Source organism: Polyodon spathula, chromosome 20 (assembly GCF_017654505.1).
Source record: "Polyodon spathula isolate WHYD16114869_AA chromosome 20, ASM1765450v1, whole genome shotgun sequence".
NCBI classification, from domain to species: Eukaryota; Metazoa; Chordata; class Actinopteri; order Acipenseriformes; family Polyodontidae; genus Polyodon; species Polyodon spathula.
Genome location: NC_054553.1, coordinates 8,375,680 through 8,510,913, shown reverse-complemented (window position 1 = coordinate 8,510,913; position 135,234 = coordinate 8,375,680). Strand labels below are relative to the sequence as shown.

At 36.1% G+C, this 135,234-nt stretch overlaps 4 protein-coding genes across 10 annotated transcripts; 2 read left to right on the top strand and 2 right to left on the bottom strand.

The window, feature by feature from the left end:
- Window positions 1–13,607: 13,607 nt before the first annotated feature.
- Window positions 13,608–21,511, bottom strand: LOC121295367 (serine/threonine-protein kinase Nek4-like). The gene is made up of 4 exons (XM_041219887.1): window positions 21,327–21,511; window positions 15,620–16,809; window positions 15,127–15,330; window positions 13,608–14,665 (listed from the first exon to the last, which is right to left on the bottom strand). The coding sequence occupies exons 2-4, from the start codon at window positions 16,776–16,778 to the stop codon at window positions 14,511–14,513; spliced, it is 1,518 nt and encodes a 505-aa protein (XP_041075821.1). The 5' UTR covers window positions 16,779–16,809; window positions 21,327–21,511; the 3' UTR covers window positions 13,608–14,510.
- Window positions 21,512–23,047: 1,536 nt separating this feature from the next.
- Window positions 23,048–26,514, top strand: pin4 (protein (peptidylprolyl cis/trans isomerase) NIMA-interacting, 4 (parvulin)). Its single transcript, XM_041219628.1, has 4 exons — window positions 23,048–23,162; window positions 23,652–23,722; window positions 24,189–24,308; window positions 25,946–26,514. The coding sequence occupies exons 1-4, from the start codon at window positions 23,126–23,128 to the stop codon at window positions 26,102–26,104; spliced, it is 387 nt and encodes a 128-aa protein (XP_041075562.1). The 5' UTR covers window positions 23,048–23,125; the 3' UTR covers window positions 26,105–26,514.
- A 4,262-nt stretch (window positions 26,515–30,776) lies between these two features.
- On the top strand, window positions 30,777–69,070 carry LOC121295782 (long-chain-fatty-acid--CoA ligase 4-like). 7 transcript variants are annotated; one of them, XM_041220815.1, is made up of 17 exons: window positions 30,777–30,864; window positions 45,279–45,344; window positions 45,619–45,679; window positions 47,677–48,283; window positions 49,150–49,327; window positions 49,472–49,581; window positions 50,055–50,193; window positions 50,454–50,604; window positions 51,011–51,134; window positions 51,800–51,871; window positions 52,776–52,915; window positions 55,090–55,262; window positions 57,451–57,525; window positions 58,600–58,788; window positions 60,528–60,642; window positions 62,818–62,975; window positions 65,183–69,070. In XM_041220815.1, exons 4-17 carry the CDS (start codon window positions 47,936–47,938, stop codon window positions 65,338–65,340), a joined length of 2,130 nt encoding a protein of 709 aa, XP_041076749.1. In that variant the 5' UTR covers window positions 30,777–30,864; window positions 45,279–45,344; window positions 45,619–45,679; window positions 47,677–47,935; the 3' UTR covers window positions 65,341–69,070. The 7 variants fall into 7 exon arrangements, with proteins under 7 accessions (XP_041076749.1, XP_041076753.1, XP_041076750.1 ...); XM_041220818.1 differs by lacking the exon at window positions 30,777–30,864 and adding an exon at window positions 40,873–41,081 and having other exon boundaries at window positions 48,047–48,283; XM_041220813.1 differs by lacking the exon at window positions 30,777–30,864 and adding an exon at window positions 40,873–41,081.
- An 8,886-nt stretch (window positions 69,071–77,956) lies between these two features.
- On the bottom strand, window positions 77,957–80,793 carry LOC121295683 (NTF2-related export protein 2-like). The gene is made up of 4 exons (XM_041220646.1): window positions 80,620–80,793; window positions 80,038–80,124; window positions 78,905–79,049; window positions 77,957–78,347 (listed from the first exon to the last, which is right to left on the bottom strand). Exons 1-4 carry the CDS (start codon window positions 80,644–80,646, stop codon window positions 78,163–78,165), a joined length of 444 nt encoding a protein of 147 aa, XP_041076580.1. The 5' UTR covers window positions 80,647–80,793; the 3' UTR covers window positions 77,957–78,162.
- Between the last annotated feature and the right edge of the window lie 54,441 nt (window positions 80,794–135,234).

Here is a 135,234-nt window from a genome sequence, read left to right as displayed (position 1 = left end):
ATAAAAAATATTTAATAACATGTTCCTTGACTGTCAATAGGATGAGGAACGTGATGAGCTGAAAGTGGTTGAAATTGCTCTTCGAGACGCCTGACCATTCCTCAGTATTTTACAACCTCAAATGCCTTGAGGAAGTGATGGCGTGAAGGGTTTATAGACTTATTCATATTATCATTATTATTTCAAGAGAAATCAACAAGAGTCTAGGATACTCAACCATACTATATATTACGAAATACACGTCAGGGATGCCATTTGCATTACACATGAATCATGTGAGGGAATGTCCATTTACACAGATGCAGCTGCTACTTTAAACTTGTTTTCCCAATCCATAGAGATTAAATCTTCATAAAGGTAACAAATACATTTTTCTTTTCTGGTACAGCAGGTCAGTGCAACTATTTTGGAACTACACAGATAGCAAAGAATTTTCTAGAATAAGAGGTTGCGTTTGGGTAAGTTTTAAATCGAATGTCTTTCTTGATATATAAAAATAGATTGGTTTATGTTAGTAACTTATATGACAATGCTGGGGTCGGTCAGGGACCAGGTATAGTAATTATTGTCAGGCTATGGCTTTTCTATACATTCACGTTGTACATGTTTAAAATGTGAGTTTTATGTTTTATGTTTGTAAACACAAAGAAGGGAAGTCTGGAACTTTCTTCAGCTCTTTACAGTGATACCATCTTGGAAGATTAAACAGTGTAGTGTCTCTTTTAAAACAACAAAAAGAAACAAATACTATTTATTATTAAAATACTGAAAAGGTGTATTCTTTAATAGCATTTATGATCTTTGTTTTTGTCCTTAACTGTTAAGGGCCCTCAACCCTTCTTGCTTTGTGTCCAACCACCCCGTATGTCTGCCAGTAAAAAACCTACATGTTCATTATTAACACTTAATTAAAACAAATATTGCATACATCATCTATCTTTGTCCTGTTATTACACTGTCATAGTTTTATAAAAAAAACAAATGTTTTAATGTTTTGTATGGTTTTTGGTTAGACCATTCCTACAACTTGATATAAAATGGGCCATACAGCACAAGACTTATGTTTATTCAATAGCAGATAAATCACATCTATAAAACAAATTGGCTTTTTTTAAATAAAAGACGAGAGAACAGAAAACTTTTAATTGAGCATTGAGGTTAGATGCCAGTTTGATTCAATGTAATGAGAACCTTTGATGTGGCAGATGTGAAAGAACAGAAACCAAGTAACTTTTAAAATAGTAGAAATGCTTTTAGCTGTGTTATATTTGCTGTTTCTTTATAAAGTTAACAATTGTACAGTTAGCTAAAATAAGAAATAGACTATATAATACCCAAACAGGGATTCTCTTGCCCTATCTGTTTCCACTGTCCCTATATATAGAGAGACCCCTAATTTGTCTGTCCTGGGTAGTATACTGGTTCCATCATATCATTCCATCTTTAAAAGTATCTGAAACTATTAAATAATAAAAACTTAAGATCTACCACAGCTTAGACCAATTGAAAAGTGTACAATGTTATACACAGGTTTATGGTGAACACAGAACAGTGTCAGCAAAGTTAAGGTACCTACAGTACATAAAAACATCTGCTGGGATGGTTGTTCAACCAAATAAACAACCATTAAATGACTTATTTTTTTATTGTTTTTTTTTGCTACAGCTTGCACCTCTATGGCTATAGAAGTAAAAATGTCAGTTGTTGACTCCAACACCTGCCTTTAGGCCAAAGAGTGGTTTTACTCTACTCCCTGGTAACCGACTGAAAAGGTCACAGATCTTAGAATCTCAGCATATCTCAAAGGTTATGAGTAAATACCCGCTGAAATCAAGATGTTTCAGAGCTCAATGAACAAGCTTGTGTCTGAAATCCAATTTGTGTCACTTGGATGCAACACAATTTTCTATTTCTGTTCTTTGGGCTGTGGTGGACATGAATTCCAAATAGCAAGGATAAACCTTCCTGAACAAAAATATACTCTGGGGTAAAACTTTCACTTAAGCTTGTTTTGATTAATTAATATAACTTCGTATCCAGGAACTTTTCTCCGGTTTGATACACTTAAGAGTAAACTTCCACATTCAGTTATGATCTAGCAATCCTAGCATATAAACCGAGGTTAGTTTAAGGGGAGTCATGCCATGTACATTTTGATTAATTGTTTGAATCGCTTTACAGTCCTAGAAAAACACACACACTTAGTAGGATATTAAACCAGTAAGGAATTAAACATTATGCTAATGTGTCCCTAGGGCAAGTGTCTGCCCTCCTGTTGGCAATCAGAAGTGTTTGGGTGACTGTGGTTTAGGATGACTGTAGAGTAAATGTGCTTTTTCTTTTTACCAGTCTGATTCACCTTTGATGATTTAGTAATCACACTTAGCCATAATTTGCTTGTTTTTTTTTTTTTTTACTAAAAAGGCCAGCAAGTGCACCAGATTTGAATTACATTTCCTCTGGGAAGCTATGATACATCTCTATCGCAGTCTTGGCTACTAGAATTGCCTCAGACTGTCAGGAGATTGCATTCTCAATCCAGTGTCATTATCATCTCCAAAGCTTCAGATTGCAGGGCTTCTATGAAAGCTGACAAATGAACTCAAAAGACCTTCAGCATGACCTCCAGAGGCAAAAATTACCACCCAGAACTAGAACTTGCACTGAAACCCTAGACAATTCCTTTCTCCATTCAGAGGGGTAAAACCAGGATTTAGATATTTTTTAGTGATTGGCTTGAGTAAATGAAAGGTTTTGTTTAGCACACAAATACAGTATGCATTTTAAACAGAGAAATTTGCTTTTAATGATACTTAGAAAAAAAAATGTCATCCCTTTTTTATAATTTACTCAATACTATTTTTCAAAATTATGTTTTGAGAAGTCTGTGTTAAGGAGCTTTCAGCTGAGTTCAGGAGATGCTCTTCAGTTCTGGTTTCCTTCCATAGATATTTGTAGCATACGTTAACTAAGCTGGTGTCTTTATAGAAGTAAGAGGCAGTGTTATCTAGTGATCTTTTCTCCTTGCTCATTTCCCTATTTCAGCTATTTGCCCTCTTCAACTTATTCAAATTTCTGCTGCTCGTCTGGTATTTTCCCAAACCAGCTATTCTCTCGCTACTCCTCTGCTTTGTACTCTCCACTGGCTACCTTCGCATCCAATTTAAGACCCTTTCTCTTGCTATTGCTCTATTTCTCATACTGCCCCTTCCTATGTCCAACCTCTTAGAACATTCATTGTGTTCAGTCCATTATTCTATGTGTGCCCTACGGGAGCTAGCCGAGTTGAGTTGACTTGTATGAACTCTTGCCCTAAGAGAGTCAGAAGACGGGGGGGGACTGTTCAGTCTTTTACAGCTTCCTGCCAACTTCTCAAAACCCACTTATTTAACCTTTGTTTGTACATTCCTATTTATATATCTTTTTGTGTTTTCCTTTATGTGTATTTATGTTGTATATATTGTATATATGTGCTTGTTTTGCATTTTGTTGCCTGTAGCTTATATACTTTTTATATTTTGTTTAATTTCTGTAAGTCGGTTTAGATAAAATGTCTGCTAAATAATAATAATAATAATAATAATAATAATAATAATAATAATAATAATAATAATAATCAGACCAAGATTCCATTTCTTTTGATGGCAAAAAACTGCAGCGTACCAAATATTGCTGGCACTTATTGATATAATGACATTGCTTCTTAATTGTGGAAACTGTTTTGCTTTCCTGCTTGTGTCCTCTTGTGACAGTTACTATTGGATAAAGGAAGATAGGCCAGACTTCTGAGTGTTATTTTTTTAGTTTCCATTCATAACATTAAATATACAGCAGAATATAAGTAATCTCACATTAGGCTTAACACAGATCTAGCATATATAAAACCCATTCTTCCTCCTTTGAGGCAGCTGATCTGACTCTCTTGATCTCTTGATCTGGAGACGCTCTTCCTTTATAACAGACTTGCCACTCTGGGTTAATTTGGTTCTTAATAATGCTCATGCTTGCCTCACCAACAGGTTACAGGATCCCACCACTGCCACCAAATGTTCAGGTTGATGTTGCATCCAGGAAGACATACCAGTATTTCAGAAAAAAACTGAAATGTTTAATATCTGCTTTTGACAATTCAAAGAAAAGCAATAAAAATGTCAAACACCATTGTTATATTTGCTTCAGTACCCAAACAACGCTCCCACCCCTGGGTTAATATATGGGATCTCGTCAATGTGAATTCCCAGTTCTGTTGAGATCTTCAATTTTCTAGAAGTGCTGTAAAAGTGTATTTTTAACTAGGAATTTATGTCAGACCACAGTTTCTCTGCAGAATAGCGCTCTCTAATCTCATCAATCTCACCAATACCATTTTATGCAGTACCTGATTTTTTATCAAGTACTAACCAGGCTCAAACTTGTTTCGCTGTTGGGATCTGGCAAGATCAGCCTCCAATGTTCGAGATATCTGTTTAAAACAAAAAATTACAACTAGTTAAAATAATGATTTACGCTACATAATAAATAATGAATGCTGTTTAAAATGATTGTGAAGAAGAACCATCTTTTCATATATTAAGTAGTTGAAACAATGGCTCAAGTTCTTTTATCTGAATTCTATTCTTTACCCTTCTTTAGGCTCAGCAGTTGAAAATATCCACCAGATTGCATATAGACAGATTAACACAACCTTTGTTGAATTGTACACATATGGATTTTCATCTCAGTTTTTCAAATGATAATTTGTAAAATGCAGCTCCCCACAGTTTAAAAAACGAAAGAAAGGAGACCATGAAATCCAAAACATTGTTTGGATTTATAATGAATTTGCTTGCAGCCAATTCATCTGCGTCACAGATAAGCGAACTCTTTGAAGTCAGAGATAAGATTTAATCACATAAACCCTCTACTGGTTTTAGCCTAAACACAGTAGCGCAGTCATGAAGGTAAACAATCTTTGGAACTGAATCGGCTATAAATACATAACTGCAGTCTGCTGTTTGAACAGAACGCCCCAGCAAGAGTCTGCTGATAGCAGAGTAATAAGATGGTGTCTGTATTATTGCCATGATTCAGCACAGCCAACACCAACTGTACATTTCATAAGTTCAGCTCCAAAAACATCACCTGCTAACAAGGCTGCTGTGACTCACCATTACAGGTTTAGTCTAGTCTAGAAAGACTGCAGCGTTTCACATTGAATGGTGGTAGATGTGTTTGAGCACTAGGTTGTGTTATATATATATATATATATATATATAGCAGGGTTTTTATTTTTAGTGTTGAATTACATTTACCTGTATTGTGTGAGTGTATTTGAGGCGTTTTCTACTTAAATGAGCGCATGTGGCTAAAATGTTGTCACTGTTGCCACACTTGTGGCTAGTCAACAATTTCAATTGGACAACACTGAAATAGATAATGCCTTTCCACAGCCTATTAAAAATGTTATGGTTGTTGTTTTAGTCGCATTTTAAGAGGGAGTGTTTCAAGTTAAAGAGCAGTAATTATTTAACAAGGTTATGAAAACAACATCTCTGACATCACATTTAAGTCTCTTTAGTTTATAGATGTTTTAATTACCTCCACAGTTTAAATCAGTTAAAAAGGCCCCCTCGTGTATAGGTTGCTGCTGCAAAATGACTCCTCTGATATTCTTCATAGGGGGACATATATATGAAACATTTCATATTTAATTTAATTGATCATGGTAATGGAGGAGATGGTGCACATAAATGTGTTCATCTCCTAATAAGTTGTTTGTGGGCAATTTAAATATTTTTTTTAATAAATAAATCTGCTTGTGCCACAATTTCTGTTTTGATTTGTAATTCTCTTTCATTTGGACTAAATTCAACATTATGAAGTGTGCTGTCTCCTTTATACATAATTCTGCCATTGGAAAAGAACTCTGTACTTGTTTGTTCATTTTTTTGAGTTAAAATTGGTTTTACAGAGTTTGTTTATTCCCTTCCCTGCAAAGCAATTACAAGGTTTTGGTTGTAATTCCAGTGCCTACAGATTAATGTAGTGGGTTTCTGTACTGTTTGGTCCTTGAGGGTTTTTTTTTAATGTTAGAAACTGCTTAATTACCAAGGCCAGCCAAATGTGAGAAAGATTACTGTAATCAGCTCATCAACAACTGCTTTCTGTGAATCTGACTGCAATGTTTTTTATAAAGGTCCCCAGGACAAGTCGGTCTGGTCTATTTAAACTCCCCGGGGTAATCCATCTCTCAGAGCAGCAAAGTGAATTGGGAAAATGGCTGTTTTTGTTTTGTGTGTGTGGGATTAGATTAGAGTTTTAGTTTCTGATTATGTGTGTATTGTTTTATCTGTTCCCTTGTCATTTTATATATGTTGCAAATACTCTTATTGTTTCCTTTTGCTATATTCAAATATTATTATTTTTTTTTTATTAATTTATTTTTTTTAACCAAGGCGCTTTAACTCTGAGCTGGTTTTCAGGTCTATTTGCCTGTCATAAACAGCTGTAATGTAGGCTAGAGCAGCCAAATTGCCTTTATCTTAAGCACCTGCACAATCTAGTGCACAGCGGTGTATTCCTACAAAACTAAAGAAAATGTGTTTCCAAAGTGGCAGATCACTTTAAAGGCATATTTGGCTCATCTAACTGACATCTATCTAAGGCAACTAAAGCCTGAACTTAGGTGAAAACACCTTAAAAAAATAGAAAACTGTATTTGTCTTTAACGTTATGCAAATATATATATATATATATATATATATATATATATATATATATATATATATATATATATATATCTACTTACTCTTTACATTTGTAGAGCTGAATTAATAAAGCCAGATTTGCAGCCATGCCTGAAGGGTATGACAGGCTAGTGAATAAACCTGCTGTGCCACCAAGCCCCTATGTAATTGAGAGAGTTGTTACCTTATAATCACATGTTATATCAATCAGATCAGATCTTATAACCTATGCTATCTGCTGCAGGTATTAATACAAGCATGCCTATTTGGCTGACAGAGTTGGCAGGTTTCAGAGCGTAGAGTAAGCTTATTACAGTGAGGCTCTAAACACACTTGTAGCCAACAGGGTCTGCTATCTAAGAAAGGAACGTACCCAGAGTAAGATCTGTGGAAGAACAGAGTGTACACTATATGACACTGGAAAATGAATGAAGCTGTTTAAATGATAAGCTATCACAAGATTTATTACAGCATTTTCGTCTAAGGAAACTCTAAATGGATTCCTAACACAGTTTTGTTTCCTGCTTATTTTATGGAACCTTTGGGATGGTTACATGCAGGAAAGAATCCATTTGTAATGAAGTGGACCCTGTCAGTAGTTCCACCCACACTTCCCCCTAGGTGTTCACTAGAGGAAATACTTTGAATTCTCTCCCTCTGTTGGAAAAACCATCGTTGACTGGGTCTGAAAATGCATCATCGAAGGAATAAATAGAGAGGTAGTACACAGTTGAAGCATTCTTTTAAAATCAGTTTCTGTGCCATTTTCACAACACCCCTCCATATTTTTTGTTTCAACTTTTCATTTTTATAATGGTTTGTAGTGGCTTTTTCTTTTAGGTCAAAAAACAAACAAAATAACAAAAGCACAGGATAACCTGGCATTAAAGTATTCAACATTAATATGTATTTATTTATATGTATGTATGAAACGTCTCTGGAAGTAAAGCATCACAGCAGCCCTCTCCATGTTTGAACTGGACCATGGCACAAACATTACACTACACTTTTGAGTGCCGATGATAAATGGCAGCTGTGCTCTACCCCAGAGTAGGCTTCACTTCAGGGGGAGGTAGTTCAATGACACAGCTGTATCATGTGAGAACCTGAATGAATACCATTTCATGTATAAAACCAGAGTATTACACAGAAGAAACCCTAGCAGAACCTTTAGAAGACCACAGCATTATCAGCGATAGCAAATCGGTCAGGAGATGAAAATACTGTATATGTTTTGTTAGCGGCCAAATAAGGGCCTGTGTTAATGGGTAAAATGAATAAGGTTTCAATGATTTGTACATGCAGGTAACTACAGTGTTTAATGCTGTTGCCATGGAGATATGACTTCTCAATGCTTTAAAGCAGGGGCTATGTGTGGGCATACAGGTTCAGAGTCCAGTGCTGTCTGATAAGAATCTCAGGAGTTGTAAGTGCAAAAGCACTATTAGTAGCTGCCATCCTTAATTGGTTAATCCATTATTGATGCATATATAGTAGGATACTGCTTATTTTTCCTTTGATTAAGGGTGAATTATATCTTACAGATAGTGAGAATGCATTTGAGGTAGTCTAGCTGGGATTCATTGGTAATATCAGCTGAGTTTAGTGCCCCTGTTGCTTGTTACCATTGTTTTGGTTTGGCACTGGCAGCCAGAGTGCTGGAGCATTAGAAACATATCCTGCAAACTCAATCCTGAGAATTGGAAGGACAATGAAGACACCTCACCGCAGACTGAGCGAGGGTGACCCTTGACTCTTCTATTCTTGTAGTTATATTCAGAGGACTGACATAGTTAGTTGGATGAATATTATCTAATCATAACCTTTGAACCCCGTGAAATATTAGAAAATACAAAGTGAAAGGTGTAGCTGTAATTGTGTTAAGTGACCAAAACCCCTGTCAAAGCTTCACTAGAATGATTAGTCCTGTTTGTACTGATATGGTGCAACGTGGCATTACCCTTATAAAAGCTGAACATAGTAAAGTGTAATAATATATATATATATATATATATATATATATATATATATATATATATATATATATATATATATATATATAATATTGGTGAAGCATAGAAAAGCCCAGAGGGGTATAGTAAAGCATAATAATAATAATAATGATAATAATAATGTCAAACCATGGTAAATGCATAATATAACCTTATTGTCCTTATTTAAACGTACCATTGGTAAATCAAAAAAGTAAAAGTTTCCCACTGTGATACCTTTGTAGCTTCCCCTGTGCTACCAGTGCCCCATTTATAAAAAAAAAAAAACATCTGCTGCATTGTCACAGTTATTTTGTGCCTACATAGTCTCTGACATTTCCAGTACCTTCCCCTAAATCTAGTCTTACATTACAGTCAGTATTATCAGTCCCTAGCAGCTCTGCAGAGGCTGAAGAGGAAGATCACAGTACAGAGAAAATGGAAGTACATAGGTAAGTTTTCATACTTTATTCTGACAATGCATTTTTGAATGACATAACTCTCCCCTGCAGAACAAAGCCAGGCTGATAACTGATCTACTTCAGAACCCTCACAAAGGCTTCATCCTCCCATGTTTTTCCACTAAGGAAGTCCACCCAGATGAATACAGGTGCTAGGTATATTATACAGGCTTGTGGGAATATGTTTGTCATGCCATATGTTTTAGGTTTTGGGAGTAAAATTGAAAAATGAGATATTATACTATTCATAAAACTTGTTTGGCGACCATGGTTTTAAACAAAGGTTTGTTTCTATACCTAAAAAAAAAAAAAAAAACCCTGAATCATTTGTTTCTGGATCCCTGGGCCATACAGTATTCCCAAAGCTTTTTCAATGCTGAGTTAACACAATGTTAACGATAAAAATCTTCAAACTCAGCAAGTTAATTTGCGAGCTCCTGCATGCACTTTTCGTGCTAGTTCTGTAACATTTGCGTGTTGTTCAAAATGTTTTTTTAAGATTTAGACAGCATACAGACCGGGGCAGAAATTTGGCAAATTCAATTAAATGTCAATAAATGTAGTGTTACACGTCGATCACAGACACAGACCAAATAAAAAATGATTGAAAAACTGCAGTAAAAACTACATGTGACTGGGGACACTGCAGTGTTAAACTGGGGTTTGCATTTCCCCCCCAATTCATAGTGTGTGAAGTGTTGTTACATAAGATTTAAAATGCATCCTTGTTAGTATTAATGAAACCTGACAAGACTACAACGCTTTCTGTCGCATTTTGATGGTGGATATGTCATTATTAAGGAAAAAAATTGGTTTCTTTTGAAAAAACTGAACTCTTATCTTGAGTTTTTGCTGCACTAACTCAAGTGAACAAAAAGCTTAAGTCTTAACTATTGTTTGAAGCACGCTCTACAATCTGCACACTTCAGCATCAATTTGCCACGCTGGGACGAATTCCCTATCTTCAGTGCATGCTTGCTTTGAAAGTACCTGCGGAGGTCACTGAGATTGTCGCAAAGACAAGCATATTAATTAAGTCAGAGGACTGTATTGAATCTAGTCATCAAGGGGACTTTGAAATATTGTGCATTACCAACGATAATGTACACTAAACTTTAAATATACTGTATATGAATACCTTACTACTGTGATATTAGCCAGGTAGCCAGTAGTTAGGAACAATTACCAATATTTAAAATCAGTTTTATCAACATTATTAACATTCTCACCAGCCATTTCTTGGTTCTGGAATTCATTTTGTTTTGTTATTCTGTATGCTCTAATTACAGCACAGTATATGTAGGGTTTCCATAGATACACACACATATATCATTTTATTTTTTATTATGGCCCACAGTGTCATTCTGCAGAGCACATTATATTGCCTTTTTAACCCAGGCCAAATACCTGAAGAATATTAAGACTGAGTGAAAGAATGATAAATCACCAGCAGGCACCTCGATGGCCACCCTGACCGAATGAACTGTTGAGATTGAGATGGAATGAGATTCGATTACATGGACGGTGACGATAATGAGTGACAGCAGGTTGAACAAGTTCCCTGATAGCCCCAGAATAAACCCCATAGAACTGATACTTCCATCAAGCTGCTCTAACAGTATGTTGTTTATGCACAGGATTTGTCTGAGATCAAGGTTACTATGGTGTCTGCAATAACTTGCACTGCATGCACACAGGAGACTTTTTTTTAAAGCAATTCCTAAAGAACCAATATGAAAGACAGCAGCACAACCACAATGTATTTAAACTTCATAGAAATGGACCTGCTGCTGCATTTTCCACATCTGGAATGACCAGAGACTGGTAAGAATGTCAAGGGTTCAATGGCCAAACAGGTCAGTTGTCTGGAAATTCCAGATGCAGGGGTATTATTTCGATTATACGACAATGAAGATAGTACATCGTGCATTTCATTCAGTTGTTAGATTATTCCTAAAAATATCACTGATGTTGTAATCTGAGATTCAGAAGCATAGGTCAGCCTATTATCAGCCTTCTGTCAAATCTTTCTTGCCTATCACTGACAACTGAGATATGCAGCTTTTATATATTATCAAATCTATTTCCATCCTTTCTACTTGTACAGCAAATGCATTACTCTCTGTTTCTCAACCTATTTACACAAATATGTGTGCAATTTATTTTTTAATGTCTGTATGCGAAGTGGTGACCTAAACAATAAGAGCTGAACTTTCATATTTTTCTATAGTGGCAACTTGCCTTCTGGTAATCTATTGCAACAAAAAGGAATTTCCCCTGAAGATCTAGTTATTGCATGAAATGCTGTTGCGAAGAACAAATGAATGGAGATGCCCTGTTACATTTATTTTATTTTATTATTCAATAGCTCCATAGTGCTGGGAGTCAATAAATCCCCAACAGCAATAGCAATTAATGGACTGTTCAATACTTTGATTGCATATGGTGCTGGGTCGGTCACCCGTGTGAACAGAACCTCTCTGTGTGTAATGAAAAGATAAGTGACAGGGACACAGCGGTTCAGATGGAAAATAAAGAGAGCCAGTGCCAGATATCTAAGTAGCTTCATTTCTGTGTGCGCATGATTGTGTGTTGATACTCTCATATGACGTACATACATATTTGTTTTGGGAATATGTGGTAGTCTGTCTGTGGGATGTGATCAATAGTATTTCAACACTGATCGTTTTACCTAATTTAGCACCGTATGCATTGTAATTGTAAGAGAAAGCAGAGAAGGACAAGCTAAACAAATAATTCTAGCAAATGGTGACTTATTCCCTCTAATGTTCCATTTCCTATATCACACATACACACAAAATCGTTTCATTATAACGATGGCCAATCCTATTACCTAGTTGGATTCTCCTCATTAAGCATTAGAATGCAAAAGTGTCAAGGACGTAACATTGCCTCTCAATAGACTCACAACAGGAAGCCATTTGCTTTCAAAGTCACTTTATTTCCTCCTGATGAAATATTTATCAGCTTTAAAAAAAATTTAATGGGAGCCGCGAGACAGCGTTTGTCGGGTCTCACACTCTGCTTGTTGTTTCACTTGTTGTTGGTTTATGTTTGTAAACAAAAAAAAAAAATCTACTACCACAATCAGTGAAGATGGCAGTTTCCAAAGGGACTAGCTGAAGAGGCATAGGGGAAGAAAATGCATTTTGCAGGAATCATCTTAAAACTTTTATGGAATGTGATGTTTTTCTCTGCAGGCTTGATCCCCTTTAATGTCAGTTCAAATCCTCTCATTTTTCTCATAGAGACAGATTACTACAGGTATTGCCAAAAATTTGCATCACCCTGTAGAATTAACACATTTTTGCTTCATAAATCGAATGAGACCTGAAGAATAATGTTAACATATTCCATTACATCTGCTTTGTAGGTTTCCATACTGACAGAAAATTGACAAATGTGACATGTGACATTTTGAAATCTAACATGAAATACTGTACAACTACTATAGCTTCCGGTAGACTTTTGTGATATTATTTTGTAGTTTCTTTGATTACATGATGTAAAATAAAATACCTAAATTATTTTTAATTATGCCTCAAACCTAAAACGTAGGTGATGCTAAACTTTTTACCATAGCTGTAGGCTCAGCACTGAATGGTGGCCATCCTTAAACTGTGTGTTTGTCAAGTTTTAACCATAGTTAACTACGATTTTTTATTACGTGTATCTAAAAAAAAAATCTCCCACAATAGTAACAACCCAAAACTATGACAGACCAACAATAAAGTATGTAATTTGAATGAATGAAACCCAGAGGGAAAATACCACACTAAGGCAGTTTTTATAACTAGCACTTCGCAAACCCTCATGGTGACACCTTGTCCACTTTACGGATTGCCTTTTTGATTTGTGTTCTTTCCTCATTTGAATACTTATCTTCTGCACAGCTCCAGTTTTCATCCTGTGTTTGTACATTTCATGAAGTCCAGCGAGTGTCTGCAGCAATTTCGAATTCTCTTTACAGATCACAGATACACAGTAGCATATACATTTTCTCTCATCTTACACTGTCTTAATTCACATTTGGATAAGCTGCCGAGCAGCGATGCAGGCTGTTCAACTGAATAGACACGTATTTTTATATGAGGTTTCCATCTAAAACAGGCCATCTAGTACAGGAATATGAAGCAAACTTTGCACTGCACCAGAAAGTCTATCCACAGTACATTTCCAATACAATTTTGCAAGCCTTTCCTACAGAATGTAAATTGTTGTTTCTTTTAATATCTAAAACTGCATGATAGCCTTCCCTGCCTACTTCCATTTTCTATAACTGAATGTCTGAAAAATGTATATAAAAAAAAAACTATTATTCTATGTATCATATTTAAAAAATAAAAAATTGTCATAAAGAAATGTACAAGTATAACTAAGTCTAATTTTAAAATGATTATACTTTACTAAAGCAAGGCTACAGCCTTCTACATGGTATGAAAGTTTCCACTGGCAATTTAACCAGTACAGGATTTTTATATACTTTTATATATTTTCTAGACAAGTTCTGCCCCCTACTGTTTAAATTCTCTAGCTTTTCATTTAATCAATTGCACACATCTAACCAAACCCAGTTTTTAATCAGTAAACATTTTTTAAGATACAGAAATAAGATGTGGTTAAATTATTTAGTATTCATGTACTTTTCTAAAAATACATTTGAATTAATATTATTCTAGTCTGTGTATCCACCCTGTTGCCAACAATACAAAAGGATACTTGATCCATAGTAGGAGTTTGATGGAGCTGGCACTTTGGCTAAGCTAGTTTGTTACTGTAGTTGATGTTTATACTGTACTGTACCAATTGCCTTCAACAACTGTAGTCAGCCAAATTCTGTATTTTAGCTGATAAACAGGCAGATATTTTTAGCTTTCTGTTGAGTACAATTATCAGAATTTCATAAACATAGTGATATTTATAACCTTATTAAAATGATAAACTTCAACATTATTTCAAGGCTGGTAAATGTAATTATCTAAGGCACAGGCTATTCCAGCCCAATTCTCAACCAGCAAGGATCGCTGAATCCAAAGCAACATCAAGTGAACAAAAAAAAAAAAAAAACCTAATTCCTAGGTCAGTGGACTGTAAAATATTACTAATCCTAACACAAAAAACAAACTGACCTATACTAGCAATAGCTCCCACTGTAAAGTGGAGAACCAGATCCAGATCCAAAAATCCATGGCAAACTATACAAAAAATATATTTACAACAAGCACTTCATTAACCATTATTGCGTTCTTTAGTACTACAGTCTTTGGAAAACATGAAGTCCTGCTTTCTAAAAATGCTACAAAAAGGGCAGTCTATGTTTGTTCCTGGTCCATGCTGAAGATGAGGTAGCAGGTCTCCAGATGGTCTGGCCCCAATTTGTGCTCGAACTGGGGCTGCAAATCAATCGCAGTCATACCCTTCAGGAAATGAGAACTGATTTCTTCATAAAGCATCTGACCGACATCATCTGCAAACACAATTTGACATAAATTACAGGAGAATTGTCCCAGAGTGAGATTCAGTTTTAATTAATCTGTTTATTATCCTCCACTGGGATGCATATCCCTGTTAACAACATACAGGAGACGGAAGCACGTGCAGGTACACCGTGTTTTTACAGTACGGAATCTATAGAACCGATTATTCACTTGTGTCAAATTATTGAATGTATAATAATCTGGGAGTATATAGAGCCAGTCTGTGTGACGGGTTCCATTTTTCCTGCACTTGCTTATTTAGAATTAGTTGGTAATGTTTATATTTTAAACTGCTATAAACCTGAGTGTGCTATAATCTCTTCCGCGAGTAGCTCTTTGTAGTGTTCTAGTGGATAATAATCTCACATTCCTGCGCTCCTTCTCCTTGTAACCGTTTACCTGCTCCCACCAACTAAAACAAAGGAACAGCTGATTTGCTCTGTGCCATTACCTATACATCTATCTCGCAGTGCTTTTAAAGTGGCAGACAGCGCACCGCCTTGTTCTCCTCCCTCCCTCTCCTCTTGGAAAGCGTCATTCTCTGCCGTGACCTCCATGGCACTAAGGGCATTGTTAACAACCTCTGTGAGGTCATTTTCCTCCGGCTCCTCGAAGTCATCGGGGTACTCGCTCAAATCTACTTCATCGGAAGAAACTGGTGAGAAATAAAAGGACAATACTTTTCTTAGAATTTGAACTGTCTCTGTCTGCCATGTCTCTGTACACAGCATGATAATATTCAATGTAACCTTTATTATCCAAAACAAAACATGCGTGTCCTCTGAGCATTTGTTTATTTGTAATGCAAAGAGGAGCAAGGACTTCAAATTACCTTGTTATAACCCCTTTTCCACTTCTGGCTTATAAAGTGAAGAATCTGCATTATCAGTCTAACAGTATTCATTAGATTAGTAAAGGTTGGGAACCTTCCCTTGCTGCCTTACCTTCTAGCTCTTCAGGAATGTCTTCATTCTGCACAGGGGATGACTCAGATGATTCTTCTTCTATGTGCTCCTCTATTGAAGATAGACTATCCTGATCGTCAAAGTCTTCAGAATAGTCTGACTCGTCTCCAACACTGGCAGCCTCTTCCTTCTTGTCTGACACACAGGCATCCTCTTCATCTTCTTTTAATTCCTCTGTGACGGATGGTGGAGCTGATTTTGGTCTGCAGTGCTCCCTTTCTTTTTTCTTGTGAGCTATGGCAGTTCTGCTGCAGGGTTCTATTGACGCTTGGGCACCCCCACTTTCACCACTGGGTTTAGCCAGATGTCTCGTTAGATGCATTTCTTGTTCCTTAATAAAATTCCCAAGATGCTCCTGTACGTAAGCCACATTGAGGATGCAACTAGCACTCGGTCTTTCCTCTGGAAGGGTGTTGAGCATCATTTTAATCAAACTATGCAGATTGTTAGAGTAGATCTCTGGCACTTCGCTGTATTCCCCTTTTACAATTTTATAGAACAGACTGATAAGGTTCCTGGCATCAAAAGGAGGTTTTAATGCACAAATCTCAAACAACAAGCATCCAAGGGCCCAGATGTCTGACTTGGAGCTGTATGGTACATCCTGACAAAGCTCTGGGCTCAAATAGCTTGGAGTCCCCACACAAGTGCTTGCCATGTCCATAGTGTTATTCATGACTTTGGATATTCCAAAGTCTCCAAGCTTCACCATGCCCTTCTTTGTCAAGAAGACATTGGCCGTCTTGATGTCCCTATGGAGTATTTTAACAGAGTGAATGTACTGCACAGCCATTGCTAACTGGACGAACCACCTCATCACATCGTTCTCTGAAAGGTAACCTCTCCCCTCTTTGACACAGTCATCCAAAGTCCCACCATCACAGTAATCCATCACTATGTAAATGTATTCATCTTCTGAGTCGAAGAAATGGTGATGGCAGGTAACAATGTGGGGATGCTTGAGCTTCCTCAAGATTTCAGCTTCTTGCAGAACCGCCTCTTTGGTTCTTGTCTTTCGAGAGGTGTCTACCTTTATCCTTTTGATTGCGAATAGCTTATTTGTCTCTGTATGCTTCATCAAGAAGACTTCTGCACTAGCCCCCCTACCAATGGTAAGAACTTTCTCATACATCTCCATGGCATTCTTCTGACTTTAGAACTTAGACAAACTAAGGCAAAGAGAAGAAATACATAATTGAATTAGATTTTTTATTTTACCAACTTAGACTAAACATATTCTAGGTCAAAGAGCATAAATACATAAGACCTCGAATAATGCAAAGAAAATTAGATTCATTTTTAAACAACACAATACATTTGGTGGAATAACCCTATTTTCAAGCACAGCTTTCATGCGTCTTGGCAACCAGTCTTTCACATTGATGTTGGGTGACTTTATGCCACTCCTGGCGCAAAAATTCAAGCAGCTCTTTTGTTTGATGGCTTGTGACCATCCATCTTCCTCTTGACCACATAGAGGTATTCATATAAATATATATGAATATATAGAGTTGTGGAACATTGTCAGAGCAGAAGGAAGCAAGTTTTCTTTTAGTTTGGAAGCGTATCGGGGACATTTAAGTACTCGGCCTTAGTTTAAATGTATTAATTCAAATGTATTTTTAGAAAAGTACATGAATACTAAATAATTTAACCACATCTTATTTCTGTATCTTAAAAAATGTTTACTGATTAAAAACTGGGTTTGGTTAGATGTGTGCAATTGATTAAATGAAAAGCTAGAGAATTTAAACAGTAGGGGGCAGAACTTGTCTAGAAAATATATAAAAGTATATAAAAATCCTGACTACTGGTTAAATTGCCAGTTTTCATATTTTACTATTTATAGGTATAGTGTATAATGGGTAAAATGAACATTTCATGTTAAAAAATTGGAAATTAATGATGTGTAAAGAAATTATGTTCATTTAAAATTTTTTTCACTATTTATAATTACCGAGGTCAGAAAGGCAATGTCTTTTACCTTCATCCGTCCCATCCTGAAGTACGTCAAAAATCCTATAATTTTCTTTGTTGTTAACAGTCTCGTCTTCCTAGGACAAAAGTTTTATCCAGGACAACCTTGAAGATTCATGCGTTCACAAAGACAAATCTTTCCAGCTGCTCTGACAATGTGTCCCCAACTCTGAGGTACAAGGTTGTCCTGGAAGAAAACTTGCTTCCTTCTGCTCTGACAATGCAGGATTGTTTTTTCCAGCAATGCTCCATGCCACACAGCCAGGTCAATCAAGGTGTGGATGGAGGACCACCAGATCAAGACCCTGTCATGGCCAGCCCAATCTCCAGACCTGAACCCCATTGAAAACCTCTGGAATGTGATCAAGAGGAAGATGGATGGTCACAAGCCATCAAACAAAGCCGAGCTGCTTGAATTTTTGCGCCAGGAGTGGCATAAAGTCACCCAACATCAATGTGAAAGACTGGTGGAGAGCATGCCAAGACGCATGAAAGCTGTGATTGAAAATCAGGGTTATTCCACCAAATATTGATTTCTGAACTCTTCCTAAGTTAAAACATTAGTATTGTGTTGTTTAAAAATGAATCTGAACTTATTTTCTTTGCATTATTCGAGGTCTGACAACACTGCATCTTTTTTGTTATTTTGACCAGTTGTCATTTTCTGCAAATAAATGCTCTAAATGACAATATTTTTATTTGGAATTTGGGAGAAATGTTGTCAGTAGTTTATAGAATAAAACAAAAATGTTCATTTTACCCAAACACATACCTATAAATAGTAAAACCAGAGAAACTGATAATTTTGCAGTGGTCTCTTAATTTTTTCCAGAGCTGTGTGTGTGTGTGTGTGTATATATATATATATATATATATATATATATATATATATATATATATATATATATATATATATATATATACAGTACTGTGCAAAAGTTTTAGGCAGGTGTGAAAAAATGCTGTAAAGTAAGAATGCTTTTAAAAATAGACATGTTAATAGATTATATTTATCAATTAACAAAATGCAAAGTGAGTGAACAGAAGAAAAATCTACGTCAAATCAATATTTGGTGTGACCACCCTTTGCCTTCAAAACAGCATCAATTCTTCTAGGTACACTTGCACACAGTTTTTGAAGGAACTTGGCAGGTAGGTTGGCCCAAACATCTTGGAGAACTAACCACAGTTCTTCTGTGGATTTAGGCAGCCTCAGTTGCTTCTCTCTCTTCATGTAATCCCAGACAGACTCGATGATGTTGAGATCAGGGCTCTGTGGGGGCCATACCATCACTTCCAGGACTCCTTGTTCTTCTTTATGCTGAAGATAGTTCTTAATGACTTTCGCTGTATGTTTGGGGTCGTTGTCATGCTGCAGAATAAATTTGGGGCCAATCAGATGCCTCCCTGATGGTATTGCATGATGGATAAGTATCTGCCTGTACTTCTCAGCATTGAGAAGACCATTAATTCTGAGCAAATCCCAAACTTAGTTTGCAGAAATGCAGCCCCAGACTTGCAAGGAACCTCCACCATGCTTCACTGTTGCCTGCAGACACTCATTCGTGTACCGCTCTCCAGCCCTTCGGTGAACAAACTGCCTTCTGCTACAGCCAAATATTTCAAATTTTGACTCATCAGTCCAGAGCACCTGCTGCCATTTTTCTGCACCCCAGTTCCTGTGTTTTCGTGCATAGTTGAGTCGCTTGGCCTTGTTTCCACGTCAGAGGTATGGCTTTTTGGCCGCAAGTCTTCCATGAAGGCCACTTCTGACCAGACTTCTCCGGACAGTAGATGGGTGTACCAGGGTCCCACTGTTTTCTGCCAATTCTGAGCTGATGGCACTGCTGGACATCTTCCGATTGTGAAGGGAAGTAAGCATGATGTGTCTTTTTTAAATGTTACGATACGATGGCTTTGTATTTTATTGTGTGTTGTACAGGTATAATTCGCAAATACAAATTTGTATAACACACAAACATGTCCATATTAAGGTATATAAAACCATTTGTAGTAGGCTCGTTTTTGTTGTTTTTTTTTTTGGTGTTTTGATTAAGTTATTTTTCTATTTTAATTGGTTGTGTACTTCCGTGTTTTTTTTTTATTTAGAATCTCACTTGAGCAACGCATAAACCTTCTAAATATTACATGTAGGTTTAATGTTTAATAATATTTCTCAAGAACAGGCAAGGATAGTCCTCTTAGTTTAAGCACTGAGGGTCTCTTTTTCTTTATTCTGGGCTAGGAACCTTCCTTTGAAAATCTACCAGACAGTGACAGCATATGCTACACTATTAATTGTAATTATTATACTGATTATTGGTATCCTAAAACTTAGTTCCAATCTCCACATAATATCATTATTTAAATTCAAATAAAAATGTTCCTATTCAACAAATAGTATGTTTTTTCATAGACTTGGCTGAATGGATTTCCACATTCCATTCAAATCATGGTGCTGGCAGAGTTTTAAAATGACATTGTCACACAATTTGAAATGAATGTAGAAGACTGTTTGGTGCAGGACAGGATTCCCCAGACAACCTCAATGCAAGCTCAAAGCCAGACAACGGTAGATTTAGAAAAATGGTAGTAACTCGATACTGGAGCAACACAACCCAGGACAACTGAAAATAACTGCAAACAACATTAAACAGTTAAAATGACATCTTAAGATACTTCCCTCTTGAAAATATAAAGCGTCTGCAAGTGGAGATATCATTGTGTCTTTCCACCTGTCCCCTCAAGGTGAAACGCTATACAGTGCTGTCATTACTGTTGAAGATTTTACAATGGGATTTAAAGGTATGCTATGAGGGTGTTTGCAGCAATACCATATCCCCATGGTAATAGCAAAAGTGCTGGTCGCTAAATACTAAATTAAGTACATGCAGGTGTTAGAGGGGTCAGATTATCATGAATTTAAACACTTTTTTTTTTTTTTTTTTTTTTTTTTTTTTTACAAAATTATAACCCAAAACACAAAAAAACTCTCAATTCATTAACGTTATCGTTTTATTATTGAAAAACGTATCGTTTATGTTATTATATTTGTAATGATGGATTACTGTATAAAGTAGATTTCTTTTTATGATGAGATGATGAATAATTATTATTATTATTATTATTATTATTATTATTATTATTATTATTATACATTGATTGGTTACTTATTTGCAAAGTTTTGTACAGTACCTATTTTTCACAATTTGTTGTTGAAAAAAAATACAATACCAACAACAACAACAACAACAACAACAACAACAACAACAACAAAAAACACGGAGTGGAGAGAGCATACAATAAACAAAACAGCATAAACTCGACAGCCATATTTATCCATCTGATTTGTCCTGTAAACTGTAGCCTAATTAATTAAAACTACTACTGTATAATTTCACCCACTGTTCGTGCATCAAGACATCAATTTAGTAGTACAGTAGTAAATGAAACAAGGTACATTTACATAGTTTCCATCAGTACCGCAGTATTTATTACCTGTGTTTACATTATAGTACACACAGTACTTGTGAAGCTAGCTCCGCCCTCCCTATCCTTCTGGCGCAGGATTTAGCCACTGAAAACACGGTAATTTAGCCCGGTTTAAAGTGAACTAAACTTTGGAATTTTTTCGTGCACTCCATGTGTCGGCAGTACAAGTGTCTTACCACTGCTATCGGAATAGTATTCATAGGCTAATAGACCTTACCTGGACCAAACATCAACTCACATTATCCAAAAATTCAAGTTGCTCAGGCTTCGTGGCATCATATTCGGTAAAAGCAGAAATGAACAATGCTACCCGATTCTATACGGACATTTGTATATGAAGGTGACACCACTTTCCATTCTAAATGAGTTCATTTCCTGCTGTACAACCTTTTCCAAATCTCCATGGTTACCAATAGTTTAACAGCTATACCCAGTTCCACCACCATGGCAACAGAACCGGTATGTACAAAGCAAGCGCTCCCAAAAAGCTTTATTTTTTATTTGTTATTATTTGACAAATGGAGAGAAAAAAACAACAACAACTTAGTATTAGCAAGAATTAAGACGTTTCATTAAACGTGGCACGGCGAGTGTTTCACAAAAGCTAAAAACCAAATATAATAACAGGACGAATACTACATATATCTTACCTGGAGTGAGCATACGTTTAACATGGCATCGTGATTATTTAATGTATGAAGGTTATATAGTTTTACTAAAGGCATACTAAAAAAAAAAAAAAAAATATGCAAGTCATTTTTGTTCAACCCTGGGCACTGCAGCACGAGCATATGCATTCCCAAATTCTAAATAACATCACGTATTGTTAGCGTGATTTCCCATTTGAAATGTTGATATTGTATTTCACCAAGTAAAATACAAGAAGTTCCTGCGATTGTTGTTTATTAAGACGAGAGACGACACGTCTCAGAGTCGACATATCAACTGCTGGCTCCTTATGCACCTGTTAAACACAGGTTAAGGGCGGGGTTTAATTTGTATTCAAGTTGCAGTGCTTCCTGGACCTGTACTTTTATGAGGATGAAGAAAGGCCAAGATGGTACATATAAACTGCTGTAGTACCATCCATTACACCAGTACTGAATTCTAATGAAATCTGTCACTTATGAATATCGTTATTCTTTGATAACTATTTAGCTTATTTTTGTTCTGGATATACTATACTAATTATTCAAGAACTCCAATATAGATCCCCATCATATGTTATTAGATAGAATATTTTGACAGCAACGTGTAGTGTTAAAATGTCTCGTGAATTTAAGGTGTAAAAAACAAGGAATGAATCATCGAGAGGTATTAAAGTTGAGTACTGATAATGCAGTTTATGCTAATTAGATGGACGCATTAATTAAAATGAGTTCTGCTATAGGTCCCGATTGTGGCTGTAAAGCAAGAGCCTTTTTCTGAAGAGAAAAAACATGCTTTTCCTACTGTGGCTCACTGGCACCATCTAGTGTTTGCTATGGAACGCTGCAGTTAATTTTTTTAATATATAAAAATAGAGAGAATAATGGGCCTATGCACAGCATGACGATATATCATGTCTAATATTAATAACAGTAATTTAAAAGGCATCAATTATTGTACTTGGCTAACTTTGGCAAGGTTTATAATAAACACAAATATGAGGCTGCCTACCTCACAAGTAAACTAACTGCGCTCAGGATGGTGCGCGTAATGTGCTCTTTAGGGGTCCTTCTCTACGTACGTCGAAGAAAGACGTCAGCGAACAGACTAAACAAAAAAATACATACGTTACATTTCATTTACAATTACCAAGCAAAGCTTGATTACGACAGTCAATATTAAATACTATATTTAATTTTTTTATATATTTATTTTATCAAGTTGACCACCACCTGGTAGATTTTCGGGTTGTTTTCATTCGCTCACATCTATGAACAGCTTTCTCCTTGTCGGGTCCTTTAGTTCAAGAGTTGGGGGCAGCAGATTTGTAGAATATTTGGCTGTTGTTAGCTTTCGTTGAAATTAAAAATGCCACCGAAAGGTAAGGGTGGTAAGGGAGGTAAAGGTGAGTCATTTTGAAAGATAGTTTTATACTAGTACATGCATTTTGTTTTTGATAGTGGCTAGTTAGCCATACCACCAGTTTTTATTTTTTAACAACATTGTACGTCAGCCGATGAGTGGCGATCAGAACTTAACCTATTTTTGTAGATCATTGCATTAATTTAAGTTTGGTTACCATTGCGATTTTGTTGTTTATATCGTTTACATTCTGCAATTACAAAGATAGACGGGGCTCACGCTTCCTCCCCTTGAACCTGCTTGCCATAGAACTGCTCAAGTAAATCTTAGTTAAAGTTGTAGCTTTGTTTTAACACGTTTTAGACTGGGGGTGACATTTGTTTTCAAATGTTGTTTTATTTTTACTGATAACAACAGTACAGGAAACGCCTCCCCATGTTCCATATTAATCTTAATAAAAACGCTATGGGGCAAAGTGCATTTAAGTAAATGTACAAGCAGCCTCATCAGGTTTGTATGTTATTGTTTTAAGGGGGAGGTGCCTCTGGAAGTGGCGACACTGAAAAAAAGGAAAAGGCACAAAAGGGAGGCACTGCAGTTAAGGTAAATAGCAACACAGAAGAACCATAATGTGTCAATTGATAAGTCAGACTGCTACCAAAGACATTTTTGAGGTGTTTGGACGGTTGGAACACTCGTCATAAGTAGAAGTTTGTTCATCAAAGCGGCTTGCTAGTTGATATCGGCGACTTGCTGTATGTACAAGGGTTATTTTATTTTATTTTTTTTAGCAAGAAACAGGACCCACTGGGAAAAAAAATATATAGTGAGAAGTTGCAACAGTACATGTTTTGTTTTCTCCACTAGGTGTCGCCGTTTTTAGTTTTGAAACGGTTTGCCTTCTCGGTCTTTTAAAATAAAGTAAATTTAACCTGATTTATTATTTTGTATACAGAAAGAGGGAGAACGCTATTCAGAATAACAACTTGACTGGCTTAGCTGTGGTGTAAAGCTTACAATTGATGTGTTAGGTTACACAACCCACTTTTTTTCAATGCTTTCTTTATAGGTCAGGCACATCCTGTGTGAAAAGCATAGCAAATGTATGGAAGCCATGGAGAAAGTGAAGTCTGGTGTGCGGTTCAGCGAGGTCGCCGCGCAGTACAGTGAAGACAAAGCCAGACAAGGTGTAAGTTGTGGAAAGTGCACTTTAATTGAACCCTGCAGCACTAGGGATAATCATTGCATATTCATATCCAGCGTGGTCCTTTCTTTAAGATCTCCCTTCAAAGCAGTATTTTATGACGTTAACAAGAAGATTTTACCAAAAAAAAAACTTAATATCCACACACTATTTATGAACCATCTAACATTGTCTACCACGTGCACAATTTAACTGCAGGTTATTTGAACAAAAAGACCCAGTTGGTGAGTTGTATTTCTTATGAGTTTGTATTTTAGAGATATAAGCAATTCATACTGAAGATGATGCTTGTGAATACATAACAATTGTTAGTAATTGTAAACTAGCTCTCTATTTAGGGTTATTTTTTTGTGTGTGTGCATCTATATATATATATATATATCACTTTTTCATGTGTATGTGGTTTTAATATTGACATTGAAGCAGTTTCAAAACTAAATACAATCGCCATTTATAGTCTGGGGCCCAAGTGAAGATTTTTACTTTTTGTTTGTCCCTGGGGGTAACACAGTTGTATTTGTCAGACTGATAGAGGGACTCCAGGAGGGCAAGGCAGGGTGTCAGTGGCAGATGAATGGCAGGGCTGAGCTATGACCCTCATTTAAGTGAGAAGGACAACATAAACCAGTGGTATGTGAATACTACTTGTCAGAAATTCAAAAGTCATGTATTTGTTAAGAATTATAATTGTGAACTTTTTTGCGGTTTGCGGTTCAGTTGCGGGTCAAAAAAAACAATTTTTCATGTCTGAATTTGAATCCCCTAAGACAATTTCTGTCCTTTCAGCATACTTATCTGTATCCCTTTCCCAAATAATCTATTAGAAGGTAAATGTACCAGTATTTCCAGAACTAAAGCAGGAGGCGATTAGGGAGGAGTCAGCTGACTAAGCAGTGTTGTTCTCGCTTGTTTGATACGTAGCAAGATCTTTTTATCATGTCTGCTTGGTGATGTTAAAAATGTTTGTGGACAAGGTGAAACAAAAGGTAGCGCAGGGTTTATATCTTGTAGAGGATAGTAGTTCGAGAGGTAAATCAGAAGTGTGGAATTATTTTGGAATCATAGCGAATGAAAATGATGAGCATGACTGGATTCGTTACTTGTTGTTTTTTTTTAATCATAAAAATAGAGATAGTTAGTTCATTTTAAAATGTATTCAGATCACGAGAAAAAGCTACCACACTGTAGAATAGCCTATTGTATAAACTCAATCTGTGGAGAATGGTAGAGATATCTGTGTGTGAATGAGAGCGGGAAAGAGTCAGTCGGCGCCGGCAGTAGGTAAAGGACAAACACTTTCGGGTCAGGTTGCAGGTCTTATTAAAGCGGGTTGGGTCGCGGGTAAGAAGACAGTGTTACAGCGGGTTGCGAGTTCGGGTCGGATCCTGTAGCAGCAGGTCCGGGTCGGAAGCAGGTTGTAAAAATCGGACCCGTGCAGGACTCTAGCGTGCATGGCAGCCAGTTTGCACCCAGCCTCCGATGTGACACAGTAGAGTTTTGTATAAAGTACAGTATGTTTCCTTGTTCAGATGGTCTGTGAAATGTTCACAAACCTAGTGTCATTTTAATCATTTTAAAAAGGGAGTCACAATTGAACCTCAAAGGGTTTTCCTGTTTGGTAGGGTGATCTTGGCTGGATGACCAGAGGCTCAATGGTAGGACCTTTCCAAGAAGCAGCATTTGCCCTGCAGGTCAGCTCCATGGACAAACCTGTTTACACAGACCCCCCGGTGAAGACAAAGTTCGGCTACCACATCATCATGGTCGAAGGAAAGAAGTGAAGAACCATGACTATTTTATTATAATGTTTTGTCTTTCTATTGTAAAATACCATAAACCATACGTGACAGATAAGAACACCTGAAGGGTTCAATAGAGTAAAAAAGTGCAAGAAACAGTTTGTTTTAAGATCTCATTCCTGTTTTGGATTGTTTAATAAAATGTTCAAAGCCCATTTACAACAACAACAACAAGACTATATATGGAAAATGTGAACACTGTTCTTTTGCAGATAAATTGGCATGCTTCATTTAAAAAAAAAAAAAAAAAAAAAAAAAATGTAAACCTTCCATTTAAGACCAGGGTGAAGAATTCCCTTCAAATTCCCTTCCACTATGTACATTGCCTCAGTGATGGCCATGCTTGTTAAAGCATTGTAGTGGAATACAAATATGTCAAAATTCAATGTTACAGTAAACAAATGTACTGTTCAAATAAATAAAAAAAATATTTGTTATTGGAGTGTGTGTAAGTTTGTGTCTGGCATGGTTTAATCTCATTGATTATAAATGCAAACTTAGAACATTGGGTTTACTTGTCAGTGTTTCAATACATGTGAGGCTGCACTTGGATTGATTTCAGCCGGCAACATTTTAAAATAAACACTTTCTACAGCAATTATTGAGACAAGGAACCAATGTAATACAAGAATGTAATAATCTAAGTTGATAACAGCTCTGCAAGGATAGAGAACAGTGCCACACTGTACTGCAGAGCTCTACTTACTCAACTTACGCTGACCACTAAATTCAATTAAACCTTTTGAAGCACACCTATAACAATGTGTTATTCTATTTCTAGTTTTTTATACAATGACATAAAAGCTATGTTGTAGAGAAAAAATGATGTAGGTCAGCATGCTCTATGCTTTTTACAGTTCTGCAACATTGAAAATAAAGGCAACAGGGTAAATATAAGTAGCTTTGGTGCATTTTGTCAGATACTAAAGAAACTTGTCATAAACTGTTGCAACCAAAATCTCAGCATTTCAAGATAATTATTTATGAGTAACAGTAGTAGCATTATCATAACCTGGTTTGGATGGTGGTATGTTTGAGCCCCCCCAATACCCTACCCCCCCCCCCCCCCCAACTACCCCCCCCTACCACCCCACCCCCCCCCCCCCCCCCCATTTGTTATTGGAGTGTGTGTAAGTTTGTGTCTGGCATGGTTTAATCTCATTGATTATAAATGCAAACTTAGAACATTGGGTTTACTTGTCAGTGTTTCAATACATGTGAGGCTGCACTTGGATTGATTTCAGCCGGCAACATTTTAAAATAAACACTTTCTACAGCAATTATTGAGACAAGGAACCAATGTAATACAAGAATGTAATAATCTAAGTTGATAACAGCTCTGCAAGGATAGAGAACAGTGCCACACTGTACTGCAGAGCTCTACTTACTCAACTTACGCTGACCACTAAATTCAATTAAACCTTTTGAAGCACACCTATAACAATGTGTTATTCTATTTCTAGTTTTTTATACAATGACATAAAAGCTATGTTGTAGAGAAAAAATGATGTAGGTCAGCATGCTCTATGCTTTTTACAGTTCTGCAACATTGAAAATAAAGGCAACAGGGTAAATATAAGTAGCTTTGGTGCATTTTGTCAGATACTAAAGAAACTTGTCATAAACTGTTGCAACCAAAATCTCAGCATTTCAAGATAATTATTTATGAGTAACAGTAGTAGCATTATCATAACCCCCATCTTTACAAGTGAATAATACCCCCCCCCCCCCCCCCCTCCCCCCCCCCCCCTAACCCCCCCCCCCCCCCCCACCCAGATAACTACCCCCCCCCCCCCCCCCCCCCCCCCCCCCCCCCCCCACTTGAACCAGCCCACAACTTTGAAGCATTGGTGACCCACTTTAAATACCTGCTAAAGAATGGTTGAGGCAAGATTCTAACCTGATTTTTTTTTCTCTTTCTCTTTGGTCCCCATCAGTTTTGTATTTACAAACATGGCCCACTATTCATTTTTAGTAATCACTCCCAACACCGTAGGTTTCAAGGTCTGAGTTTAGCTTGAGTGTAACATACACAGAAGAGGTGACAGGTCCTGTATTATATATATAATGTGGTAAGTCAATGGAGAACTGAGGATAGCCTGGACAGTGTTGACTGTGTCTAATCTGGAGTTCAGTGTCAGCAAGGCTTGAGCACTCGACTATACAGAAGCATTTCAAGACCTTGTCTGTTGTTACAAGTACTCCATAAAACAGTGGTTTTTAACTTGTGGTAGGCGACAGGCTTGCCGCTGGTATAGTATAAGATGTAATTCCTCGAAAAACAATGCTCCCTCTAGCACCATCGTAATATATCAATCCGTTTGTACCATTGAATCACTGAGAAATGAGAAATTATGATGCAGGGCTCCAGACTTCGACTGAAATGGTTACAAACGCAAAAAACAAACCAAAAAAAAAAAAAAATTGACAGCAGGTTTTTAGGGATTAGTCACAAAAATGTTGCATCTACTTTTAAAAGTGCCAATATTTACGAAAGCGACATGGCGTCTGTCTGTATAAAAACAAAACACGCATATCTTAATAAACGGAAGTGTGAGAAGGACGGTAACAATTTGATCAAATAAACATGCTTGTAACACCTACAGAATACGGGAGCCCCAGTTTCGTGCAAAAAAATTGTGATGGTGCGAGTACTGTTGTGTAAAAAGTAGCTAACATTAACAGTTGCATTTATGAAACTTAGAAGAACAGCAACAAATACAAACACATTTTAGGTTTGTGTGTTGCATACGTGCCGTTAACAAAATGCCCTGGAAACTTAAAATAAAGAAAATGATTAATGAAGGGCTGTAATGCAGCAAAAAGCGCAAAATTAAACAAACGAGGACGTGAAAAGGTTACCGTACCAAGCTCAAAAAACGTTATCTTTGTGAACTCCAAAAAAAAAAAAAAAAAAACGTTATCTCTCGCTAGTCAAATCGTAGTGCCAAATAAAGTGAGTCAACTCGAATGAATTTTTTCTGTCTGTTGCGTCTTGCATCCCAGACATAATACATTTAGTTGCATTGTTTACCGTCAGGAGATTAAGTATGATTTAATTGCACAAGATTACATAGTTAGATGAAGAGCTGGCAAGATCTCTTCAGCCAAAAGAAGCAAGCACAGTAATCTAAGAGCACCGTTACCATTATATAAAACAGTATGTGGCGTGAGTATGTATATAGCAGGGTCAGTTGTTGAAAAAAAAAAAAAAAGTTTATTTCTCAAACTGACCATTTAAAAAATGTGAAAGCAGAACACATAGAAATACTTGGCTCTGTAATTAGGAAGTGTACTGTGTACTACAGATTAGCTGATTGCTGTAAAAAAAAAAAAAAAAAAAAAAAAAAAAAAAAAAAACAACAAAAAAAACCATTTACTAAATTGAGCTCTCAGATTGTGCTAATGAACAAACTCAATGCAATTTAAACTAGTTTTTACTGAAAAATAAACGGTATGTAAACCATAAGAGCGGTGTGTTGCATGCTGTCAGATCAGGACTTCACCAACACTGAGCATGCGAGTTGTAGCATGCTGTTCCCTATATTATAACTGTTCACAATTAAAGGTGCGGTCACCAATTCAATACACAACACTTGCAAAATATTTAAAATATAAACATGCTGAGTTCATTGCAGTCATCAGCTGCACAGATTAACCAGCAGAATGAGGCAACACACAATTGAGTACAGGCACAACAAACCTGGTTGTAATGGGTAAGTCTCGCTTTTACAACAGCAGTTTAAGATTGCACATGGTTACTGGTACACATGATGGCCCCTGTTGGAAACATTGGTACTTGAGATGAAAAGGTTGAAAACCACTACTTTAAAAGATGGTCCTTGACATTCTATATATAACCACGTGGTTCTTACAGTCTTTCAGTGGAACACTCGTTATGTAAAAAAAAAACAAAAAAACATTCGCCTATAGTGACCAACAGGAGTTTTCAATATGATGGGTTCCATATAAACGAAATGGTTCTAAATGGAACCAACAATTTGATGATTCACGTGGAACCTCTAATTGGAAGCATAGGGAACTCCAAATTGGATCATATGTTAAAATGGTTTAACACAACAAGGGTTCTAGAGGAATCCTGAAGGATCATTTTTTTCTGTATAGAAATGTCAGGGAAAAAAAAAAAAAAAAAAAAAAAAAAAAGCTTATGAGGAAGATCCAGTCACAAAGCATTGACAAAACGGCCACTCATTAACTAGAATGTAAATAATCAAGCAACATGCTCTATCTTGAGATACAAACTAACAAAAAGATTCAGATTTGACTTTGGGAAACTGCTAAAGCTTCCACGTTTCCTAAACTTTCTTACAGGGGTCCCTTTCCTAAACAAATCAGACTTCCTCTGTACTGTGTGGACTGTAACAGTGGGGCATATGAATGATAATTTGCTCAATATTTTCTCAGAACGGGTCATGTCCAGCACAGAGCACTTGTGCTGTAATAATAGAAGAGGGCCGACAACAGGTGTTATACACAGTTTAAAAAAAAAAAAATCTTCAGAATTGAAGTGCTGCTTTAAAAATAGGAACAGCTGAGAAGCCTCAGTCTCAGAATAACCATAGGTATCGTCTTAAAGTCTATTGGCTGTAAAAGATGGAGTCAGATGACGTAATATTTCCGGGGTTTTTTTCCTTTCCCCGGAAGGTGAGAGGGTACTGTCGGTCATTCATTTACTTCAGCGCAAGATTGAGGTCTGATGCATGCGTGCGCCAGCTTTGTAGGTACGGTAAGACAAACATGACTATGACAACTTTGTCCTATTCTTATCAATGCTTCTTAAATTCCAATTAATTTTCTCGAAATGTATAGTTTAATCGAAGCCATGTGTACAATGATGGATTGCAACTTCTGTATACATCATCACTCGCAATGTTCCCTTATACCTCATGCCTTGTATTTATTCTCTGCTATTGGTATATTTATTTTAATCTTGGTTTTATCATATTACTACTAGAAGCTGGCATTGCATGCCATTTAATGACGTTCTCACGCCAGCAACGTTGCTGTATGTCAAGGAAGTGTGTCAACATGACAGACTCGATGTCGTTAATGGAATATTTAGCCAATTTCTTCCTTACCATAGCATGTTAAGTTTGCCCTGTATAATTAATTTGTGCTTTTTGAAAATTGATAAATTAGTTAGATAAAGATAAAATATTATTTAGTGAATTCACCGTCAATTTAAACAGATCTGGTTTCGAATATTTAGCCAAATTGGCTAAATATTCTATTGACGACATCGAGTCTGCTGTGAAGGGTAAGTCTGTAGATGTCTCTTAAGATGACAAATGTAAAATGTTGGTACAGTACTGTTAACGTTGTTCCAAATAATCTGATAATGGTAGCATACAAAGAGATGTTTGTATATTTGAAGAATGGGCGAGTTCTGTGCAATCTTGTATTATGTATGACACGTTATGCAATTAGCATCCGTACAGTGCATTCATTTAATTTAACTAGGATCTGTCCCGGGTGCTGAAGTAGTTGTATTTTACAACTTTTTAATATTTACTGTCAGCAGTGTTGTTCATAGTCTCATTTCCATTCCATTATTGTTATATTTATATTTACTATTTAAATGCACAAAATATATTGTCATAAAGTTTTACTTTGGTAAAGGACGTTCATGTGACAGTAGGGCCTTGAGATATTGTAGATTTCAATGCTTTGAAAAGAAGTTGTAGTCAATGGTCTATTTAATATATATATATATATATATATATATATATATATATATATATATATATATATATATATATATATATATTTATTGAGGGTTGGTTTTGAAATATGCTGTCACTTCTGAGACACTTCTTTCAAAAAGTAATTTTTATAAGAGAAATTTTAATCGGTCATATATTGCAATCTTGAATGAAATTGATGTGCAGCATGTACTGTATATGTGCTGCTTTTATATAGTGCATATTGACTGTCAGGGGTGCTATTTGCGTATTTAATTTTGATCAATAATATTGCCTCTGCTGAAATGGATTAATTAAAGTGGTTGTTAGACAGATGGTCAGTTATAGACTTCTCTTTTCACTGTGTTGGCTCTGATTTAGAGCATGTCTTTTCAAACCTTTTGCCCTTTCTGTGCTTGCTGTAGACAGCGTTATCTTTGTTGCATGCTTAGATGAGCAAGTTAATTGTATCACCTTCTCTTGAAGACAGAAGAGGTTACTATCGGTCACCACCACCAGCAGTCACAGAAACAAGGAGGTGCTTCTCTTGTGATGTCAAGCAGAAAGCTAGTTCAGTCTGTAGTCAGAGTATTTGTGTGTGAGGAAATGGAGGAATCATTTGTTAACACAGCTCTTTTAAGCAATCCTGATCTTTTATGCTATGCTAAGGCCTAATCAGTATATTGTCTCATGGAAATGGTATTAGCTGAGTTTGATTAGTGAGTGTCCATTTTGATTGTAATGTCATTTTGTGGCAGCTGGCTACTGCTGTGTACTTTTGTTATGCCTGCAGCTGACAGGTGTGTGAGATCTCAGAACAGTGGCATCTAGACAGCTGTGTTCTTTATCTTTTAGCAGACACTGTTGTCACTATGTGTAGCTCAAAAGGGCTTTTCTGTAACAAACTGTGGCAGATTTTTGTGATGCTGGTGAATTCAGTGCTTGGGATATATGAAGAATGAGGCATCGGGTGCTAAGTTACGTGTCTCAAACCCACCTCAACTCAGCCGGATTCAAATATAGGCGTCCTGCTAGGTCGCCTCCTTGTTCAGCACCACTAAAGCATAAAATCTAAACACAATCCCTCATAATGCAACCCCAAACCTTCTGAATTTACAACTTTTTGCTTAAAACCTATTTGTGAGACCCGGTCTACAATTATGATTTCATACAAATTGTCTTTGTTTTAAAAAAAAAAAAAAAAAAAAAAGAATTACATTAGCATTTCAATTACACAACTGTTTATTTCAAGCAAACCCTCTAATGAAATGTCTGAGCCTGATTCTGGTTACAGCAAACCAAGACTTTTGTCCTGCAAAGTGAATGAATGGAAACGCAAAAGTGGTGTTTGAAGTGCTTTATGGACTTTAAAAATGCAGGGATTATCTTCTCTTACAGTATCGCTAGCTACTCTACTTTAGTTAATAGAGTAAAGTTACAGGAATTTACCTATGTAGTCATGAAGCTGTTGAAAGACACTTACACTAGAATAAAATAAAGTGGTGTGTGGTTGGCACATTTCTAGACAATTGTTAAACAAACCAAACCATGTAATCCTTTAAAGAAAATACTTTAATAAAGCATTCAATAAATAACATATGTTTTGGCCATTGTCTTAGGAAGTTTGCATTTTCATTGTGAGTCAACTACAGGGCTTCAAGGAAGGCAAATTGTTCTATACTGGAAATTTGACAGCCATCAGAACAAATTCTCAGTTGGTACATGCTGTTTGCTCATGGGTCGCTGTTGGCAGTACAGGCATTTTGCCAATAAAACATTACCTTTGTGTTATATCTTGAATTGTATAAAGGTATAGACCTTTAGTACATGGTGAATTGCTGTGCATACATGGCTAAATTACATTTAGGTACAGAAGATAAGGATTTGCAGGTATCATTGTTAGAAGTATTACACACCAAACCCGTCTGATCGTGGGTAGTAGAAGACTTAATTGTGTATTGTCAAAGACACATCCCAAAACCACTTGAGGTATTAACTTCAAATCTGACTGGCTGCTGCACTTAAACAGTAAATGTGTTGGTGACTATGACACTGACCTGTGCCCTGATATTATGCTGGGGTCCCGTGACCTCATGATAGAAACAGCACACTAAGATATTGTCGTCATAATTGGTTGAAAGCCAGCATACTTTGAGATGGTGCCTTCACATTAATTCACAACTGTCTTTTTTTTTTTTTTCAGTCATATTTGATACTTTGTTTGAAATAGTGTTAAATATGTTGTGTACATTATTATTTCATTTAATCATTTTAATTGCGATGATGCCACCAGAATTCATAGTTTACCATTTTTTTTTCCTTTTAGAGGTTAGTTCCAATAACAGTAATCGTATACTCTACATTACAATTATGTGGATTGGTAAGTGCCAACATGCTTTTTGTTGTCAAGTCTCATTTAGATTATTTAAAAAAAAAAAAAAAAAAATTAGACTTGTCTTAGAAACTTTGCAATAAATGGGACTGCGTTTTAACTCCCTATCCTCTTTAATTGTAGCTTGAATAAATCTTTAAAGCATGCTTTAGTGAAACGTGTTTATTTGACCCAACCTTTCTTGTAATTGGTTTTGCAGCATAGTGTTCATTACACATGTAATTTGACCCATAGAGGAAGAGCTGATTCATGTTTTCAGTAAATTCTGTCTCAATTTTGGAAAAACCAGTAGATTTTGAATTTGCCTCGACCTGGGTCTTACAATACTGGGAGTGGTGTACAAGGCTCTGTATTCCTGTATTTGCAAATATGACCTGTAAACCTTCAAAGCAATAGGGTTTTATTCATACAGCCTCAACTTGAAAAGGAGGTGCACTTGCAAAACACCAGTGATGCCTTGGGGAGTATTCCACTTGTATTATCTGCTAGTTAGGAAGATCTGGTTTTGTGTTTTAAAAATCAGTTTCTGTTGGTGAGAGTGATTGCCCTCCAGTATTCTTCCTCTTTAAAGATGAGGTATATAGGGTTAAATATTGAAGCCTCTGATCTAAACTTGAAATAGTAAATATTTTCCAAACCTGAGAGCATAGGAAAGGTGTCAGTTGGATAGGTTTTGGAATGGGATACAGGAAGTTACATATGTTTCAAAGCTTTAATGAGAAAAAGAGACAAGTCATGAGACATTACATTTACCCTAGTTGACCCGAAGGTAAAAGTATACTGTACTCGTGGCATGTGATTACTTCACACATTTCTCACTTAGCTGTGATTCACAATCTTATTACAGTACTAGTGTTCCAATACAGTAACCTTTTACCTACTAAGCTTAGCGTAACACACATGCACACCCACTAATTATTTCACAACATCAGCAGGCATCAGACATTGCTGTCTGTTAAACGTTTATTAGGTTATATTGGTCCAATTGCAGTTACAAGATTGTTGTTGCACTTTGTGAAACATTTGTGATAGGACAGATTAAGAAATGTTTATTGTTGTATGTGTCCTGTATTTAAAAAAAATAAAAAAAATAATGATAGTACATTTAACAAGAATTTTTGAAATGACAAAGAGAGATTAAAGAAGTTTTTAATTTGTGAAATGACATCTTCTTTATAACATTCAGAATCACTTCAATGATATTGTGCTACTTGTGTTACTGTAGCTCTTGTATTGACAAAGACATCAGGCCAGGCATTTCCAAGTATGCTTAATTCTGTCTTTTATATTTAAACTGCTGTGCTGATTTTTTTAAGGCTGCTTAAATGTGATATAAAATTTCTCCATTGTTGATACATTTTTATTTTTATGTTTCGTCAACAGGGTAACAATTTTGCAGTTCAGTAAATCTCAATCCGTTCAGTGTTTTTTCCACCCGAATTTGATGTTCCAGTGATAACATTTATTCAGCCTTGATCAAACCTTATCATCACCTTGGATCTGGCCATCCTGTTTATATGCTCTAGTGATGTCATAGTCATGATGAACTAGCTGTTCATCTCGAGAGGCATTCAAGGTTCTTTTATAAGTATTTTCCTAACATTTAAAAGATAAGAAGCAATGGAGAGACAGTACTGTAACAATTCTATTGCTTAATGCATTCACTTGTTAAATATTGGGTGTGGGGAGTTCTGTACTGAAACGTGTTCCTACTATACATGGATGCTTAAGCATGGTTTTATATCGATGATTCTTTCTTTACATGGTATGTAAGAAAGAGTATGTTTTATAGTTTACTCTCCCTGCTCTTTTCACTTTTGTCTTTTAATGAAATGGTCCATCGTTGTTTCATGTTGTATCGCAACCTGCACATCACAAAAGAGTATCTGTGAATTTACTGTGTCAATTACACCCCTGTTTGTAACATATCAGGATCTTATTGTTTCATGTTGCCCTGTGTTCCCAGAACCAATCTGTGTCAATACATGAAGACAAGGAGAACTTAATGTGTTGAGGTTTCTGTTCTCCAGTCATTGAAATATCCTTCAGTGTTTCATTTCTCTGTACCCTCTTGTATCCTTTTTACTGTAAGAGTACACAGAGTGTAGATTGAGGAGCAGGATGTCACAGTATAGCCTGTGTCATCAAGAATTCTAGGTCTTGAAGTAAGGTGTCTACTGTGGATTCTCTTTGAAATTATGAGGAAGGCCAGTCATTTTTTTTCATGGCAACTCACTTTCATTTGCTTTCCTTTTAATAAATTCTTTTTTTATATATATATATATTGCGGAGCAAATAAACAGTAAAACACATTTTTGGCTAGTGCCTTTATCCAGTTTACTTAATTATAAACCTTATCATTTATAATTCTGTGCTTTTTTAAGTTATGGATTGTATATCTCTAACTACAGTACCATATTGTAACATTGGGTAGTGTCTGAATGCTATTTAAAGCATACAAAGTAATTTCATTTCTCATTTCTGTCATTAAAGCAGTCAGCGATCAGCTTCCTGCATGAAGTAAATGTGTAGGTAAATGATCAATGTGGTGTAATACAGATAACAGTCTTTGTTACCCAACTTCTTGGAACTGCACAGGAGGATTAGGCTTTAAGTTTGGTTCTTGTAGCATTATGAAATGTCAGTAATCGGTATTGGCTATTTCTTGTGTTCCACACTGTACGTACTTTGTACTACAATAAGTAAGCCTTTGACATGCAATAGTAAGTCAGCTATTCTGAAATGGGTCATCTTCTGTCCACCAGTCCACCCATAAATTGTTTCTCTGAAGAAATAACCAAGCCATTTGCCCTTCCGCTAACAGCAGTCAAATGCTACTCCCATAAAAACATTTAAAGTAAAAATTCCAGGCCTTCTGGTTTGGCGTTTTCTTTGAGGAATGTTTATGTAATCCAACATAAATTTGTGGTGATTTCCTAGCCTCTGTTGAAAGAAATCCTAGCTTTGCTGCAATAGCTTTAATGGAAATTAAACAGAACTTACACGTCTGACTTTACAGGAAAACCACCCTGCAAGATGTACTAGTGTGGGTGAAAGTGGTAACTGATAGACGTCATCAGTGATTCAGCTTTGTCCAAAGGGAGGTTTACAGTGTTTTATTAAAGAAACAGTAGCTTGGCATATGTATGTTACAATGAAGAATTATCCATACAGTAAGTACTATACAGCGAAGCACCGTTCAGATACTGTACTGCATATAGAACACTGTACAACTGTAGTCCCAACTTTATAGTGTAAATATAACACACATACACCATCCTGGCAGTAGATACAGGGAGTTGTTCATAGTAGTGGCAAATAATATGAACTGGGGGATGCAATTTGTTTGAACTTTTTGGGGGGTTTTCTCATGACTCTGCTATTCTGTAAGTAATTGAGTTGTGCCCCTGGTGATGAAACTTTAAATGGAGTTCTAAAGTACGGCTGTCGGGGTTATTAAAAAGCAAGTTAATCACACACACACACACACACACACACACACACACACACACACACACACACACACACACACACACACACACAGGGTTGCCAAATTTCTGCAGGGCTTATAGCCCAAAGTCACTTAAAAATAGCCCAATTATCTGTTTTAACTAAAAGCAAGCTTATTATTAACATGTAGGCCTATGCATCAAATAAATAAATAAATAAATAATTTAAAAAATAATCAAAAGCTTTCATAAGAAAAGATACCTAGTATAAATTTGACAAAAACTTCAAGCCCCAGTACAACTCATCTATACGTCATTATCAATAAATTCGTACGGAATCTCTGAAGGGACAAATCAACATTCATACCAGGCCAGCAGCCAAATTAAAGCATGATCCCTTTATTGAAATACTAATGCTGGTACTGTATCCCAAACATGAAAACAGTTCAATCTTTTAAAGTTATACCACCAATCTAATTTAATTACATGATCAACCCTTTACTCCTTAATATTTCCCGTGGCTGTGTTTTTGAAGTAGCCCAATACTACGGGAAAACCGCGGAACTGGCAGCACTGCACACACACCGCACCACAAGGAAACGTTCTATCAAATCACTCCATATCCAGTGTCCAATCAACTGTCTCACAAATTGGGTGATTAAGTGCATGTGCTTCAGTCATAGTCACTCAAGCGTGTCATGGTCAAGGATGAGTGATTAAAAAGAAACCAAAAACATTTCGTCAACGTCCATCATTTATATACCTTATTTTTTTCCTAAAATAAATGAATTATAATAGTGATAAGTTTCTTTTGATGCTCTGCATATTTGTTCAGATGCCATATTTCATTGTTAGTACATTGATAAAAAGTGGTAACAAATGGAATTAGCCGTTTTTGAAAAACAGAATTTGGTATTCCCAAGAGTGGAACAATTAGTAGCCCTAAAGATGGTTACAATTGAAGGCAAACGCCAGTGTTTTATGCAGTAGTATAAAGCAATTTTATGCAGACCACCAGTTAAGCATGCAGTCTATGTGTATGATAACAACTGACAGGGCTGCACAGGATCAGAGGATGATTCAAAATCAGAGGCAGAGCCACAATAAATGTCTCGTTTAAATTTAAAGTAAGTTGTAAAATTGCTGAGATACTTGTGTTGGAATATTGTTTCAAAATTGTATAATGCAACAAATATATATTAAAAGGGTTAATGCGTGGCCGAAGGTTTCTCACTGATGATGTCAAACCGGCTTTCTCAGTATGTAAAAAGCTTAGCGGGAACGCTGGTCCTAATAAAATTCATCTTTGATTAGGAAAAAAAAAAAGTTTTGGTTGTATTATGTATGATAACATGTGATAGTTGTAGTTATTGTAGATATGTTTGAAGTTATGTAGCTACAGACATACTCAAATTTGTTTGTACCCCTCCCCAAAAAACGAAGAATGCACAATTTTCTCTGAAATAAATTGAACCTGACAAAAGTAATTGGCATCCACCATTGTTTATTCCATAAATCAGACTTTGCTTTTGATTTTTTATTTAACATAATATTGTAAATAATAAAACAAATGAAAATGGCATGGACAAAAATGATGGGACCGTTAACCTAATATTTTGTTGCACAACCTTTAGAGGCAATCACTGCCATCAAACATTTTCTGTAGCTCTCAATGAGACTTCTGCACCTGTTAACAGGTAGTTTGGCCCACTCTTCCTGAGCAAACTGCTCTAGCTGTCTCAGGTTTGATGGGTGCCTTCTCCAGACTGCACGTTTCAGCTCTTTCCATAGATGTTCGATAGGATTCAGATCAGGACTCATAGAAGACCACTTCAGAATAGTCCAATGTTTTGTTCTTATCCATTCATGGGTGCTTTTAGCTGTGTGTTTTGGGTCATTATCCTGTTGGAGGACCCATGACCTGCGACTGAGACAGAGCTTTCTGACACTGGGCAGTACGTTTCGCTCCAGAATGCCTTGATAGTCTTGAGATTTCATTGCCCTGCACAGATTCAAGGCACCCTGTGCCAGGCGCGGCAAAGCAGCCCCAAAACATAACCGAGCCTCCTCCATGTTTCACTGTAGGTATGGTGTTCTTTTCTTTGAAAGCTTCTTTTTTTTTCATCTGTGAACATAGAGCTGATGTGACTTGCCAAAAAGCTCCAGTTTTGACTCATCTGTCTAAAGGACATTCTCCCAGAAGGATTGTGGCTTGTAAATATGCATTTTAGCAAATTCCAGTCTGCCTTTTTTATGTTTTTCTTTCAAAAGTGGAGTCCTCCTGGGTCATCTTCCATGGAGCCCACTTTCGCTCAAAAAGCGACGGATGATGCAATTAGAAACTGATGTACCTTCACCTTGGAGTTTCGCTTGTATCTCTTTGGCAGTTATACTTGGTACTTTTTGTACCATTCGCACTATCCCTCTGTTCAATCTGGGGTCAATGTTCCTCTTGCGACCGCGCCCAGGGAGGTTGCCTACAGTTCCATGGACCTTAGACTTCTTAATAATAGTTGCAACTGTTGTCACAGGAACATCAAGCTGCTTGGAGATGGTCTTGTAGCCTTTATCTTTACCATGATTGTTTATTATGGTAAAGGTCTACAACTCTCTCCTTTGCTTTCTCTGGTCCATGTTCAGTGTGGTGCACACAATGATACACAGTGACTACTTTTCTCCATTTAAATAGGCTGAATGACTGATTACTAGATTGGAGACATGTGTGATACTAATTAAAGAAACACATTAGTTTGAACAAATGTGTCCAGGCCATTTTAGAATATCTTTGTAGAATAAGCAATAATTCATCTCTTTTCACAGCTTCTTTACTTTATTCTATGACATACCAAAGGCATGCAAGTATACATGATAAAATAGCTTTTAATTTCATCACTTTTCAGGAGGAATGAAGCATTATTTCAATGAGCTGTAAGGGTACCAACAAATTTGAGCACGTCTGTATGTGACACAATCTCAGTGTGGCTATTTTATAGGGTAAAAAAAGGAATACTGTACAGTATCCTTAAGGGCAGAAAGAACAAATCTCTCAAAATAAGTAATTTGCTACAGCAGTAATCTGATTAGTATTTTGCACAACAGAGGAGGGGCTCGTTCACTAAGAGTAATGCTTTGTTAAAGTTAGACCTCTGTGTACTGCATACTTGAGTCACTGTCTGAGTAAGGAACTGCATCACTTCCTTGCAAAGTAATATGTTAGTGTTTAGGGAGATTTCCAGCTGCAATTAGTCAAAAGTGCTGTGTAGGAGAGAAGCTGGAGCTCTAACTAGCTGGCAGAAAGCTTTAGGACTGTGTTTAACTTGCTGTTTGCTATATAGTTAGCAATGAGGTGGTGTATTTTGAAACAAAGCGATTTGTGCCAGTCATCATTGATCAGCCTTTCCTACAAGCTTGAGCAGGTAGGTATCTTTCTTTCAGCTGCTTTTATGTTTGGATTTTAGTTTTTTCCTTTGACACAACGTTGTGAGATATGTAGAATGTCCATTACGCTACATGTACGCTACATTTTTAAAAGACGGAAAAATGCAATTATCTTTTTTGTATTTTTGCTATTGCATGTATTACAGTACATGTTGGTATTTTTGGTACAGTACATGTCTGAACTATTTTTGTGTTGTTTTTACAATGAGGAAGAATTGATAATTGTTTAGTTTTATTTTTCATGTATATTTATTTGGTGCTACTGTATTGAATTTGATGTGTAATTTTGGGGTATGCTGAGACCACTAAACTACTTTTACTTGTGCTGGGTTCAAACCCAGATGAAAAGCATGACATCAGTTGTAAGTTAGACCGCTGAATCTTAAAAATCACTCAGACATACAGTGAAAACATGAATATGACATCTTGTTTCTGATAGACATGCTTTATATTTGGAAAAGTAAATGCTCAGTTTGCCAAATACATAGGCTGTTTCTGAATGGTGATTGTGACTGTTTCCTGACATATTTATCATGTAATCTTGACATCCAATTATGATTATCTACAGCAAGTTCTATAGTGCTATTGTACAAGAAATATTAGCAGTTCTGTGGCATTTGCACAAAGTCGTCAGATTTGAGATGGTCACTATGTTTGCAGGGTTTTACAAACACTGTGTGCCAATTGTGTTGGTGACCATGGCATCAGCTTCTAAAAGTTCCTGGAGTGTTTTTGATTAGATATAAGACTGTCATATGAAATAGCACTGAGTTTGGTTAGAAAAACAGCCTTTCTAGAAAGGATACACGGAGGATTGTTCCAAATATTTCTAGTGTCACATACACAAACATTCATTCACAGTCATTCAGTGTTTTGTATTGATGGTGCAAGTATCTAAAACTAGTAGGTACACAGTGTAAAGCTCATTTTCTTCTTCATAGTGGCTAGATGGTAGATCAGACATTGCTTAGCAGCTGTTCTGTGATCTGGACTTTTATCACACTAATCTGTGTTTGTTGCAGTTGAACAGTTGCTACAAACTGATTATTGAGCTGCAAACATACAGAATACTATTTTTATTTTATTTGTATTTATTTTTTTGGAGAACCACTACTGATATTCCGATAGTCAAAGAAATCAAAACAGCTCTCCCTCCTATATACTTTCTGTCTGCCACAGTGCAGGACCACAGACTCTCCTAAAATATACTGTGCCTCTGTATCTGTAAGGACTAATTGTGTAACTTTACTTTCTTGTCCTAGACCTTTGCTTTTGGATATCACCCTAAAAATGAATAGACGTCCTGCAGCAACTATCCCCATAAAAAAGTGTCTTAATGTTCGGTTCATACGTAAATCATTTTTTGTTTTTTCTAAACTATGTTCAACTCATGAACAAGACACACAGATAAAAAAATGAATTAGAAAGGAAGGGCATAGGCAGTAAAATGACAAACATCTTGACTTTAGACTTTAGTTCAGCAATTCAAAGTTACTCTGAGATTTACTCAATGTTGTTTGTCTCTTTTGACCTGCAATAAACTTGCTTTTCATTGACGGTGGGCGTTACGTAATTAGAACAGAGGATATTTGTTCTTGAGCAACTGCCATACCCTGGACTGTCTGAATCACTCAAGGCACATATTTAGAGAAGGGGGGCTCTGTTTGTAGAGGGCTTTGAGAGCAAGGTTTCACCATGTTACAGTATCCAATCTCTCTCCTCAACTTACAACAGTATTGTGTAATGCAAAGTGCAGTATCACATACTCTTTATTGGACTGGTGCTGATCTTACTGTTCATGCAAGAGTTCATAACATGTGTCCCCAGAAGTCCACTACCAGAATAACCTGTTATGGCAGAACAGGAAGTATGTTAGTGTGTGAGTTTTTATTCTTGTGCTGCATACATGTAGCTGGTTTTTAGCTTACTGGACCACGCAAGCTTCATGTCTCCCTACCAAGACGTATATCTGACAAAAACATTTACAAAGGGATCACGCTTATTTGATATCTACAGAAAGGAACAGTGAAAGTTAAAGAATACAATTGGGGATAATGTTTCATTTACAAATATAGCAGTTCTGAGAACAGTGTATGGGAAGACTTTTTCATAGATAATAAAAATGGGAGGTCCAGTCACTAGATATGCTTCAGGCATGTGAACAAAAAGAACAGTGTAAATCAAGAGACAAAAAGTAAGATCATATTTTACTAAAGACATTGCAGGCTTACTGTCATTTAGGTATCCCATTTCTTCTTTTGAAAAAGAAATGCCATTTTCCACTGTTAACCAGGCTAAGATTAAGCTAAAATAAAAAGGCAGACTAACGGTGAGAGTTTAGTTTTTGAAACTGCACAAGCCACTCCATGAATGGAGCACTCTGTACGATGAAACTGACCAGCACATTTTTAAGTGACGATTCTATGTTTCACATGGTGTTTTTCTGTTTTTGGAAAGGGACTTACTGACCTGACTTCAGCTGTTTGTAATGCATGTTGATACCTTTATTTTAAATGTTTTTTTTACTGTGTTAACATAGGGGATCCCAAACTTTCTTGACATAATTGAAATGGAAGTTTATAGTTATTTCTCTGAGTGGATGTAAAGGTATTCAGTAAATAAGCACCTAACAGGAGCATTAAGTTAAGTCTCCCAATTATTATTTTTTTTTTATTTTTCAACCACCTCAAAGTGTCTCAGCTTAGCTTTCTGATCTGGGGCTATATGCTTTCCTAATAAAAAATAAATAAAATAAAGTACAGTATTTCAATATCATTTTATAATGATTTGTTGCTTTTTTTTATCTGCCTAGTTTTAAAATAACTTTCATTTTCAATGATTTACAAATGCCATGGGTTTTAAGTTTGTTTTGAAGTTGGGGTTTTCCTTAAGAATTATTATACTGTGTATATTTGTTCCAGTACCAATATCCTTGAATTTAGAAGACATTCATTGCTCGACCTGTCACTCCTCTGCCAGTGATTATAAATACATGAAGAAACTCAGTCGGCCTTGATAATGTTTCCTTGAGTTCAGGCACATGTCTGGGCACACTCTAGCCATACCCTCTAACTTCTTGTAATTGGATACTATACATAAAGTATTTTACATGCTTGTTTAACATCTTGGCCGATACATACCTCTTGCTGCATGGATAAATGTCAAATGGCACCAGCATGCACACATACTTTATGTCTCAATAACATTTCCATGTGGTGTCTGTAGGGTTGATGCTGATACAGTAGTTATTTACCTCTGTGGCAGGGATGTATGTTACTCCCGTACTACAGGTGCTATACTTGTTTTCATATATCTTGTGAAGAGTATATTCCAGACACAGTAATGGCCTGACCATCCATTACCTGTGAAGTGTTTTTCTTAATTAGCAAAACTGAAAAAATCACTGTACTGCCGTAGCCATTATAATCTATAAAAGTGTACTTTTTCTAAACCTAGATTTGATTAGTCTATTTACACGAGAGGGTGTTAAATTACTTAGGCATGGCACCTTTTTGTACACAACCAAAACCTAATCTAATATTTGTTTTAGATACCAGAGCGTTGGTATTTGTGTTCAAACTGAATACTGTCTTGAGCAGACTGATTGACCAATGACCAATGAGCACCCTGTTCTACATTTCTTCAGGATTAGTAAAGATGGATGGCAGTGAATTTGTACTTGTATTTTATTGGTATATCCTTTGGGTGTTTTGGTCAGGCACAATTGTAGAATATTAAAGTAGTAGTTGGGTCTATTGGTTGACATGGTAACAAGAGCAAACCCTTGCTGTTGCGGTCTGTGCACATGCGGTATAAGTGTTTGGGAGTCAAGTTTTGGTATTAGTTTGCGTACCGTGTCATATCCACTTAGAATATCTTTTGTACAAACAAACTTTAATATTCTCAACATTGTTACCTTTATCTTGAGAATTGCATGCAATTGTGACACTTGAACAAGAATCTACCTAACTTAATAATTTCTAGACTGATTGGTTTAATGTAGGTAATGAAGGTTTTACTGTGTCTTCAGAATAGCTGATCTGAGTATGATGACACTTTGCATTGACATGTTTTTTAAAAACTTGGTGACCCCTATATTATGATCTTTTTGGGTGGGGAGACATATATGTTGCAAACCTAAATTAATCACATTAATTCATTTTGATGTATTTCAGGTTTTAAGAAGATAATCATAAAGAGGAAGCACTACCAGGATCTCACCAATTGCAATTGAACTTTCTGTAAGTAGTTCAGCATTGTTTTCATAATCCCCCAAGGTTTTATCAATTGCCATATAATATGATACAACTGCTTGTTAATTCTCCCAGTAAAGATATTTTGAGGCAGATGTGAACACATCTGTATTTTCTATTACTGCAAAACATTCCATTGCCTTCTAAAGCCCATTTCCAACTTTTTATTTCTTACTATCCACACATGCATCTGCTTGACTAATGCACTAACATGCAAATATTGTGATCATAGGTTTACCATTTCTCTTTTGCAATCCTTTAGGATGTACTGTTCTGTATAAAAAAAAAAAGAAGAAACGGGTAAAGTAAAGAGGTAACTGTGTGTAGGTACATTTTGTTGCAGTGTTGGCAATAATTTAAATCACCTATTCCTATTAAAAGTAATTAAAGCCCCTTTCACACTGGCATGCTCTACCCGGGTCAGAACCTATCTGGGTCAGAACCCAGTGTTAGGCGGGTCAAGTATGCGATTTCACACTGCTTTTGATAAAGCAGGGTTGACCTGGGTGACAGACGCAAGTTACCAATGCGCATTTCAATGCCCCAATGCAGTTTGTTACTGATGCTTCCATCCAAGCTTCCCTGGATTGAACAGTCTGCTCAAATGTTGATTGAAGCAAATGTTTCTTCATCCCTGCTGCAATCTGCCTCATGCTGTATATCAATCAATAAAAATATGGCTAAACGGAATAAACAGACATTTTCAACAGACGTGGCTGTTTGTTATCAAGTCGGCTCACGAACGGCCGTCAAGCATTTTATCTCGCTCAGCCCAGGTCAAAGCGTGTCGACCCACATCCTGAAGTGGGTCGCTGGGACCCGGGTTAACCCAGGTTCGACCCAGGTACATGGTTTCACACTACGTGGGATCGTGACATTGGTAGCTAGGACTCGGGTAGGAGTGCCAGTGTGAAAGGGGTTTAAAACGCTTACCTGAAATCGATTCTGCCTTAAACTAGTCATCTGGTTAACGACTAGTGTTTAAGAGTGTAGAAGTCCATACCCATCTCATGCAAGGAAGGGACTCATTTGAATGCTGCAATCCAAAACTACTACTATGCTCTCTTGTATACTGTGAAATAAATTGCTGTATTGGCAAGTAACCAGTTAGATGAAAAGTGTTTTTTTTTATTCATGAAACAAACACGAATATATTGGTGCAGAATCCTTTTCTCTGGTATTACGTTCTTAATTACAGGAACACATCTTTCCCAGTGTGATTCAAAATGTGCTTGATACCAATCAGCTAGTAATTCAAACTAGCAACAAGAGGCCATGGAAGCTGACTGACCTGAATATTTGACAGGCCTGCATGGTAGATTGTATGAAATGATTCTTTTTTGGGAGGAGTGTTTGATGTGGCTTCTGAACGGGCCAGTTAACCGCTGTTCCGATCTTGGGTTTTGACTTATGAGGTAGAGTAACATACAGTTTACTTAACGTTGTAAGTTAAAGACTGTTTTTAAAAGTCTGTGTTAGGCTGCTGGTGGCTAATTTACCGGGAGTGAATATCATTTTAATTAATTAATCAAAACGCTTACAACAAATTATTTAATTGAGACTAAATTATTGTAAGGCTAATGGAGCAATTGAGTTTGGCTCGCAGTGAAATCTGGACTCAACTATACTTCTATGCAATCTTATTTCAATCCAAAAGTTGCCCGCACATTGTGTATGTACATCTTTCAGCTGCTGAATCTGTTTTGGTAGACTACTTGTGTTTTTTTTTTTTTTTAGTGATGATTTTAGTCTGTGGACTAAAAGCAGGCAAGATTCAACAAAGTACATGCAATCCTTTAACCAACTAACATGTGTAACAGAAGTCCAGCATTATTACATCTAAAACATATTCTTGTAATGTGCTGTGCAGTCTATACAGAAAAGTTGCTTTGCTGTAAAAACTATTCCATTTACTTTGCTATTGCACGTCTTTGTTTCATCATATAACCAGGAACTATAAACTGTGTTTTATAGTACCGATACTTGAAAGCTGCTAAATGTTCTTTTGTTTTTACCAATTAGTTGTATTGGCTATACAACAGATATGATCTAAAATCAAGCATATATTTCCTAAAATGTTGAATTAAAACAATTAAAAAAAAAAAAGGCTAGTGGTGAAAAAATATACCGTCTTATGCCCTTGTTTTCAGTGGTGTGTCAGATGGGTGATTTTCCAACTTGTCCATACCATTTATGGCAGCTTTGAAGCATCCTGTAGTTTTAATAGTAAATATAGATTAGCAACATGTCACTAACGTTCTTCTTTTTTTCTTTCTCTTTTTTCCCTTCTGTCTTCCTTGTCCTGCTATCATCTGGCCAGTCTGTGCTATATTTAGTCTTTCATACATACAGCAGTACGATTTCTCTTTAATACTGAACTTAGTGAGGTTAACCACTGGTGCTGGTACTTGTAACTGCACGGCTGCTACATCTGCCATCTACTGTTGCCTTTGTCTGTTAACAACATCACGGACCAAACTATAGAAAGAAAGAAAACTGGAGAGACTCGCACTTCAGGCCCCTTGTGTTTCTTGATCTTGCTGCTATACTTTGTGTAAACGGGGAAAAAAAAATACATCATGATTTTCAAAGAAGTCCACTCCATTGTCTTGTTCCCTGTGCGTCTGTTCATGTGGCTGTACACTGCCCTTACCTTTGTTCCATGGTATTTCCTTACCGATGCCCAAAAGAAACAGACCATGGCAAAGCGGATAAAAGCCAAAGCCACGTCTAATGAGACGGAAGGCCCATATCGTTCTGTGGACCACTTCGACTCACTTGCTGCGATGACTTTCCCTGGCATTGACACTTTGGACAAGCTGTTTAGACATGCAGTGCAGAAGTTTGGAAAGGCTGATTGTCTCGGGACCAGAGAGGTTCTGAGTGAGGAAAACGAGAAGCAGCCATCTGGGAAAGTTTTTAAAAAGGTAACGGCATTATTTTAACAAATGGTTGTATGGATTGATGATTGGTGTTTTTTCTGTAAAAGAGTTTATAGATTTCCCAATTGCAAAACTGATCTCTGCATCATGATGTTCAACATCCATGCAAATATGCTGTGGTGTCTGGGGTGTTCATAATCTGTTCCTTTTTCATACACGCTATATCATTATTTATAATTACGCAAACCCGAGTTATTTAATTTCGTGTTGTTATCCCATACATTCCTTTCCAGATGACAAAATGTTTTCAGCCTTCCAAAGGTAAAGTTAATGGTGCCAGTTAGCAACTTTAATTGCCATTTTGCCTATTTTGGCAAGCTTGCCTAACCTGGCGGATTCACTTAGACTTTTCTGACAAAATGTTTAAGTCAGTCTTGCTTCAAACTGGCTTTAGATTCCAGAAACCGAACCAGTGAAGGTGTTAGCAGTTAACTACATTTCAGTATAGCAGACCCTGAAAGTAACAAGGACTACTGCAAGCGCTTGACTGCGAGTGCTTTAAAAGCACAACGCTGCCAGCCCTGAACCTTTGTTTGTCTGCCCATTAGCATCAAACCCATGTTAAACATGCAGCCAGGTAACGGTCTGGTTAATTGACAATCCAGTTAATAGACTTCTGCATGTTTGAGTGTATTGTACATTTAGACACAATGTTTACCAGTTTTCAGTGAGAGTAAAACCCTGATTATCAGGCATTGTCTCAGTAGTTGACCTTGTCTTTCCATCCCTAAGTGGTCGACTACAGGATGGTAATGCTGTCCAATCAGGGTTCCATGTCTTGAAAGGTTTGTGTTGCAAATAACCAAATAAATAAATGATTGGATTAGTTCATATTCTTCCTTCTTTTACAGTTAATTCTGGGTGAATACAAGTGGCTTTCTTATGAAGATGTAGATGCTCAAGTGAAGCACTTTGGTAGTGGGCTGGCTGCCCTAGGGCAGAAGCCAAAATGCACCATCGCCATCTTCTGTGAGACTAGAGCAAAGTGGATGATAGCGGCTCAGGCTTGTATCAGATACAATTTTCCATGTAAGTACCATGCTTCTCGATCCTAAATCAATCCCAAGTTACAATTTTTCATTCTAAAGAGAGAAAAAAATGTTTAAAATATATATTTAAAAGGTTTTAGTTTTATATATAAAAATATATCGCCCTGTTCTTTCCTTTTACCAGTGGTCACTCTGTACGCCACACTAGGAGAAGATGCAGTAGCATATGGTCTGAATGAGTCTGGAGTCACCCACCTCATTACTAGTACAGAGCTTCTGGAAGACAAACTTAAGGTAAGTCTATTGAAAACATTGTCATTTTAACCTGTAGTCAGAAGACTTTTTACAATGAGGGCTTTAACCAAATATGAACGCTCTCTTAACTTCCTTTTGTCATATATTTCCAGGACACCCTTGTAAAGATAAGTTTGAATCCTGATGAGAATAAAGTAAAAATGTAATTCTATCTTTTGTACAGACTGAGATGGGTGTTTTCCATTCTGATGCATGCAGGTGTTTCGAAGCAAAAAATAAATAAATTAAAAATCAATACAGAAAACACAATAGTTCTGAATGGGCAATGCAAATGAACTTGTGAAGACAGACGTGGTAATAGTACGAAAAAGAAACGTGGTTATAAATACAAACAAGCATTTCATTAAAAAGTCAGTCCTTTAAGAGATACTTAATTGGGGGTAGTTCTAGAACACAAGGAGGAGTGCAGTTTTAATTTTATCATAATAGAATGTGCCTCTTTCTCTATACAGTGTGTACTGTCGCAGCTGAAGAATCTAAAGCACATCATCTGTGTGGATAAAAAGACTATCAGTAAAACGGGCTATCCAAAGGAGGTGGAGATTCACAGTATGGAATCTGTGCAGGAGCTGGGAGCCAAACCTGAGAACCGTGAGTAGGACAATCTGTTTTGGAAATGCATGTTTAAAAATGAAATTTTGTTTTGCTTGGTATACCTTGCATTGCTTTTGTTTTTAGTAAGTTTCTCACTTGTTGCTGTATTGCGTGTAGTATACAGTGGTGTAGAAAGCTTTTGCCTCTTGTGAGAGGATTGTTTTAAACAGACACTGTAGAGCAAGGCTGTGTATGTATTTCACATTCGTTTTTTTATATAATGTGGGGTTTTATATTCTCTGGGGGTTTTTTTGCAGTAAGTGTAGAACCTTGTCGACCTGTCTCCACGGATCTTGCTGTCATCATGTATACCAGTGGTTCCACTGGCCGTCCAAAAGGTGTCATGATCATTCACAGTAACCTGATAGCAGGGATGACAGGACAGTGTGAGAGGATACCAGGACTGGGGTAGGTAGATGAATCGGTAACGGTCTGCTTTTCTGGAAGCATAATCGTTTCAGCCATTTCAGGCTTTAGCATGAGATTAATTAGTGTCATCTGAGCTCCATTTAACATATTTTAGGTCACAGGTTTATGTGAAACTAAATAATCCAGTAGTTAAGCCCATCAGCTATGCAAGTCTAATTTGTAACTGCATTTCCCAACTAAAATCCTTCCTACCTATTTATCTATTTATAATATGCAATTCTAATCATTTAATAAAAATTGTCAAGTTTTTGTTGTTGTTTTTTGAAATTTAGTGTTAGAAATATAAAATGAGAAATGTGTCGCTGAAATATTAGTGTTACAGAACAAGGCGTCTAAAGTGTACATTTCATCATGTAATGCATGTTCTATACTCTCTTTCTTAAAGCCCAAAAGACACCTACATTGGTTATCTGCCCCTAGCTCACGTGCTTGAAATGACTGCTGAAATGTCTTGTATCACGTATGGCTGCAGGATAGGATATTCCTCTCCACAGACTCTGTCAGACCAGGTGAGGGTAAAGTGTGGTATGGCTTAAGAACAAGGTTTACCCCAATATAACAAAGTGGAACTGGCAAGAGTAAGGCACTGAGGCAATGGGGATTTATGATGTAGACTGGAGTCTACTACGGGACCACCAAATGTACTTTACCTGAGCCAGATTAGAACCCAGGCATTGATGATTATCTTAAATAATCTTAAATGCAATCTTGTAATGTAATCAGCATCTGTTGACATTGGTGTAATATCTAAAATGATCTGAAAGATCAAATTGATTTGGCGTAACCTGGTTTTAAGTACGTTTCCAGAAGAAGAGCTTTAGAATACAGCTCAGTGATCGTAATGCATTTTATTTGGATTGGAGTGAGTGCTCAAATCTCAAATGTTAATTTGATTTTTAATTTGTATATAAACAGACAAGCACTGTTAGTATTGGAGTTTCCTGTTTCTTTGAGGCAGCTGGGCTACAGTGTTTAATTCATTTTTGCAAGTGAAGGTCAAGTAATCACTAAAAATGTAATAAAATGTTACAAGAAAGTAATCTTTTTAAGGAGTGTACATTGTAATAAGTACATGCTGATAAATGTGGTTTTTTGTATCAGTGTTGTGCAAGTATAGGACTATAAAATGCCAAGCCTTGTGTTAAATTTACATTTGTTTTATATTTATTTTCAGTCCACTAAAATCAAGAAGGGAAGTAAAGGGGACTGCTCTGTCCTGAGACCAACCCTGATGGCAGCTGTGCCGGTATGTACATCAAATCCTTTTCACGGTTCAGAAAGGGGTCTGCCATAATGTGCTTCCACATTTTGTATTAATTTTTTTAAAATCTAGAACAATCTAAAATGTAATTCCTTAATAAGAAGCCCACGAGGAAAATGTTAAGCGCATGTAAATAAGAGAATATTTTTGATTCCAAGATATTTTGGTAGTGTTACACTTCAAATTGTTTGTAATATGCAGTGTCATCTTGCATATAAACTGCTTTATGTTGATGGCTTGTGTGGAGGATTTTGAAGGCACAGATAATTGATTTTGAATAGTTTGGGTCAGATGGTCTTCACATAACTGAACGGTATTTGTGGATTCAAAGCATTTCTAAATGGGATTTATTCATGGCATCTTTGCCAAAGCATGTGTCTGCCCTGGCATCATTTTTGGTTTATGTATCATTAATTATAATTCATTACTGAGGTCCTCACATATGATACACCATGTTAGTAAGCATTTGCTCCTTGCCTATCATTTCTGGATTTCCTGTTTTGATTTTGAGGATATTCATATCTGATATCATTTGGTTGACGAATTTACAAAGTGGGACAGTTCTGTCTGGCTCTCATGAAAGGAATGTGTTTCTCCAGATACAATCTTATTAAAACGAGCAAGCGTCACGGAGAAGCCAATTGCTTGTTTTGATCAGCAGAAGAATGTAGTTTTGTAGATCCTGTGGTTTAATATCTCCCTGCAAGTGCAGGAAGCATGCATTCATACACATTGGATCCAAGGTAAAAAGTGTTCATTGGCTCCATTCCAGGCAAGAGTGAGGGCTAAACCATTCAAGGATGCTGTTTTGGTTTGTGAAATGATTTCTAAGGAATAGAATCGCACATGCTTCTTGTAATTGTTCTTTCTCATGTGTTTGTGTCTGCAGGAAATAATGGACAGGATCTTTAAGAATGTAATGTGCAAAGTTCAGGAGATGAATTATGTCCAGAGAACTCTTTTCAAACTAGGATATAACTACAAACTAGAACAGATAACAAGGGGATACGATGCTCCACTCTGCAATATGTAAGTATATACTGTTAATGCAGGTTTATGGTATCTTTTAGATACAACTAGCTTGTATTTGCAATATCAAAAACATACATTTTGTTTTAATATCCTTGAGTAAATATATTTACCTTCTGTTATTTCATATTTAAGTTATTACGAACAGAGAAATTGTCTTGATAGCTGGTCATTAGCTTATTTTTGAGCTGTAAGGTTTACAGATATTTTATTGAAGGAATAAAACTCGAAGATCGTCTTTGGGTATATTCAAGCAGATAGGTCTTTCTTTATTACACACTGCAGTGTGGAGGCTACGTCTGCTTGCTAGCTCAATAGACTATCAAAAGCGAAAGACATAAGCATTTATACTAGGCCCCATAGGAGGAGTGAAGCGACTGGGTGGGAGTTCCTGAGCCCCTGGATAGATTCTAGCAACAAGACAACATGAGCACACAAGCCAATAAACTACAAGTTACAATGGTGCTCCTCCCAGGGGCAAAACAGCAAGACAGTAACAGGTGATAGACCAAGGTCCGAGTTGTTCAGGTCTGGAATTCTTCCATCTACTAAGGAGCCAGCCTTAGATCATCCTCCCATCCTCCCTATGCCATCTGTGTCCTTGTAACTTGAGAAACAGGTGTTGCACCAGGAAGGGAGGAACACCTTATCCTTCCTGGTACCAGTGGGAAAGACGCCACCTGCAAGAGACCCAGACATACATAAAGAAAGAGGCCCCATGCTGCTGAGAACAGCAAAGAAAGATTCACTCAAGGCCGTGGACAGCAAATTCTAGGGAGAAAGGTTGAGAATGACATGAGAGAATTTAAGAATATTAGGAATAATAAGAATTTAACCCTTCACTTATGCATTGTAGCACTCCCCTAGATGCTATGAAAGAGTTTGCGAATCCTTTGTCATGCTGTCATTCGACATTGGGTGCCTTCAATGCCTATGGATTTGTTGTGTACGAGTGTAGTCAGCTCAAATAAGTTATTACAGTCAGCACTCGGATATACAATACATGTCAGTCGCGTTTTATCAGCCTTGGTTAAATTCAATCCCCAGTTGTCTGATACAAAGCCCATCTCTTCAGTGTTACAGTTGACTTGTTTAACCATCACAGCCTGCTGTTTTTTTTTTTTTGTTTGTTTTTTTCTCTGGGATGGCAAGTCAGTCTGTCTTTGTCTTTTTCTTTATTGTGCACTGCAGTTACACAGTGCTTCCTCCAAAAACAAAGCGAAAAAGATAATGCACAGTAATGAAAAGTTAATCATTACACAGTTTTAGATACTGTGATGCAATTTTTTTTAAATCTGTGATCTTTAGTTTTTGTGCATTTTCATTTGCAAGTGAACTGTGACATTAGGGCCTTATCAAGCACTATATTCTGCAATTTTGAATAATGACTTTAGGTACAGTTTTATTCTGGAGACTGTGTTGTCATTTTTTAATATTTTGCTAAATTGCATTGCGTTTACATTTTAAACAGTTCTGTGGATGGGTAACATTTTTATTTCATTTTGCTGTTGGGTCGTTAATGGGGAATTTCACATACTGCTACAATATGTACCAGATTTAAAAGCATGTACTGTATTACAGTCCACATGACCAGACCAGTCATCTCTTTTGGCAAGTGATATTTTCAGAATGATATTGCTGTGAATTAAAATACTATTGTTGAAAATATAGTACTGTACCAACAAAACCAATACAGTACATCTAAATGGAAGCCTACTTATTTTAAAACAGTCCTTCCAGCTATGTATTTTTGACATTTAATCTTTTTTGTCTTTTACTGCTGTGTTATTCCCCCAACTCGTGTGCTAACAAATTTCAATGAAAGAATGAATGAATGTACAGTTCCTCAAATGCAAATCATATTTTTTCTTTGTACAAAGTGTGTGTGTGTGTGTGTGTGTGTGCGTGCGCGCGCGCGCACAGGGCATAGGGTTGTGATATGGGGCAGGTTCCAAAGTGCTCGCCTACATATATGTCAAATCAGGTGAAATAATTTGATATGCGCCACATTCATTTAATCGTCACTGAAGTCAAAATTTTATAGGGTTGGATATGTGAGTGCTGACTGTAATATGTTCCTGATACTGATGAAGGCACTGCTTTAAGATTTGTACACCACTGTACTAAAGACAGATAGATGTATCGACTGAATTGTGTTCGAATCATCGAAACAGGCTGCTCTTTAAGAAAGTGAAGGCCTTGCTGGGTGGCAATGTGCGGATGATGCTGTGTGGTGGGGCCCCTCTCTCTCCAGCCACTCAACGCTTCATGAACGTCTGTTTCTGCTGCCCTGTGGGGCAAGGCTACGGGCTGACGGAGACGTGCGGAGCAGGAACCATCACAGAAGGTGGGTGATTTAGACTAGCCTGATGATTTAGGATGATTTAGCGCTATATATATGGCGGATGTCTGTGTAATCAAGTTTCTCCAGACCTGTGATTTTCTTTAACTGCCACAACATTGTAAGATCAGTTCATGTGCAGCAGGTATTAGGGCCCCTAGGCTCCCAGAGTTGGGGGACTATTACTTGTTGCAGAGGAAGTTAATTTAATTGTAAGAGCAGTGTTTGTATTGTGCAGGTCAGTGAAAAAAAAAAAAAAAAAAAAGGTCATTTTAGAGGTTTAAGATTTTTTTTTTTTTTTTAAATAAACATACTTCACAATTGTATGCAATTCTCAGGTATACAATGAAATGTATTACACTGGATATGTGACTGATAATTGCTTACGGTGGTTAATTGCATAAAACAGTTAGGCATCTGGGCAAGTAACAAAAATCTACTGTAGTAGGACTTAATATGATGCTTAATATCATGCTACTTGCATGAATAAATTCAGTATATATTGAACATTTTACCAACCTAATTGTGTTTACAATTAGAAAAACAGGAACTTGTGCCCTCATACTAAAGCCAATGTCAGATCACTTTGCTCAGCAAATTTTTTCCTAGAGGTATTGGATCAATTCTTTTTTAGCTCTTTATTGCCATAATCTAAGGAATAAAAGGTATTTCTGTTTTTAAATCTTTAAATTCAAAGAAGCTTGCAGTGTGTTTAGACCATAACTATGGAAGTTTACTTGACTAGCAGCACTCAAAACGTACAGGATAAGTACAGCCCTCGCTGTTAATGTGGAAATTTGCAATTGATTTGTTGTAACACAGCCAAATTAATGATGTGTGATATGTAAATCTGTAGCCCTCCACATTTACTTGCTTTTGTTGTTTTTATCAACCGGTAATATGGAAAACATGCTAAGCACTGTAGTGAATGTGTGTGTTTTTATTACTGTTTCCAAAGGCATTGTTTTAACCCTCGATGACCTTTGAATTCACAGTTGCTAGTTAAAGGTATTGGATATAAAATTAGCCCTGCCATAACACTGTCAATGAGGCCACTTTGGTAAGTCAGGACAGCACTACTATGACTACAGGACTATGCACCTGTCATCAAAGTCTGCACCAGTGCCAGCTCTCTGTGAAAGTCTGTCAGAGCTGTCATCATGCCCATTGTGACAAACCAACTTCCAACAGAGAGATGCACTGTTTGTATATTGCAAAATACATACTGGGGTTTGCATAACAAATTCATTATTTGAGGAACAGCCTGTTTACACAAAAGTGTGTTATTCCAGATGTTTGCCCAACATTTGAATGGAAAACTACTACTTGGAGCTGAATCATGAAATTAGTAAATACACAAGTGAATGCAATGCCAGAGATGAATATGAGCAGGATTTTTTATTACTGCATTTTAAACTTTCATCTTTGATCAGCATTTAGTAGATCAAGTAGCTTGCTGTACTTCAGGTCATATCAGGTGTTTATTGATAAAAGAGCCTGCTTTCAGGGTTTTGAGGTATAAGGAGCAAATATTATATATATATATATATATATATATATATATATATATATATATATATATATATATATATATATATATATATATATATATATATAGAGCTAGGCTCTCATGTGGAGCTGTGTTTGGTGAACCACTGAATTTTTTGGCAGCTTTTAAAAAATATCTATTCAGGTCATGTAATGACAAATCAAGCTGTAGCAAAGCCTGCAATTGGTGTTTGTTCCAATTGAATTCTAGGGTACACAATACACAAGGGAGTTCTTCCCTGCTGTAATTATTTTTCTGTTCTTCCCAGCTGTAATTATCTGCAGTCTTTCCCTTGTAGAAAGTACTGAAGCATACATTACATATAATTCCATAATAATCAGTGGGAAAAAATTACAAATCATATAGCTCAATTTTTGTAGCATGAGGTGCCCTTGTATGACACCTCAAAACATGTTGTGTAACATTGTGGCTTTTCAAATAGCAACAATAGAAACACTACACCTTTCTTTCACCTGTTATCAACCCTGTATTTGCCACACTGTATTGTGTGTGTGTGTGTGTGTGTGTGTGTGTGTGTGTGTGTGTGTATATATATATATATATATATATATATATATATGTGCTAATTGTGCTCATGAGTGTTTTGGCATGTATACTGTTTAATCACGTTTCTGTTTCATGCAGTGGCAGACTACAGCACTGGGCGTGTAGGGGCTCCCCTCATCTGCTGTGAAATAAAACTGCAAGACTGGCTTGAGGGTAAGAATGGTTTATTAAATACTGTACTGCACAGAACTAATGATCCGTTATTTGTAGCGCAGGGTAATATAACTACAGATGTCAGAACTGCAGCTTCAAAACTATATATATTTCACTTTGACTGACCATTTCTCCTGGTCAATTTAAAAATAGGACTATTTCACTATTATGTAACAGATAATAGTACAAACTCCTTACACAACTTCCTAAAGGGCTGTGGAGAACATTTAAGACTTACATGGGTGGGGCTCTATTGCCTCTAACACAGGACATAAACTTGTAGCATGGAGAAATTGTAAATTGGCTTCACTGTGAAATGAAAATGGACTTGTAAAAATGGTATGCAAATGAGTTTGGAAAATGTTTTAGGAGACCATAAATGGCAGCTATTTTGTCTATTATTCATAAATTAGTTTAAAAATACTGTGTGTGTGTGTGTGTATGTATGTGTGTGTATGTATGTGTGTGTGTGTATGTGTGTGTGTGTGTATATATATATATGTGTATATATATATATATATATATATATATATATATATATATTATATAATGACACACACACAAATACAGTATAGATAAACCCATTCATTATAGTTTTCAGACCGAAGAAAGGTACGGTTTTGTAATGGGTGATGGGAGTGTATAGTTTCTGAGGGAAAAATGTGCCTCTAAAATGTTCCAGGTCTCAGAGCAGGGGTGTGCAGGTTCTGTCTGCCATCCACCAAACAATTGATAACAAGTGTGCATTCCTTTAGGCCTCTTGCACAAGCTGGTACTTGTGAGGAATGTGTCTAACAGTACTTTTAAAAAGCAGATGTTGCCACGGGTTGTTGATATTTTGTTGTGTTTTTATATGGCTGTCTTGTGTTAAGTTGGTACAGTTCTTTACAGCACATTCTCATTTTGTTTTGTGGTTGTTTTTGCATACACATGTCCTCTTGGATTTAAAAACAGCAGTGAATACATTCAATTTAGTTGTATCTTATTGGCACAGCAAGTGTTGTGGATGTCTAAACAACAGGCCAGTGTTCTTTTTGTGTTGTTAATCTTTAAATTCTATGCATCTTTATTCAGGCGGCTACACCAATAAAGACAAGCCCAACCCCCGTGGAGAGATTGTGATTGGAGGACCCAATGTTACAATGGGATATTTTAACAGTGAAAAAATCAATGAAGACTTCTTTGTGGATGAGAACGGGCAGAGGTGGTTCTGTACAGGTGACATTGGCGAGATCAATCCTGATGGCTGCCTGCAAATCATCGGTCAGTATTTAGAGCATTAAAGCGGCAATAACAAAACACAACACTGTATTAAAAACAATATGACCACTGGAATCTCTTTGCAATTGGTTTTCAAATCTGTGTGCAATATACAGGAAACTAGCCACATTCAATACAGAGGGGGCGTCACAAAGGCTAATAACCCACAAGTGTGTGGTTGTATTTACATTCCCACAAAAGAAAAAAAAAAAAACAAAAAAAACAAAAAAAAAAAAAAAAAAAAAGAAAAAAAAAAAAAAATAAAAAAAACATAAAAAAAAGAAAGAAAAAAAAGAAAAACCAGTGTCTTTGTTTATTTATATAAATTTTTAATTTATTTAATATATTAATAAATATGCATAATTAATTCATCATTATTAAATTTATATTTTTTACCCGGTTTTATTTTTTTTATTAGTAAAACTAAATAAAAAATTCTAATAGGAAAGAATTATTTATATATATAGGATAGATTTAAAATTATTAAGGGGAAATTTTATATATTTAATTATTAATATAATTAATATTTAATAAATTTAATTAATTAGGAAATTTATTATTTTTTTTTATTAAAAATAGGTTTATTTTTTTATTAAAAATATATGAAAATTTTTTATTATTTAACATTAAACTATTCTATATTTTATTTTAAAAAATCATTAATTTTTTATTTTTCTTTTCTTTTTTTTATATCCACTCCTTTGTCTTGTCAACAAATTTTAATTTAATATTAATATTTTATTTATGTTTATATATTTTTTTAAATTGTAAAATAATAGGATATAAATAATATTTTATATAATTTTTTTATATAAATTATTCTTATATATATATTTTAAATTTTGTTCTTTTCTCTTTTATGTTTTTTTTCTCGAAGGCTAATAAAGCTATTTATATTAATAATTTTATTTTAATATTTAATTTCTATTTTAATTTTTTATTTATATTTTAAATAATTAATTATTATTTATCCTGATATTTTAATATAATTATAATATAGGTATAGTAAATAGTGATAAAAGTAGGATAATGTTAATTTTAATAATAAAATTATTATTTAATTAGATCTATATATATATTTAATAAAAAGAAAAAGAAAAAAGAAAAAAAAACCCACAAGTGTGTGGTAAGAAGATTATATTCTATTTAGTATAATTATAATTTAATAAAAGTTTAATTTTAAATATAAATATTAAGTTGTTTAATGTTGGGGGTTATTAATATAAGGATTATGTTGTTGAAATTGATGTTATGTTCTAGATGTGTGGTAAATACAATATAATTTATTTTAAAGTTTTGGTATTGTTTCTTAGGTGGAATCTCGATATTATATAAGTATGGTTAAGTTTATGTTGTTAATATATAATTAGATTTTTAATATTTTATATTGTTAATAATTATTTTTATTTAGTACATATTGTACAAGAATGTGAAAATTTAATTATTGTAAATATGTATGAAATAGGAATGGTTTGTATTTGAAATTCCACTCCTTTGTCTTGTAACAACCAGGGAGAGCATGATGCAGTGTTACCTTCTAAAGCAAATGTGTGGCTATCTGACTTGTAGTCATAGTTCCATGACATTACACTCAATTATGTATGACTTGTGTATTTTGTAAATTATATGTGAATAAGCCCCTTGATTACACTTCACAATATACGCTATCAATCTGTGTTGTAAATGTGTGTCCTACATCAATCAGTAATGTTGTACTTTTCTAATTGTGATTCAATTTGCAGATCGTAAGAAAGACCTAGTGAAGCTACAAGCTGGAGAATACGTGTCCCTGGGAAAAGTAGAATCAGCTTTGAAGAACTGCTCACTCATCGATAATATCTGTGTATATGCAAACAGGTAAATTAAATAGGTTTGCTGTTGCACAGTAACTGTTGTTATTATGCAAATTCATTATATTCAATACTTATTCATTATGCAAATTTTACATCAGTTTGTTTGATATTGATAACAGTCGAAGAAGACTTTTAAGAAGGACAAGTGAATACACCTAAAACTTCTTGTATACAAACGGCAACTTATTAAAAGTGAAAACAACCAGTGTCCCACTGGCTTTGTACTGGAACCTGGCATTTCAACCAACAATTTCTCCAAAACATGGAAATGAAAAACTGACTGGGTTGATACAGATACTGAAAGAAGCAGGTCTTGCAAGTCCCTTTGTCTCCATACAAGCCGTTTTCTCCAGTATACTTGCGCCCCCTTGTGGATATTAATAATAAAGCACTTGCAAGTTTCTCTTGCGGCACCATACAAATGTACACTGAACAAAAATAAACACAACATGTAAAATGTTGGTCCCATGTTTCATGAGCTGAAATAAAAGATCCCAGAAATTTTCCATACGCACAAAAAGCTTATTTCTCTCAACTTTTGTGCACAAATTTGTTTACATCCCTGTTAGTGAGCATTTCTCCTTTGCCAAAATAATCCATCCACCTGACAGCTGTGGCATATCAGGAAGCTGATTAAATAGCATGATCATTACACAGGTGCACCTTGTGCTGGGGACAGTAAAAGGCCACTCTAAAATGTGCAGTTTTGTCACACAGCACAATGCCACAGATGTCTCAAGTTTTGAGGGAGCGTGCAATTGGCATGCTGACTGCAGGAATCGTCACCAGAGCTGTTGCCAGAGAATTGAATGTTCATTTCTCTACCATAAGCCACCTCCAATGTCGTTTTGGAGAATTTGACAGTACATCCAACTGGCCTCACAACCGCAGACCACGTGTAACCACGCCAGCCCAGGACCTCCACATCCAGCTTCTTCACCTGCGGAATCATCTGAGACCAGCTACCCGGACAGCTGATGAAACTGTGGGTTTGCACAACCGAAGAATTTCTGCACAAACTGTCAGAAACCGTCTCTGGGAAGCTCATCTGCATGCTCGCTGTCCTCACCAGGGTCTTGACCTGACTGCAGTTTGGCATCGGAACCGACTTCAGTGGGCAAATGCTCACATTCGATGGCCACTGGCACACTGGAGAAGTGTGCTCTTCACGGATGAATCCCAGTTTCAACTGTACTGGGCAGATGGCAGACAGCGTGTATGGCGTTGTGTGGGCGAGCAGTTTGCTGATGTCGAAGTTGTGAACAGAGTGCCCCATGGTGGCGGTGGGGTTATGGTATGGGCAGGCATAAGCTACGGGCAACGAACACAATTGCATTTTATCGATGGCAATTTGAATGCACAGAGATACTGTGACGAGATCCTGAGGCCCACTGTCGTGCCATTCATCCGCCTCCATCACCTCATGTTTCAGTATGATAATGCACGGCCCCATGTCGCAAGGATCTGTACACTATTCCTGAAAGCTGAAAATGTCCCAGGTCTTCCATGGCCTGCATTCTCACCAGACATGTCACCCATTGAGCATGTTTGGGATGCTCTGGATCGACGTGTACGACAGCGTGTTCCAGTTCCTGCCAATATCCAGCAACTTCGCACAGCCACTGAAGAGGAGCGGGACAACATTCCACAGGCCACAATCAACAACCTGATCAACTCTATGCGAAGGAGATGTGTCGCGCTGCATGAGGCAAATGGTGGTCACACTAGATACTGACTGGTTCTATGATCCACACCCCTACCATTTTTTTTTTTTTTTTTTTTTTTTTTTTTTTTTTAAAGGTATCTGTGACCAACAGATGCATATCTGTATTCCCAGTCATGTGAAATCCATATATATGGATATGTATATATAATAACCTATACCTACTACTTGTAGTAGTAAACCTACCTACCACCTTGACATTGACTTTTTCGATAGAAATAACAGCACCATTATCATTTGATTAAAACATGCACTAGTCCTAACGGAGTCTACAGTATGCCTGTAACATCGACATTTAATGAAAATGTACACCACCTTACGTCAATCTACACAACTATGTATGTTTTTTGTAGTGCTATTTATCTACTTCTGTTTCAATAACGTTTATTGTATGTTTCGTTTTTCTTTCTTGGTGTAATCCATTGTGTAAAAAACATTTTTTGTTTTTATCTGCAGTGAACAGAATTATGTAATAAGCTTTGTGGTGCCAAACCAAAAGAAACTGACCTGCCTCGCTGTCAAAAAAAACATTGAAGGATCATGGGAGGAGCTCTGTAACAATCCAGTCCTGGAGGGCGAAGTGCTGAAGGAGATTAAAGAAGTAGCAACTTCAAGTACGTAATAAAATAAGATCTACCTTAGCAGTTCTAAGCATTTTTCAATGGTCTCAGCTCATGCCATCCATTAATTGTACAGTTTTTGTTTTTAAGGAGATTTTGTAAAGGTCAGACTTCTGTTCTATTATCCCCTCTCAGCTGATGGCTAGAAGGTGCAATGTTAACATGAGTGTTTTATAGATAACAAGATAATTTCATAAATCTTGCCTGTTTTGCACTGTGATTAGCTTAAGGTCCCAAATGTGCAGTTTTGAACAACACACATGTATTTTCATTTTAAAAGACGATGTCTGTTTAGGTCCGTGTACATTCCAGCCAATCGTTTTTGCATTCTAAATCGGAAATCGGAAAAACAGGAAACTACTTGTTTTTCTATTTCGGTTTTTCATAAAAACAAAAAGGGAACTGTTCTTCATTTTCCAGTTTCTGAGTTTAAAATACAAAAACTGAATCAGGCTTGTTTTCCCATTTTTCATATTGCATTTTTCAACAAAGCATTCGAAATTGAATAATCTGTAATACAAAAATAAATTAAAAAATACAGTACTTTGTAACAGCTGCTAAATTAATGAATAAATAATGTTGGCACACAGACAGAACACTTTCACGACAATAAGCACAGGCGCAAAATTATTGCATCGTGGTAACAGCTGGACACAGAGAGCTGGCAGTGTCTGACCTTTTTTTTTTTTTCAAAAAGGTCTTGAATGAGCTAAATAATTTAAGATATTAAATGTTGTGGAGTGTTTTCATGCTGCAGTGTAGAGGTTATTTTGTAATCGCAGTTCCTTCTTTTGTAAGAGCTGTAAACCGCAGAGCAAATGTTGGCATCTCACAGAGCTTGCCATAGGGGCCCGTGTACATTCCGGCCAACCATTTTTGCATTCTAAATAGTAAATTGATTTCCAATTCTGAATACAAAAACGAATGACCAGTAAGTGCCCCAGCCCCCTTTCGTGATCCTATGGCAAGCTCTGTGAGATGCTAACATTTCCTCTCTACCTGCGGTTTGCAGCTTTTACAAAAGAAGGAACTGCAATTACAAAAGAACCCCCACTGCAGCATGAAAACACTCCACAACATTTAACATCTTTTAAAAAAAAAAAAAAATAAAAAAATAAAAAAAAGTACAGACACGGCCAGCTCTCTGTGTCCCGCTATTGTGACGATACAATAATTTTGCGCCTGTGCTTATTGTCGTGGAAGTGTTCTGTCTGTGTACCAGCATTACTTATTAATTAATTTAGAAGCTGTTAAAAGTACTGTATTATAATACAGCCGTAGGGCTATGCTAAGTTAATATAGGCTAATACTCATCCTTGTATCACTCAGGTACAGTGCATTGTAATAATACTACAAATAATAAGCCTTCACACACAAGGGGAAATAAATCCACGTATGGTTCCATTTATATCTGGCTTTATAAATGGACTTTATAAACTTAACCGGATTATGTTAGCATAGCACATTTGTCCAGGGCGCTCACGTGAGCTCCCCTTTCACAGGTACCCCATTTGTTTCACTTGAGGGTGCATCCATAGATGTAGATATCAATGTATTGATGCAGAAAACATCATAACACCGGGACACATTCAATACCAGTACACCTTAATACTGTTTTTTTCTATTTATTTTTGTATTACAGATTATTCCAATTTGAATACTTAGAATGCAAAAACGATTGGCCCGAATGTAGACAGACCTGTTTACTAGATCTGTTTTATATACCTTAGAGTGGGCTGTTTACACTCCCTGGGTTATTTCACTACTGCAGTGTCTTCTGTATCCAAGCGTATTAAAAGCATGCAGTTTAGTAGAGGAAGCAGGTAAAAAGCCAGTGAAGGGGTGGGGACAATGTCACACACACCCCCCCCCCCCCCCCCCCAGGTAAATAACCCAGGAAGTTTAAAACAGTCTAAAAGCATGGCTTACAAAAAGTAGGTTTCTTTTACCAAGTACAGAACCCAGGTATCATGTTTTAATATGGAAATACATGCTGCTTCTTAAAAAGCTGCACACTGATGTGCATGGTGGAGAAAATGTATGGAACTATTTGGTTAGTTACAATTTACTTTTAATGTACTGCTTTTCATCTTTGGAGACCTCTTTCGGTTTCAACTTAACCATTAACCTAAGACAGTAGTCAAAACCACAATAATTGAATCGGCTTTCTGACAAATAAAACAAACATTTTTTATCCACAGTAAAACTTCAGGGTTTTGAAATCCCAGTAAAGGTTCGATTGAGCCCAGAACCCTGGACCCCGGAGACAGGTTTGGTAACGGACGCCTTCAAGTTGAAGCGAAAAGAGCTGAAGAACCATTACCTCAGTGATATTGACAGAATGTATGGGGGGAAATAGAGCTGCCCTCTTGGGGAAGGGAATGGGCTGGACTGTGGCTAAAGTTCTGGTTAAAAAAACTAGCAAAAGTGATTACCCTTAAACTCTGAATGATTCATTGAAACACTGCGACCTGGTGGCATTTTCATTCTGAAATTAAATACTTAAATGTTACTTACAGAGCCATCTGGATTGAAAAGGGCCCTGTGTCAATTCACCCTAGGTACAAAACACATTTATTGTAAGACAAGTTCAGTTGGGTGGCCTAATGTGTTTTCATAGTGCAATTCTTAATGTGATCGTCCTTTTAAATGTAAAACACAAAATGGTCCGAGTCAAGGGAAAGACAACTGTTTTAAACTGTTCTCTCTGTTGGGTTTGATTCGTTGTGGGGAAGGGGATGGTGATACTATTTTAAAACTGCCATTCATTTTCTATGTTATCTGACATTTTGTAACTGAAGTAATTGAACTCTTGAATACTGTTGTATATGAATCTTCTGTACATTTTGCAAATATGTTTCAGCGTGTAAAAGGAGTAGGTATTCCAATAGCTGATCCATAGAGAGTCATTATTTAATTGACCAAAACATTTCAATGTAGTGATTGGTGTGGAGCTGGGTGTTGGGAGATTCTTGGCAAGCTTAAACGATCCTGATGTATTGTAACATACCAGGCCTGCTTTTACGAAAAAAAAAAAAAAAAAAAAAAAACTTTTGTTAATACATTACAATTCCTCTCACCAAAGACACCGTAGCTTTGAGCGCTCATATACCAGACTTGAAAATGTAGCATTGCTTTAACAGTGCTTATTCACATTAGTGCGAATCAAAAGTTATCACAATTTAATATATATTATTTTGAGTGTCATGCTTTATTTCACCAGTAGTTCCTAGAAATTAAATAAATTGGTTTTGTGGGTGTGACTATTTATTTATTTATGCGCATTTATTTAGATATATTACCGCACTTAAGGAACCAGTACAGTTGATATATGTTGCACATTTTTTTCTAACTATATATTGCATTTGTTATATAACTAGAAAAAAAAAACTATTGGTGAAGCTTATTAGTGTCCAGTCTTAATATTGCATCACTCAAATTGAAACTTCAGAGGTTGTCGTTTTCAATGTCGATATTTGTAGTACCTTTTTTTTTTTTTTTTTTTTTTTTTTACAAACTGTGTGTTTAGAAACAGATACAGCAAAATGAGGTGAATTCTGACAAAACAGTAAGTTCAGTTGCAAAGTTCTGTTTAAAATAAACTGAGAAATGCTGAAGAGACTATCGGTGATGGCATTTTTCTGGACATCTGGGTGCTTTTTGTGTCAGATACGCTTACAATCATGGCATCTGTATTGTGTTGAGCACTGGCCCTTTCAATCAGTGACTAATTACGCTCTTCTGGTCAATATAATCTTACTGAAGAAATTGAAAGCCAAGAAAATGGCACGTTATTATCTCTTAATGAATCCGCAGTATTATCACTGCCCTCCCTTCTGATGCGCTAACAATCTGGTTATTCAGAGTTCAAGAAAAATACAGTACTATGATATTCCTAATTCCAGATCATTGTATTTGGAGTTAATCAAAGCACAGGAAATGAATATATTGTGTTTTGTAAAGATGCATCGCTGCATTAAAATAAAACAAACAAGGGAAGAATCAATAGATCTTCAGTAATACTGTAAGAAACTTCATAAATTCAATGAAAGTCTTTCTCAGTCTTCAATGATTATGCTGGTAGTGCAAATAAGATGAATGTTAAAGTATTTATCTCCCCTTTTTTAAGATTACTTAATTTCTTAAAAACAGATTTAAGCCAAGATAGAAATCTTCCAGCCCTCACTGTGTGCTATCCCTACATTGTACATTGTGTAAAACACTATTGCCGAATATACTGTATTAATGTATTTGTAATTGCAGGTTTAGTTAACCAACTCTATATTTGAAAGTTATTTTCTACATTGAAAAACAGTACAGCTGGGTTATATTTATGCTGTTTTTATGTGTGTGGGTGTGTCTGCGTGTTAGTGTTTTGTGTTTTGCTATGCATTGCTCAAACTTTCAAAAGCACCATTTGTTCCTGCCAGTAGTACATCTGTCCGTATGTTCATAAAAACCTGCTTGTATATAAGCTATTGCTTTCTTCGGCACAGCTGGTTTAAATAGCACACACCATTGTTACATTTAAAACCCAATCTATCAAAGCTAGCTTCTATAGTTTATTTTTATTATAAAGAATGTATTTTGGAGCAATGGAATATGAACAATTCAGTTTTCAACAAATCTTTTACAGTACAATGCACCGCTTTATTGAAACGATTTACTGATCAATATATTAATTTTTATATACTGATCAATGTATTATTTTGGCTCTTCAAAATTACAAAAACAAATTCCTGCATCCTCCTGCAGAGTTTCTCATCGTTTGGGCAATGAATTTAATGAAATGCATTTAATGTTGAAAGTTTGTATGGAACAGCCTGATTTTACTTGATATTTAGAGGATACAGAAGTAGTAAAATATTTCTAATAAACTGATAGTACAGAACATTACAGAACTTTTTATAATGAATATGTTAATTGATGGTCTGTTTTATGTTTGGATAATACTATGTGAACGGGTTGCACAAGGGAAAAACAGACCGAAAGTTCAAACTCTTCAGTGGTTATTAACATTACAGCCGGGTTAAAAAAAAAAAAAAAGTTTGTATTTTCCCATTTTGTGTATAATATTCTGCTTTATGCTACAATTTAACACAAGTACACTGATGTTGTGGATCTCTGTTTTTTATTGGAGTCCTAGTGTAGTGCACAGTAATAGCTATTTTCATCAAACACATTTTTATGAACATGAAATGTAACTGAAGCAATGTCACATGTTTTACATGGGTAACAGTTCTGAGAGAGATGTATTTTTTATAATTTATTTAAAAAGTTGTACAACACTTGAAACAAATGTAACTTGTGTGTATCTTGTAGTAAAATGCATACATTAACAAAACAGTGAATAGCTTTTATATTTGTCACATCCGGCTGGTGTACAAAATTCATGTTGTGTGATCAGATTTTGGAATTGTACATTTATGAGCCTTTATATTTTTTACTTATTTTTTTTTTTTTTTTATAAATACCCTTCTTCTTTGTCAGTTAATTAATTCCATATAAATTCAGAATGAAGAATCTATTTAAGTGCCCAATGCAATAAGTACTGTGGGATACACCTTAAAGTGTACCCTACAGTATTGAAAGAAACACGTGCATTTTAAAAGAAATGTGTGTATTTTAATTTTGGTGGTATCTTCTGGTACTACTTTAGGTTGAAGGGAAATCTCAGTTTATATGCCTTTGTCTTGGGTTATCTGTTTGCACTTGTATTTCCTGGATCATTTCAGCTCAGCAGTGTCTTCTGACTAAAAGCATGCCAGTCTATTGGAGAAGCCAGTGAAGGATTGGAGACAATCTCACTCTCCAGGTGAAATGACTTCATGTCTTTCAAACAGAGTTTCCTTTAATCTAGTGTAGGACAGGATACCGTGTTTTAAAATGCAATAACATGTTTGCTATAACGTGTTTCTTTCAAAACTCCACATTGAGACCTATAAAATTATTGCATATAACGAAGAAATGGGAAATATTTTGTTTGCTTTAATAACTTTAAATATGGACTGACTACTGATATGTAATGCAACCAGGCTTGTTCAAGGGGACAGTCTCGGAATAAACTCAGTTTGTTTATATAATTGCAACATTTTGTTGTGTGTGTCAGTGTGTCTTCAATATGCACACAGCTTTGCATACATATTCCAACCTCATATAAAGGTTATTTTAAAATAGTTCTGGGGAAAAAATATTGCTTTTTGAATAAAAAGTTATTTTGTGACAAATGTTGTATAAATAAGTCAAGATACTGGGTTTATTGGACATTTATCTACTGTAAAACCATGCAATATTTTCAGCTATTTTTTGTGTGTGTGTGTGTTCTAATATGATACATTAATGTTCATCCCAGCACTATTTTAAAAATAAATTAGGAATCTCTCAATAGTCTAGTTTAACATAAAAAATAAAAAAAAATTAAAAAAACAGGATTTTTGTATTATTAGTAACATAATAATATTTTGCTAACAAAATAACTGTTGATAAGTTGTTCCTATTGTATACATTATGTTCCCTAGAGCTTGAGCTTTGTAAAATGGCAGAACATTATGAACTGAATTGATATTTTTTTTTCTTCTGGGGTTTTGACAAAATCCACTTTCAGTCTAGCTGTGTTCTGTGCATCCCTTGCATTGCAATTCCGTTCTTGTGATACCAGCACTGCCCCATCTATTGTCAGATATATGCTTTTTTAATAGAGTTTATGTAACCTCAGATATTTTTAAACGCATTTGTGTAATGAGGTTGGATAGTTTGTTCATTGATTCAGAAAGGAGAGTTCAGTTCTATTAATAATAGGGATTTCATATTAAGAGTGATTCAACACCTGCTTTCCTTTATTGTTGTGACTGCAGTTTCCTTATTTTAATAGTCTTTGTAATTTGTTTTCAAATAACTGACTCTTTCGGTTTCTACTGGTGGGCTATCTCTTTTATTCTTGTCTTTACCGCGTTCTTCCATAGTTAATTCACTGTACTATATATTGTAAAACCTTTGAGCCCAGCTAGTTTGCCTACTTTCCCATAAGATAACATTAATTGTTAGGATACTAGCTTCCGTCCCCTTTTGAAATCTGCATATCATTCTGTAAGCCAAAAAGGAATGCTCCTGCTACTTTTCGTAGTATAGTCAATAATTGTGGTCTTTAATGCAGGGCGAACAGAACGATGTCTGGAATACTTTAAGTAATAATAAACCCTGAAATTTCCATTTCTAATCGCATTGCTTGTAAAACACTCAATGGCTGGGTCAACCAATATCAGCACAGTCCAGCTCTGCTTTTCAAATGGCCTCTCCAACGCTGTCTTTTACAGTAACAGGGAGCAACTCAGTGCTGTTCTGTTCTTACATTGCTAACATTTTCAGGAAACACAAGTACAGCTGGTATTTGTAGATAAGGAAACAACTTCTAATTTTTCCGGCCTTACTCTTTTCTTGTATTTTATTGAACTGCTTCTTTCTTCCTCTGCTGTCATGTATTTTCTTATTCAGCCTTGGTGCTTCTCATACAGTGTTACGTGCCTTGTTAATTGACAATCAGAACTGATTCTGCATGAGACAATGTCCCCTGTGTTAGGGGTAGCTGCAAGGATGGAGAATAGGAAGATGGTGGGTCATGAATAAACACAATGAAAGGTAGCCAGCTTGTTTATATTAAAAGTTTACTGTTTAATAGCTATAGTGACTAATGGGCCAATTCACTGAAAATCTTTTATACTATCTGAAATTGCAGTTTACTGTTCAAGTAACCTGTAGCTAAAGTCACTACCCTGCTAAGCTTGTAAAAGGAAATCCACTCCATTACACACAAACAAGAGCTTGCTAATAGATATATCTTATATCCCCCCCCCTGCGGCGCCCCCTTATATATATATATATATATATATATATATATATCTATATATATGAATGGTCCAATGAATGAGGACCGTGGCACTTTGTTGAACACTTTTTTGCCACGAGGACTTGATATCCATTCTTTCGAACAAGTTTGGGTCATGTATGCTGTTTAAGAAAAAAAAAGCCTACTGTCTCTTTAAAAACGGACTGTTTCTGTAAGTGCATATCGAAGGTCTTTCCTGGAAGTAAATTCATTGAACACTTCTCTACAGGACGCAACAAGTCAAACAGAAAAAAACAGAATTCGTGGAATCCAACCATATATTACATGTGCATTAAGGAAATAAAGCAGAAAAGCTTTACAATTACTTGTGTACCGGATATTTTATTTTACTCTAAATTGAAATGAATGTAACTGAAGATGCTCGTTTCGCTGTTTATCTTAACGAGATTTTGGAAGTGTTGCAAAACAGAACAAAGGAACAACAAACGAAGAACAACGAACATGCCCACGTGTTCATTTTAGTCATAATTATATTTTACGCTGTTCTTGCTGTAGCACTGCTGCTTTCTCATTCCAAAGCCACATTGAAAGAGAACAAGAACGACCCTTATCACATCTACATCAAGAAGAAATGGAACGCCGCTGATCCCGCAAAAGCGCCACAAGACAAACAGACTGGAGTTTGAACACTTGCTTTAGTTGCAACGTTTGCTGTTATATTATAGGACCGTAGATGATACTAAATAACACATCAGAGACTGAAAATCCAGAATTAAACTGAATAACTCAACACGGGACATGCTTTAGATCCAACTGTTTATTTTCTAACTAATTAAAAAACTTTTTTTTTTTTTTTTTTTTTCCCACCCGTGAAGAAACTACAATACACAGAGATTATTTTTGATTAGCAGGGTTTACGACGTCTATAATGATCCTTGAGGAAAAGTAAAAACATCTTTGTTTTTGAGACATGTTGATGTGATTTTCGCGAGTGAAACAGTACTGTTAAAGTTCACTTAATGATGTTTCTTATTGCAATAGAAGCGTGTTATTGTTGGTAGCGTTTATCACTTTTGTTTTTTGTTTTTTGTTTTTTTTTCCCTGACCGCTGTCCTGGGTCATAAGTACCCCCGATACTCACTCTGGCCTTCCTCAACTGATGGTCCATGATGTAACCGCTGCAAAACCTTTAGCGAAACGTATGTGGCAGATACATCATTAATGGTGAGGTTCGTGCTGAAAGGAAAACGGGAACGCCCAAGAACGGAAATGTAAAGAAAAGTAAAGAAAACTTGAAGGCTACTGCCGTGCATTGAAGGAATGCGGGAAGAACAGTTCTTGAACCCTAATATGACAATATGTATTTGAAAAAAAATATAACACGTTTAATTTCAAAATAGGACAAAAATCATTGTGGTGACTTTCTAAACACTGTAGTAGAATTGTTGATTTCTTTCAAATGCCACTTTTAAAAGCCTGTACTTGCAGCATATGTAGCCTTATGTGTTCCTGCCAACTATTTAATTTAGCAAAGCCACACGACTATAATACCCACGGTAAGATCTCAGTGCTGTATAAAAGTAACGTACCACTAGCTCAACAACACAACCGCTGGAAAGAAATTGCTTTTTGTGGGTCTGATTCGCCAAATATTTGTTCGCAAACATTACAGTGAATGCGTTTGCAGTGTGAATGCAGAAAATGATTTGGTTAGCAGCCCTGTAATTGAACATTAATGCCAGTTTCATACTGCATATATAGCCTATGAATGAGTAGATTGTAGACTTTAAAAAAAAAAAAAAAAGCTTTATACTAATCTGTGTTTTCCAGAAACATTGTTTAAAATATGTCTTTGTAACGGTTTATCATCAAACTAGTTCCCTGTGAAATGTATTACCATGTATTCTTTTTTTAAATGTTAATTCCTTATTAAAAAAATGTGCAAAGTAAAAGATAAATGTATCCTTTGCCTCATTCTAAATGTATATTTTCTTTTTATGCTATTAAAAATCCAAATATTCCTCTTATTTCGGATTCATTAAATTGTTTTGATAGCAAATGTTTCAAGATCTTGAGCACTTATCCTGCTTAAATTATTTCACCAAGGGCAGTAAAACTAATGCCAAATAGAGGACTTGTTTGGAAATAGAAAAATAAGCATTTTTAAACAGTAGCTAATTCTGCAGTGGCACTGGTAGTGTGTGGGTATAACAAGCATTGTGTGTCAAAAATAGTGATAATGCTGTCCTGTGATTACGTGCTTCGGATCTGCCTTGAATGAAACGTCATAGCGTAGGTCCATATTAAGAAAACCACATTAGCTTTTTCATATACATTTAGCAAAAACAAACAACGCAAGACGTACCTTTACTAGAGTAGGAAGGATCTGGAGCTGTTTATAGCACTAGTCTTAATCTCCGGTAATTCCGCTGTGCTGGGCATTATTTCCAGTGAAACATTATTGGCAGTGAAACTATATCTAAATGATGCATGAACTAAAACACACCACCTCATTCAATGTCTCTTTTTTGATCATTAGTTTAATTGTATTATACTTAATCAGAATGCAACAGGCTTGTGATCCAGCGGTTAAAGAAACGGGATTGTAATTAGGCGGTCGCCGGTTCAAATCCGAGCTCACTCCCTTAGTCATTATGGGACCCTGAGCATGTAATTTAACCGTTAACCCCTTATGTGGCGTCTTTCGGGTGAAATGTTGTGACTCTGCAGCTGATGCATAGTTTACAGACCATAGTCTCAAGGCAGGTGCTAGGATTTTCTGTTCCCTGGTGCAAAAAAAAAAAAAAAAAAAAAGAAACTAACCGAAAATAAATCTAATTAAAGTTTTGTTCCAAAAATGATTACAAATCATGTGTGATTTTTGGGGAATTCAACGTCAGTTTCTTTAGATGCACAGGTTGATGTTTCATGATTTCAGCTCTTAGCTCTTTGGTACAAGTCAGGCCAAGTAACTGGATCATAAAAATCACATAAGATGACTGGCTGGGTACCGGGTTCACAATACATGCATGCTTCAGTAGCTTGTATTCGCTGTTGTTATACATTTCCAATCCGATGTCTCTGATTCACGTCTTTCCTGTGGCTCCTGTTATTTTTTGTGCGAGGAGGTTAGCAGTTCCGCTTCCGCACTATACTTCCATCTGCTGTTGTCGGCCCACTTTTAAACCATTTACTATACACTTTTTTTTTTTTTTTTTTTTTTTTTTTAGCACTTTCTGCTTCTTTTGTGAAAATTCTGGCTGTCTTTTCTACTTTTTTCGCTTTGGCTTTGTTTTGATGGCATATTCCATATACCGTACGTTATGTACTTAATATTACCACAACTGAAATTTATTAACCAGGCAAGTCTATTATAGAAAATTGGGGTGTGATATAGGAGTTCGCACAGATTTAAAAGTTGGCTGATAGGCCTGTGTGTTTATTTTTCTCAGAAGTATTCCTGATTATATACCTTGTTAGTAAACAGTTTGTTAGAATCTTTATAAACAGCAGCTGTGAAAGAAATGCAACCTTGTTGGAGGTCAGTAAGTCCCTATTTCACTCAAATGAAATAATCACAGCTGGTTATTTGTGCTCCACTTTGGAAGCTGGGCTCTGGAATCTTAGCTTGTTTTTAGGGCCAGTGGTTCCCTCCTTACTCGTCAAACTGCAGTGAGACCAGGCTATTGTCAGAGTACATAGTCAGATGTTTTTTGTTAGACCAGGCTTTGTGTAAAACAGAGTCAATAGGGATTGCTACTCAATGCCTATTTCAAGGTTAGGTTAGTGTGCGTTTCTGTTATCATGACAAAATAAGTGTGAGATACTGTACATTGCATGGCTCAGTTCACTATACACAAATACAATACAAAATAAGATTCTCTGTGAGGAGAGTTTGTATGAATATGTAAATCAGCCACTGATGATGCAACTTGCAATATCTTATTTCCAATGGTATGGCAAAATCCAACAGCCTGCATCTCTTGGACCTGTGACCATACATACACACACACACACACACACACACACACATTCTGGATAATAGACATAACACTACTAGATATGCACTCTTTCAAGTTTGATCATGGGTATCGTACAAGAAAAAAAATAACCCTTTCATAACTGTTAGTCTATATAACTAGGCCCCTGCAAAATTCACAGGAGAATTAAAACAAATTGATTAATTTAAAAAAAAAAAAAAGATGTACACACAAAATCAAAAAGCATTTCTTTGAGAGATCGCACGCAGCAATATTCACCTGGTGTGTCAACTCTCCCTGATTTCAACGCATAGTAAGGGACTAGTGGAGGGCTTCCCAGGCCTGGTCTCAGGGCTCCCATGTGTCTTCTGGATTTCATTCCAGCTGAGCTCTCAATTACTGAACTAGACCCTTAATTGAACTATGCATTTGCTTAAGACCTTTTTAATTGTTCTCAGCTTTTAAAAAGTTGCAGAGTTCAAGTTACTTATAAAATGCAAACATAAGTAACACTTACGAGCTTGTCACAGACGGTTCTGGCACGTCCCTTTTGTGCTATAAGTCATTTGATCCTTTTGCTTGGAAGGCCTTGGTTGCAAGGGTTTGCGGTTCTTTGATGGACCCAGATTCAGTTCAAATGTGTTTGCCCACTGACGATGGGAATAAGAACGTAAAAATCGGACACCAGCTAACAAGATTTAAGTTTTTGCAGATATCAGGCTTTTAAAGACTGTCACCCATACCTGCGAGCGGAAACTGACCCAAGACTGTCACAGCTACTGGAAGCAGGCTGATCTTTGGAAAACAAATTGATCATTTGTGAAACTGCAACAAATATTGTAATGACTGTAATGTGTTTTACAAAATGTTTTTTAGCAGATCTGCACAGGCCTGTCGTGGTGTTCGCAGAACCAGTCTGAGCTGAGCCTGGCGCAGAGTTCGAATCCTGCTGGGAACGTGCTGAGTTATTAGACATGAATTGGATCATTTAAACTAGCCTGTGTTAATTGAAATAATATGATATACTCTTTATCAATAATTATAATAATACTGTATATACTCCTTTCAAATAGATCTGTATACTCAGTGGAAAATATTATTAGCAGTCTATGAAAGCACCTGCTGGATGGAGTCAAACTTGGCAGGCTCTTATCATAGGGCCTTGTTAACATATTCCAGTTTTATGAGAAAAAGTAGCCAGTTTCTTTCATTACTTTACTTTCATTACTTTCGGAGAAGGTAGGAGTATTAGAAAATGCTTACAGTCATGTCTCATACTAATAAACACCAAATTAATTGGCAAAAGGCTAGTATGTCTTAAAACCTGCTTCAACTGATTTTTGTATGAACAGAGAAAGGGGTCAGACTTAATTCAGTAAAATAATATTAGCAACTGTTATACTGAAGTAACTGAATTAGAAATACATGTTATAAAATAATTTAAAGTTAAACTGTTACATAAATAACATTATTATTGTTGAAAGAACATATTACAGTTAAAAATGAAAAGATCAGTACTAACTGACACTGTCAGAATATTGTATTTTGGTCTAATGAGAAACAATATTAAACAAGCAAGTGTTTTTGCTTGTTTAAGGCTCTACTGTAATAAAAAATAGACTGTAAAAGCAGGAGTGAGCATTTAATTTAATCAATTTAAGAATTAGTTCATTTTCTTTCTCCAACTAAACAAAAAATATTTAAAACATTACAATATCCATTAAATAATATAAATGTTTAGTTTATATAAAGGTTTTTCTGCAATAAAAAACAAGAACTGTTAGGTCAGAAAATTAGACAAATAAAGTGAAACTGTATTCAATAGTTTTAGTACACAAAGACCCTACCGAAAAATAGCCTTGCCCTTATCTGCTTGCAAGCAGAGTGGTACTAGATATGAAAGGTTCTTTTTGGCAGTTTTTGCTTGTAGTCCGCAGTTTTGAATCCAGGGTCTTGCTATGGGAAAAAACTAACAATGCGATGAATTTGGAAAACTGCTTACAGCGGAGTTTCATATTAACTAAAACACTGGCCTTGGCAAGTAAACAAGGTGTGTAAAAATCTGTTTGTGCATTTGAATTTTTAGAAACCTAGAGAGAGGTCAAGCTTAGTCCAAGCATGGTACAAGTTAATATAAGGCTATTATACTTAACATGTTTTATTATAGCCTGAATGTAAATTAAACTAACTGAACTGACCACTGTATGCTTATTCAAAGGCAGTCTTTGTCCCACACTTTGTTAACACCCATTTGTATATTAAGTTAAACTGGCCCATTGACAGCACACTGAAAAGGTAGCATAATATGCAGCTAAGAGGGACATAAATTTTTTGACCCAGCTTAATAGAGCTAGTGTTACATACTAAAAACATCTCATATATACACATAACTTGTATTTGGTAGAACTTTGGTCCACCTGACTTTTTGAAAAAAGAGCAATGAAATCATGTTCTAATATTTTTTGGCAAGAAGGTCTAACCAATCAGTTTTGAAAAATGAGTTGACCAGATCCTTCTAGAATGTATAATTAACTCAAAGATAAAAAATGTCAAAGCCGAGTGACGATTAGATTTACTTGGGACTTTTGATGTATTCAATGGAGGCAAAATCCTATATAAGCCCAGAGCAAGACTCTATTTATAATGGATGGCGCCAGTGTCATTGCCTACATCTCAGGTAATAACCTCATATTTGCATGCTAAATGTGTTGGGGACAATGACATTTACCTCTTGCCCAATACATCTGCCATATTGAGTTCCTGTGACTTTCTGCTGTATACTTTAGTTCTTGTTTGTGTGTTTGGTATACAGCTGTATTTTTTAATGTTTTTAGTTTACTGGTGTACATATCTAGTTAACACTGTATATTCACATAATTTATTAGTGGGATTAGATTTGGTGCTAAATTAACTGCATCTGTTTATTTATTATCTTGAATACTAATCTTACTATTTCATGTAACCTGCAAGATGGTCTGATGCCAATTTGCAGAAGATACCCTCCTGTCAGAATACCAAAGCCAGATAAAAGAACACAAGATATGGAAAAAAGTAAGCACCAGTGTGGCAGCACCCAGAACCCAGGCACACCACAGGCGAACAATCAGCTTGCAGAGCATGGCCAGATTTCAACAAAAAATAAAAGCGACTAGTCACAGATTAAAGGCAAGGGGACTTTATTAACAATATATACAACTAAAGTAAATTAAAACGGGAGAAGTAAAAAAAAACTAAAGCATCATTTAAAGACATCAATGAAGCTTATAAAATAATTTAAAAAAAAAATTAAAAAATGAAAGAATACATTTTTAACAAGTAAACCTAAAATTTGCAGAGAAATATACCATCTTCAGTAGCATTAGCTAAACCAGTCCTGGAAGCGGAAAGAATCACTAGCAATTTTCCATACAGGGAGGGAGCTGGAAGGGGTTGCTTGTGCAGTCAGGAGGAAGTTCTGGTTAAAATAGCGCTGTTTGTTCCCATCAAATTTGACTGTTCCACCTGTCACCACGAGCACCGTTGTCTGACCTTGAGTTGCTTGTTCTAAAAAAAAAAATAAATAAAATACATTAAAAAAAATAAATCAGTAGTAGGGTTATGGGCAGTCACAGTATGGTACACAGGGTAGTGAGAACACAAACGTTGACACATCTGGTAAACCCCAACATGGTCATTTACAACCTTACAATTATTTTATTTTTGTCCTAAAACCATTTTCTGAGACTTCCATAATTGTATAGTAAACAAGGAATCAAGCCTGCAGTAACTAACTGAAATGAGCAAAAGATATCTGTATAGATGTACAGTGCACAGATGGTGTCTGTTCCTTGCCATTTATAGATAGACAGATAGATAGATAGATAGATAGATAGATAGATAAATAGACAGATGAGCTGAAGAGTTTCCAACCCTTGCCTCGCAGAAACCCACACCGTGGCTTCATTAAGTTATGTTGAACAACTGAACATGGTTTTGGAAATTCTAATGTAATAAAGCAAGCATTGATTTGCATGTGGGAGGAGGTGTGCAGTTTGTACTGTTCCTATACCAAACTTTTCATAGTCTCATCTAGAAACGTGCAAAAGACACCAATTCCTTACCATGGACAGGTTGGCAATCCAGCGACTGCACCTGGAACTCACTAGAGGGCAACGCTTCAAAAAATTCCCCAAGTGCATCTTGGCCTGAAATAGCATTTCCATTCCACACTAGGGTAGCTTTATCCAAGTAAAGTTTGGTCAGTACCTAAAAAATAAAACAAAACTGCACTTTCACACAACAAACGCAGCACTTTTTACTAATTCTATTTACAATAGGAAACATAATTTAACAACTTCATGAAACAAAAACATATTTAACTTTGTAGCTTTTATTCAGTCCACTGTACCAAAACATAACTGAACTGTGCTCTATACTCATGCACTGCTTTTGCTGGCCTGTATAACTGAATATCCATACTGACTGATAGTTGAAGTGAACCATCAACACGTTAAATAATATCTTGCCAAGGTTTGGTTAGAACATCAGTGCTACCAGTGTTTTCAACTGAGGCAACACCATGGAAACTGATACACTCTCACTCACCAGTGTCCCCTGCAGGATATGACCAGTATAACCAAGATCAGTGCTAAGTAAACCATGCTCCCAACAATTGAGATTGCCACTTCACACCATTTGAACTCCTAGAGACATCCTGGTACATTTACCTACAGTGGTTTAAAAATCTAGAGAACATATCTCTCTCTCTCTCTCTCTCTCTCTCTCTCTCTCTCTCATATATATATATATACACACTCCCTTAAACATGGGTTTTGGTATTCACTACACCACTTTCATCCCATTCCCAAATCAATCTTCTTGAGGTTTATTGTAACAAAGATATATCATCTTAATCATATTTTAGTGTAATGGGACAGAGGCTTGGTTGTAACCAGCAACTTAACCACTACACAAGCAGTTTTTGGACGAGTGTTACCTGCAGAATACTGCATATTACTCCTCCCACCACTATTGGTTGTTAATGATAACACAATGTGGTTCTTTTTTTCACATATAGTAGCCACAGATGTACACTTTATCACCAAGAAAGTACAGGTGCTGCTGCCATCTCAACTGTTATTTTTGAATTGCAGTAATACACACACACACCTTTCTATACTGCATAGATCTGATTTTAAATAGTACAACAGAACACAGTCCCATTTCCTAAAAGATTATTTAAATGATCACGTACTCTTCTTCTCTTGTCCAGCGTTTCATAGTAGATGTTGACGAATTCTTCAGCAGCTCTGCATGCCTGGTCTACAAGGGTTCTAAAATCCTAGAATTAAAGCACTCGGTTTAGATTGGAAGAAAACGTAATTAATAATACAACGATGCGTGTTTACTGTACAACTTGAAACTGACTTGGGGATATACACATTGGGCGCTTACTACTGTACTGCAGATACCTTGAGAGAAATCTATGCCATAGAGTTGTATTGTTTTGTAATGCCAGGTTTTGTTTAGTGATCGTTATCAATCATGCCCGTTTTGCGATTTGATGTAAACGGTATTGATACCAGCTTGAACAGCTGTGATCTACTTACACAGCTGAAACCCACATTAATCTAGATAACGAACTGAAATATATAAAAAAATGAAAACAATCTAAAATTCCAAATTACATAAAATGCACGACCGGTGTGGTGTTTTATGGCATGGGTTGAAATGTGGTACACCGTGTACTGCGCTTGCCCGGGCATGCGCGCCGCTGACCACACGGTACATGAGATACAGTAACTAGTTCTATAATAAGCACATTTAACAAACTTACTGTTGTCGTTGTCGTTGGTAATGCCATCTACCACGCGATTAACAGCCACTGTTGCTCGTAGATAATGCTCAGAGTACTTTTCTACTGCAGACTCTGCGTGTGAACCGCAGCCTTTCCCATTCACCAAAAATCCTTTTTAAAACGTTGCATTGTTTTGACAACTTCCGAGTTTTCTTGTCCGGATTCTCGCGATAAGTGACTGTCCCGCTTGCCCAGAAGAACCAACACAAACAACACATGCGCAATAACACAAAGACAATTGTGAAGTTCAGTGCATGAGGAAGAGTTATATATAGTTTTACGGGTAATATTTTGAAATACTGCATTGTTGTGCAGAGGTTATGGATTTTAAAATATTTGCTTCATTAATTAACTTTTTCAAACTACTAAACTAAACATCAGTCTACGTGAAGTTTTAACAATATAAATTTGGTATGCTGTAATAATGTAACAATATAAATTTGGTATGCTTTATTTTTAAATAGAAGAATGGATTACATTTTGATTATAGCGAAACTAGAAATATCACCCACTACACACGCTGCATAGAGAGGTACGGAGGGCTTACCGAGACATACTTTTTATTGCTATACTGCTAAAATACTAACGCAGTATAATTAAGTTTACTTTATATTGAGATACAATAAACCCTATGCATACCAATCATTTCCAGCCTCTGAGTGAAAGAAACGCCACACACTGAAGTATTATTGAAGCATTTTATTTAATTGATTGGCATTTAGGTACCATCATTTAGGTATATATAACTGTAAAAGTTATATCTTTAAAGAACCAAAACAATGAGATGTTATTAAAATGAAACAATTGGGCACTTTTGTAGCCTGTTAATAGGACACTACTCAACTACCCTCTCATCCAGGGCAAGATTGAGGCATTGTCAGGACAGTGCGTGGAGGCACACATCACTACCGTTAGTGCAATAACTGTTACGCAGTTTTGGTTATTTTGGTTTCCAATGCTACCAGTCAATCACCACCCACATTTGAACATAATTACTAAATAATTACCTGTCAATAGAAGTTACCAGGCTTTAATTTCTGTTCAATGAACCACAGCAGTCCTTTTTCCCATTCAGGTGATCATTTTCATATGATAATCATAATTTCCCTTTTCTGAACTCTTGAAGTAGCAGTCTTCCACTTGCTTGCTCTCATTTGCTTCATTCCAGTTTCAATCAAGTCTTTGAAAAGGATGGATTTGCATAGGCTCTCCTTATCAAAGCGATTCGTGGTGTACTCATGCCTGTTTTTAGTGGTATACCATTTCAGAGCTGACCAGGCGGTATCCAGCGGACTCAAAAGGCTGCAGTGTGATGGCAGACAGAAGAACTCTTGGCCGTGACTTTGAGCAACCAGGGGGCAGCAGCTCACAAAGTTCACCAGGATTGGAGTTGAAGGTTGGTGATGCTGTTCCGTCACAATCATGGAGGGGTTACTTGTTCCACCACTATATTCACTGGCTTGGTTACGACTACACATTTCCCATAGGAGTTGCTTAAGGAAACACACAGCTCCTGGAAGATCTCACTGCAAGGGCTCCAGAGAAACTGATCAGTCTTGAACATCAGTTTGTAATTCCAGGGGACCCAGCCTCTGCTACCTCCTGTGTGCATCATACTCCAGGCATTCACCTTCTTCTTGGAAGAGGACGGTTCTGGGACCTCACCTGTGACTAGCCTCTCCGAAATATCCATCTGTGTACAACCCATCCAGCTGAAATCTTCTCAGGTCCTTTGTGTACAGATCACATTGGTTTTTGCCAGTGTTTATGAGTAAATGAGTTACAGCTTTTAGCAGATTAGGTTTGAGGTGCATTTTGCAAAGAAATGTACATTAAAATCTTTACGATCACTCAGATGAATCTACATGTTAAACTATTTGTATGTGTATACAGCACTCATCTCCACTTTTTAACAGCCCCCTGAGCAGTCATTAATAGCAAGTTCATTGTGGTTGGTGAACTCATAATGGGTACATGCAAGGTGGCATAGGAAAATACCTTTTGAAACCTTAAATACAGTAGTTATATATATATATATATATATATATATATATATATATATATATATATATATATATATATATATACACACACACACACACACACACACACACACACTACACATATATATATATATATATATATATATATATATATATATATATATATATACACACACACACACATATATATATATATATATCTTCAGAAGCACTGTAAGTAATGTTAGGAGCAATATAGGCAACCAGGAGAGCACTGACTGGATGTGAAGAGTCTGCAAGTTGTTTAAACTGTTCTGGAAGAATATGTGACCATTCCTCAATGATTCCTGCTGCCAACTCCTTCAGGGCAGCAGATTTCTCAAATTTGAGTTAAGAATTTTTAACTGTAAAGACAGCATCAAATGACTTAAAATTATTATTTTGTACTTTGACCTAGAGAACGAAATCCTCATAGTTTATTAATAATTATGCACGGTTTTATTTTAGTTAATTATTCAGCTATATGAGACTAAAGATATTTGCTTTCCTTTCCTCCCCTATCCTATTTTTTCTTTTCTTTTTCTTTTCACTCAATACTAGATCTATCTCTTTGCTCGTTTCCCCTTTTTGGCACAATTAAATTAACTTTTAACTGTGAAAAACAGTTTAGTAAACCATGCACTAAAACAGAGAAATAAATGCTGAGTAAAACAATCAAAATGAAACTATCCCTCTGTATTGCCTGTTTATTATCTGAATTCGTATTGGCATAACACCTGTATAGTTCAAGAGTACTTTGTCATCCTCTAGTGCTGATTCCAAAAGGCTTCAGAAAAAAAACTTAAACCAATAGCGTCAAATCAAATGTAATATACTGTACATTTTGGTTTTCCTTTTCCGATGGTGAAACAGATTAGAGTTGAAAGGTCTCAACACAAAGCAATACTTTTGTTACACGGTACAGTCTATTTCTCTGTCCTCTGCTTTTGGCTCCAAGCAAAAACATCCTGGTAACCTCATCAGAGCCAGCTAAAATGTTTCAGTTTCCACTAGTAATTAAATAGAAGCTAATCTAATTCCTATTGATTGCCTTGTGATGTAATCGAGATTTCTAAAACATATTTGTAATTGATTGTTTCACTGCAGGTTGCTTCAATAGGAGGCTCTTAGAGCAACATCACTGGAACACAGCTCCAAGCATCACAGCTCTCTCTAGTGGCACAAGCTGAGTTTGCCTGGGATTCTGTCCCCTGCTGTCAAATAAGCTAATTTTTGTCACTTTTTACAAATATTAAGAACTAGAGACTGTATTCACAATGTACATGTTTATAAACCCTCAACATTTACATGTTTCTAAATACCATTAACTTCAGTTTGTTAAATGCAGATAAACTTTAGGAGATTAAACGGAGCTGCACCTTCTTGGTGCCAGAAAACCTAATTGGCTAATTAAAAAACAAGTGCAAACACCAAGGCAGATTGTCTAAATTTGAAGTGTACATTTTACCAGGACAAAACTAGCAAAGAATTGCTCAGTGCAGTAATTTATCTTGCTCCAAGCTGCAGCTCTGCTCTTTCTTTGTAGTTTTACACCATTGTAATCGTTTCATTCTTTTCAGAGACTCACTTTGCCCTGCAATCAGATACAACAGAGGCACCAGGATTCAGCACCTATAGTGCTGTATTTCAGAGGTAGACAACCCTGGTTTTGGAGTGCCACAGACACTTCTGTTTTTTGTTTTACCCAGGCCCTAATTGATTCAATGATTGACTTAATTGGTCAGAATTATGATGTGTTCCAGGTATTTAGTAATTGACAAAACCTACAAAACCTGCAGGATTGAGGCACTCCAGGACCAGTATTCCCTACCCCTTCTGTATTTGACACTCTGACTTGGTCCATATTAGTACGGTTTATATGTGTAAAACTGTAGTGCTAATTTTTGTTGCCTTTCTCTACAAGCTTTTGGTGCTTCATTGGCTTAACAAGCCCAGAAGCCTGGTGCAGAAGTCACAGCATGAGAAGGTTAGCTCCATGATAAAATCACAAGGATTTAGTTTTCAGCATACTTTATTGGTTAATTAGTAAATGTTCACAGGGAGCACTAGTTACTCATTATGGAGTAACTAGGTGGACTGATTAGTCATCGTATAAAAGCTGCGAGAGAGTGTTAGATAAGGGGAAGTGTTGCATAGAAGCTACTGGACTGGGGCTCCTCGTCCTCGTCCTCGTCCTCGTCCTCGTCCTCGTCCTCGTCCTCGTCCTCGTCCTCGTCACAGAACCAGGGATGATAGCACATTGATTTTTCTGTATTTGTTTTGTTTGTTTGTGTTTCCTTTGTCCAGATGATTTAATGTTCCTTATTAGAAAACTGATTCCTTCAAATAAAAGGATATAAACTTCCCTGCAAGGCCTAAAATGAACCTGCTTACAGACATCATATCCTGAATTCATGTTTCACAGGACAGGAGCAAAGGCTGTGATAATGCATTGCTGCATAGCCTCTCTAGTTTAGAAAGAATAAGGAAACTGAAAGCTTCCGACTGACAAATATAAAGGGTAGAGATGAAGGAAAGTCCAGTGATCTCCCGCTGGCTCACTGACAACCGCCTTTGACGCTGGTGCTGTTGGGCCTCCAAGGATGGGAAAGGAGCTTTGATTCCCTGAATGGAGAGGAAATGGCACAAGAGAGAACAAAGACAGAGCATGGGAAAAGGTAAATTTGGAGGGTTTGAGAAAGTTTGGCAGGAATGAAAAACAAGATGGGGGTAGGGTGTACTGTGGATTAAGTAGAGAGCTTATTAGGGAATAGAAAGACTAGAACTGCCATTTAGCACTCTTAAGAATGCTCTTGCCTTTTTAAAACAAAATATTGTCTGTGTTTCAGTAAGTCCAATGGTTGACCACAGGGGGCAGCAAAGACATTTTTATGTCTCCCTTGTCATTCTAAGTAGGTTTGAGAGAAAAAGAAGAGATTACAGATTAGTACATTGATTAGACTTTTGTTCACCTATTTGGTTGTTTATATAATGGGATGCATGAGTATTAATGAAGTAAAAAAGAAACATTTTTCTTTCAACTGTGTGCTGTACTACAAAAGCTGCCTAGGGGTTTCCATGGTAACCGGAAGAGTTGCAAAGAAAATTGACAGAGGAGGAGATGGATAAGGGTCTGATAGCACACATTGTACAGAGAGAAAAGTGTAGGTAAATTTAAGATGTTAAAGACAAGGGTCCATATTAAAGTATATATGAATTAGTATCAGATGATATTAGAATAATTTAGGTTTTGCATCAAGCTGATATGTGCCATGCCAGTATGACTTATATAAAGCAAAATACTAGCAAGACAGATTGTTTTAATGTAGATTTCATAACAACCAGGCAACTTAAACCACATCATCCAACACCAAAACATTGTCACAAATATGAACAATAGTTCATTAAAACACATCATATATTTAATATAAATATCAGCAATATGTGATGATCTAAGGGATAGTGGCTTTTCTGAGGTAATAATGGAATCACAGAGGAACATGCCACAGCAATGCCATTATCACTATCATACTACAAGCCTGTTTCTTATTAACCTTTGTCATTGTAGTCCACTGAGAGTTCAGAGAGAGCGTCCAGTAAGCAGTGGTTTTAGAACAGGTTTCATTGGTGTCATCGCTGTCAGGCTTTATTTGCCATTCCACTATTGAATAATAACAGAACGTCTGACCTCCGTAGAAAACAATGGGACAGCAATGTCCGTGTTGCATAATTTATGATGTTTAATTCTCTTAACAGTAATTGATAAAGCTATTTGTGTGTTTCTTTTCAATGCATAATCTCTTTGTTTATTTTATTTATGAAATCCAATAAGAAGTTACATTAAAAATAACACTGAACGGACAGCCACCAAAATGAGAAGGTTTTTCATTTTCACCCAGTTGCATTAATATGATACAGCTTTGGGATAAGTAAATGCTAAATATTGCATAACCAAAACGCCACAAGATAGGTATTTTTCAGTTCTGGGTTATTTCTCAGATATTGTTTCCACTTCAAATACATTAAAAAAGAAACATTTGATGAGAAATCCTTCCCTGAAGGGCAGTGATACCCCCACATTTATTTTAATGTATGCTGAAGTGTCTATGGAGCCCTGAGGTGCCTACTAGCAATAAATAAATAAGACAAGACGCACAATAAGGAAGGGCTTGACCAATAAAATTAGGGTGCTCACACCTAAAGCAGTTCTGAATCGTGCTCTCTCTCTCTCTCTCTCTCTCTCTCTCTCTCTCTCTCTCTCTCTCTCTCTCTCTCTCTCTCTTATATATATATATATATATATATATATATATATATATATATATATATATATATATATATATATATATATATATAATATAATCATCAGTGTTCCATGGTCAGTCTGTACTACATATGGAATCTTTTGCCAAAACACTCAGTAACATGTTAATTTTATAATGTAAGAGGCTGTGATATTGATATGCAGGGTTCTAAGAATAATTTCAATAGAGAATATTAGAGAAACATAGATTTTAGACCATTTTAGAGAGTAGTTTTGTATTACGCTAAAAGATAACCACCCAAAATCTATGTCAATTATGTTTACATAAATATACATGTCCAATATAACTGCTTCTAGTCTATAGCATAAACCTGGCTTTCCTGTTGAAATTGTAAAGTATCAATCTAGAACACCCTGTGTTAATTGTTATTTAAACTTGTCGCTTGTTTATCTATTGTGGCTGGGCAAACTCAATTTTATCAAAGAAATGCATTTTTTTAAAAATCAGAATTCCATTTTTTACTGCAGAAAACTAGCATACCTTTTGATGTGATGCAGCCATTTTAAATGTCTTTGTATCACATAGTCAGATAACTTGTATGAGATAGAAATGGTCACATCATTATGCTGTTAATATGTTGTGTGATGCACTGCCTTTACGGATCTGATCCTTGTCGGTAAAACAAGATATGGTCAAAATCTCTCTAAACACAAATGCAGACGGGCCTGACTCTGGCATAGTGGTTAAGGTGCTTGCTTGCTTTATGTGTTGTCGCTGGTTTGCACTTCACTTTGCTGAGCAGAAATGGTATTTGATTGTCAATTATAAGGGTAACAGTATAATATAAAAAATTATTCTGGCAACTGTTATGGAATACAAAGTATGTGTAGGACACTTGAAAACGTATAAGACTTGTGTGCAAATGCTTTATGAATACACGCTATTCATTGCTATTGTAAGATGTATGTTTGTTTTAATAAATAGACTATGTAGTCCAATTGGAGGTTTAGGTTTGATGTTACTCTAATAGATATATTGCATACATTAAAATATTAAAGGAAATCAACTTTGATATGTGAGGACAAAATAAGTCATGAATGGTATAATATCCCCTGAAGTCTTGCCTCAGGGCACAACTGAAAAGGTGTTCTTGGTTTTTCAAGTGCCATGTGAAACATAATTTTGGATATAAATGTTATTAATTGACATGAAGGAAAACGGTAAGCCTGTTTCAAATAAGTCAATTGTGTCTGCTTGCTGTTGTATTGAAACATTTTGTTATCTTCTTTAGATGGTCCTCAGTGAAATGTTTGCATTTCAATATGCTTTTCTTTCTGGTTTTATGAATTTATGGAGTTCATTTGTATGCATTTTTTAAATTTCCCCACGACATATTCAATTGAACAAGTGTTTGCTATTTCCTTTCCTACATGGTGAAATTCAATCAAATTCAGAGGAAAACATTATTACAGAACATGTCATTTTGATTTCAGGTTTAGAGATAGACAGTCAACACATACAGTGTTGATGAACGTGTGTATCGAGAGCCCATAGGAGTGAGTCACAGGTAACCTACTTGTAGTGCAGCAGCAACGTTCCATGAAAAGCTGTGCATCAATGCAGTGTGGACTATTTTAATGATCTAAATAGCGGCGGGCCGAAATACCACCTCTGTGTTTGGCATGAAAGGTAAATAGAATCTTACTGAATGTTAACGCATTTATTAACGAATGTTAGGGATGTTTTCTACGTCTAGCACTAGTGTGATAATGTATATCTCTATAGTTACAACCCAGGAAGCAAACCAGAAACTAATCCTTATGTAGTCACTTCAAAACTTTTATTTTCTTCTGGTTATTTATAACATGGAAATGCAACCTGGGGTTTCTCTTGTTGATTCTTCCAAAGCTACCTGTCCTCTACATATTATAATTTTGTTTAACTCCTTGGGGTCCAGGAGCGAAATTACTTTTGAAGATTAAAAAGCCTGTGACTGAAATGCTTTTCCTGATTTAATTATGTAATTCAAAAATGACACTGAGCTTAAACATGAAACAGAAATTGAATGATTAGAGAAAGTCAGAGGGGATGTAGACCATCCAGCTTATTATCAACACCAATGTTGTTCAGTGCAATAAAATTAAAATGACCTTTTGTACTTTTGACAATATTACATTAGACCAGAGTTTGTCCATATACCCCAAGGCTTCCTTAATTATACAATAGCTCTCTCAGTCCAGGCTAGTTCAGAGAAAATCATACTTCCACTCTCGGGTTATTTAAATGAAAACGTATTTGAAATCAAGTTCCAATTAAAGAAAAGCCGCCTGCTACCGCAGAGCTGTCAAAATGTAAAGAAAGCTGCTCTTTAATTGCTGGAACTCGGTGAAAGAAAGCCTGCAGTCTTGGAAATGGCCTGTAGCTAATCTCGCTGTTGGGTTAAAACTACAGGAGCTTGAGCCCAATGATATTTGTCACTACTTATGATTGCTAACAGATTTAACAAATGGCTAGTTCATAGAAACTAACATACCACTGTTAGGGTATATGCAAGGTAATAGATCTCTTGGGAGACCATTACAAGCTGGTTAAAGATCATGGGCTTTTGAGTGACATCATAAATAGTGAGACTGGAAGGTCAACTGGCGTAACTGATGTATAGCAGATGTTTAAAAATAATATGTTACTGTTACCTCAACACCATGTGTTTTCATCCTCACTGCTGAGTGTCATCTTTTTTGTTGATTAAGAGAAGTATTTTTTAATGCTCTAATATACACAGGCTGGCCACTTTCTTAGGACCCACCCTGGCATGTGGTATGTTCTGCTGGTATTCCCTGGGGCTCTTGATTTGTTCTGGAAGGCCGGATGGCTGTAAGTGTTGCAGATCGGGCGACAGTACTGCACAACTTGAAGGTGCTTAAGAGAAAGAAATATGAGTTAATTTTATAATTTTTAAAGCCACTAATAATGCTGTTCACTAGTAATATTTATAGGTAAACAACAAACGGGAAAAGCTGGTTAAAGTACTATTCCAGTCTCTCAATCTTAAACATGCATATATTGTAGCTTTAATTCCATTTTAATTGGGAGATAACATTGAATGGCTCCCAATGGATGATCTAAATGATAATGTCTAGTTCATAATGAGGCTAAATGGAAAAGTGAAATTCCCCAAACAATCCCCAATTTATTATTCAATTATCTATTATAAAAACCATAAATAACTGTTTTTATGTAACCTCGAGAGAAAGATGTCAAATGTGGTATTGTGTTACATCTGTTAGGATCTTCAGTCTAAGGTGATGTCTCTATAAGCCATTGTTAAGTAGTATCCACAGTTAATTTCAGCCTGTATTTCATTATGATAGTGTTGTAGATAGATAATAGGACTGTTTCCTTCTGTTGGGGTTCAGATTAAAGAACACTGCTGTGCCACAACCTTAATATCCACTTCCATGCTCACTCAGCCCTATAGCAAAATAGATGAATTAAGTTATTTTAATAACCCTCCCAATTATTAATCTTCCATTTGCAATGAGTCTTGCTGCCCATAAACAATATAGGTACCCCTCCCCCAGCAGGCTACAATATAACATACTACTTAATATGTATCTTGTATGGTATGGCATTTTCAGTGCACCACAGTTGCTGAAAATGCTGCTCATTATGTGATTATAAAGTCATTTTATTCCAGCAATAAAAGCTGCAAACTTATTTTACCCTGTCTACAGATTCCTCATTGCATTGGTGTAAAACAGTGAGGGTAAATCGTAATTACTACACTTTGTAAAGCTCATTTAACTGATTCTTTAACAGACAGCACACAAAGCTGAACAGGTGCTTTGCACTTCCATCACACCTACAGACGTTTCTGGAGCTGCTCAAGACTTTTAAAGCGTAGCAGCAAGAGACAGAAACTGCAATAGAGGGTGACCCAAAGCATGCATAACAGGTTATTAAACAGATACAAAAATAAATATTATGAACATTTACTGTATGTGAAATAAACAATCCCCTGAACTCGCTGCGTTGTTTAGTGCGCTGTCTGTGGAGGCTACTAATCGGGAGCTACCTGTGAAATACCTCTTATCTGACCTTGGATTAGAGAAGAGGCCTGCACTTCAAGTAAGAACATCTATCAGACCTGACCTTTTATTTGCCTGTGCTGCTACTTCCCTGTCTTCTCACTGATTGTGTAATTCACTTCAGCACTTCACTGGCTCCTCTTCTCCGCTGTAAGAACCGTGTTGTCAGAACAAGCTGTGGATGAGCTCCAGAAACACTAATGCGCACCACAAAATACTAGAAAGGGCATTTGAGTGTTATTATCAAGTATGATGCATGCAGTCTAAATGAGAACTATGGAGTTGTGTAAAATATTTATTGCAAATCACAATATCTGGCGCAACGCTTGGTTAAAGAAGTCTCTGTTTTCTCATTGTCACCAGTGCTAGTTTTACAAATGACAAGAGGATCTCCAAAGAACCAGCCTTACCTTATATAATGCAAGGAATTGTTTTAATCTTGTCACTATCAGGTTAGAAAAAGAAACAGGACAGTTCAAGTATTATGACTGTTAGGGTTAAAGCTAGCTGATAAATGCATTGTCAATATGCAAAGCCATTCTCCTCTGAGATGTGTGGGATGCAACAATCCAGAACCAAGGTAACTGATAATTGTAATGCTGGACATGTCTCCTGAAATGAGGTGAGAGAATGTCAGTTTGGTATCTTTTGAACATGAGTACGCATCACAAAACCAAATGATTTCTAATTTGAGACTGGATTACTTTAGGTCAGAGCTACAGAATGATGAAGCGAAGCTCAGAATTTTTTCACTCTGTTTTCTATTCTAAAGCCAGACATTATTTTACCTTTTTTATTCCCCCTTTGAAATGGCTGACATATGAAAGTCTCCCTGTTTGATTAACTTGACTTTGCATATCAAGGGCTACATTTACTAAAACAAGCAAAATTACAATATTTTTTCCCATTGCTGTTTTCCACTGTGACTCGTGTTGAACGTACTTACCCTGCCACAACCTCAGACAGTCCCCTGTGTGAAGCGTACACCATAGGATACTATTATTTGTAACGCAGGCATTTATAATGTTGTAGCCTAACCTGAAAATAAAAAGTTAAAGTGGGGAAAATAACAAGAGATTAAGAGGAAGTTATGCTAATGAAATTACAGTCAAAAGAACAATTGTTATCTGTGCACAAAAAAATATGCTGCAGAGATATTCAATTATGTTTATTGGTGCAGTGGTTCTCAACATAGTGAAGTAACATTGTTTCTTCCAGCAGGGGTCACTCTTGTTGTATGTATACCAGACCATTTTGTTGCTAAGCAATCCCTTTAATTATAAATGCATCAAAAGATTTAGTGCCAATTTAAAGATGAAAATATTGTAATTTCTTTGTAGAAAACCCTGTCTCATACTGTCACATCTTCAGTAATTCTTAACTAATGCAGAGGTCTGTCTGAGAAAATAGTATCAAATGTGACAAAGAAAGTCATCTTTCCTGCAAAGAGTGAGTAAAGGGGGGGATATAAAATGAATACGTCAAAACATGTATATGTTTCAAAATGTAAGACTTGCAGAATGTGTATTTTATCGGTTGTTTAATATACTATGCATATTCTAAAGTGCATCTCATTCTTATTTATATTTATTTATTAATTTAGTCGTTGCCAATTATTTTTGTTTTCTCCCAATTTGAAATGCCCAGTTATTATTTAGACTCGGCTCACTGCTACCACGCAATGACTCGGGAGCGGCAAAGATGAACACACGCTGTCCTCCGAAGCGTGTGCTGTCACCCGCCCGCTTCTTCACACACTGCGGATTCACCATGCGCCACCCGGGAGCTACAGCATAGGAGGACAACGCAGCTAACAGGCAAGCCTGCAGGCGCCCGGCCAGACTACAGGCGTCGCTAGTGCGCAGTGAACCGAGGACACCCTGGCCGACCTAGTGTATCAGGCTTATGTCTTCGTATGTGATTACGTCATCTACCAGCCCTACTGCTGCCTTTCCCTGTGCATGCTACACTCTCCCCTGTCAGCTTCAAGTTCGGCCCGGACTTGCTCACCAGGCTACAGTCAGACGAATGCGTGCTGGGGTACCTGTGTCCACTTCTGACACCAATGTAGCGATCTCGGTTCCTGCAGGCAGGCTCCTCACACAGGGTGAGGCAATCCATACACAGGCGGAGGGCGGGCGCCAATCCGGGACCTCTCGCACTAAAGCATAGCACTAATACCGCTGTACAAAAGAGCCGGCTCCTTTGCAAGGAGTGTATATCGGGCTTATGTCTTCGTATGTGATTACGTCACCTACCAGCTCTGCTGCTGCCTTCCCCATGCACGCTACTATATATATATATGGATTTCTTTACAATTGAGTGTAAAGAACTCGAACCACAGCACCCCAAATTAATTGAAAACACTGTCACTGAAATTATTGATAGAGAGTGATTTTATTGTTTTATCTGTGTTTAGATTTGCCATTTACCTGTATAGGCCAACATGCAGTTTGAAAAATTCCTTTGGCATCCCTTTATGAATTAGCAATATTTTTAGCAGCCGTTTTTGCAACCGGTGCTTTTTTATTCTTACTTATGTTGTTCAGCATTGCCACACGCCTCTCGTCTAATAAATAAAACTGTTAAGCGTTATTTAAACCCATAACTATTATTTACAATGTCAATGTTTGAGAAAAAAGTAAAGGATACAGCTGCAGTTGTTAAATAATAATCTATATTCATAACTAACTAGAGATGGTCCCTGCATTTTGTTTTATAAATGTTTAAACTCTAGGCATTGACATCTAGGCACCACATAAAAGCGTGCCCAGAAATAATGTTTGCATTATTAAAGAACTGAAACTGTTACAAGATCGTGGCATTTGAGATGCAATAACACTATGTAACACAATTTTTGTTCCTGGGTAGTAAGTGTTATTTCCTAATTGCTTATGCCTCAAAAGTATAGAAAATGGCTATTATTCCCAACAAACTTTGCTTTTGTGACCAGGACAGTGATATTTCAAAATATCACCATTTCCAATGGGAAAACGGGTAAATGTGTGTTTTTTCGTTCACAAAGTCAGAAAAAAACAACATATGAATCCAAATTAACATGTATTTATACTAAAGTAATACAAACATGACTACAAAAGATTTAGAAGTGAGTAGTTTTTCGATATTTACGATTATGCTGTAAATACAGTATAATCGTAAATCTCAAAACTACTCGCTTCTAAATCTTTTGTAGATTGGGTTACTTTGTCAGAACATTTCCCCACTGTACGGCAACTTGCATGTAAACACACTAATCTTCTGATTTTTATTCAAGTTTAAAAAAAGACAAGTCTGGCATTAAGCTATGGAGATTGACCTCAAAAGGAATTACTATGGATTTATGCTATGAATTTATGCTAATATTCATTCATATCATACATTAAGTTTTCATTAATTTGTATGTAGCGGGCTAAGAATGACATGTATACTTTTTCACCAGAGGCTGATATTTAGTGCCCACATTACTTGTGCCAGGTGTATGAGGTGTCTATCTACATTGGAAGCTCATGAAGATTCTAGATAGTGTATTGCAGTACATTTGACCTAAAATCCTCATCGTTCACTATATTTACTTTTTTCTTTACACAATGCAGTTAAATTATAAAGAAAATTAGGTTAGAGGGTTTTTTTCTGCAGCTCGCAAAAAAATAACCTCAGAATAGGAAACCCATACTGCTCCAAAAATATCTTTTGATATGTCAATGTCAATTCCTGATGACTAAAATCTATGAGGGTCAGCCAGAAGGTCAAAGCTCAACATAGAGTTGAGTGACTTTGTGAGTCTGGTGTTTTAACAGATCTTCCCATTCAAAGAATGTGTTTGGATTTTGACATTCAGATGATTCCAGTATCTTGTATTCAAGTATTTTACATTGCTGATAGTTAGTTATTTAAAGTGGAATTCGAAAGGGGTCAATAGGAAGGTCAAACAAATACTTAAAAAAAAAATAAAAAAAATAATGCATTTTGTGTGAATTATTACGACTCGGTTATGTTATTAGAAGGACCAACTGATGCCTTTCTTAATTAAGCAGCCAGTCATTCTGGAGCTGGAGCCTGCGACTAGTTTTCGACTCCTTATATCTCTGAAACCATTTCTGGTGCAGGGTTCATTTGTATTGTTCCATACCCATAATTGAATCTGACTGAGGATACATTGAATGAATACATATGTATGAATACATTTACTTTCAAACTGGCTTCAATTCATAGTGTTTCCTTTCCTGGCCAATTTCCATAGCTTAATGCAAGTCCTCCTTTGTTGTTTCTTAGTGTCCTTATGAACAAGGATCCCTGGACACTTTTTAAAGGTTAATAAAGCAGTATGGTAGTCTAGACTGATAGCTTTCTGAGCAAAGGTTTAAAAGTTGTTGTTTCAGCTTGTTGGATTGATGTTAGAAAGGAATTCTAGATTAATGCCCTACATGGGACTGTAGCTTTAAAAAAAAAACAAAAAAAAACAAAAACATTTAATAGCTGTGCAGTCGTTTTAAATGTGAAGTATAATGAAATGAACACCTGGTAATTTCAATAAATGATACGGCATGTCCTGAACAGCTAGCCAAAGTCTCATTCAGTACCGTTTTATATTTGTGAACCATTTTCCAGACTATGTTTAAAAGTAATAGTCTTTTCCTTAATGCTTTGCTTGTATGCTTGTTCTTGAAAAGATATCCGATAGCTTGGGAATAAGTAACGCAGATAACTACTTTTAATAATTTCCGCCAACTTTATCACAGGTATTTATGGATTCGGGCTAGCTGCTACTGAGCATTCTAAAATTAACACTTTTCAAAGTTAAAAAGTAATTGGTATATTTGGTGTTCCATCCTGGTATGTGAAAACTAAAAAAGTGTTGGGAAAGCAATTCTTTTCTAATTGCAACTATGTACTACACTGAGACACAAAGGGATACCTGTATGTAGCTGCATCTCTCAAGAGGCAATGTGCTTGAGGGATGTAATTCCTGTGATCTGCCAAGACGATAGGCCACATTTTCAAAGAATTTACGTCCTGATTTTTGACTTGACTTCACAAAAACTAGCAGCAGAGTATTTTGCTGTGATTTGCCCTTTAGAAAGAACTGGTGTTTTTAAATATCCAATTAAATATACTTAATGAGTGTGATGTACGGTGGCCCTGAAGTGCAAAACACAAACACAAAAAGAAAAAGACAACAACATTAAGGAAAACACAACGACATTAAGAAAAGTGATATGATATGTGATATGTATGCTGTGGACAAGGAGGAATCGATTCCTGTAAGATTTGAGACGATCACACCCTCTTTTGACATGTCCAGTTGTTCGGTTGCATTTTAATGAATAACAATAATAATAAAAACTATGTGCTATGAAGATGGTTCTTGTTTCTAAGCTGGCAAGGAGGAATCAATTGATACCTGTTTAAAGATGATCGGAGCAGGTTAAATGCTTTTACCCATTCCCAAGTAGAACAGTAATTGACAGGTTGTTCCTCCAGTCAGTGATGTGGAACCCCTTTTCCTATGTACCTAACCAATCCGGTTTGAAGTTAATGTCGTTGTGTTTCCTTAATGTTTTTGTGTTTTTCCTAATGTTGTGTTTTCCTTAATGTCATTGTGTTTTTCTTTTTGTGTTTCTGCTTTTCTTTTTGTGTTTGTGAATTTCTCCCAAACAAGCTCAAGACCGCAGAGAAAAACATGTGAACAATAAAACATCTTCATCTTCTATAAATCTTATCAAAGTTTATAAAATAACGTACAAAAAATAGAAAAAATTTGTATCAAAATAACACAAGCCAGTACATTCATTAACTTTCCTTTTTTGTCTAATCCAAGTTAATATAATTCCCTTTTAAGTCTTTTAGACAGTGTCCAGGTTTTCTTTCAATTATTACATTATTTTCGGTTTTTCAGTTGTTGTTGTTGTTTGGTGCTCTTCTCTTCTCGGACTCCTTTTCTTTGTCTGACTGAGACCAACTTACAGAAACAAAGACTGCACTTTTTCTTCTCGGCCTTCATCCTGTTTTTCATGCACTGACACACGTTAGTATCTCGTTGCTTCAATCACAAAAATAATTGGTTCGTTAACTCCTGGAAATTCTAGGGAGTCAACTTGGCCTTGGTAGTTTTGTCTTATCTCCATAGTTACGAAGCTAGCTCTGTCCTATTTATCGCCTGCTATTCAAATGTGTAGGTGCTGTGCAATTATAAGTATGATTAACTATTTAATCACTCATAGGTCCTACAGCCCATTTGTTTTTTTACCTGGCTTTGTACTTGAGTTTGCCTGGAGCATATTTCCTCATTCCATTCAAACGATACTCCAGTGTGACCTGTCAACTCTGCTGAACCAACATACTGTACAGTTATAAAGAGGTTGAGCAAGTGGGTGCAGCTATATTGAAAGGCCGTTTTTTTTTTTCCCCCCTGACAAGCTTACAAGCAGGTAGAGATATGGAGATATTGCTTTGCTATTATTTATTTATTTTAGTTTATTTGTTCCTTTCTTAAAGCAATTGTAGCTAACAAAGTAATTTTTAGAAATCTTAGCACTAAATCACAAATGTGCAGTTCCGAAAGAAACAGGTGTTACAGCACACATGATACCCGAGGCAACCTCGGGTTAAAGGAAGCCCTCTTTTTCTATGCCATAGCTTCAGGTTTCCTGTTTGCACTTCCTGGGTCAATTCACTCAGCAGTGTCTTCTGGCTAAAAGCATGTCAATCAATACGGGAAGCAGCTAGTTGGTTAATGCCATTGAAGGGGTGGAGACAATTTCACCAACCAGATGTATTTAACCAAAGGTAGAACCAGAGATCATGTATTGCAATTACAATACAATTCTAAGTTTACTATAATGTGTGTTTCTTTCAAAACTGCACATTTGGGACCTATATAGTGAATGGAAGTGCGCAACCTGTAAGATATATACATTGTTGTTTTGTTTGCTTTACCAGGAAGCACTATTTTATCAATGGAAAGTTATATAGCACAATCTTTGAATGATAGCTTTATTGTATTAAGGTGAGGTAATTTCTATATTTTGGCACAATCATTAAATGCCTGTTTAAACAGTTTATACTACAGTCTATGAAGATGAGCAATAAGGATGTCAGTCTTACTGTAAAAGATTAGAATATCACTCATTAGTACAATGGAAGATCTTCACTAATAGGGCTGGACTATATGGTGTATTGGGCTAATTCACTAGCAATCTTTCACCTCTCCAGGCAAATGAAATGACATGGGTGGTTAGAACCCAGACTCAAAACTACCTCATAATTTGGTACAATTGGCTGCAGCGTGAGAGATTTTAATGTAATAATATTTACTGATAGATCCAAATTGACTGAAAATGAGCTCATTAGGAGACCAGGAGACCACTGCTGTCATACCATATCAAAAGAAGAGCAGAGTTTAGTAACACATGGAGGAAGCATGGTAAATACAAATGAAAAATGGTTAACAGCGAAATTATTGTGCATATTCTAATACAACTTTTTTTTGACAGCCCTTCCAAATAAATACAATTGTGATATCATTATAACACCAGTGCATTACCCTGGAGAAACCAGAGCCATTAGAGCACGGCATTACCAGAAATGACAAGGGATTTGGAACACAAGCCTTACCATAGCACTGATGTTATGGTATAGAATTCAACACAAATACATGGTTTATAATTGCAGGGAATTGCCTAGTCATTTCAAGACACAGACTAACCCTTTGTTGTGTATACAATTTTATTGGCGTACTAATACGTGCTAATATGCCCCTTGCAGAATTAAGCCCCCTCTGCAACTGATAAAATCATTAGCTGCACTCAAGTTGCACTGCTGTGCTTCTCAAAACTGTGTTAAAGTTTATAAATGTAATGTCAGTTTCAGAAGAAGCAAGAATGACAGAAGCACACCCTGTATGCCTCTATTAAACAGGCAAAATGTGAATAATTATGTATATAAACAATCCCTTTTAAATAAAGATTCTCTACCCTATCACAGCTATGGATTATTTTAAGTCACTAGCACTGCTACAATATATTAACTGTATTTTTGTCTTTAAAAAAAGGGGTGCAAAATTACTATTTGAGTACCGGTAATACATTTTAATTGAGATAATTAAAACACAACAAAATAGAACAATACAGACAAAAAAATACTAGATCCATAATTGGGATCTACAATACTTGTATTTGATGCAATCTCCTTATCCATAGAGCTACGTGTGACACGGATGGTTTTAGCAATGACACTGCTGTATAATAACAAAATTCCTATTCTAGAATCGTACAGTATTATCTCTAGAGAGTTGGAAACATGGTCTTTTGATGGAGTCTAACATTATATTTTTTCTAATAAATTATACAAAATATGCTAGGGTCATATTAGTATGGGAAAAGTGCCCTCTTAATTTCTTTTTGCGATAATATATTGCATAAGTCAAAATGACAGGGTTAGGGCCACTGTAATAGAAAATGATTATAATTTCCCCAAAAGATCACACAAAAACTGGACAGTCACAATTACACTGGAGACTTGTTAATGATCAGAATTGTCAATGAGAGGTTGAGTGGGCAACCGAAGAGGCTTCTGTAATTTGTTATAATAACTGCACTGGCAGGACATTGACAAGTACAGAAACTCAGTGTATTCAGTGCTGTGTCTGTATATTTCAACCACTGCACAACAAGGGATGAAAAGATTTTATTAAGAGATCCCACCAAATAGTTTGGCTGGCTCTATCTACACCTAGGGTGCGTTCAATAAGCAGAGTGCTCTCTCGTGGCACCCCTTAACATATGTTAACAGTTATTGAACAGTCTGTTAGGAGCGAGCAGTTTCACAATAGCAGGCAATACATCACTGTGTATCAAAACAGTTGCTTTAAGCTAGTTTTGCAATTTTTGTAATTTTTTAATGTAATTACAACTACTGTATTAAGTTGATGACGCTTTATTTTTTAGTTTAGCATATTTGTCGTATTTGTCAAATTATAAATAGTCCATGTTTCCTTTTAATCATCACTTTCAAAAACATATCAGTTTTAAAAAGCCAAAATGACAACAAAAATATTACGTATCAAACGTGATGGCCATACAAATGCATATTTGAAAAAATCCATTTACAACCATCGCACTGATAATGCAGGTCTGCCATTTTGAACCTCCAGCGAGGCAGCTAGGAGCTTGACTTGTTACTTTTAAGAAGCACTCGAGGCAAGCCACATAATGTCCTGGGGCGCTCTGCTCATTGAATGCACTCTTGAGATGGTCAGATATCTTGATTGGTAGACATAAGGTTTTCACTTACCAATCGACCAATCGGTTCTCCCTGAACCAGCCAAGCCAAATATAAAACACAGGCCTCTGTAATGCCTTGAGGTCTGAGACCATATGAGTACACATCTGGCTCCTGCTGTGGATCTGGGGTTATAAGATGAAGGAAAAAGGTGATATTGTGTAAAGCACTTTTCTTTTATGTTTGTATTCGGGGATGAGAATAGCTCTCCTAATTTAGGTAGAATTGTTGGTGTGTTTCAAATCTATTCAATGGTCGACTTATTAGACCATTTGAATGATGTATTTGTCCTAGTCTGCTAAGGTTAGTTATCACAATACAGTGGGGACCTTGGATCAAGCCAATATTCGTATAGGGGGTGTGTTTTATTGTTTTCTAGAAATGTGGCCTTTCTGGCATCCTCTGAATCACTTTCCATTTCCTTTTGAAAGTTTGTAAAGGCAAAACCAAAATATAGAATAGTGTATATACACTGAGTGAAAAGTGGAGAGGTAAAATAAATAGTTTACCCCCCTAACCCCCCTCTGTCCTATGGGTTAGGCACGTATGCCTGGTGCTAACTCCCTAAGCCTGTCCTTCTGCCCAAACCCCACAAAATCACATCACGATCTAAGGGGAGCATTGCCCACAACCAACCACTAGGAGAGCTCTGTCATAGTACTGGAAATAAAACTTTAAATGTGGAATTTCAAATGCGACAGTATTGGTATTCCTTTGACAATACTAACAGTATTGCTTACAAATTGTTTGTTTTTTATTTTCTTGTTTAGTATCAGTCAATTTACCTTGAAGGAAATCTAAGACACCCTTCATTCAATTAGAATTTATCAACAAAATTGATGTGCATTAAATGACCTTGCAGATTATAAAACCTGCTTTTATTGCTATCAAAGAAAAGACTAAAAAAAAAACAGCCTTCAAAGACATTTTATTATTCCTTCTGGAAATCCTAAAAATGGAAACAACCAGTTTAGATTAATTTAAGATATTTTAAATAATTTCATACCTATAATTTGCAGGCAGAGTAGTGATTTACCTTTGTTATTTTTGCAACAGTTAGGCATGTATTTACTTGGAGTATAATAAACCTTGTGTCTACAGGCTAATGCTATTTAAATGATGGCTCCTGGTTCTTAAGATTTGCGATTAGCTAGGCAACAGTAGAGAGTAACTGCCTTCTAAAAGACCGTGCCAGCTTGACTGATGTTAAACTGTTCAAAGTATTTCTATTTTTTTCTACTGTCAATGTAGCTGCGTCTGTGGAAAAATGTGTACTGCAGTGGATTGTATATTCAGCACCTGTCTGAAAATGCATTCATTCTGCAAGATGGATAACCCTTCCAGAAGGATAAAATACAACACAGACACCAGTTTAATAACCTCCTAAAACCATGTTACCTGTACTATAATTAATTACCAGAGTGTATTAGTTGATATCATTTTCATACCATTTTCAAATTTTAATCAAATTATGAAACTTGTACAATCCTTTCAATTATTTATGTAGCTGATCTTGTGCTGCCATTGCCCCTTATAGAGTTGTACACTTATATTGCCACTGAAGATCATGTTAAGCGTAATATCATTATTTTTCACTTTTCCCTTACCTTTTTTAATAAGTATTCTGGATTTTGTTTTTAATATTCAATTGTAATCATTTCTTTTCAGTGTTGTAATCTACATGGCATTGTCTGAACTTGTAAAATTCGAACATTCTTTGGAATCAGGAATCACTCAAAAGGGGCCTGCAACCTTTTAACCAGCTCTCAAGTTTTGCTGTAGTTTTTGTGTCACTTGGCTCAAAGTCTAGCATTCTTTGTAGACTCCTGCAGACCCCTGTGCACCCTTCTAACAAGTATCTCAGCAACATAGATCCCCTGACATGGTTGTAAATTCAATATTAGAGCAATCATTGACAAAGTTGATGATCATGACATATCAGTGATGTTTCCAGAATAGTATAGAATGGAAGTAGCAATTCTCCAGGGTGACAGACAGACAGGTAGATACATTGACAGACAGATATCCAGAATGTGATACTCATAGCTTGCAGTATGCTAAAAAATGCTAACACCAAGTTTCATGACAACTGGATAAGCGGTTCTGCAGATATATTGAGAAATGTGTGCGGTGTGAAATATGCACAGGGTGGGATAACGTGCTCAACGTAGTGCAAGGAGTTGCATACAATAATATACATGTGTAATTTTGTTTTGATATTTTGCCATCTCTTTTCCTGTGCTTTCATCCCTTGACTCCTTCAAGGTTATCCTGATTAGTGCCACTTTACCAAGGATTATTGCTGAGGAATTGAAAACTACACTTTAGTCTAGAACAAAACTGCAGTACAAGTGCTTGAAAGCAGTAGAGTGTATTGATCACCTCCACCTCTGATAATGACAGATAGAGGTCAGTTTACATTCTCCAGTGCCCTGTGCTTGCCAGTCAGAATATCAAACTGTATCAGTGATAGAAAAGGCTTAGTGGTGTTCCAGTTTGTTACCCTGAAGGACAGTGGTTTATTCATCACTGAAGAATTGAATGTTTGCCTGCCATAGCAGTTATCTGGAAACCCAGTACAAATGCTGGGTAATTGCAGAATCCATCTTTTATCTTAATCACTTCTGCTGGAGGTGGAGTTTGAAATCATGATGACTTTAAGATAAAGGTTGTCAAGAAGATGCTATCACGCAAGTGTTTTAGTCCCTGATGTTACAAGATATTTTGTTGGTTTTCAGGCATAGCCTCAAGTGAAACCATAATGGAATAATGTTTGCTACCACATATTAGAAAGAAAAGTTTCTCTTGTTTCCTAAATAAGGTGCCATTTGGTCTGTTTTTGTCTCTTGCTAAACAAACCGTGTTTTTTCCTGCATACATTGAAAATGAAAATATATACAGTGGTACATATTGACAATGTGTAGCTTCAGTTCAATATACTGTTAGTAATTAATAAAATACAATTCATTTGTAGCACATTAATATTTTGAATAGTCAGGTAGACTAGGTTAAACATATCCTAAAATGTCAAATCCAAATTAATTTAGCGTAAACTAAGTACTGTAAACCCCCCCCCCTGTAAACCCCCCCCCCCCCCCCCAAAAAAAAATAAATAAATAAACAAAACAAAAAAACATGGAAGGGACATTGTACAGATTTAAACAGAAAATGGATTGTAAAAGCTGTCTCCTGACTTCTGTTCATAACTTTAACATACTCAATAGTAAGAATTAAGAATGTTATTAGTTTAAATGTTATTATCAGGAATCTGATAGAAATAGTAAAGTAACAGTGTTACATTTATGTTTTACCTTGTAAGTAACCTAATAACTCTTTATGGGATAATAAGTACCAGGTCTTAATGCAGAAAGCTGTGATGGTTTCAGTGACAAGCGGTAGGTATGGTCTTAGAAAGAAGTTATTACATGTATTCAAACATTTTATGTTCTTTTTACAACCTTATTAGTTTTTATTAAAGGCAGAAATTTGTTGTGGTTTGCAGCAGTTTCAACAAATGATCATTTGATTAAAGGCTTTCTGAGGAAAGACATTTGTGCTGACTACCATTTTTTGATTAGATATCCACACAACAGAACTCCTACCTGGTTTCAAGGGAATCAAGGGGCAGAATAAGCACCCTAACAAAGCCTTTGTATTTGTGGAACATACAGGGAGTAAGGTGACATGAAAGGTGACATTGGAGCAGATGCATTATTTCTTTGGAACAGAGGGAAGGGAACGAGTCAGCCAGCAACTGAGACCTAAAACAAAGTTTAACTTCATCTTCCAGAAATGTGTTTAATTACTATTTATACCTCGTGGAGGAGGAGGTGCCCTCAGGAGTTTGTAGCATCTGTGCTGCCATAGTCTTGTCATTTGAGCTATTGGGATGGCTACCCATTCCCCGAATGCTCTAACACAATTTGACTTTTTTTTTTTTTTTTTTTTTTTCTTCATACCCTGTGGTGATTTATTTTTTTAATCAAAGGGAATTCAGTGACATTTACTTTGATTTGGCTCCTCCTTATTATTTAAACTGCTGCACATCATTAAACCAATTTTGCCAATTAATCACAAACACAAAACAACTTGTTTATCATATCTGGCATTTCATGTTAGAAAAAAAAAATCAACTGTCATATAAAGATGTGATATTTACAAAAAGGGTCATGTTAAAAACAAATTAATAATGAGGCTGACTTGTGAAAAATATATATATATATATATATATTATATACTATATATCCTACTATATAATATATATCGAAACCATATATAGAATATAATAGTTTATATATTTTACAAGTAGGGCAGATATATGTATATTAGTATCCAAAAAGTTGAATTTATATATTATTTTACAAGTAGAATATTTGCAGCTGTTTTAGTGCATCCAAACTTGACTTGATGACACTCTCATAGTTATGACATCTTTATATAGCTAACACCTTTAGTCTAGCTCGTAATTAAATGCCCCATTTACTTTTGTAGGCATTCCAAATTGGTATATCATTGGAGAAACAGACTAAGTACACAGTCGGTATAATCTGTGGTATAATAACTTACAGGAGAGCAGTCTTCCACTGGGATTAAACTTGAGATCAGAGGTTAAGGTTTGTATACTAATGAAGGAGAAGGTTGTTTCCATGCACTCTTATTATTCCCTCATTTCTGAGTGACACATTTTCTTCTTTTACAAGTCTGCTACATGCTGCTTCCTCCTTGAGATGGATTGCAAAGGTTCAGCTGCAGGTTGTGCTGTGAATGAGAAGATTTGTGACATTTATTTATCAAACTATGTCCTGTTCTAGATGGATAACAAGATTTTGAATCCCAATGAAAGTGAATGGCAGAGATGTTCCACTTGTCATATAGGAGCTGATGTAAGGATAGTCACAATGCAAACTCTAAATTGCCTTGCTGCCAGGCAATTATTTTGCACTGCGGCCTATGGAATCTTAAGAGCAACACAAATTACTCAACATGCACAAATGAGCTACAATCAATGAGGGACACAAAGAGCATTTCCTGTGCATCACACTATGTAGCGGACTCACGTGCAGCCCAGAGGTAAGATAAGTTAGAAGTACAGAGAGCAGCAGGTGCTGTAGGAGAACTATGGAATACTAAAATCAAACCAAACTAAAATGTGTGTGCTAGCGAAACTAAAACGGTACTTGTACACAGGCAATTGGTTTGGATTTAAATGTGAAGACGGAGCACAGTGCAAAATATTGTGGAATAGCAATCTTCTTTAAACTGCGTTGTGGAAAGTGTAATAGTAACCCAAAAAGCAGCTAAAATATTGGGGAACCATACTCTGAATATGGCGCATTCTGCGCGGTTATCTGTATTAAGTTGCCTTTTGTATTTCTTGGGGTGGTATTCCTTTTAATATCGTAAGTTTGCAATGACTCGATGCTTATCGGCTTGATTGCAACACCATCATCAAAATAGCAGTTTGCTTCAGGCATTTTCGAGCTAAAGTATCCATCAATATGGCAGACCACAATCTCTCAGCATGAGTAATATTAATTACTACTAACGAGTTTAGTACATTCGAGTTGGATTTGACTCATCGTTAAATCTGAATAACTGTTTGAAGATATCCAAGCACCTGGAAAGATCACAAATGAACTGTAAAACTGGAAGTGAAGATACAGATAAGACTACAATGGCTGTCAGAACAAATAAAGGAGAGGATGCCATTCAGCCTATCAATGCTCGTCTGAATATTAGTAGCTGGTTGATCTAGAAACCTTGGTAAATCTTAGAGTCCTATTGATTCTGCATCAACATCATGGCTAGGTAAACATACCCGCAACACTGTAAAGAAGTGTCTTCTACCCTCTCTCCTTTTTACTGGCAAGTGCTCTAAAGTATTGGATAGGGTTAACCTTGTCAACTCTTTAAGATTTTAAAGACTCCCCCAGGTCTTTGGTTGCTCTTTGCTTCACTCACTCCACGGCTACAATGTTCTTACTGCATTGTACCATTAAAGTAAAACCTGCAGTTGGCTGATTTATCAGTGCGTATTAGTATTGCTTTATATATTTTAGGATTATGAGGTTTATCATTAATTGTATTGCCGGTAGGTGTAGAAACATGTTTAAAATGACCAAGGGACACCTTTAATCACAGAAGGAGTGCATTAAGTGAACTGACTGAGAAGCTCACTAATGTCATTATTATGCAGACTGTGTTGCCCAGGAGTACAGCTGGTCTCAAAAGGATTTAGGGTATTTAGTAGTACACTGTGGGGCTTATGTTTACATCGCTTATAAGAAAGACATTACAAAAGTTGTCAATGAGGCACTATATGGTTAAATGTCCAATAAATACCTTTTCTTTTAGTGGAAAACATCCATGTTGTAGCTTGTACCTGGAGCATATTTTTTTGATTAGTTCAGAATTTTTATCCATCGAATTTTGCTTCGCCACTGCAACACTCTTACTGATCAAGAGAACTACCGTTACAGATTCTGCCCTTACTGAGAGATGAGATGATGTTAAAAGCTCTATAACCACGCACGCAGGTGAGCCCGGCTCTTTTGAATAGTAGTTAAGATGCTCATATGCTATGTGAGTCGTCACCAGTTTGCGTCCATTCTCTGCCCTGTTACATTGACATGCACTACCAAAGATGAACATTATTGTAGTGTTACTCACACCAGACATGTTTGTTTCTCCAGTATATAACAAGGTAATGCACAGGCTTGCACCACAAACTTTGAATCCAGGCAGTGTTCAATTCATACTTAGGGTTAACATAGCAGAGCAAACACTTCTCAAAGCAAAATACTAGCACTTAAAGGCTTTTTACTCATGTTTAAGTTAGCAAGGGGCTAGGTGAAACTGCAATGTAATTCACTAGCCTTTCATGACTCTTGGGCCACAAGTTAAATAAGTTTGGTGTTTTATCAACCACTGCACATCACAAAATCACCAGATATTGGAATCATTGAGAGTCTCTGGTTGAAACCCAGGGCAGAGGTGTTCAGGTTGAGATTAAGGTTGTCAGAGCTGTAAGGAGAAATCCCCATCCTTGGCTGTAGCCAGTGTAATGTGAACAGATCCTGGATATGAACCAACAGCTTCACAAACTACAAGCAAGCATCTTGACCACTATGCAAAGGAGCCAGGCTCGTTTTCATTCATTGTTATAGAGCTTTTGGGAATCACACAGCTCATTACACCAGTGTTGTCCTTAAAATTTCACAAGTTTTAAAATCGCAAGCACCAGAATAAAAAATAGCAAAAGGAAAATAGTGGAGAAGGGCTGCTTTCTTCAGTTGAGGGATTTTTTTTTATACACACAAACTCAGCCAATATATCCCAGTTCTGATGAAAAGTGTAACACCCTATTGTTACATCAAACATGTTCTTTCATTGTTGTTAATTTTCAATTTAAATGCTTGAAATCCTGTGCAGTGGTGTGTTTCCAGAATAATATCAGTTAATTTATGTCACTGGTTTCAAATGTTGGCATATTTATCAGTAGAAATACGACAAACCATCTGGTCCCTTTTACCTTGGGCCATTTTCATGATAAGTTTAAAAAAAAAAAAAAAAAACCTAGGAAACTTTTAGTAAGAGATGGGCAGTCGGCAGAATAGATCACCTAAGCTTTGTACCAAAACAAAAATAGGTCACTGGGTTTGTAGAAGTTTTTTTACTGGCCATTTATATTTGTATGATGTTTGCTATGATTAGTAGTGGTTCCTATTTCAATTACTCATTCTTTTTTTTTTTGGTAAGTATATGTCCCATTACTTTGACCTATCAATAGCTGCTCAAGTTTTAGTTATACATGTAACGTGGGGGTGATCTAGTCCAGGTATCTGTAACTCATGAGCAGCTCTTGAACTTGAGTGAAAACCTCTCATCAAAACAAAAATTATAAAAAAAAAGAAAGCACAGTATTACTTGCAATTATTACATGTTTAAAATACATCCTATATCCTTACCTGGACCTGAAGTATAACATTTTTAATTCATACTATTTTTCCCTCAGGTATAAAGAACTCTCTGATGTGACACTCCTAGAATTAGTGTCACAGTAAATTACTCTCCTCAGCCACACCATTGAACTAATCTATGTTTCTCAGCTGTGTCAAAATCCAGGTTTGTAGTGTACCCTTGGATGCACCTCAGTCACTGCCTGAATGGCTCTTTAAAATGTAATGTTTACTGCAAAGCGGTATACATACTAAAAAAAGAAGAAAAAACAAGTAGGGAAGGCAGAAGGCACCTGTTTCTCCAAATGTTTTTTTTTTTTTTTAATTAACCCACAACTGGTCATGTAATATTTGTCAGGCAGATTAATGGGGTCCAGTTGATCAGAGTAAATGATGAAAGCCATGAGACTTCAAATAGCTGGGTGTATACGCTTGCCACATTTACCGGAGCTGACATCAGCTTAATTGAGACTAACACTGTGTGCTATTTTAAGCCACAGTAGCGAAGAACTTACTTTCCCTGCAGAGAAATAGAAGATGCTAATGCCTGTGCAGCTGGCCCACACTGCTGTTAGATCATGTTGACTTTATATTCATTTTAAAATCTTCTGCTGTGATCCTGCATACTCTGTCCATGTTAGAAAGCAGCTTGCAGGCTTCCAGTTTGCCCTAATGTGAAGACTGAGGTGTCTGCAGGTGTTTTAACAATCAACTCAACAGATTCAATAATAAAAAAGGGAACTGTTATGAAACAGTCAATTCATTTTGTGTTAACATTTACTTATATATAAGGATAGTGTTCTCCAAGTAATATTGTAACAAATTTCTGCAGAAGCCATACCACTAGCATTCTGTTAGCAGTATGTATTATAAACACAGTTATCTGATTGGGATGTTTGACAAATAATTTTGTTTACAGACATGTGAAACACAACTGGTGACCCTGTTGTCAACGGAGCAGGGATAAACACAAGCAGTGCAGTATGTTGTAATGTGGTTCAATCCAGCATTGAACCACATTACAACATACCCTAAAGCACTGTTGCTCAATAGGGGCCTGATGGCTAAAATGTGGCTTGCAGGGACCTTGCGAGTGGTCCCACAAATGACCCTCAAAAAATATTAAGATGGCTAGCATTACCAATTATACCAGATGTGGTTTATTCCAGCTGGGTATAGGTTGATCAAATCAATCATTAAACATATTGCTTAATCTATACTTTAAGTTTTCATTAAAGCTAATTATTTGTCAAGAGCTACTTCACTCTTGACCTCTATTTTTAAAACTGCATTAAAATCTGCCCAGTGCCAGTTATGTGGGTTTTGAGATCTGGACTACACAACTCCCCACTGAGTCTCTAAGGAGAAGCATGAACTATATTTATTGTAGTATAAGGTGGATTTGAACCCATTCATCTGGTGATGAAAGAAAAGATAATTAATTCATTAGCCCTGTTGCTGTTTTGAGAAGACCCATAACTTTAAATTCCTGGTAAACAAATGCTGGTGAAGATGTACCTCGAGACACAATTGAGTTAATCATCAATACAGATTCTCGCATACAGTAGATTTACTATTTGCAAGGATGAACACTGATGAAGGCATTAGCTGAAATGCTTGTCAACTTAACCTAGTTTCTTACAAGGATTCCATATGGCAGGAGGAGCTTTTAAATTGTGGTGTTACCCCTCTATAGGAAAGTGTTATCAGTGGATTCCATTCACAAAGACCCATCAGCTGGCCTTCAGATATAAACCTGTCCTGATGTTTAATAAGGTTGGCATCTAATCAAATCTGACCTTCACTACTGGATGTGCTCACAAACCTCTAAAGCCTCTCAATGAAATTTTAGATAGGAAATCTATTCATTCATTTAGTAGTTTGTGCTGCTTTAGTTTTGAAGCTGAAGTGTTAGGATCAGTTTTGACCAAGTTTGCACTGCCTACACTGTACATTACATTCAGGTTAAGTATGTTTGAGAACTAGAAATGTTTGCATATTCATTCTAATAGATGGAATTCACATCTAATTTCAACATTGTTATTTCTAAATGTATGAATCATGTTAAAGCAGTTGAGTTCATAATGCTTGTGAAGACAGATCTTTAGCATTGTTTCAATATACTGGTAAAAGTTTTTTTTGCTTGGCTGAATAATGTATTACATTAAAATCAATGCACACTCCTGATAGTGTAGACCCCATCAGTGTTAAAACATGTCATTTATAAAACATGAAATTGATGTTTTCTCAATTCATGTCAAATAACTTTGAGTGACAGATGGAAACATTGCCAGACTGGTTGAAAATGCTTTAAAAATATGGCCCTATATCTTGTCCTGAGGCCTGCTATAACACCACTGATTCTTGTGAAGGCAGTTTCAGTTAAAATCCTCCTTAAGAACCCACTTCATAATAGCAGTGGAGACTACGATTTGCCTAAGAGCATAAATACTGAAAATAGAACTGTATTGAATAGTGTCAAAACAGTAACAAGCAATACCACAATACTGTGGTTAAAATTGCCTACACAGTGGAAGATGTAAAATTAGTCCCTGATATTAGTTGCCGCAGGATTATGATTTTACTTTATATTTTCTAAGCATTATTTAGAGAGCAAAGCCACACATTGCCCAAGACCTTGAAGTCTCACCTAGCCAAGGCAACAGCATTGAGCCTAGACCCCTCTGTAAGCCATACTGCAGCAGAGGCAGATTGAAATGTATCTGGATATCCCAGCTTGGTCCCAATTTGAAGAGATCATTAAATCCAAAATGGACCCACTAAAAGAAAGGTGTGTGACTAAGTATAATAAAAATCACTTTACCAGCTCACATGCAATACAGTAAGTATTACATTAGTGTAAAGAAAAGTCTGGTAACAATATTAAACCATTGGGGAAAATGCCAAAAAACATTTAAAACACCAATGAACCCACATGATGTCTTGTAGTAAAATGTTGTGAAGTATTTATAAAAGTCACCTTGTGGGAATTGTGGGGTTTGGTGGGTTTGTGACCCCACAGTACAAACAATCCTAGCACCTACACCGATTTGTAACAGACTGAACCTCTTGCACATACAACTTCTCTTTCATTTTGTTAACTGGCCATGAGCATGAACATTAGGCGTATAGTTATTTTATTTGAACACACAGAAGAAACCTTCTGAAAGGCTTTCACACATATATATCAGATGCAGTGCTGGAGGAATCGCCAGCTGTGGCACTGGCAGGGCATGAATGACAAGACAAATCTCCCTTTAACTCCTCACGCCAATCCAAGGCAAGTGGATTAGTCAGGTAAAATCGAGCAAACAGACTTTCCTCTGCTACACATTTGGTTACGCTACAATTTTGATTGTAGTTTTAGTTCTGACGAAGTACCAAACTTTTATTTTTTTGATATAGAGCAATTCTAGCTTTCCGAAAAGTGATTATAAATCCAAATGTTATTTTGATCACCATTTTCTTCCTTTCTTTTTTTATTTTTTTTTTATCAGAATGGAAATAAAAATATTCTGATTGAGTTTTCAGAAAACCATATTCCGATTTACCAAGCATAATTACAGGACCATGTTCAATAAGTCAGCTAATGAAAATGACATTGCATATATTTACAATTATCAACTCTCAACAGAAAAAATAACTCATGTTTTTAAATACAATGCCTACAAAAAGCCCTTCTGGTTTGCCATGCATGGGAGTGGGACATTTGATGCCCATTTTACCCCCTTCGGCTACTTCTTGGTATCTCTAACTAGATAATCATCCTCTCTTCAAAAGATAATTATTTTAACGAGCAAGCCGTCAGGGCATTGGTAAATCAAAATGTTGTACGTTTTCAGGAATGATAAAGGAATGATGGGTATTTGTTGCCTGTTAACTCTGTGTTTTTGTACATCTTTATAGACCATAATATTTAACAATCCCGTCTTCAAAACAGGCAAATGTTTTTAATAAACAGTGTCAAATGCAAAAAAAAAAAAAAAAAAAAAAAAAAAAAGCTTCTGCAATGGTACAGGAATCACAATATATTTAATAATTAACAGGTCTGAGCGATGTAAAACAGGCACCAAATGTCCATAAACCAGCAAGGGTGTTCAAATACCCTTTGGAGATGGCTCTAGATTGATGGCATGCAGTCCAACGCAATCAGATTGTAAGCTATCAAATGTGTTTAAGATCGCTTTGTGTATCTAAACTTGTATGCTGTCAGATTTCTTGTATAAAGTAATGAATGTAGGCACTTGCTCTATTGAGTATTTATTTATTTTATTGCAGTATAACATTTACCTGGGAGGTCACACATTTAAACAATGGTCAAGGGTAATAGGCAGATGTGCAATGAACAAGTTGATGGCTACCAACTCATCACGCTGTATTTCTTAAGATCTGGTACTTGCTAGGATGACGTTATGTAAATAAGCATTTTAATCCTAACTGATTAACACATTTTTGTGTGTGTCAGACTGGTAATATTTAAAAACCTACAACCCTAATGCAGTAGTTCTAGATGAGCACTCCATTGCTTGATTATTTTCCAACCCTGTTACCTTTGGATTTAAGCTCTACTGTTTTTCATGTTTAACATAAAAAAATAAAAAAAAACAGGATTGTTCATAGTACATCAAAAGAGATTTTGCATATGCCCGAATCTTATATAAAACAGGTGTTTTATAAATGCTGTTAGCTTGTAAGAAAAGGTACTGGGAATAAGTACCACGGTTGTACTGGCTGTTTCCAACATGTTACAAGACAGTTCTGAAGCATTAATGCTGCAGGGTTGTGGAAAAGGTTACAATGAAAAAGTAAACATCACTTTCTATGTGCACCAAAATGAATAGCAATAGTCTTCTGAATAAACTTATTGACACGTCCAGCCTATAGGATACGTCAAAACTAAACTGCCTGTCTTTCTACAGCACCCAAATCGACACTATTGTATCCAAAGCATACATGGCTTCAAGTTAAGTTGGTATGATGGTAGTATATGGAAACAGTTTATGAAACTCTTCTTCATTTTGGGGCCAGATGCCCAGAACCAGATGGATTAAATGCGGGAGATATATCCCCATCAGTGTGGGATGAGCACAGCTGTAATGCAGCTCAGCAGGGTTCTCCCACCCAGGGCAACAGAGCGTGCATCTCACTGGGTAAAGAGGATCAGTTGCATCAAGATGTGTTATACTCTATATTGTACGTCACTTCTATTCAGGAATTAGTTTTTTTGAACTGCAGTTAATACATTGATAGAGTAGTTAATACGGTAACTGTTCCTCTGGTGGAACAATGAGAAGAATCTACAATCTAATTTTCAAAGCTATGACAAATTATTTCAAATATCTGTACCTGTGTATCACAGATATCATATGCCTTGTGTATATTGTGCATGGCTGAGCAGTCTTAAGTTGTATAACACACACATTGTGTATACTACTATATCAAAAATGCCAGTGGAGCTCATATGTAACGTTAAGAAATTATCCCTAAATGTAGGAAAAATGCTTACGGCAAGCGAGTTGTTAAGTGTTAATAAACAAAGGAGGGGTTTAAAAGGGGAACATTTAAAATGTATCCTCAGAGCTTCAGACTTCATACAATGTATATTTTCCCTATTAGTACTTGCATTAAGCCAGGCTGAAAGGAGGATCTTTCTCCTCTTTTACAACATGCAGTGTGTCCTCAATGAGACAACGTATTTGAGACAGTTTTCTAATTAAATTAGTTGCAAGCATTTTCTTCTTAGTGAAGAAAAATGGGCAATAAACGCACCACAACAGGCAATAAATGCCACGTCATGTTATGTATTCTAAGTCTCTCCCAATATTTGTTGGAGGATATTGTTCCTGTTGTAACTAAAGTGGCACTTTCTTTTACAGGATTGAACATTGTGGGTATTGGATAAAGCATGTCTTGTGTTTTATTTTCCACAGGCAATAAACAATGGTCATACCACACTTCAGGCTTTGGGAAAATTGGATGAACATCATTTAAACAGAACAGAATATAAATGACTTTTTGGTGTTGAACAGTTTAAATAACTGTTAGAAATTGTTTTCTTTTATAATTGGATTTAAGAAATATTCCACTAAGCTCCAAACAGATCTCTGTTAAAGGCCTGCCTAGCAGGAAAAGTAAAACATAATCACAAACTGTGGCATTTTCTTGTGGTCTTTGTGAAAAGCAATGTCATGTGACAAGGATAGACCACTGGCAGTAATATGATTAATTTGCACAGCCTCTGGTAAACACAGTCACAAGTGTTATTCAGAGAGAGAAGGAAAACAAAACTGTAGGTTTTTTAAATGTTGATTTCTGTTTTTTGTATTTAAACAAGGGAATTCTGATTTCAGGGCATTGATGACTGGCTGAACAAACCCTGTAAAGACAAGGCTAATCTCCAACTAGCAATTTTTAATTCTGATAGTAAAGTGTTAAACCAGTTTTACCTTTTTTAATGGTGTGACAGGGACACATATCAGAGGATACAAAGACAGCATATATTGGGTTTGTCCTAAAGAAAGGACAGGTTAGCCTGACTTGCAAATCTGAAAACTATATAACAGAAGTGCAATGGGATGTGCCATCATTTAACTTAAGCAAAATATCTACAGTCAACTGCTGTGTGGTTGAATCCTCCGATGGAGTTTTCCGTTGGGTGGATTAAAGGTATAAGATTTATTATATCCATTGTCCAGCTAGTTCAAACATTCACAAAAAAAGTCACCAATGAATTTATTTCCAAGATTATTTTTATAGAGAATGTTTCCTCAAAGAAGCATATTGAGGCTTGTCCCTAAAACCAAATTATATTATATTATTATTATTATTATTATTATTATTATTATTATTATTATTATTATTATTATTATTACTTTTTTAAGTTGTCATTTATGAAAGAACACACTTTCTTTCTTCTGCAAATCCCTCAGAAGTGTCTTCCACCCCATGAGCTATCACATTAATGTATAATCACCAATGTTACAACCCCCTGCTATGTGCCAATGTGGCACTGAGATAATGTAACATCATATCTAGCTGAGACAGCAATCTGATTCATAGGGCAAGCTCACAATCCTCTAATTATACCAGTTTACTCTTCGGAGAGCTAGACCACATTTAACTCCTTGAGATATAATATTGAAAACTAGGTCATGAAAATAAAACTGTGGGTAAATAGAGCTGTAAACACTTAAAGGTAAAGTAACACATGTGAAGGACACTTTCACATGTGGTTTGATTGGAGAATTTGGTGTACTCTCAGGACCGTTTGGTTCATTTGTACCGTTGTCACAGGAAATTGTTAGACCAGGAAAAAAGCAGACATTGTCTATACTGCACATATGCTAATTTCTTATTTTAAAAGGAGGGTTAGTTAGGAATTCAATGAAGACTGCAGAAGCGAAACTGTGCATGCCATCTGTAGTTAATAAATACAAAGCTCTTCACCTCAGAACAGCGGTGCCTAGCAACCGGCAAAATTAACAGATCAAAGTGGCATCCAAATTTTCAAACGATTTTGATTTATAAAAGTGAAATGCATTCAAATTCAATAAAATGCTACAGCAGCAGACACTGAGCAATATTTAAACAAATATGAGAAACTAGAGATGTTAATCAAATAGTTTAAAAATGAATTAACAAATACACTTCATCCTACAGTACATATACGCTATTTGGACTCAAGCTAGCCCACCATCTAAGGAATTATAGCCCTATTCTGTACAGTTCAGTGCACATTATTCTTATCTTAATGCATGTTTGTAAATTGCTTAAAGATTTTATTAGTTCAACATAATGCAAATTTATTTTACCACAACAGCAAAACTTTACAGCATTGTCAATACAATCCAGTTGACACAATTATTGCCCAGGGGTCCTGATAAGGAAGTGCACTGCCTGCTGCCACTGGTATGATACCATGCTACTGCAACATAATGAAAATGAAAATTGAATACAATGGAAAATGATTGTGGAATACATTAGTGGTTGGTAATTCTGTCAAACCTGCAGGTACTAAAATTACAGGTCCCCTCCCATCTATCTGTAACAGACATTCTATCAATCAGACTCCAAAGGGTTTTGATTATAATAGCTTTTGAGAGTGTGGATGGGGTGTCAACATATTAATCAATACTGTTTTATATTAAAATTGCGGAGAGGAGGATATCAAGATATCAAGATTAACTGTTGAGTTATTCTTTTCTTTATCGCTGTGATTAAATGTGTTTAGAGATTTAAATTTATAGTTTGCTTAAAACATTTCTAGAAGTACAGAGATTATGAAACCTAAACAATGTCATATTCAGCATAAAGTTTCAGTTTGTGTTAAACCGGCGAAAATATAGCTGAACGTTTTTAGTTTTCAGAATTAGCCCAAATAATTTTAATACTGACTAAGCTAAGACTACCAAATGATCTTTTAATGGCGGCAATTCAATTGTTCTGTATTAAGTGCCAAAGGCAGTACAAAGATGTCTGGTTCTGATACTGTAGTTGTGACATTTTTCTAATATTAATGTGACTTCATATTTGGATGTAAAGCACCCATCCCCAAATAATTTGAAATGAAATAAATGCAAAAACAAGCAGTGAACAGCAAACCACAGCCTAGAATTTGTCAGTAAAAAAAATATGGTCTGAATGCTGCATATATTTACATTATAAGCAGAAATCAATGCCTTTAATCAAAAGTATTTTACACTTAGCGCTACAGTATAATTTGTACATTCCAGTGTTTTAATTGCCATTGTGGAGCAGAGGATTAGGTTCAACCTGTATAAATATTCAGTGCGGAGGTCCATGTGTGAGTGTGAGTGTCACTATACAGTTGTGAGGCTTGAGGTGTCTGTAGCACTAGGGCAGCCACAATGATAGAAGCCATTGATAGAATGATACAACACAGTGGTAACATGTTCATGAAATAAATGGTCACAATGGTACGAACCTAAGAATAACTTTGGCCATCAGTTCTCAGGTAGTACAATAAACACTTGTCAAAATGTTCCTCTGCTTGACATTTTTACCTTAGAATTTCAGAGCATCTTGAAGTTATGGATGCATCATTATGGTACCATATTAGTACCACTTTAGTATTTATTTATTACAAATCCCATGTTGCTTCTGCTGGTAATGCTGTGATCTGGTGATGGTCCTGCCAAGGTGTCTCCTGGGTAATACACTGGTAGTATAATAATATAACTAATAATACTCTTCATCCTTAAAAGGAACACAGAATGGTAAATGACAGCGTAACCTCATCAACATTCAAAGCTTTCTGACTCCACCACAGCCATCTGCAGAACAACCATTTCTCAAATCACAGTGGCTTTAGAGACTGCATTTCCTAAACCCTTTTTGTACAGGATGTACATACTGAGAAAAGAATTGACCGATTTGACAGCAACTGACAAATGAGCAGATCAGTGCCGGGCAGTAATGAGGCGGTTTTGACATTGCATGTGAAGATGTAATCGCGATGACAGAATGCCAATTAAGTCACTGACCCATTCTTTACAAGCAAAGTCTTTGTGGAAACAAAGTACAAATCAGTGAGCTCCACAGACTGGACTGCAAAATACATATTTAAAAAAAACAAACAAACAAAAAAACTAGTCTGTGTAAAAACCACTGATAGCATTAAACTATATATATTGGAACCCTTGGAACCCTTCTCCAAAACAGAACCATTTTCAACTAATTATGATGCTAATTATGATTCCCCTTGGTGCAACCCTGCTGTAACCAGCATAAAAATCAGAAACATATTTTGGGGAATAGAGGAATATATTATAGCCATATGGCACCCAATGATTTTGTAGTTAGCAATGCTTCCCTCTACAAATTTGTACCATTGAATGGCCTGGCACTCTGATCTGATGATGCTGATATAACCAGGCTCTATATGCAGTTTCAAAAACAACTCCAGCATTGGCATCTCCTATTGTCTTTTCGAGGTGCAGGGATATTATGCCAAACTATACTGAGTTCTGATGTACTCTAGACTTTAAGCAATTTTGCTTTGATACAAGTTGTTAAATTAGGGTACATTTGGTACAAGGCTGATGGAATAATAAAGGAACTAAAACAGAGAATGAGACTTCAACATAAGGTAATGAGTGCCTGAGCATCAAAATGTAATTATTTTATTAAAACTCAACAGGTTCTGAACTGTTCAATGTCTGCTGCTTTACACAACAATATAGCCATTCTGAAATGCCACACCATGAAAAGGTGTTTTTGCAACAGTACAAAGTGTAGTGTTATTGACAACTTGCAAATGCAGTGCAATTATTTCTTACAACATGCACCCCTTACAATATATCCCTTACAAAAGAGCTACGATTTTAAATAAACCACCATGAATTAGGTATGCAGGTATATATGATAAATCTATAGGTGTTCAACATATATATGTATGCTGAATTTCAAAAGTATTTGTTAAACTGTCAACAACTAATTTACAAACATGTGAACCACATATATTACAACACCTGAGCCTTCTTTTTAAAAGCTGTTTTTTTAAACATCCGTTGTATATTGGATTGGATTTTTTTTTTTTTTTTAATTGTTTAAAATCACTTTTTATATTTTCTGTTCTAGTCATCCCATCCTGCTGACTTTTTAAAAACTAAAATCTGAAGTACCTCTGTGGCCTCTCTAGAGTTCTCAAACATGTCTTCTCTTTAAGTACAGCTGGTACACCAAAGTATAATGTACCTGCTCAATGTTGGATTTCTGACTGATGTATTTGCACAGAGGCAGTTAATGGATGCACTGGTGTACAGAAAACATGCGTGAACACTGTCATGGGGTGCTTTAAACGTTTTGAGTTTTTATAAATCACCATTTTACTGAGAACAGAAAATTATATACAAATATAATCTAAACAAGAAGACTACCTTAAAACAGCTGTGATTTTCCCAGCCTTTACCAAGGCTACAGAAAAGGAACAATCTAGATCAGCTAATTGAATTCATCAAACATTATTTAAATAAAGTTAAAGCTTTGTGAATTGGGTCAACTATCTCAAATTCCGTATGAGGTGTATATCCACATGCCATATGGGATAAAGTGACATCACATCTTTCATAACCACAGATAATAACATTTTCATTTTAGAAATGAATGTGCATAGGAATTAGAAGACAGCTACAGTATAAATCCCTCAAAGAATCCAGATGCCCCTGCCTCGGTTGTGTCTTTATATAAGGATTTAATATTGGTCAAGGTAGCTGTGAATGGATAATATGCAAATCTTGAGTTGTGCAGTTTGACAAGTTTCAAAGGAGTAAAATATTAATTAATATTTCTGAAATTATTAATCTGGCCGACAGGGGGAAGAAGGCTCACAGCCTTAAGGAGGTTTTCTGCACATGTGCTTTATAATTCTAGTTAGATATTTTGTTTTTAGTTTGAGCTTAGGTGCTTCAGAGATTCACAATAACTTGATCACATGTTACAGTATTCAGTTTGAAGTTCAACAGGACCTGTGTTAAGCAAAGCTAGTAATACCTCAATTATGCCTAGGCTGCATGTCGACCCTTTTAGTTTTTCATGCAAGCCATTTGGAAATAATAGATGTTATGAGACATCTTGCCCCCTGGAGTGCTGACTGAGTACCAGGCACCTTTTCTCAGGGTCACTGGTGAAGGCTGCTTGATGTTTCTTATAGCTTTCCCTCAGTTTGTTTTCCTTTGTAGTGTTGATTGCTTCCAGCACAATGCCGTGGGCAAGCCTACAACAACACATTGTTAGCATGGATTAGATGTGTTTGACTGTCTATTTGAATATAAATGTAAGCTACTAAAAGAAAGCAATGCATTATACTGTAAACCAACAGCCAGTTTATTTTATATTCTACTTGACATTAAAAATGTCAAGATGCCAATTTTAATTCACATATGACCAGTAGCATTTTTTTTTGTCATTTTTCATAACTCGGTTGAAATGTCTCCTTTGCAATGACACATCCCAGAGGAAACTGCTTTTCATTGTAGTCTTCTACTAAGATTTATTACCGTGGTCCACTGTTATTTATGAATATTTGGAATAAGAATGTACTGCATGAAGAGTTAATTGACTAATGATGAATATTTTTTGCTCCTACAGTTCACTTACTGCTTGAAATAGCTATTGAAATTGTTTATGAGTGTCATTGTCCTTTGTCCTGAAAATAAGGCAGCCCTACAGCTTTGGACCTCCATAGGCTTTTCAAAGTAAAGAATATGTATAATAAAATAAGGAGCAGTTCAATGGTACTGAAGTTAATAAGAGCAGGAAACAGATGTGAAAATATCTACTCAAGCTGTTTATAAAGTAATTAGACCTAAATTTGCAGTGTGGTCTTGTCAGATATGATCACCAATTATTTTAGTGTCCCTGAGAGGATTGGTATTGGTTATGCTGGGTCCTACTGTTATGTAAAACAGTCAAGCTGCCCATTAAATTGATATTTTACTCAGGTGTGTCTAAGTAGACCTCTGTCTTGGGTAATAAAGGTTGAAGGCCAGCATGCCTAATTTCAAAAGCTGGTGTTTTAATAAATATCTCAGCCAGGGTGGAACTGAATTTAATCGCTGGTGAAAGTAACTTAAAACTCTCCTGTCATTCTGCTTTACAGTACAATATGATTATTGGATATGACTGTGTCTGAAAGGGTGACTTGAGTGGTGTGTGCGGGTGGTGACTTCAGACTACGGAATGAAACAAAAACACAGGTTGTACGGGCAAAACGGCTCTGCTCGTATTTAATAATTAACAAAATAAACAGCTTAAACAAAAGAACACACAAAACAAAGAAAAGGGCACTCTGACCAAAACAAAACAAACACTAACAATGCTCCTTATTTTAAGCACATGAGTACCTTGTTCGCTGGCTGGTAACATTCACTCTTATTCTCCCCCTTTGTCTGAGCCCGGAGTGGGTCTCTTACTGTGGCTGGAGCCTTAATTACCCATTAAACAATTATTTTATTAAGGCACCAGCCACATTCCCACAGGATTTAATGGGATGAGGATTTAACCCCAGCTATGCTTTACGAGACCGGCTTTTCACCAATCTCAAACAATAAACAATAATGTTGGATGGGTTTTGTCCATCCTACACACATATACAATAATATTAATCATAATAATAACACTACTAATAACAAATAATATACACATAAATAATAAAACAGGCACAAGGAGAGAACGCCTAATCAGATACAATATTTGTTGGCTTTCCAGTTCATTAACATGGCCTTATTTATATTGGCTGCCTCCCTCCTTGTAGCTTTTTTGCCATGTTATGTCACTGTGAACTGAACATGCATTCTTCTCCTTCTGCAAAAAGTGGGCTACCACACACAAGCTGTAGCTCAGGGAAACAAACATGTAAACAGATTGAAAAAAAAAACGATTGCCTTTCTTTCAATATGTTTCAATTACTTGAACATGAAATGGGTTTATAAAATACTTTCACTCTATAATAAGCATTTTAAATGGACGTGTTTCACTAAACTGTTTTGTAAGTATTCTAACCTCATGCCTTTGACAGTTTATAAATGCAATATACTATAGCATGTTGACCCTTCACCTACCTATCCAGTAAACCAAGCTCCTTGATATGCCAAACACAAAATGTTAGTGACGGGTTGAAAGACCCAGAAAATGTGAAAATTGTAAATCAGCTTAACCTTACCACAGAGATCTTTAAACGCAACTCTTCTGTTTTATTATTCTCACCACTCCGCAGTAAGGAACATAAGCGAAGTAAATAAATATAAATTGTCTTTAGTGACTGAAGTGACGTTATATAAAAACATTCCACTGAGCTGGAAGAGGCACAATTTAACACTCTCCACACGTAATTAATCTGACTCATGAATTGTTAATGATATTACAACTTTGATTAAATGTCATTACTCAAAGACGATAAAATATGTCAGCTTTAATGAAAACAGAGTCATGCTCCCTGCAAACCCTCTGGGTGCTCACATCTATGAAACAGCTGCAAGCCCACTTCATTTTAGATAGAGGGGGAAATATTGGCCAAAAGGAGATTAAACCAACAAACAAATAAAATGCATATTTAACTCAACTGTAGCCTACTGTGTGTGCAGTTACTGCTATTCCTCTTCGAAGACACTTTTGGTAAGTCTTATGCATATAATGCTACAGTATATAAATACATATTGAAACGTTATATCTACAAATACCCTCCCGCAGTGGGCGAATTAATCACTATCTGACGGCTTTCAAAAACAAACAATTAAAAACAGTACCAGTATTATATTTATATATAAAATGTGTTTAAAAACCTGATTGATATAAACAGTGGTGGTTCTAAACACTGCCGCACTTTTTAATCATTGAGCTTGTAATCCTTGTTATTATACACAGTGGTCCCTGTTCACAAAGCTTTGTTATTTGAAAGTATTTTTATTAAGTCTGTTTTAATAGATTATGTTATTTAATCTATCAAAAAAATCATTAAATAACTCAAGGCTCATCTGGTACCAAAACTATTCAAGCATTTCATAGTTCATAACAAAACTCTATTGACTTAGAGTAAGTAGCAGGGTTCTGAAAAACATAACGTTATACCCACGTGATGGTACAACTGTAACATACCTGTGTTTTTTTTCTTTTCATCGTTAACATCCTGACAACTTTTTACACTTTAACTTAAGTCTGTCTTAAGTTTCAACGTTTCAACGCTATATTTTTCAGAACCCCACTACTTACTTTTTAACTCTCTTACTGTTAATTATTTTAATTCTAATTAAAAGACAAAAGCTAATCAGTGAATTCCTTTTAAAGCAATTGTAGCTAACAGAAGGACAGTCTTTCCTGGGTCATTTCACCTCAGCGTGAGTCTTCTGGGTCAATGCATGTTACTGGCAGAGAGTATGTGAGGAAACAGTTGGTTGGTTGCTCAGAGGAAAGAATCCTTTGAAGCAAGGCCATTTCATCCTCCAGGTGAAATAAGCAACTAAGTACACAACTAGCCCAAAGTGACTTTCAAACATTTTAAGTTCCTTCATTTATGAATTCTAAATTGTACTGCCTGACCAATTTTGCTATAATACATTACTGATTTTTAAATCCACACCATGATTTGTTGCTCATGAAACAAATAAGGATGCTATGCTTTGTAATGCATTCTTTGATCAATTTTAGATTACATTGCATCTCATGTAAGTACTGACATTTTCAATGACAAGTGTCACCCATGTCTACTCTCATCCGTACAAAGAAAACTAAAAGAAATGACAAACCTACGGTAATGCATGTTGTCAGTGAACATAACACCCCCAATCAGTCACTCTTCTGAAACAGTGTAAAATGACTTCAAGTAAAAACAGATTTTTATGTTTTACTGTGAAAAATGTGCAGAAATGCGTGCTATTCAGGTACAAAATAAAATATGTGAATGCTTTGTTTTGCATGGCAAATAATACTTCAGTCAATATGGAAATGTCACTATCCAAAACTTAAAGGGAAAGTCTTATTGCAGTTGTGTTGATCTTTCCAGAATTCTGCCCCCCTGATTAACTGTGCACTTTATTTCTACATGTATCTTGGCATACCCTTACATTTTCAGTTGTGTAAATGTATGTAGATTCCCTAATGAGTCCCTGTACACTGCCATGCGTTGGAGCCCTGTACGACTACTTCCCAGAATTCTACTGAAAAAGGACATTGCACTGCAGCAGAGAGTTCACCTTTAAATGTGATTTTCACAATCTGTACCCCAAACTGGGACTGATCTGAATTCCAGAGAAGATAGCTATAATAAGGAAAGGCAGACATTCGATTTGCTACTGCAAACATTTATTTTGTACATATATCATTATTCTTAGACTTCAATTACCAATGTCTTAGCTTGTTGTCTTTTAAGTCTTTCATATATGTTGGAGCAGGAACCTGTCAATATAAAACTACCAAAATAGTGTGCCAAAAAGGTGAGACTTATTTTATTCTTGCATGTAAACCAAGCCTGTGAAAAACACAACAGAATAAACTAGCATACACGTAAAAGACCAAGAAAGAAAAAAAAAAGAAGAGTAAAATGTGGTGTTTGATGAAAAGCCAATTAAAATACAGACGACTTATCTTGAGTGGCAGAAAATATATTAAAAAAAATACAATTTAATAAACTGCCTTGAGTCTTGCTACAAACAATGTGTCCATTAGTTCAAATGCTGCATCAATTATATAGACAGTGTAGACCAAGACTCTTCACTCAATTCTTACATTCCCTGTGGTCATAAAAAAAATCAGATATGAAAAGTGTACCTATGCTTGCCTTTGCATTTGTAATATGCACATACAAGTAAATATTTTCTATGCAGTTAAGTCCTCACCAAAACGGTGGTCTTGCATATAAGTTTTATTTTGCTGGGTTGTAGAATGATTGTCGTGGGTCTACGTGTTTCAATGTCAATTTTCTGGTCTTATCAGTTGGTTGGATCACTTGGGTGGTCTGCCTTGCCAGGTTCACCCTTGAAGCCCACGTGACTTGCTACCTATAGGCAATGCTCCACTCTTCTGGAAACAGCAGAAAAACTCCAGATAAATCATGGTTACATGTTTTTTTTTATTTTTTTTAATTGTCATTTTTGTACAAAGGCTGTTAAGGAGGTTTCATGTCTCTTTTGTATGGGTAAACATTAGGAAAATATTGCTAGTTGTACATTGTTTTGCTGTATAGAAGCGTGTTACTACATTGACATCAAACACAAGAAGCTGCATAATTGGTTGTTACACTTGTCTAACGTATCTGATTTGCATTGATTTTTTTATGTTTAGTGCATCGATATTATCGTACAGCATATTTTAATTGATGGGTATTTTGTTTTCTTAATTTCAGTCACTCAAGGCCACTATTGCCCTTAATTTTGACCTTGGTTTACCTCTTTGTAGTGCCCTTATTGTATTTGTCTGCTTGTTTGGACCAGTAAGCAAGACAACGTACTTCCCTTGTGATGTTTTTGCTTTTCACTTCATATTTTGACAACCATTATTTTTTTCCACAATACTGCTATGAAAATGGAACCATGTACAAAATAAACTCCTGTCTAGTGGTATAGATGCATGTCTAACCATGTGTCAGCATTGCCTGATACAAATTGTTTTTAAGAATAACTCCCCAGTGGCTTCAACACGGGCCAGTCTTCGATTAATAAGGTTGAGAACTGCTGTGCTGCTTCTGTGCAAATTCAATTATTAAAAATCTGACAGGGCGGATAGGGTGACTCTTAATAAGGGAGCAGAGATGATGTTTCTCTTGAGTGGTTTAGTAAAAAAAAAAAAAAAAAAAAAACAGTATGACAGTCATCAAGAAATAAACCAATACCCCAATGAATCTTCCCTATGCGGTTAGCATAGTATTCTCCAAGACTGACTGTAGAAATACTTGCCCATATTTATCTACAGCAATGCAAAGTGTGGCACAGAACTGTCCTTCCTTCACTCTCTATCTCACAGACTATACAGGCCATAGAAATGAATGTCATGAGAACGTTATACAGGACTGTGGCAAATATTTGGCTTCCAGCTCAGGGTCAGAGACTACTTGACTGTAATCTTCTGTTTAGATTATCTAATTTGAAGCCACTTTTCTACAATAATACTGTTGAGTAATTTTATAGTTAACTTGGTTCTTGTTTATTTCCTCCACATTATACAAGATACAGTGCAATATAATATGTGAATGTTTAATATATAAGTTTGTGTATGCAGGCCACATTATTCAGGTCTGGCTAGGGAACAAATAAACACTTTGAAACATCAATTTAAAGGGATTGAACCTTCAGGGTCCTCATTCAAGATTCTGTCAATTACTTGTATTAAAAAGATCCATTTAGTGTTTTTACCAAATAGAAAAGCAGCAGACTGCTTAAATCCATGAAGTGAATTTAACTAAGTGATTTTATTTTCTCTTAAAATTGTACTAGTATACTATCAATTTTTGTGATTTTGATTGAATACATTTTTGTATGGTTTCTCTTATTATAAGCAGCTCTGCTTTGTGGTCAGAGACACCATATACAGGAAGTATTAATATTAAACATATTCAACCCAACATGCCTCAGACCTGCAATAGTAAAGTGTGGGGAGGAGGCCTCCAACATTATATAATCTAAATTGGCACAGGCCAGCATCTGGGTACAGGAGTACACATTTTTATATAAAACCTAACGATTTCTTGCAATAGACGGCAGCCTGGATTCTGTAATCAGCTCATGAAGAAATGTAGCTTCAAAGCAAGGGTACCTATTTGCCATATAGGAATTAAGTAAACAGAAAGAAAGTCTGTAGCAAACAATAAATGTCACTGTTGAATCCTAATGAAGCGTTCAGTTGGAATATTTCTCAGTAATGCGATGTCTGCTAACACGAACTACGGTTGAATCAAACATAAAACCAAAGTGTTATTACTCACTAACAAAGCCAACCTACAGATAATTTAAATCCTGTGTACAAATGACAAAACAGGTTGATCTGGAGGTAACCTGCAATAAGCATTTAAAATGAGTTAATAATTGGGATGTCAAAATGGATTGTGTTGAAACAAAGTGTTTTGAAAGCAGGTTTTCTTGCTTGTTAAAGGATCCAGACACATTGAGAAACCCACATCAGTTACCTGTAAAAATGATTGGAGCAGATTTTGTTGCATACAAGCAGTGCTGTCAAGTCGATCAGCAAAACCCTAAAATAATTCCCTGGTTTCTGTTCTCATTCAAAAAATGATTGTGCACACCTCTCTGTCTGTTATTCTGTACATGGTGAGCATGATAACAGCCTTGATTTTGCACCAAACTTGTATCATATACTCCTAGCCTCCTCTAGACATTCAAGATTGTAGACTGTAATGCAATGAAGACTGTAATGCAATCAACTCTTCATTTCATACACATATTTTTAACCTTACAAATACTATGGAGTTATTACTATAGTATCATGATCCTCTTGTGTGCATGCCCTGGTATTACAAAAGCAAAGGTAGTTTTTAAATAAATAAACACTGCCAAATTCCCAGGATATCTGACATCAAATAAAAAATATTCTTAAGATGCAGTCTTCAGCAACAGGGGTACAGTAGAGGTGGTCATGTGCCTGTGTCACACCACATATCCGAATAGTATTAGATTCTGGGGATATGTAGGGGTGCCTACCTGTCCATATATGTTTGTCTATCTGCATGCCACACTAGCATATATCTGAAAAACCGGTCATCCAATTGTTATGAAACTTGGTATTAATATTATTTACCATACTGGCTGTATCAGATAGTGGGCATATATGGTGGTAGCTCTCCTTCTCTACATCTATCTTTACCATGCTATTAATACCTCATTTGCTTAACTCTAGGTTTTAAATACCACTTATCCAATTTGAATTCAACTATTAATTGTTCTTTTTCTGTACTATTCGTCATCTTTGATGGTTCTACAGTTGAATTTGCATCCAGTATATATGTTACTGACTTGCTTATTGCTATTGGCTTCACCCTCTGACAAAATAAAATTTTTGAACAGACTGCATTTCAAGAGAGGGAATACTTGTCCATTCTTCACTGATTTACTACTTCAGGTTCCTTGAAGAAACTTGGTATGCAAATCCATAGAGCCATAACTTTGGGTATTTAATGCTATATCACGGATATTAAAGGCAACAAGTTTTCTGGTTTTGCTGTCTTGCCCATCATACCTGCAGCTGACTTCCAACAAGAAGATATCTCTTTTATAAACAAGAGATGTTAATTAAAGAAGCCACACTTAGCACAAGAGGAGCTAAAGGTCTTCAAAGTAGAACCTAACTGAGCCAGGTTTTTTAGGACTGCATCCTCTAGTTACAGCTACTACATGACTGTGGGACATTCCTATTGAAAGTTCCTGGATTATTAATAATAGTCAGTAATGTGTTTATTGAAACTGTACCATGTCCTGTTACTGCATGGCTAGGATGGGATTTGGAATCTCAATGAAAGTGAATAGTAGAGATATTCCACTGGTCCTATGGTACAATACAGATACATTCCAAAAGCTTCTAAACACGAGGAAACTGCACTTTACAACGTCATTTCAGGTTCATTATTACCTAGTAATGTACTTTTCAGTTGGCTATTTGTACAAGAGGTAAATTTTATTGTTCAGTTTGGCACTTGTTTTTTATTTATGCAAATTGAGCTGGAAAAACTGGCATGTACTATGGTATTTTACAGGAGTAGCTCTGTTAAATGAGAAAGCGTCCTAAGGTCATTTCCAATTTGAGGATTAATGATGTTGGATTGAATGGAAATAATGTTTATTACAGTTTGCTCTTCTAAGGTTGATTATCTCTTGAGGGACCTTTTTTTAGTCGGATGTCTGTAATGTTTTTGTAAAATAACATGGTTTCATACCTGCCCATGTGTGATATTTAGCAATGGCCTGGTCATGGAAACAGTTTGAAGATATGGATAGAACAGTGCATGAGCATCAGTTATGTTCCTTCTAACTGAAAAGTTTCAAATTGGGAAATCATTATAATACCAGAGTATTACCCTGAAAAAAACAAGAGAAGAATTGTTCAATGGCAAAACAAGGAACCTGGAACAAATACTGAGCTGTGTTTCTGATAGGGTAGCATGCTGGCATTGATATTTTATAATGATGCTGCAATAGCCTGATGGTCCTCAAACTGTGGGCCCCATGGCAGGGGGCCCACAGCACATACATGCTGGAGAAAGCCAAGCTTATTTGCAACTTCTCAGTTTACAGTTTGGGTTCCCTCAATAAAATCTTTTTTTATAAAACTGGTCAATTAAACAAGAACGTTTGAGAACCTCTGCATTAGATTAATAGTATGTATTGCATCACGCAATAAAGGATACAACTGGCTTGTCAACATCTGAAAATGTCACTATGGTGGTAACATTCTCCCATTGGCTCATGCCATTGTCCAATTTTCCCTTACAAGATTATCTGATAAAGGTTAGTGGCACCTACCCTGCACTATTGAATGCTGTTGGATTTCACATCAGCTTTATACACATCACATTATGAGTTGGCCACACTGCTCCAGTCTTTTTGTTGATGGCTAGTTTGTGTGGGTTAACAGCTTGTGTCAGGAAAATAAGTGTACAAGTGCCCCAGGGCTAAACCCTTTCCCTGATTTATGTACTGCCCTGGTTTAAGGTTATAACAATTCCTCGTTTTATTTTTCTATGAGATTGTGATCTGCTGTTTTACAAATGAACTTGAGCCAGTTTCTTGTGTCAAAAGTCTGAACATTTTGTCGACGGTGATTTTATCTTTGATGCAAACATATACACACACTAACAAGTCTGTAACATGTTTAAGGCTATGGTAGTAGATGTGCTAATATTAATAACAGGCTACATACAGTATATAGGGATAAAGTATGTTTTCTAGGTTTTATTAGATATAGAGGCAACTGCATAGGTGGGGTGTTGATAATATGGCTCATTGTTTTAATCATCTAACATTGGTAGATCTACATACAACCACTATTTTACTCTACCGTAAAGAAGGCAGAGTTAACAAAATAGTTCCAGTTAATCTTAAGTCACATGTTCCATTAAAAAAAGATGCACACATTATGGAAAATGTGTATTTGATCTTTCATTAATGTTTTCAAACCTGTTATTGAAAAACAAACTGATGGCTTCTTAAAGATATCTTTGTACTCCCAGGACGTCTTCGCATTCCACTTCAAATATCACTATTTTTAAAGGAGCACCTGAAACATAGCTGCTACATTGTTTTTATAACTGTATGAATACTATTAGACATAATGTAGTTTGTTACAGGGCTTTGTTAGTGCTCACCAGAAACTAAAAAAAGGATTTTGTTTAAACTAGTCTGCATTAGTGCCTAAAATCAACTCCAGACATACAGGTAGTGGACAAAAAAATTGAACACCAATGTAAAGTCACTTAATAGGTTGTTGGGCCATCATGTGCGGACAGTACTGCCACTATGAGCCGTGACATAACCAGCCTCTGGTATTTTGGAGGAGGGATGCGGCACCATGATGGAGGTGGAAAACGCTTTCTCAGATATTGTTACAGAATATCTCATAAATGTATACATCATTAGTTTCTGGTTTTGTCTTAATTTAAAATGTGTTTATTATTTTAATTACTTGAAGACCCAAGAGATGTACCCTACTTAGCTCAATCCAGACGGTTGTCATGCTGATGTGCTGGGGAGACCGCACTGGGTTGATCCCCGGAGTCAGCATCGCAGCCGTTGTGTGTGCTGATGCTCTGGGGAGGCAAAATAAGCTGATCCTTGGAGCCAGCATTACACTTCATCCATTGACACCAGACAGAAGGATCTACGTCATCAGATGGAACACAACGCAAATGGATGGAGATGCAGATGGATTACATTAGTTTACTGCAAAGCTACTACTTAGTTGGTGCTTATCTTGGCAAGAGCCGAGTTCAAATCAACATGAAGTTCAACATCTACTCTCATGTAATGGAAATCGTTTTTTAAATTATTTTTCATCCCTCAAGTGACAGTTAGCCATGTTATAAGTGGTATAAACCACTTCGGGCCATGCGGTTTCCGATGAGAGATTTGATATATATAATACACACACACACACACACACACACATGCCACTTCTGGTATATATCATGGGAACCCCACGGCCTGTCGTGGCTTATACCTTACATATTGTATGCACTATAAAATTAGTCAAATAGCTTATTATGTAAAAATATTAATAGGTCAACTGGCCACTAAGAAAATATTGATAATGTATTGATAATGTCAGTACTCTATTTGTGAACTTACTGTTTTGAAACTGTTGTTTTGTGCATGCTTTTTAGACTGCTTAAAATATATTAATGTCCTCAAATGTCATTTATATGTTCATGGATTGCAACCTCATGCTTTACAATGACTTCATCACGTGACGTGCAGTTAGTTGATTATCAGTTTTTGTGGTCGACTGCACTTTTCTGTGTATCTACGACTCTTTGGTTTTACCCATCTAAATTGCCTGGGTTGGTAAAAAGGTTTTGCCCTCAGCTGAACGAAAATAATTCTGTAGATAATTAAAAAAAACATGTCTGATGGGAATGCCACTAGTAAATAGATTTTTCTTTTGCTCCTTTATGTGTTATGCTAATGAATAAGGATAACTATCCTCCAGTTATAATTAAAAAAAAAAAAAATCTTCTGAAGCATGTTGAAATTCATTCATTTACACCCCTTGCAGCTCAAATAACAATAAGTGAATGTGTGGCTTAATTGTCTAAAACTAAAATCTTGCAGGTCTCAGTGCTGATGTTTCTCATAACAGATCAGTGATAAAATCACTTGTTTCATTTGCACTGATACTGTCGAAAAAGCTTTGTGAAAATAATGTATTTAATGATCATCAATGACAGAAAACATTTACATTTAAATGTCACCTGATTTATTTAATTTAATTTGTTTATACATTTTCTATTACTATTGCGTGGTATTTGCCATCACTTTGACTGGTGTAATAACTCAATATTGAAGCATCATGACCCCATCGCTAATATAGGCACCTCCAAAATTATTGGCATCCTTGATAAAGATGAGCAAAAAAGGCTGTATAAAATAACAACACAGGTAATGAGCTATATTGTAATTGTCCAACATGTGGAATATATTGTACTTTATTAATGATTCAAGGGAATCAACCAAAATTACACATTTCTCAAATTATAAATTTATTTCCAAAAAAATTAAGTGTCACAATTATTGGCACCCTTGTTTTCAGTAATTTGTGCACCCTCCCCTTGCAAGGATAACGACACTGAGCCTTTTTCTATAATTTTTTTTTTTTTTATGAGATTGGAGAACACATTGGAAGGGATGTTAGACCATTCCTCCATACAGAATCTTTCCAGATCCTTGATATCCTTCGATCTGCGCTTATGGACTGCTCTCTTCAATTCAAACTACAGATTTTCAATGGGATTCAAGTCTGGAGATGGCCATTGCAAAATGTTGATTTTGTGGTCAATTAACCATTTCTTTGTGGATTTTGAAGTGTGCTTGGGGTCATTGTCTTGCTGGAAGATCCACTTGCGGCCAAGTTTCAGCCTCCTTTCAGAGGCAACCAGGTTTTTGGTTAAAATGTCCTGGTACTTGGTAGAGTTCATGATGCCGTTGACCTTAACAAGGCTCTCCCCAGGACGGCTAAAATGTCCTGGTACTTGGTAGAGTTCATGATGCCGTTGACCTTAACAAGGGCCCCAGGACCAATGGAAGCAAAATTATAATCAATTATTCCATTATGAACCCAGCCACATTATCATGTGTTCTGACAATGAGGGATTTAATCCCCTCCCTACCAATCCAATATTCCACACACACCCACATATTACACCAGCAGAGCTTTCACACTGCCACGCACATAAAGGCCAATTTTAGAAGCTTTATGATCTAGTGCAACATTTTGTAAATAACCAAACAAATTAAAAATACCTAAAACCTGTAACAGTAATTTAAGTGCTCTTTAGAGCTCATGAAGTACCCTCCTGTTGGGCATGTAGCTTATGTCTAGTAACACAAAGTGAATTTTAGACATTTGACTCACATTATAATGAAAGTAAATCAATATAAAAAACAAAATCCTTCATATAGGTTTACATGCAAGATTGTGCTATACAATTACAATAATTTTCAGAGAACACTGTGCTAAAATAGCACCCTGGTGCACTGGTTGCTATGGGTTTTGGCCTTTTGTGACTTACATGAGAAAACATTTAAGTGTCCCAAATAACTAAACAACAGCTGTGAAGATTTATTTTGCATTTTATTCAGTGCTAGCATTACATAATCACATACATTTAACAGCAGCAATTGTTATTTGGTACTTAAAAAAAAATAAAATAATAATAATTTGGCGAAAAATGAGATGGAGTGCAAATAACCAACTGTGTGTCTCAGCTGTGACTCAGCTTGTAAACATCATTAAAACATTGCAGTAAAGATTAGATACATGTCATATAATTGATAAACCATCATGGTGTTTCTCTGATCTTTTTTTAATTTTTTTAGATGAAAACCCCCCACACATTTATTTGGTATTAGAAGTGGGCGGCACCACAGCGCTTGAATTAAACAGTTCAGTAAAGCATCAACACCAGGTTCAATTAGGAAACAATTAGGAAAATAAGTTCATTCATTTGGTTAATGTGGAGCGACACCTTATTAATTGAATACCAGTTCCACTGTATGTTAACTGGGCATAATTACCAGTAATTACAATTGTTCAAAGTTATTTGTAAGTATGATTTCATTTTATTACCAGAGCCTTGGCTTCAACTCAACCATAACCTCATCTATAGTAACAGTTATTACAGGATAAGGTATAATTATCTTATAAATTATTTTTTCATTGATTTAATAGTCTGTGTATAATGTGTGTCCAAAGTAATACATACAGACCAATTTCCAAAGATTTATGATCTAGTGATAAATATCTGACACCATTTTTTTTAACACAGATTAAAATAGCAGATTATCAGGGGGCCAGTGTACATTTAATTTAAAATGTATTTTCAGTCCTCCCCTTATTGTTTAGTGAAACTTTTCCTTGTTAAAGGTGTTGTTGCGAAGGTTTTAAATGTAATTTGCACTGCTCTACTTATCAGTGAATGTTACCCTGCCCCTCTCAATATCTAAGCTGGCATTTCTTGACTTTTGTGATTTCAAACTGCAACATTAAAGATAATGTAATTATCATTTTTATAAGGAATTTATTGTGCCTGCAAGTTTAAACCAGAACAATTTTTTTTTTTTTTTTTTTTTTTTTTTTTTTGCAATGAATATTATGGTGGTTCCAGTAGAGCTCTCATGGGGATACACTCTCAGCAAGGTAGCTCTAATGACTGGGTGCAGGGGTTGTATTTGCCCTTCCCTGCATTTTAGAACAGGTTGCATATTCTTGTAGGTAGAGTATGTGAGAGACATTTTTTTCATCTGTGATAACAAAGGGTAAAGACATTGTGGATGGTGTGCCAAGAATGAGTCTCCTGGTACCTCACGTCCACTCTGAGCTAATTAAGGTCAATGATGTTCTCAACGTGACCCTTAAGAATGAATGGAATTCACATTCCTGCTGAAGCAACTTCATTGCCTTGTGCATATTACTGTGCGTTCAATTATCTGTGGAAAGCTAACCATTGGAACAGCTATATTTTTTTTGTGTTTTCACATTCAATTTGATTTTTTAAGGGGTGGTTTGCTATTAGTTTGATATTAGTTTACTGAAAACAAGAGGTTCAGAACCCTATTTCACTCACATCATGCACTGTCCATTCATAATCACTAGTTATGTTGTAGTAACCAAGCAATTTGTCATACCTGCATAGCACTGTTTGTGTTTAAAAAAAACAAATGAAAAGAAAAAAGGTATTTATTAAGAGTTCAATGTTTTGTTTAGAAGTTTTGACTTGTTTACAGGTGTGTTTACACCTTCAAAACATTGATGGAGTTACAGGGTAACCTATATCAAATTATTATTATATATATATATATATATATATATATATATATATATATATAAATGTTTATATATTAGAGAATAAATGTGTGTAAATATAATACAAAATAAAGGTTCATATAATGTATTAATAAGAGCTAAACACTGAAAAGGGAAGACCATTAACAGCATTCAAACCCCTGTCCTGCTGATATTGGAAGTTAACATATTTAAAGATTTATTGCTTAACATTTTTTTCAGCAACGGTATATAATATGGTATTGATAAGAAGGTAACAATATAATATAATATGTAGGCTGGTAGGCTGGTAAACATGGTAATATTGAATAAAAATTGTCTTGACAACATCAACATTATAAAAAATGTTGGATGTGTGGATGGATGTGTCTATATCTGGCTATTAATGTCATTTGGGACAAATACGAAAGACTTTCAATTAATAATTGCCTCAAGTCATACTCTCGCATGTTCAATGTATAAATTTTCTCTG

Excerpts from the sequence above, each read along its gene's own strand:
- LOC121295367 (XM_041219887.1), bottom strand. The coding sequence starts at position 16,778 with ATGGAGATGTATGAGAAAGTTCTTACCATTGGTAGGGGGGCTAGTGCA. Across the intron at positions 15,331-15,619 it reads CATTCCTGAAGAGCTAGAAG|TTTCTTCCGATGAAGTAGAT; the intron begins GTAAGGCAGCAA and ends ATTTCTCACCAG. Across the intron at positions 14,666-15,126 it reads ACTGCGAGATAGATGTATAG|ATGATGTCGGTCAGATGCTT; the intron begins GTAATGGCACAG and ends TTGTGTTTGCAG.
- LOC121295683 (XM_041220646.1), bottom strand. The coding sequence starts at position 80,646 with ATGGCATTACCAACGACAACGACAACA. Across the intron at positions 80,125-80,619 it reads TACCAACGACAACGACAACA|GATTTTAGAACCCTTGTAGA; the intron begins GTAAGTTTGTTA and ends CTTTAATTCTAG. Across the intron at positions 78,348-78,904 it reads GGATTGCCAACCTGTCCATG|AACAAGCAACTCAAGGTCAG; the intron begins GTAAGGAATTGG and ends TTTTTTTTTTAG.
- LOC121295782 (XM_041220816.1), top strand. The coding sequence starts at position 47,936 with ATGATTTTCAAAGAAGTCCACTCCATTGTCTTGTTCCCTGTGCGTCTG. Across the intron at positions 58,789-60,527 it reads TGGCTGCCTGCAAATCATCG|ATCGTAAGAAAGACCTAGTG; the intron begins GTCAGTATTTAG and ends TTCAATTTGCAG. Across the intron at positions 60,643-62,817 it reads ATCTGTGTATATGCAAACAG|TGAACAGAATTATGTAATAA; the intron begins GTAAATTAAATA and ends TTTTATCTGCAG.
- pin4 (XM_041219628.1), top strand. The coding sequence starts at position 23,126 with ATGCCACCGAAAGGTAAGGGTGGTAAGGGAGGTAAAG. Across the intron at positions 23,723-24,188 it reads AGGGAGGCACTGCAGTTAAG|GTCAGGCACATCCTGTGTGA; the intron begins GTAAATAGCAAC and ends CTTTCTTTATAG. Across the intron at positions 24,309-25,945 it reads AAGACAAAGCCAGACAAGGT|GGTGATCTTGGCTGGATGAC; the intron begins GTAAGTTGTGGA and ends CCTGTTTGGTAG.